This window comes from Sphaeramia orbicularis, chromosome 7 (assembly GCF_902148855.1).
Source record: "Sphaeramia orbicularis chromosome 7, fSphaOr1.1, whole genome shotgun sequence".
Classification (NCBI taxonomy): domain Eukaryota; kingdom Metazoa; phylum Chordata; class Actinopteri; order Kurtiformes; family Apogonidae; genus Sphaeramia; species Sphaeramia orbicularis.
The window spans coordinates 3461737-3605915 of record NC_043963.1 but is presented as its reverse complement, the minus strand read 5'-3'; the positions used below and the strand labels follow the sequence as shown (position 1 = coordinate 3605915).

Sequence of the window (144179 nt, the reverse complement as noted above, 5' to 3'; positions counted from 1 at the left end):
ATGGATGGATGGATGGAACAAAGGAATGAATGAATGAATGATGGATGGATGGATGGATGGAACGAAGGAATGAATGATGGATGGATGGATGGATGGATGGAACAAAGGAATGAATGATGGATGGATGGATGGATGGATGGATGGATGGAACAAAGGAATGAATGAATGAATGATGGATGGATGGATGGAACGAAGGAATGAATGATGGATGGATGGATGGATGGATGGATGGATGGATGGATGGACACCCTGACAGTCTCCTTCAGTCTAGTTTGTCTTTGACCTAAACTCATCTTTTCTAAATCACTTTCATTTCTTTTATTTTGTTTTTCTTTCAACTCCTGAGTTGAAGGAACTACTTTTTGTCCAAATCCCATCCTGTCGTCTGCATTCGTTTGGTGTAAAGTGTCTTCTTTTTGTTTTTCTCCCTCCGTCCTCTAACCTTCCCTTCATCTTTAATTTTACCTCCTCTCCTTCTCCACCTCACCCCCTCCTCACCCCCTCCTCACCTCTGCACGCCCTCGATGCCCTCCTCTCCTTCATCTTACCCATTCATCCTGCTCTGCCCTCTCCCCCCTGAGGCTCCCACCTCCTCCTCCTCCTCCTCCTCCTCCTCCTCCTGCTTCTCGTCTTCCTCCTCCTCCTCCTCTTCGGCCCGGCATGACGTGGGACCAGATCAAGGAACTGCGTTGCCGGGAGTAACGGGGATTGAGAGCGACGCGCTGGAATGCAGCTCCAGCCGAGTCCCTGAGAACAGGAGGAGGAGGAAGAGGAGGAGGAGGAGGAGGAGGAGGAGGAGGAGGAGGAGGTTGAGAGCAAGTATTTCCACTTTATCCCTCAAGTGTTTCTCCTAAATTCTCTGTAATGCGTCTTGTTTTCGCTGGTGTTTTCTGTTTCTTTTTGGTTTGACTGTGTCCACGTCTGTGTTTGATTAAAGACATTTAATGAAACACAAATTAACCCTTTCGTTCTGTCCACATTTTTAATTAGATTAGATGATATGGTTTGTGTCAGACAGTGGGTCATTTTCTTTGTGTTGAATTAACCTCGTTTCATTGAATTGAATCGATATATTGAATTGTTAAAAATGAATCGACAGTTGTACAGAATATTGCAGTTCTTTTAATGTCCACTAGGGTAAACATTAGAACGAGTGGATGGAAACAGTATAAACCTCACTGATGGAAGGAAGGGAGGAACGAAAGAAGGAAGGAAGAAAAGAAAGAAGGAACGAACGAAAGAAAGAAGGAAGGAAGAAAAGAAGGAAGGGATGAATGAAAGAAGGAAGGGAGGAACGAAAGAAGGAAGGAAGGAAGGAAGAAAAGAAAGAAGGAAGGAAGAAAAGAAAGAAGGAAGGAAGAAAAGAAGGAAGGAAGGCATGAATGAAACAAGGAAGGAAGGAAAGACAGAAGGAAGGAAGGAAGGATGGAATGAAAGAAGGAATGAAAGACGGAAGGAAGGAAGGAAGAATGGAACGAAAGAAGGAAGGAATGAAAGAAGGAATGAACGAACAAACGAACGAACGAAAGAAGGAATGAAGGAAGGAAGGAAGGAAGGAAGGACGGGATGAAGGAAGGATCGTAGGAAACAAGAACTGATGGATAGAAACCTGATATTGTTTGCACTGGCTTATTTCATCAGCTCCGCCTACTTGTCCAAATATGATCACTTCCAGCTCAAAATAGAAACTAATATGGTGGTGCCAAAATATTAAACCTGACCTGAACCCAGTGCCTGTGACCTCTGACCCCTGACCCCCCCCCCGTATGAGCTGAGTCTTGAGTTGTGTGTGTTCGGTCTTTCTGGTTCTGTCTGACTTTTGGGCTGGTGTTTACGCCCCCCCCCCCCCCCCCCCCCCCGTCCGTCCGTCTGTTTGTCTGTCTGTTGGCAGAGTAAATGCCACTGAAACAGAGCGACAGGGCAAACACATGGAGCTGCAGATGGACTCTGCCTCTCCATCAGCAGAATGAAAGTGCTTTCTGGCGTTATTTGAATGAGACAGAAAAGAGCCCTATTCAGCCGCTCAGCCCCGCTTTTATTAACACTGCACGTCACTAAGGCCACATAAGCCCCCCCCCACCACCACACAGGCGGAGGGAGGTCTCCTGTTCAGGTATGCTTTTCCTGCCCTCTCTCTCTCTCTCTCTCTCTCTCTCTCTCTCTCTCTCTCTCTCTCTCTCTCTCTCTCTCTTTTCACTGCAAAAAAGACCTAAAACACAAATAAAAAAAACTTGAACTCATTATTGGGTTAAAATGTCTTATTTCAACTAAAATGATCTGTCAGTGCAGCAAGAAAATTACACTTATCAAGTTTTCTTCAAATAAGAAAATATTATCTGAGGATTATAGAACGATACAATTCTTATTTTAAGTAGAATTTACATGCTTCAAGTCTTTTTACAGCATGAAGATGGAACGTCTGAGTAGATATTTATGTATCAGCAAAACTGCACGAACCAGTACAAGTTTCTTGAGGGTAAACAGTTCCTGTGTCTCCCATAAACAGTTCCTCTGTCCATAAACAGTTCCTCTGTCCATAAACAGTTCCTCTGTCCATAAACAATTCCTGTGTCTCCCATAAACAGTTCCTCTGTCCATAAACAGTTCCTCTGTCCATAAACAGTTCCTGTGTCCTCCATAGACAGTTCCTGTGTCCCTCATAAACAGTTCCTGTGTCCCTCATAAACAGTTCCTGTGTCCATAAACAGTTCCTGTGTCCTCCATAGACAGTTCCTGTGTCCCTCATAAACAGTTCCTGTGTCCCTCATAAACAGTTCCTGTGTCCATAAACAGTTCCTGTGTCCTCCATAGACAGTTCCTGTGTCCCTCATAAACAGTTCCTGTGTCTCCCATAAACAGTTCCTGTGTCCATAAACAGTTCCTGTGTCCCTCATAAACAGTTCCTGTGTCCCTCATAAACAGTTCCTCTGTCCATAAACAGTTCCTGTGTCCCTCATAAACAGTTCCTGTGTCCCTCATAAACAGTTCCTCTGTCCATAAACAGTTCCTGTGTCCCTCATAAACAGTTCCTCTGTCCATAAACAGTTCCTGTGTCCCTCATAAACAGTTCCTCTGTCCATAAACAGTTCCTGTGTCCCTCATAAACAGTTCCTGTGTCCCTCATAAACAGTTCCTCTGTCCATAAACAGTTCCTGTGTCCCTCATAAACAGTTCCTGTGTCCCTCATAAACAGTTCCTCTGTCCATAAACAGTTCCTGTGTCCCTCATAAACAGTTCCTCTGTCCATAAACAGTTCCTGTGTCCCTCATAAACAGTTCCTGTCTCTTCCATCCTCATCCTCATCCTCCATTAGTGGAGCTGCTTTTGTTTAAATACAGTTTACACTGGGGGTCATATGTCAGTGGGTTCAGAACCAGGTGTAACTCAGACTCAGTCCTTTGGTCTGAACCAGATTCAGTTGAAAACAGTAAATTAAACTAAACATGTTCTGTCATAAATATTCAGGTCAGTTTATTTCAGTCAGATTTTCCTTTTTTGCTTGTGTTCCGTTGGCTCCTCCCCACTTGGGGGCTTTTGTTACCCCCCCCCCCTTCTCCCACCTCCCCTCCCTCCCTTCATTCTCTCTCTCTCTCTCTCTCTCTCTCTCTCTCTCTCTCTCTCTCTCTCCTGCCGCTGAATGGAAATACGCACAGATGCGTAAACCGGTGTCAAACTCCACACATCCACCGGTGGCGGCGGCAGGATCACCGTCCCCCCCCTCCCTCCCTCCCTCCCTGCCCCCCCCCCCCCCCCCCCCCCCCCCCCCCTCCCTCTGTGTGGGACCACTACTTCTCTTTGGACATGTCAGAGCTGCAGAAGAACAGGAGGCACACTCCACCTGTTTGGACACGGGCTGGGGTCCGCGCGGACGCAGAGGCGTGGGAGTCTGTCCCGGAACGGAACGGAATGGAACGGCACGGCTCGGATGGACCAGACCAGACCAGACTAGACCAGACTGGATGGATGCTCTTCTTCTTAATCATCCTCTTCTTTTTCTTCATGCAGTCTGTGTGTAGAGGCTGCACGAGGCTGACGGTTGTTATTATTATTATTTTTATTATTATAATTTTTTTAAATATATATATATATATATTTTTTTTTTTTATTCTTTTTTTTTTTCGGTTCTGTTTCGGCGCCGAATCTCCTGTTGTGCGTGATTTTTTTTTTTTCTCTGTGCGTCTCTCGTCGCCTCTATTTTGAGTTTCCAGCTTTGATGCCACTTAGTCGGCTGGAGTCGCACTAATTAGCGGCCTGATTGACAGCTCCGTAATTGGATTTATTTCATATCCGCTCCTTGAAGTTGTGAAGCCTCTTAAGGCGCGTCAGGAGCCGGCTCAGGCTTTTACAGCCGTAGAAACAGTAAGAAAACAGACTGGTCTGGAGTTACAGGCTTCATTCTCATTTTAATACTCTCACTTTTTGCCAAATTTCTCTCTCTCTCTCTCTCTCTCTCTCTCTCTCTCTCTCTCTCTCTCTCTCTCTCTCTCTCTCTCTCTCTCCTGGAGCTTCTGAATGCAGAAGTGCATCATCCTAAACCTCCAACTCCTGCAGAAATGTGCGCGTCCTCCAGCCTGTATCTGCTCTCAGATGGGTTTTCTGTTTTTAATCCAGCGCAGTCAGTTTGTTTCAGGAATGTTCACGGAAATGTGTCAGAATGAGGAGGATTCACAGGAAAAAAAAAAAAAAAAACATCCAGGGAAGTTGGTTTTTCACTCAAAGTGGTAGGAAATAAGGTGCGTAAATGTGGATTCACGCGCAGAATGTGGCTCCTGCAAACGCAACAACATTTAAAAAGTCTGATTATTGAGTGACTCATGTACAGATGTCTCCACAGCTGCAGAAAAGACAGATTTTTATGCAAATCTACAAACTGGAGTCTGGTGTATAATCTAATAATGATAGTTTTGAGTCGAAAAAAGCAGATTAATCAACAAAAATTAACCCATAAAGACCCAGAGCTGCTTTTATTTCAGTTCCCAAATGAATGTTTCACTTCATTTCACTTTTCTTAAGTGATTTTTCACCAGTTATTATCATATTATTCTCTGCATTTTGCATTTTTTCCCCGTGTAAATCATGTATTTTTCCCTATATTTAATTCACTGATCATATAGACGTCCATAAAAACTTAGAGTAAATTCAAAGTTTATTGGAGTAAAATAGAGAAAACTGAAGATAAAGTGTCTTTTTCAGTCCAGTCTGTCATTAACTGAACAGAACCACACACCTGAAGAAATAAAATGCTGGAATTTGTTGGATTTAGTTAAAAATGTTTTGTAACTTGTTCCATGAGATATAGTTATTTAAATGGAAAAAGATGTTGCAGATAATTGCAAAAATAACTTACTACTAAATCCAAAGTAAATGTGTCACTAAATCTAAAGTAAGGCGTCGCTTTAACGCTACAACTGAAGAATGACATTTTCTAATCAGCAGTATGAGTTTGGACTGACACAGGTTTTGGTGTAAGTTTAGTGATGGAAGTCCGGTTCTTTTAACCAACTCGATTCTTTTGGTTCATTCGTCTGTTGCGAATCAATTCTGAATCTATTCATTAATTTAAAAAAAACATCCTGCATCGATTCAGAATCGATTCGCAACAGACGAATGAACCGAAAGAATCGAGTTGGTTAAAAGAACCGGACTTCCATCACTAAACTTACACCAAAACCTGTGTCAGTCCAAACTCATACTGCTGATTAGAAAATGTCATTCTTCAGTTGTAGCGTTAAAGCGACGCCTTACTTTAGATTTAGTGACACAATTACTTTGGATTTATTCGTAAGTTATTTTTGCAATTATCTGCAACATCTTTTTCCATTTAAATAACTATATCTCATGGAACAAGTTACAAAACATTTTTAACTAAATCCAACAAATTCCAACATTTTATTTCTGTGAGTGCAGTGTGTCCATCCACTGTCACTGATCCAACCCCATGGGTTTTACTGGTGAATGAATGTTGTAGAAGATGACGGTGTTTCCACGGTAACTACAGAGCCTCTGAATGTCCAAATATGGTCTTATCTGATGACCATGAAAAAATGAAGAACTGTATTTTACACCAATTATTTCCATGTACTGATAGAATTAGTGGATCTACAGGCATGAAACAGTTTAGATCAGCAGATGGTTTAGGTTAAAGGTGGATGTTTGAGTCTTTATGGGTTTTTAAGCAGCTTTGACTTTATTATTTAACCTGAGAACGTGGAATTTAACTTATAATCACCAACAAAATCAAACTAATTGTAAAATATAAGTGGTGGTAGCAGTTTTTACTGTATTCTCCAAGTAAACCCAAGTTCTGTTGATTGTTATAATTGATAAAACTCACATTTTCAGCCTCAGTCTGTCCTGAATCTTTATATTAAATGTATATATTTGTAGAAATAAACTACATTAGATCAAACTTTCAGTTCATTCAGGTCCAAAATAACTAAATAACAGGAAAAAGAAAAAAGAAAAAAAAGAGCCTCGCTTTTATATTTACATCCATTTCCAACTTCCTTCAACATTTTCCCTCATATTTAGACATTTTCAGCCTCAGTCTGTCCTGAATCTTTATATTAAATGCATATATTTGTAGAAATAAACTAAATTAGATCAAAGTTCTAGTTCATTCAGGTCCAAAATAACTAAGTAAGAGCAAAAAATGAGCCTTGCTTTTATATTTACATGCATTTCCAACTTCCTTCAACATTTTCCTTCATATTTGGACACTTCCAGCCTCAGTAAACAGTCCTTAAAGCCGCTGATGCGTGTGAATTCTACGTTTGTCGACTGAATTCCAGCTCAAATGGACGTCGCTGATAGACATGGATGTGCTGCTGTACCGTCTTTGCGCCTTTTTATATGATTTTGTCTACATCTGTCGGTTGAAGGTGGTGTTTTGTGTTTTCACTGAGTCGTATTTATGTATGAACCTGATTTCAGTCCTGGAGGAAAATGCAGATGAGTCCAGAAAAGGTCGTGACCTCCTGATAGTGGGTGTTTTTTCACCACAGATGCAGTTTCAGTGATTCGACATGACTTACTTCTGCTTGACGCACAGGTTGAAAAGCTAAGTTAGCGTCCATATTTGATCACTTTCAGCCTGGAGACACAAAACTGCAGTTCGTCTAATCCAGGTGCAGCTTCAGTTCATGTATTTGTCCAAAAACCACATTAGATGAAAGTTCAACGTTTTCAGCTTTGCATTCTGTTTTTCTAAGTCGTCTTTTTTTTTTTAGTTCCGGTTCCACATTCAGTCAAATCTGATCTGCAGTGGGTAAGAACAGTGAAATAATAACATAATAATATATAAACAATGTCAACTCCAAACTTTCTTCTACGTTTTAGAGCGAAGAAAGTAAAATTATGTCAAGAAAATGTTTACATCTATAAACTATCCTTTAAAAAATGTGAATAACATGAACAACCGAGAGGACTTTTAGTGCAATTTTAACAATCTTCTCCTTTAGTTTATATTCATACATGTTCATTCTAACGTACAGATCACAGTGGATCTACAAATACACAAAACATTTAATAACAAAATTAATATTGATAAAATTGCTGTTTTTTCTCTTCCATTTACAAACTGTCTTTTCACATAAAACTGAATAACCTGAAAAATCTGAAATTTCATAAGATAAAAATAAGTCGAATTTTAACAGTATTCTGCTTCAGTTTATCATTCACTGGATCTACAAATACACAAAATATTTAATAACAAACAGAATATTGGTACAGTTACATTTCTTAAGACATTTCAGGTTCATATTTGTTCAGGTTTTTTTTTTTTGATAAATGATAGTTTGTTTTAGTATAAATACAGTCAAATTACATGAAAATATTGGTAGAATTATGTTTCTTAAGACGTTTCAGGTTCATATTTGTTTAGGTTATTTATTTATGTATTTATTTAGAAAAGATAGTTTTAGTGTAAATACAGCCAAATTACATGAAAATGTTTAAAATTTGCAAAGAGAAAAAATGGGAGTTGTCATTATTTATAGTCCCCCACCCCCACCCCCCCACCCCCCAAGAAGTGAAGGCAAGGGGTGTTGGTTCAGTTTGTTTGTTTGTTTGTTTGTTTGTTTACACTTTAACACCAAAACTATTGGTTGAATTCATACCTAATCGGGTTTATAGATTACCAGTGACCCAGAATAGATGTGATTACATTTTGGGAAAATTAGGTCAAAGTTCAATTTTTTTTTTTTTTTTAATAATTTTGAAATCTTCCCATTTACTTATAATGGGTGAAATATGTGCAAGGGGCGGGGCTTGTTGTACCAGGAACCACTTGTAATAATTGTATTTTCCTGGTCCGACCCACTGGACGCTGAAGTGGTCTGAATGTGGAACCTGAACTAAACTGACTGGAGTTTTTTTATGGGGCCGGACTGGACCCTCTGGTGGCCGGATTTGGGCCTCAGGCCGCATGTTTGACACCCCTGGGTTAGGAGGATCCATCAGGTCTACGGACGACAGGGAGGGTTATTTATAAGCTTGAAAGTGACTGAAACTGTGTTATAATCGTGTGCTGTGATTGAAAAAAACAGAAAAAGGAGCCGAATATGAAACGAATCTGAAAAACATGTTTGTTCTGAGTTCGAACTGTTGGATGAAGTCAGAAAAGGAGGAGAACAGCTGAGACAGGGGCCACAACCTGAGCAGGTTTAGGCAAAATGACCTGATAATCATTCCAGAACCAGAACCAGAACCAGGACCTGGACCTGGACCTGGTACTGAACACTAGATGGTGCTGTGGTCTGTGCTCCTGGTTCTGTTTCACATCCACTGATGTTGAGTTTTTTATGCTTTTGTTTCCGTTTCATCATCAGTTCAGTTCATTTGTAATTGAATCCAGTTTTTATTCGTTTCAGTGGAAGTTTGAGGGTTTTTTTCTGCATGTATGGGATGCTTTTCTAATTATTTAAAGTCAATGTAATGGTTTTATTTCTGCTGACTTTTAGTCCATGATGCAGATGTTAGGTGGAAAATAAGGGATGTGCTGCCCTCTGCTGGTGTAAGCCTTCAACTAGAATAGAAGAGAAGAGAAGAGAAGAGAAGAGAAGAGAAGAGAAGAGAAGAGAAGAGAAGAGAAGAGAAGAGAAGAGAAGAGAAGAGAAGAGAAGAGAAGAGAAGAGAATATCTTTGTCATTGTAACAAATACAATAAAATTACTTTTAAAAATACAAAAATTATATTTAATTTAAAAAAAAACAACAACAATAAGACTGTTTATTCCATTGTGAGGAAATTTGACAGTTTAATAGCAACAATAAACAAGTGCACAGAAAAGACAGGTAAAAAACAAAACAACAACAAACAAACAAACAAAAACTAGTGACAAATAAAATATAAAGAGAAAAAAGAAATCTGGTATTTATGTAAATATTTAAATAAATTTAGATTTAAATATTTACATATTACATTGTAGGTGCGCAAGTATCTCTTTATTATTATTATTATTATTATTATTATTATTATTATTATTATTATTATTATTATTCTGAATATATATTCTGAATATAACTGTATTTTTTTGAAAAGCTTCATTTTTTTTTTTTTTTTTTTTTTTTTTTTTTCAAAATGCTTAATTTTTTCATTCGTTTTCTTTGCTAAAATAACCTTGAAACACAGGGTTTTCTTTGAACATCATCTATTTGTTTTGTCAGTTTTGGCTTTTGAACTTAAGGTTGTTTTTCCTCTTTTTTCATCAGAAAAATGAACAGGTTTAACTCTCTTTTTTCTTCTTTTGTAAATCCTGGGTTGTTTTTTGAGCCTGTGTTCTGTCGGTGTGTGTTGGGTCCAAACTAAACTAAAGCCGGTGTGTGTCCTCTGGTTTCCTGGTGCTGTTTATGGCTTTTTATTCCTATCTGACTGGTGTGATGGTTCATATAGGGATGGAAGCCATGCACGGCGCCCGGAGCAGCAGCAGAACCGGACCTGGACCCAGAACCAGAACCTCTTTAATATTTTATTCACAAATATCAGAGGAAACAGATTCAGACAGACTCGATTAATTCAGTTGAGGCAAAGCAGTAAATAGATCTGCAACAGAAAAACAGTCAGATACAGTTTGTATTCAGACAATAAAACAAATATCTGGTCAAATATTTCAGCTCTAGCAGAAATTTTAATGTAAAACTATAAACACACTGTGGTGGAAGTAGAAGAGCTGAGTCTGTTCAGTAGTAAAAGTGAAACAGTGCAGGTTCTGAAACATCAGCTTTCTAGATGCAGTTCAAAGTAAACCTCACATTATGTTAATATTAGTGTTGGGACTCAATGTAAAAAAATGTATCTAATTAATTAGTGACCTTGGTTTTGGTGAACACACAAATCCACTATTTTCCAATCTAAAACTTGAAAACTCGTCGACCTTGTGGAGTTCAAAACTATTCAAATAATGTATAAAGCACAGAATAACTGACTGCCGGGTAATATTCAAGAAATGTTTAGTGAAAGAAGGAGGTTATGATTTACAGGGAAAGTTTAATTTACAGATTCATAAAGTACACACTACGTTAAAAAGTTTCTGTATCACCATCTGTGGAGGAAAACTGTGGAACAAACTGTGTGCATAAATAAAACAAACATTAAACATAATTCAGTTTAAAAAAAGATGTAAAGAATTGATTCTTGAGAGGCACAGTATTTAGTAATGACAATGAGGCCTGTTTGTTTATGGATGATGTTGAATTAATAAATCTGCTGGAATTACTGAAGAAAACTGTGGAATTGTTGAGTCTGTTTGTGCGGCTGAACTGACATGAACATACTGTTGTGTAGAATTCAGTTACTGCATTATGGAGTAGTTGTGCTTCGATGCTAAAATTAGGAAAAATCTATTGTTTGATTCTTGTATTAAGTTAATGATAAAGGTGTAAAAGCACTGAGGGGTTGGATTGAATAAGTTTAGACTTCTTCTTACTCCTTTTCTTGCAAAATTCAGACTTGCATGAACTTGAAGATAGATTCTGTTCATTTAAATATTATTTTGTTTTTGTCTTATTTTGCTTTGATTTGTTTTATTTAGTTTTTTTGCATGTTCTAAATAAATAAATAAATAAATAAATGTAAAAAAAATTTAATAAAAATGAATCAATCGTATTTTAATCGCATATCCATATTTGACACCAGATGCAACATTTTCCAATTTAAACAGATTTGGGGAAATTCCTAAATCAATAAACAGAGGATTAGGGCCACTGGAAAAAAAAAATTAAGGTACAATATATGCCCAATATGTATATTTTTATTATTATTCTGAGAAAAAAGTCAGAATTCTGACTTTAATCTTAGAACACTGGACATTATAATACGAAACATTATGACATAAGACATCAGCAGGTTCATGGATACGATTAAACACTTAACAGCTGAAAAAAGTCTTATTTTTAAGCAGGGCTTTCAAACTTACATTCGTTCAGGTTCCACGTTCAGACCCATGTGATCTAATGTGGATCAGAACAGACATGTGGACGTTCACACAGAACTGTCTTCCAGTATTTTAACCCTTTATCAGCCAAGTGACCAGTTTTGGTCATTTCCACATACAGGTCAGTGACAGTGACAGTTCCAGTGAGAACAGTGAGTCCCTGGTCTGAGGTCCAGTGTGGTCTCCAGGGTCTGTCAGGTCCAGTGTGGTCTCCAGGGTCTGTCAGGTCCAGTGTGGTCCCCAGGGTCTGTCAGGTCCAGTGTGGTCCCCAGGGTCTGTCAGGTCCAGTGTGGTCTCCAGGGTCTGTCAAGTCCAGTGTGGTCTCCAGGGTCTGTCAGGTCCAGTGTGGTCCCCAGGGTCTGTCAGGTCCAGTGTGGTCTCCAGGGTCTGTAAGGTCCAGTGTGGTCTCCAGGGTCTGTCAGGTCCAGTGTGGTCCCCAGGGTCTGTCAGGTCCAGTGTGGTCTCCAGGGTCTGTCAGGTCCAGTGTGGTCCCCAGGGTCTGTAAGGTCCAGTGTGGTCTCCAGGGTCTGTCAGGTCCAGTGTGGTCCCCAGGGTCTGTAAGGTCCAGTGTGGTCCCCAGGGTCTGTCAGGTCCAGTGTGGTCCCCAGGGTCTGTCAGGTCCAGTGTGGTCCCCAGGGTCTGTCAGGTCCAGTGTGGTCTCCAGGGTCTGTCAGGTCCAGTTTGGTCCCCAGGGTCTGTCAGGTCCAGTGTGGTCTCCAGGGTCTGTCAGGTCCAGTGTGGTCTCCAGGGTCTGTCAGGTCCAGTGTGGTCTCCAGGGTCTGTCAGGTCCAGTGTGGTCTCCAGGGTCTGTCAGGTCCACCTGCTTTGTTCGGTTCCATGAAGTAATGGAACTAATGTAAGGAATGATGTTCAAAGGGCTCATGTGGATGTGGACAGGGGTCTGGACCAGCACGCATGGGGGTCTAATGGGACCAAAGGAAGGTTCTTTTCACTTAACATGAGATTTTCTTGTGTATATATACATTTATTTATGTATTTATTTATTTATTTATTTGATTTTTATTTTTTTGCCACTTATGGGTAAGGAACCAAATATAGTAACTTCACTGACCTTGATGTTCTACATAATTTTTTTAATATCACAAAAGTACTAAAGTCTTGTTCTGTCCTCCAATAACACACTTAGGTTAAAATCTAGAATTTCAGAGTATTTCTATGAGTGAACTACAAAGGGTTAATGATGCCTGGTTTTTTGTTTTGTTTTGTTTTGTTTTTCCTAGAATAACTGGATATTTTGTGTATGTACATGTATATTAACCCATAAAAACCCAAACACTGATGTTTCTTTCAATAAAAGTTCTAACTGCACCACTGTTACACTGTTGTTGGGGTTGGGGGGGGGGGGGGGGGGGTCATCCTCCAAATACACAAAAACCAGACTGAGAACCACTGCTGTAACCTGTACAGGTCCGTCCTTCAACACTAAAAGAGCGTCTGTCAGTGTAATCTGCCCAGTACCATGATAATGTCAAAATGTTTTTCATTCAGTTTGTTTTTCTTTTTTTTTTTTTTGTATTCCATCAACTTGAGCCATAAACAAAAATGTGAAATACTCAATAACTGTCATTATTTTAACCCTTTAAATGACATGTTTGTAACATAAACAAACCATCTTATTTGATATAAAAAACACAAAGAACATTTTTTCAAAATTTCAAAATAATAATTGCATAGTTATTTTTTTATTTTTCCATCCTGTCATATGTCAATGATTAACACCAACATTGGTTATACACATTTTTTTTTCTAGGTCAAATGATCTAAAATGAAGACAATAATCAAGAAAATGAACAAAGTGAATAAAATCATGAACAAAATGAACAAAAATGAAAAAACAAAATAAACTAAATGAAGAGAATCATCAAGGAAATAGATGAATTAATGAAAGAAATTGGGGGGAAATAATCACCAATCTGGTCTGAAATGAACAAAACAGATATAAAAAAAAAATAACTAAATATAAAGCAAAACAATGAAAAATGAAAAGAAAATGAAAATATGAGTAATAAAATCATAAGATGAACAGAAAAGGAAAATGATCAACTAATGAAGAAAATGTGAAGAAAGTGGGCAAAAATGAAAAATATCATGAATAAAAAAATAAAAATAAAAAAAAACAGAACATGAACATAAAGTGAATATTGACAATTTTTTTTAAATAATCAGAAAATAACAATAATTAAATAAATTTGAAGAAAATAAGAAAAATAATGCACACATTAAATAAATACATATAAATATAAATGCATAAAAAATAAGGACAAGAGCCAAAACAAACTAAATAAATAGAATAAATGTATCAATAAATACAATTATAAGATAATTAAATAAAACAGTACAAGTGCCACATTCACCAGAAGAAAGACAACAGGAAAAAGAATTCTAAAATAACAAAATGAAAAACAAAAACAGGTGACACAGTGGTGCACTGGTGCCTCACAGACAGAAGGTCCTGGGTTCGAGTCCAACACCAGTCCATGGGGGTGGGACCTTTGTGTGTGGAGTTTACATGTTCTCCATGTCTGTGTGGGTTCTCTCCAGGTACTCTGGCTCCTCCCACCATCCAAACACATGCTCTGATTGGTTAATGGGTTAATCTAAATTGTCCATAGGTGTGAATGTGAGGGTGGTTGTTTGTCTCTGTATGTTCAGTCTGTGATGAACTGGTCACATGTCCAGGGTGAACACCGCCTTCCCTATGTAGCTGGGATAGGCTCCAAGAGACCCCCGTGACCCTAGTGAGGATAAAGCGGGATCAGAAAATGAATGAATGAATGAACAACAAAAACATTTTAAAAAAACACCAAAATAATCAGCAAAATGGGGAAAAAAGGACAAAATAAACTAAATAACCCAGAAATGGAAACTTTCTCTGTTAAATGAAGATAACAGAGAAACTGAACAGAAATGACAAATAACAGCAATAAAAAAGAAAAACATCAACGAAATTAACAAGCTGACAAAACATAAAAATAAAACCACATAAAAAATCCCACATGAATCAGCTGTTCATTAAATTTCACTCCTCATCTGTGAATGTGTTTATTCACTCACCTGTTTCAGGTCCGTGAAAAAAGACACAACAGCGCCCCTCAGTGTCTAAACCTGGTACTGCATCAAGGCTCTGCTTCTCCAGTTAATAGAAAAGTCCGAGTAAAACCATGATTTAAAACTAAAAATACTGAAAACACCTGGAAAAAGGTGAACCTTCTGTTTGGTTTGGATTTAAGGCGCAAAGAAGACATGAAAAGTACTGCATATGACGTCAGATTCACGCGCCGGATGTGACGACACAGATTCGCCCGTCACTCAAAAACATCCGGTTATGAAAGCGGGTTCATGGATGTTAAGTAACTTCAGGTTCTCCGCTGTTTTCACTCACTGTGGGGTTCGTGCAGACCTGCTGAGACCCAGGACCGAGTTCAGACCGACCCGGATCCGCGGAACGAGCTGGATTTAAGGCATGGCGAAAAGGAAGGAGTCCGGAACCGAGTCCGAAACCAGGACCGAGACCAAGACCAAGAAAAGGCTCCAGTTGAAGAACAAGAAGAAGGAGGCAGGTGAGAGAACCTGGACCTGGACCTGGACCTGGGTCTGTACACAGATCTGGATCTGGGTCTGGACATGGGTCTGCTGGGAGATCAGGATTTGACCCATATGTAAACGAAGATCTGAATATTGAGCTACACCTGTATCTAGACTTGGAGCTAGATCTAGACTTGTATCTGGTCCTGGACCTAGACCTGTATCTGGTCCTGGACCTGGTTGTGTCTGGTGGATTCCTTTGTTTTCAGGTTGTTTTTTTCTTGTTGCTTCTTCTCTGATAAAACTGACAGAATATCATCATTTATGTCAAATCATATTTATTAATTTTATTCTTTAGTTAAATGTGATGAAACCAGGTCCAACAGGAGGTCCAGGTCCAGACGAACCGTCCTGTGTCTGTGAGTTTAAGGTTCAGTGTTTACTTTGAGTGGCTTTTGCAAAATAAATTAAAAGAGTCCAATAGTAACACTTATTTAACATGATCAAATCCACATATTTGTGTTTTTGAAGTCTTGACCAACATGGTCCAGGTCCAGACCCAGACCGGACCAGATAATAAATGTATAAACATTATGACCTGGTTTCATACAAGGGCTGAGATGATCCATGTTTCCAGTGAATAAGATGAAAAAATCAAGAATATGCCAAAGGTTTGACATTAAAAATTGAACTGAAACCACAGTGGATTTAAACGGATCAATCAGAAACTGTCACAGATGATCAATAATAATCAATTAGTTCATTGATCAAAATGTTAAATTTAGTCATTTTTGTAAGAGGTGATTAAAATGTATTTGTCCATAAGTAAAGTGTTAAAAGTGTTTTTAAAATGAAGTAATTATAAATGATAAATAATAATAATTAGTATTGTTGTTGTTGGTATTTTTGTTGTTGTTTTTGTCATTATTATTATTAGTGTTATTGTTGTCATTGTTGTTGTTGGTCTTTTTATTGTTGTTGTTGTGTGGGTGAAGGTGTGTGTTAACAGTGACATTATGAATAATTGATATAAATTGATTATTTAATTGAGTAAAGTAAATAAAGCCCACCCTTAATTCCTTTGCACTAATCTGAAATACAGTTAGACTCCTTTTACGTCTGATCACAACATGACAAACATGAAACAAATTCAGTCTCAGTTTTCAGATTTTCAGATAATATGCTTTTGTTTTTTCTGTGTTTCTTTGTTAACGGCGTCTCAGACAAAGATGAAACCATTGAGAGAAAAGTCAAACCCAGGCCTCGTTCATCTCACGGGTCGACCAGTAAATACTTCCATCCAGTGAAGGAGGAGGAGGAGGAAAAGGGGGCGGAGTCTGATGACGGCGACTTCAGTGAGGTGACGACAGCAGCTCAGGCACCAGTGAAGAAGAAGGAGGAGGAAGAGGAGGAGGACAGTGAGGAAGATGAGGACGACTGGGAGGAGGTGGAAGGTGAGAGACTGAACCTGGTCCAGATGGTCCTGATGGTCCTGATGTGTTTGTTTGTCACAGGGTTCAGGTTCCACATTCAGACCAATATGATCAGACCAGTAAAATAATAACAGATTAACCTATAAATAATGTGAAAAATGGACAAAACGTCCCCTAAAAAAAGAACAAATATGAACAAATATGAATAAAAAGGAACAAAATATCTGTCCAGGTTCCTCCCACCGTCCAAACACATGCACTAACACTGCAGGTGAATTCATCTAAATCACCTGCAGGTGTGTGATTGGTTCATTGGTCGTCCTGTGATGAACTGGAGACACGTCCAGGGTAAACCCCGCCTTCACCCATTGGTAACCGGGATAGGCTCCGCCCCTGTGACCCTCAAAAGGTTAAGGTGGTTCAGCAGATGAATGGATGAATAATTTGTATGTTATTATGGCAGTATTTAAGTGGACATGTGGAACCTGAACTCAGATCAGTTCAACGTCCTTGACTGTAAATATCTTCAGTTTAATGTTTGTTCTCTGTAAATTCACCCACTGGGCCCGGTTGGACCTGGTTGGACCCTGTGGGGGGCCGGAGTGGGCCCATGGACCTTGTGTTTGACACCCCTGGTTTATCAGGACCAACATGTGACTGATGCAAAGCTGTTGTTTGGATCAGAACTGGCCGAACCTCTGGGTCCAGTGGAACCATCGGAACCAGTTCTGCCGTCTCAGCCGGTCCAGATCGAGATCGAGACCCCGGAGGTTAGAAAACGGTAAGAACCCGACGGTTTACGGGTAAAAAAAAAAAAAAATTTAAAAATACAGTAGAACCACAGTAGGAGTCTGTACAGCGTATACCAGACAGACCTAATGAACAGAGGAAGGAGAGTCAGCAACAGAGAAGAACACTACTCCTCCTCTTTCTTCTTCTTTTTCTTCATCTTCCTCCTCCTCTTTTTCTTCTTCCTCCTCTTCTTCTTCCTCTTTTTCTTCTTCCTCTTCCTCCTCCTATTCTTCCTCCTATTTCTCTTTCTCTTCCTCCTCTTCTTCTTCCTCTTTTTCTTCTTCCTCCTCTTTCTCTTCCTCCTCTTCTTCCTCCTCCTCTTTTTCTTCTTCCTCTTCCTCCTCTTCCTACTCATCTTCTTCCTCCTCACACACAGATCATCTCATCTTTATGGTCAATACATCAAAAAAATCTGTTTATTTGTTTTTAGAATTTATATGTTCTTTCTAACTGCATTCCAGAAAACACCGACTTATTTAGTGTTTTCTCTAATAATCGTCTCTGATCGACAGGCGGAAGAGGCAGGCGGAGTTCGAGAACTACCTTCGACGGATGATGAACCGCTATAAGAAGGACCTGCTCGTCGACACACACAAGGTGAGACCCAGTCTCACCCAGTTTGACCCGGTCTGACCCGGTCCGACCCGGTCCGACCCATTCATCCGGTCAGTGTCTGCAGGTTCTGTGTGGTTGAAGCCTCTGATTGGTCCCCCAGGTCCACCTGCTGTGCCTGATAGCTAATGGGAGGTTCCGGAACCGCCTGTGCTGCGAACCGGACCTGTTGGCTGTCGCTCTGTCTCTGCTGCCACCGCACTTCAGCACCGTCGCCAAAGACCGGATCGACCAGAACTACCTCAGCGGACTCCTCAAGTGGTGAGTCAAACTAAATATGAAGCTGGAATTTACAAGTAAAGGATAATAGTCATAAACACAACAGTGTCCCAAACTGTGTCAGAAAACTAACATTTATATTTGATGATTTAAGGCTGAATTTTGCATTATTTTCATTCCAAAAAACACTGTTCTTCTATTTTCACTAGCAAATTATTTAGATTAGATTAAATTAGATTAGATTAAATACACATATGAGAAATATTTCAAGACAAAAGGAAAGAAAATAGTAAAAACAGTAAGTATAGAAACACTAGTGAAAAAACAGGCGTCCTGTATTTCCTCAAATTGGAAAAAAATTCGAAGGACACTTTATGCCCCTGCTGATAAATTGTCACAAATCTGGAATCCTCTGTTTCAACTCATCAAAAAAACTTATTTCCCTCTTGTTCCAGATGGACCTTTATACTCATTTTTCCGCCTGGTCCTCTTCTTTGTTTTTCTGTCCAGCAGTTTACTTCATGTAACACATAACGCATCGGTATTCTAAATGTAAACCTTTCAAGCCTTATTTTTATGTTAGTGGAGAAGACTGATGTAGTTGTTCTTGGGTTTGTTTGTTTTGTTTTTGTATATGTGTAAAAAAAAAAAACAAGAAAATTGTGCAACAATTCATTTTCAGTTGTTTTGTCACATACCCTCCTGAGACCCAGCAATGCATTTTTGTCCTCTGTAGGGGACAAGAGTTTCACAGCTTTATTGAGAAAAAAAAAAAGAAAGAAAAAAACGAAACAAAAACAACGCAGTCCACTGCAGAGGACATTCCATAAAAAAGATTTAAAAATGCATCTGAAAACACTGTTGCATTGTGCTGTTTCAAATAAGGCAATTATTCAATATAAAATAGCCAAAACTTGTACTTTTCTGGGTCTCAGGAGGATATGATAGAGTGTTTGTATTGTCCAATTTCTGCAAAACTCTAAATAAACAAAGGTTGGAGGAAAAAAAAGATTAGATTAGATTAGATTAGATTACATTAGATTAGATTAGATTAGATTAGATTAGATACATAAGAAATATTACAAGACAAAAGAAAGAAAATAGTAAAAACAATAACTATAGTAACAGTAGTGAAAAAACAGGCAGTTGGACAATAGAAAGAACTATTAGAAATAAATAATAAATTAGTAATAATGATAATAATAAATCATAATCAATAAATAAGTAATTATGTTACAATATTAAAATATGCATATAGATAATAATATTTATAATAGAGTAATAATAGTAATTGTAGTCTAACAACAATATATAAGTAATAAGTTATAGAAGTATGTACATAATAATCATAATCAATAAAGAAGTAATTATATAAATAAGTAATTATGTTACAATATTGAAATTTACATATAGTTAACAATATTATAATAGAGTAATAATAGTAATAGTAGCCTAACAATGATATGTAAGAAGTTATAGAAGTATGTAAATAATAATAATAATAATAATAAGTGGTTCCAGGCACAATAAACCCCGCCCCTCACACATATTGTATCTTATTTTGTCGTGGATGATGTCATCATGTCTGTGTGTGTGCTGATGTCATATCACTCACCTCTATATATATGTCAAGTTTGAAGTAAATTGAAACAAAATTGATGTTTTTTATAGACATTTGAAATTTCGCCCATTATAAGTAAATGGGAGAAAAAAAAAGATTTTAAAAATTCATAAAAATGTTTTAACTTTGACCTGCTTTTCCCAGAATATAATGAAATCTATTCTGGGTCTCTGGTAATCTATAAACCAAACCTGGAATGAATTCAGCCAATAGTTTTGCTGCTTTTAAGTGTTAACAAACAAACAAACAAACCCAACCAAAAACAATAGCCGTTGACTCCCTCGAGGGGCGGGGTAATAAATGTGCAAATATTCACTAAGCCCCACCCCTTAGTTACTTTTGCTGCGTCTGTCAATCTTCTCTCAACACTTGAATGTAGATAAAATGTGTGGTTTTTAGCATCATTTACCACATTCACTTCATGTTTTAGGTTTTAATCTGATCGGACTTTGTTTTTTGGTCATTTTCTTTACTCTTATATATTTTGTTTTTATTACTGAATCATAGTTTTTATTACTTTATACACAGATTTTATATACATATTTATTTTATGTTGTATATATAGTGTGTGTTTTTATTCCTTCTTCCTCCTCAGCCACTGCATTGAACTTTCATTTTGATGTAAATCTGACTGATAAATAAAGTCTGTTTTCTGTAACTGTGTGTGAGTGTGTGTGTGTGTGTGTGTGTGTGTGAGTGTTTGTGTGTGTTTGTGTGTGTGTGTGTGTGTGTGTGTGTGTGTTGTGATGCAGATTGTTGCGTTCAAACCCCTGTGTGACCCGTCTGTTGTCTTTCCAGGTTCAGAGTCACCTTCACCCTGAACCCTGACCTTCCCTGTGAGGATCGTCCGGACCCCCGGGCTCTGCTGGAGCGTCGCCTGGCCAGTCTGTCGGCCAGAACCCACCAGGAGATGACCCACGTACGAGCCTCCTCCTACACTTTAGACCAGGCCTGTCACACTCAGTTTAGTTCAGGGGCCACATTTAGCACGATATGATCTAAAGTGGGTCAGACCAGTAAAAGAATAATTTAATAATCTATATTTAAAAAAAAAAAAAAAAAAACATCAACTCCAACTTTTTCACCATGTTTGAGAGTGAAAAAAATAAAATTATATCAAGAAAATGTTGATGTCTACAAACTGTCTTTTAAAAAGGTGAATAATATGAAGAACTGTGAGCAGTTTTAGTGGAGTCTTAACAATATTCTGCCTCAGTTTATCATTTACACACGTTCATTCTAACGAACAGATCACAGTGGATCTGCAAATACACACAACATTTAATAACCGACAGAGTATTGGTAAAAAGTGCTGTTGTTTCTCTTCCATTTACAAACTGTCCTTTCACAAAAAAGTGTGAATACCCTGAAAAATCTGAAATTTCTTTAACTGACATCTCAGCTGATGTTTGTTTGTTTGTTTGTTTTTGGTTCAGCTCTTCCTGTTGGTCTCTGTAGCTCTTCTGTTTCAGCTGATATTTGTTTGTTTGTTTTTGGTTCAGCTCTTCCTGTTGGTCCTGAGGTCTCTGCAGCTCTTCTGTTTCAGATTCAGAAAACTTTATTTATCCCATACGGGCAATTCATTTGCAGCTTACCACAGACATCAGCCCACATCCAAAGTGCAATGTGACAAACATAAATAAGTCAGTGCACAAATACAGGACTATTGAAAGCAACTACGAATAAATGCATTTAAATAATCAACAATAAATAATCAATAAATACCAATGTAGACTAAAAGACTAAAAGACCCTAATGGTTCCGCCAATATTTAAAAAAAGAAAAAAAAGTCATATAAAATGACTAAAATGGCTTCTGTCAGAGTTTAAAAGTGTGATAGCTGAAGGAATAAAAGATTTTGAATATCTGTTGGTTCTCCTCTGAGGAGCATAGTAACCAACTTGAAGGCATCAAGGCAAAGGCTCTTCTGTCTCAGCTGATGTTTGTTTGTTTGTTTGTTTGTTTTGGTTCAGCTCTTCCTGTTGTTCCTGAGGTCTCTGCAGCTCTTCTGTCTCAGCTGATGTTTGTTTGTTTGTTTGTTTGTTTGTTTTGGTTCAGCTCTTCCTGTTGTTCCTGAGGTCTCTGCAGCTCGTCTGTCTCAGCTGATGTTTGTTTGTTTGTTTGTTTGTTTTGGTTCAGCTCTTCCTGTTGTTCCTGAGGTCTCTGCAGCTCTTCTGTCTCAGCTGATGTTTGTTTGTTTGTTTGTTTGTTTTGGTTCAGCTCTTCCTGTTGTTCCTGAGGTCTCTGCAGCTCTTCTGTCTCAGCTGATGTTTGTTTGTTTGTTTGTTTGTTTTGGTTCAGCTCTTCCTGTTGTTCCTGAGGTCTCTGCAGCTCTTCTGTCGCCTGGTTCTGTCTCTGCAGCCGATTCCTCTCAAACCTCCACCAGCCAAGGTCAGTGGGACGTCCATCCCAGTCTGGGTCTGTTCGTCGTAGGGGACATTTGAATGGTGTTTTAGTGGTTTTGAAGTTTGTCTTATTGAGTCATTTACGTCACTTCTGTCTTTTTGCAACTGTTTTGTTTTTTTCATTATCTCACTGGTCGATAGATGAAGTATTATGAAAGTGTTGTGTTTGGCATCTTCATTAGCAATATCTTCAAATATCTTCTCCGATGAAAATGCTGGTTAGATTCATTTCAGATTTTATTTGTATCTTCCTTGGGACAAAGTTTGATCACAGTTTTGAGTTTCTTTAAAGTTTGGATGAACTTTTGAAATATTCTAAATGTTCTTTTCCTTCTACTGGTCCATATGTTGATGGTTTATAATGTAAATGGTTCCAGATATCAGTCTAGTTCCTATTGGTCACTGATAGAAATCATATGTGGACTGTGATTGGATGAGTTCAGTTCTCCTCCAGTGAAAGTCCCGCCCACTTCTATAGTTAGATTGATGTGCATCCAGACCACAGGACTGGAACATAGAACAGAACTGACAACCTCACACATTCAACTGGGACTGATTCACATAGAACAGATGCTGACGTACAGGGACACTGGAACTATTTATTGTTTTTTTTTTTTGTCATTTTTATCTTTTCTGTTGGGTTGTTCTTGTTGTTTTGCTTCTTTAACTGTATTTTCATTTTTTTGCATCTTATATCTTTTTGCAACTTTTATGTCAGTTTTCTCTTTTTGTTACATCATTTCCATCTTTTTATTATTATTATTTTATTATTATCTATTTTCATTTAGTTTTAGGTCTTTTTTGTCATTTTGCTCAGAGGTTTTATCTTGGTGTGACTTTTCTTTTTTTATTGTCAACATCATTCCGTTCTGTCTCCAGGGTAAAGGCGCTAAAATTTCATCCGATGCTCAAATAAAGAACCTCAAAGTCCAGGATCCATCTGAGACCGACCCGCCTCAGCAGAAGGCCTCTCCTGGATCCAAGAGACCGGCTCCAGGAGCGAAAAACCCCGGAGGCCGAGGAGGGAAGAAGGCCAAGAAGAAAGGAGTCAAAGAGGAGGAGGAGGAGGAGGAGAAGACAGCAGGAGGGAGGAGGACGAAGAACCTGAAACGGAGAAGCGTCGCCTCCAAGGTCAGTTACAAAGAGGAGAGTGACAGTGAAGGGGAGGAGGACGAGGGCAGTGAGGAAGAGGAGTTCAAGGCGAGCAGTGAGGAAGAGGAGGAAGAGGTGGAATCTACAAAGGGGAAGAAGGCGAAAGGGAAGAGTAAGAGACGGAGCGGCGGAGGAAAGAGACAAACGAAAGACGAGGAAGAAGACGACGAAGACGAAGCAACGACGACCAACGGAGCGAAGAGGAGGAGGAAGGGGAGGTCTGGACCTGGAACGGACCAGTGGCTGGAGGTCTACCTGGACAAGACCTCGACCTGGGTCTGCGTGGACGTGGACCACGGCGTGGGGGTACCTCAGCTCTGCTCCCAGAATGCAACGCAGCCGCTGACGTACGTGGTGTCGGTGGACGAGGACGGGTTCGTCAAAGACCTGGGACGGAAGTACGACCCCACCTGGATGACCACGTCCAGGAAGAGACGGGTGGACGAGGAGTGGTGGGAGGAGACGCTGGAGACGCTGCAGAGGCCGGAAGACGAACGGGACAGACGGGAGGAGAAAGAGGTATGAAAAAAGAGGTGATGAAGAGGTAAAAAAAGAAAAAGGGAGAAGAAAGAGGTAAGAAAAAAGAGGAGACGAAGAGGTAAGAAAAAAAAGGGAGAAGAAAGAGGTAAGAAAAAAGAGGAGATGAAGAGGTAAGAAAAAGAGGGGATAAAGAGGTCAGAAAAAGATAGAGGTAAGAAAAAAGAGGAGATAAAGAGGTTAAAAAAAGGGGATAAAGAGGTAAGAAAAAAGAAGAGAATAAAGAGGTAAAAAAGAGGAGAGGTAAGAAAAAAGAGGAGAATAAAGAGGTAAAAAAAGATAGAGGTAAGAAAAAAGAGTAGATAAAGAGGTTAAAAAAGAGGAGATAAAGAGGTAAGAAAAAAGAAGAGAATAAAGAGGTAAAAAAGAGAAGATAAAGAGGTAAGAAAAAAAGGAGATAATGAGGTACAAAAAAGAAAAAAGAGAAGACAAATAGGCAAGACAAAAGACAAAGAGATAAGAAAAAAGGAGATGAAGAGGTAAAAAAAAGACAGGTAAAAAAAAAAAAAAGACAAAGGCATAAGAAATCAGAGAAGACAGGTAAAATATATTTATAAAAGACAAAGAGATTAAAAAAGAGAAGATGAGGAAAAAAATATTAGTGAAGACAGGTTAAAAATGAAAAAAACACGGGACAGGATTTTCTTTTTTCTGCTTAAATCTCCTAAACCACATCAGCTCAAAAAATACAAAATGTTCAATAATTTTCAGGATTTAATCTTTATGAACAATAATCGTTAATATCAGAGAGAATAGATGGGATTCTCCAGATTTATCTACAAACTACAAGCACTCGGAGAGCGCAGACCTCCCCCAAGGCACATCAGTGCCCCCCCACCACCGATCACCATCAAAATGTAATCATTTGTTCCTTGTGCCAGTATCAACATTTCCTGAAATTTTCATCCAAATCCATCCAGAACTTTTTGACTTATCTTGCACACAGACAGACAAACAGACAAACCAACGCCGGCAAAAACAGAACCTCCTTGGCGGAGGTAACTACCATCCACTGGTCCAATACTGGTCCGATACTGGTCCAATACTGGTCCAGTATTGGTCCACTACTGGTCCTTGTGCAGATGAAAACAGATTTAAAACACCAGATATTAAACCTCTTCATAACTGATTCTGTCTGTCTCCATCCTTCTCTGTCTGTCTCCATGCATCCTCGTCTGTCTCCATCCTTCTCCGTCCGTCTCTGTCTCCATGCGTCCTTGTCTGTCTCCATCCTTCTCCGTCCGTCTCTGTCTGTCTCCATGCGTCCTCGTCTGTCTCCGTCTGTCTCCGTCCGTCTCTGTCTGTCTCCATGCGTCCTCGTCTGTCTCCATCCTTCTCCGTCCGTCTCTGTCTGTCTCCATGCATCCTCGTCTGTCTCCATCCTTCTCCGTCCGTCTCTGTGTCCTCCAGCTCCAGTCCAGGCTGTTGAACAGACCTCTCCCAGTCTCCATCTCTGAGTATAAGAACCATCCTCTGTACGCTCTGAAGCGTCACCTGCTGAAGTACGAGGCCGTCTACCCTCCGTCTGCCGCCGTGCTGGGATACTGCAGAGGAGAACCCGTGTACTCCAGGTCAGAACCCAAGCACAGGGACGGTCCACGGTTCTGAACCGGACCCAGGACCGGGTCTGGGATGTCCTGATTAGAGCTTTCAGGAATTAAAGCAGACGTTACCGTTGACAACCAGCTGTTACCGACATATTCAGGGGCTGAGACGGTGTTCAAGCAATTATTATTTCTTCTTCTCCCTCTTCTCCTCCTCCTCCTCCTTCTCCTTTGTCTCATCATCCTTCTTCTCCTTCTTATTCTTCTTCTTTTCCTCCTCCTCCTCTTTTTCTTCTTCTGCTCCCCCTCTTCCTCCCATCTTCCTCCATCTTCTCCTTCTTTTTCTCCTCCTCCTCTTTTTCTTCTTCTGCTCCCCCTCCTCCTCCTCCATCTTCTCCTCCTTCTTCTTCTCCTCCTCCTCTTTTCTTCTTCTGCTCCCCCTCTTCCTCCATCTTCTCCTTCTTCTTCTCCTCCTCCTCTTTTTCTTCTTCTGCTCCCCCCTCCTTCCTCCATCTTCTCCTCCTTCTTCTTCTCCTCCTCCTCTTTTTCTTCTTCATCTCCTCCTCCTCCCTCTCCTTCTTCCTGTTCTTCAGTCTGTGTTCCTGTTTCTTTCCTGAAACCTGTGTTATTAAATCTTAAACCTCACCAGTTTTATATTCGTTCTTACTCTGTGCTGTTTTCTTCTTAGACCAGTCATTACTGAAATAAACTGTCTGTGTCCATAAATGTTCATATTGTTTCTGTTAATCTGACCCTAAATCCTTCACTGAAAGCCTGTCTTGTCTTCAGGGACTGCGTCCACACCCTCCACTCCAGAGACACGTGGCTGAAAGAGGCTCGAACCGTCAGACTGGGTGAAGAACCGTACAAGGTGAGGAGGAAACACATGCTTCAGCTGCATGTCTGAACAGGCCTTGGTCATAAAAGCTTCAGCCTTCTATGTGTCAGTAGTAGAATTATCACGTCCTGTTTCTGCTCAACAACCATTAAATCAGTTTAGTGATCCTCACTCTTTGGATTTTTGTTGTGTTATAGAATTTGTGTGATGATACTCTGATCATTATCTGATTTCTGCAGTTATCAAATTATTAGTGATCATGTAAACAGTGTAATCTGATTATAATAAATCAGATTAACACACCTGGATTTGTCCCCAATACTGATTTATTTAGTTCTGTTCCATCTGAACATGTGGAAAAACTATTAAAATCCTAGAAAATGGAAGTTATGAAGTCAAATGTGAACTGAAGACAACGACAGGAAGTTTGATTCTATCATCGCTATGTACACACGAACTCCAAAAGATAATCCAATAATGGACTGGAGCGTCTAAACCAGGGTTTACTGATTATCGCATTTCATAAGTGTATATAATGCATCTGATCTGATTGTTACAATTATCTGATTATTCCCAGTTATCAGACTTTTATGGTCATGGAAACAGACTCATTGCCATAAAAATCCAATAATGTATTAATCAGATTATTGTAATAGTCAGATTTGATGTGTTTATTTTTGTGTATGAAATACGATAACCGATAAACCCTGGTTTAGACGAGTACATACGCACATAGTGATGATAGAATGAAACTTCCTGTTATTGTCTTCAGTTCATGTTTGACTACGTAACTTCTGTTTTACTATGATTTTAATTATTTTTACACGTGCTGATGTAAAACAATGAAATAAATCAGATTAACCCGTATAAATATGTATAAAAAGACATGGAAGTACTGGGGACAAATCCAGGTGTGTTAATCTGATGTGAAGTGAAGCCTCATTGGTCTGAATGGTTGATCTCTGATGACGTCTGGGTTCTGTCTGTAACTGTGTCTGCAGATGGTGAAGGGCTTCTCCAACCGCTCCCGTAAAGCCCGGATGATGTCAGAGATGAAGGACGAGAAAGACCTGCCTCTGTTCGGTGAATGGCAGACAGAGGAATACCAGCCGCCCATCGCTGTGGACGGGAAGGTAGGCGTCTACTGAGCATGTCCAAAACAAACCAGGACGATAACCAGGACATTAACCAGGGCGGTAACCAGGTCAACAGTGAATGGTGATCTGCAGGTTATAAAGAACTGAATGAGGTGGATTTGACTAAACTCATGTTAGTCCAGGTTCCACATTCAGCCCAAAATGATCTGAAGTGGATCAGAACCAGTAAAATAATAACACTGAAAAAAGGAAAATTATATCATGACAATGTTTACATCTATAAAATATCCATAACTAATGTGAATAAAAAGAACAAACATGAAAAACCTGAAATGTGACACTGATATAATATGAGAATTTCACTAATTAACTAAATACTATCCGAATAATTAAACTAAAATACTGGAGGACAGTTCTGTGTAAACATCTAAACGTCTGCTGTGCTTCGTTGCAGGTTCCTCGTAACGACTACGGTAACGTCTACCTGTTTAAACCCTGCATGTTGCCCGTGGGCTGCGTTCACCTGCGGTTGCCCAACCTGCACCGCGTGGCCCGGAAACTGGACCTGGATGCCGCTCCGGCGGTCACCGGCTTCGACTTCCACGGAGGATACTCCCACGCCGTGTAAGTCAACATGTAGATGATGAAATGAGATGAAAATGGTGTAAAGACGCAAAGAAGGAACAGAATGTGGTTTTATGGATGATGTAGAAAACCTGCAGGTGTTTGGATTCACTTCCATGAGGTTTAAGTCCTGTTGTATTTAATACTAAACACCTTTTATTACTGCATAGTATGGACTGTATTTTAGTATTTTTGTCTGTACCTGCATTTTATTTTACTTTCTGTTCTTTTCCTTCTAAATGACTCTCAGCCTTAAAATTTACAACTTTTTTTGGAAATCTTTCCAGAACATCATATAAGTTATATTGATTCATAGGTCGTAAAGCCTTTATAGACAGTCGATAAATGTGTTAAATGTTGACTGTGTTTCAGAACTGACGGTTACATCGTCTGTGAGGAACATGAGGAGGTTCTCCGAGCCGCCTGGACAGAAGACCAGGAACTGCAGAAACAGAAGGAGAAAGAGGTGAGTTCACTTCAGACCCACAGGACTGAAGGATTCATGTTAGAGCTGATGTTCGAAAATAAAACCAAACTATGAAGATCAGGGGAAGAAGTGAGAACACACACACATCAACCACAAAATCAACCAGTATCATTATTATTAGTAGTAGTAGTAGTAGTAATATTATTACAATTATTATTAGTAGTACTAGTAATGTTAGTATAATTATTATTATTAGTAGTAGTAGTAATATTATTAGTAGTATTATTAACAGTAACAGTGAGACAAATTGTTAAGATTTCCAGGGAAAATAAGAATGTAGAAGACTCCTGTTTGATTTTCTTATAATAATTACAAGTACACGTCTATAAATGACCAAACAAAGGTTTTCATCAGCTGCTTTTCACCAACACTTTCAGGAACTTTTATTTTACCTGGTAAATGAATTCCTGTTAATCTGTGTGGTTTGTGTTTTCACTTCAAAGTTCTGAGAAATGTGTTCAGATCAGGTTTAGTCACGTTTCAAGTTGCCGACTCAAAGTCTCACTGAATTTCTTTGTCTGTAAAAACTCCCAAAAGAATGTGGACATCATCGTGGTCGTCCACTTCTCGTAGCTTCTCTTCTTTTGCTTCTTTTGCACAAATGAGGTGAAACTTTCAGAAGTGGAATAAACTAGTTCACAGACGCCACTGAATTAAACATGGAAGGTGAACGTACATGTGGAACGCTGACAGTGTGTTCCACCAATCAGCATTCATCAACACACAGCCCCCCCCCCCCATCGAGAATTCCAGGTACTCTGAAAAGTCCCACCCCCTACAAGGAAGTTTGAGGTTTTTTTGTTGGGTTTTTTTGGGTAATTTCTGTGGAAATGCACTGAGGTTGTTCATAATCCAGGGTAAATGGTAAAAGTTCTTGTTGTATAGGGATGTCAGACTCCTTCTAGTTCAGGTTCAGCCCAAAATGATCTCAACAAAATTCCGAAGATGTCCGACTAAGTTCAAGTAAAGCACCACAGCTCCTACACATGATCACAGACAAACTTTCAAAGCTTTTCCATGACTTTTCAAGGACCTTTAGCCCCTTTTCCAAACCCTCGTCAAACACCTTTTGTTTTCTTTTTTCCCCAGAAACGTGAGAAGAGGGCGCTGTCCAACTGGACTCTGCTGGTCAAGGGGCTCCTGATCCGCGAACGTCTGAAACAACGCTACGGGAAAAAGCACCAGGGCCTCGGCGCTCAAACCAAAGGTGGCGAGGACCGCGCCGAAGGCTTTTCATCAGATGAGGAGACGGTGGAGCACAAAAGTCCTGGAGCTAAGACAGCGTCCGAGACTCTGGCCATGTCCTGGCCTCAGAACAGACAAACGGACGCCGACGGAGGCAGCACCAGCGGAACCAAGAGGAAGACGACCAAACGGGAGCAGAGGGGCCAAGAGAAACACATGTTCCCCTTCGAGAAGGTGTGAAGGAACCGAAACCTGACCGGAGCTAGGACCACGGTGACCAGATCCACCTGTTATAATTACACCACCACTGTCCCTCTAACGCAGCGGTGTCAAACGGACGGCCCAGGGACCAAAACCGGCCCACTAAAGGGTCCGATCAGGCCCAGGGGGTGAATCTGTGAAATACAAAAACTACACTAATAACAGTAACAATCAGTTTAGTTCAGGTTCCACATTTACACCAGTATGATCTAAAGTGGATCAGAACCACTAAAATAATAACAGAAGAACCCATAAATACTGACAAATACACAGTTCTGTCTTTGTTTTAGTGTAAAAAAAAAAAAAAAAAAAAGTAAACATGATAATATATCCATTTCCAAACTATCCTTTAACAAAAAAATTTGAATAATCTGATCAAATATGAACAAACTGAAAATGTCTGAAGAAAATTCAGTGTAATTTTAACAATATTCTGTCTGTTATTAAATGTTTAGTGCCTTTGTAGATCTGATCTGTTATACACACGTAGAAATGATAAGTTCAGGCAGAATATTGTCCAAATTGCACTTATTTTACTAAAGAAATTTCTGTTTTTTCTGGTTATTCACATCTTTTTTGTTTGATTGGTTTGTAAATGTCAATATTATCACAATTTAATGTTATTTTTTGCATTAAAATAAAGAGAGACATGTGGAGTAAATAATGACAAATACACATTTTTGTCTTTGTTTTAGTGTAAAAAAAAAAAAAAAGGAAAATTACATGAAAATATATCCATTTCCAAACTATCCTTTAACAAAAAAATGTGAATAATCTGAACAAATATGAACAACATAAAATGTCTTAATATGAATCTGAGTAATTGGACCAATATTCTGTCTGTTTTTAAATGTTTAGTGTATTTGCAGATCCACTGTGATCTGTATGTTTTAATGAACATGTGTAAATGATAAACTGAGGCAGAATATTGTTAAAATTCCACTTATTATTCTGAAGAAATTTCAGGTTCATGTTATTGACATTTTTTAAAGAACAGTTTATAGATGTAAACATTTTCATAATGTAATTTAACTTGTTTTTCACTCTACAACTAGAGAAAAGTTTGGAGTTGACATTATTTCTATCTTATTCTGTTATTCTTTTACTGGTTCTGATCCACTTCAGATCATATTGAGCTGAATGTGGAACCTGAACTAACATGACTTTGACGTCCTTGGTCTAAGGGGACAGATTTAGTTGAGATTTTTAAAAGTGGTCACCGAAAAATATCACTTTTGCTCAAAATTAGTCTGATGTGAATAAGCAACGGGATTTTTTGTGCCAAATTGTAGAACATGAGCATAAATATTCACTAAGGCCCAGACTTCACCATCAGTCGTCTTCTGTAACTCCAGTGTAATTTGTCACTGACACACAATGAAAAACAGAATATCATTAGTCTTATAGTGTACAGGTCATATTTTTGACCAAATTGTGAATATCTGTGTAACTTTACTCTCCTAACACGGCCGAATCATTCTGCATCATTGTCTACGACCTGAAAAAAATATGACTTAGGCAGTTCTACTATGAGGCTAACACCAGAGGAGGATTAGGGCCACTGGGAAAAAAAGGTCCAATATGTTTTTTTTAATTATTATTCTGAGAAAAAAGAATTCTGACTTTTTTTTCCTCAGAATTCTGACTTTGATCTTAGAATTCTGACTTTTCTCAGAATTCTGACCTTAATCTTTGAATTCTGACTTTTTTTCCTCAGAATAATAACAATAAAAATATATTGACTTTGATTTTTTTTCCCAGAGCCCCTAATCCTCTTCCTTTGCTAATGATATGGAGTTGTAACTTTTTAAAAATGGTAACTATAATAAAATAAAGTAAATACTGACCAATCAGAAAGGTTCAGCACTGTAAGCCCCACCCCCAGAGTTCCTGCTCAGCTTTTGTTCTCTTCCTAGCTGCGAGACTCTGACAAAACCAGCTGTTGAACCTTCAGAACACAGTTTAATCCGGGTTAACACTGTCCTGGTGGGTCACATGTGTTTGTACAACAGCAAAGTCACACAAAAACACAAAGAAATGAAAGAATCGATGCAGCAGCCGTCATGTTCGGAGTTCAAATTCATGTTTTTGCTTCTTTTTTTTTCCTATATTGTCACTTCAGTCCTCTGTTGATGTCAAGGTAAAACAGTGAAACTATTCTACACCTAACACAGACTTTAACTGATATTGTTTTATGTTTTCGGTGCCTAAACACTTTTTTGTGTCTTCTAAGTCCTTTAGCCTTCGTCTCTAAATGGAGGTGTTGCGGACCTCCATCTACTGTAAATAACTTGGATAAATACCTCACATACACTTTATAATGTCTTGCAGCTCTGGGGTCATAGTAGTAGAAGCAGAAGAGGAAGGATATACGTATTGATCTGCGTCTTCCAGTGGTGGTAAAGTCTGCATTTAGTCGACTAAAGCACGAGTGGAAAAAGCCATTAGGACTCGAACTGTATCTGGAACTATGTCAAAGAAATACTGCACCTTCATGGAATGTTTCAGACGCAGGACGTTTAGTGGAAAATGTAGAACAGGGGTCAAACTCAATTTAGTTCAGGTTCCACATTCAGCCCAATCTGACCTTAAGTAAGATAATAGCATAAATAATATAAATAATAGCATAAATAATATAAATAATAATACAAATAATAACATAAATAATTTAAATGATAACATAAATATATAAATAATAGCATAAATAATTTAAATAATAACATAAATAATATAAATAATAGCATAAATAATATGACAAATAATGAAAACTCCATTTTCTTCTCTTTGTTTTAATGCAATAAAGTAAAACTACTTTATGAAAATGCTTATATTTACAAACTATCTTTTTAACCCGAACAACCTGAAATTTCTTGACAAAATTAAGTTTATTTTACCAATATTCTGCGTCAGTTTATCGTTTATACATGTGCATGATAACATACAGATCACAGTGGATCTACAAATACACACAACATTTAATAACAGACAGAATATTGGTAAAATTGAACTCATTTTTCTTAAGAAATTTCAGGTTGTTCATATATGTTCAGGTTAGTTTGTAAATGTAAACATTTTCATGCAATTTTCCTTTTTTTTTTTGCACTAAAAGAAAGAAAAATTTGGAGTTGTTACGTATTGGTTTATATGCTGTTCTACTCTGTTTGTGGAGCCTGAACTAAAATGACTTTTATTGTTAATATCTTTAGTGTCATTTTTGTACATTTATCCCGTGGGCCGGATTGGACCCTTTGGCGGGCTGGTTTTGGCCCACGGGTCGTATGTTTGACACCCCTGATGTAGAAGTTTGTAGATGCTCAGATGCTAGATCTGATGTTTCATGTGAAAAAGTCAGATCCAGGTTCGTTCTTTCCAGGCTGTGAACATACGGAACTGTTTTCCTGCAGCGTCTTCATGACCTTCTATCGTCTGAAAACCTGAACTCACTTCATTTCTTCTGTCTTTTCCTGGTTTTCTCTGCTCTCTTTTCTGAATCCTGTTCCTCCAGGTCGTCACATTTTCATTAACACAAACCGTCATGTTTTAAGTCAAAATCCGCTTTTGAGTCGATACGACCGAGTTCTTATTGTTGAGATTAGACAAAAATACACTGACTTTTCTTTATTTTGTCTCGTTTTTTTTTTTTTTTTCGACTGATTTGTCACGTTCTAGTTATTTCACATGTATCTGTCACATTTTTCATGTTTTGTATAATTGTAAATTCAGCCACAGCAGACGGTAGCTGCGATTAAACGTTTTTTGCAACAGAAGAATAAGTATTTTTGTAATCATAAAGTTCTGGAAAAGTGAAAATTTTGTCTTGTTTTGTTTTAATTGCAGTCCTTGATACTGAATTGAGCTTAGATTCACTGATTTTCTCCATCGATGGCACAGGTTGAATAGTTTAAGTTCAGTTCACTGGAAAATATCCAATAGTTTTCTGGTGTTTTTTTTTTTTAATTATTCTTTTTATTTTACCTTTATTTAACCAGGAAGTCCCACTGAGGTTAGAAATGTTGACCTGTCCAAGGTAGTATGGACATTTTTTTGTGCCAAAATATTCAAACAAAACTTTTTATTTCTCAACATAAATATGAATTTGACAAACAAAAACAAAAGGACATGTTGTGAAAAGAGCAAAATGCCAATACTTTATACAATAACAGATGATTTTTTGGCAAGTTATAGGTTTTGATTTTTGCGAGTACTTTTTTTGTTTTTGCTTGGGTGAGTTTTATTCTCTGTCAAATTCATATATTTTATTTGAGAATTAAAAAGTTTCGTTTGAATATATCGGCACAAAAATAATTCCATAAAGTATCAGCCATACAAAATCCAAACAACATAAAACACATGAAACACAATGAACAATAAAACACAATAACAACTATTCAACTGTAATGGCATCAAGAAAAACAGTGACGTTCTTCCTTCATTCTCCAGGATATTTTTAAAATCATTAATAGAAATTAATGTATGCAGTTTTACAATGTTTTGAAGATTATTCCACAACTATGGTGCATGATGGGAAAATGCTGTTTTTCCAAAGTCTGTCCGAACTCGGGGAACACTCCAAGGTTCTAATAGTTTGGGGTTTTTCATTATAGTTTAGTTTTATTTAGTCTTGACTTTTTTTTTTCTCTAATTCAGTTCATTTTAATTAGTCTTTAGAGCAGATTTGCTAGTTTTTATTAGTTTTTGTTTTTTTCTAAATGTTTAGTTTTAGCATTAGTTTTAGTTTTTTCATATCTTTTATCTTCTTCACTGTGGTATTCAAAGAAATAACTTTAGTCTCCATGTTTCCAGGTAGAGTGGGGACAAGAAGATGACTGTAAACCACAGGTGATGAGTGGTGACGAACTGTGACCGTATGGAGCTAAAATTGCTTGAGGGAAATAAATCGATTTCACATCAATCTGACATTGACAAAGACAAAAATGAAGGGAATTTTATCAATAATTTTTATACATTTTAGTTAGTTTTGTAAACGCACAATACAGTTTCAGTTATTGTTTTTTCTTTTAATTATAGTTTTATTTCAATTAGCAATAATTTTTTTTTTTTTATTCTAGTTTTTGTCATTTCGTTAGTTGTCATTAACGATAATAACCTTAGAACAGTCAAAAACAACCACTTGGAGGAACATAGATGGAAACTATTAGAGCTAACAGAAAGAAGATTACTGAGGCATTCTGGGAGTTTATCCAGCAGAACTTTATAGATGAGCATAAACCAGTGTTTTTGTCTACAGAGGGTTTGAAATGTAGTCGTTTTAAATGACAGATGGATCAGTATGATCAATGTGATGGATATCACATCACATTGATCAATGTGATGGATCAATGGATCAGATGGATCAATATGATCAATGTTTTACTGAGACCAGGAGCCAAACACCAACTTAACCCACAAAGACCCAGTGTGACATTCGTGTCAGTTCCCAAATGAATTTCTCTCTATATTTAACCATCCTTAACTGGTTTATCACCATCTATTACAATATTATCTTCTGTATTTTGTGTTTTTTTTCTGTGAAAATCAGGTACTTTCCAACATTTAACATGTAGATGTTCATAAAAGCTCAGAATAAAGTTGAGGATTATTATATCAAAAATAGAGAAAACTGAAGAAAAAGTGACTTTTTTAGCAAAATCTCTCATTAACTGAACAAAAACCCAGTGTGTCCATCCACTGTCATTGATCCAACTCCATGGGTTTTACTGGCGAATCAATGTTGTAAAAGATGACTGTGTTTCCACGGTAACTACGGAGCCTCTGAACGTCCAAATGGGTCATATCTGATGACCATGAAAAGATGAAGAACTGTATTTTACACCAATTATTGACATGGATCGATAGGATTAGTGGATCAGCAGGTATGAAACAGTTTAGTTCAGTAGATGGTTTGGTTTGGCAGGAACTGTTTGGGTCTTTAAGGGTTAAGGAATCACTGATGGGCCGGTCCCTGGTCTGTTCTCAAAGTCCTTTCTTCTGCTTCATCACTGAACAGCCGCTGCATTAGATGCTGATGTATGTTCCTCCTCAGAAATTCACAACCAATTACCTGTGCATTAACCTCAGGGGCTCAACGCTGTCGACTTCACTCTGATGCCGCAGAGAAGCCGCAGAGTCTAATGCACTGTTTACCAAACCGAGGTTCAGAGATAAAGAACCCAGCAGCGGAGGGTTCCATCCAGTACACAGGAGTGTCTAATTAAACTCCTTTATGTCATTTTCATTTTCCAAAATGGACTAAACAGATTTTATTCATTATTATTTTCCAATTACAACTTTCCTGGAGGAATAAAACATCTCAAAACTCTACAAACCCTTGACGACACTGAATTCAGAACCATTTTAATATGTTCTGATATATTATTAATTTTATTTATATCAATGCCTGAAGAAAAGTACTATACATTTTGTTGTATAAAACCAATTCTGAAAAGTTGTGCATCTTTATTAATCTTAGCAAATGGAGAGTTACAATTCTGTTCATATTCAATTAACCAGATTACACATTTTTCCAAAAATAAAATACAAGTTAAGATGTATATGAACAAAACTGAATGCCAGTAATTCTCTGTGCTTAAAAATTACAATACAAATCAAAATCTGGGAAAAGTTTACATAAGAAATAATTTATTAAATAAAAAAAAAAAAAAAAAAGTCCATCTCCAGATGTATTTATGATAGTGATAATAATAATAATAATAATAATAATAATAATAATTATTATTATTATTATTATTATTATTATTATTACTATTACTATTATTATTATTATTATTATTATTATTATTATTATTATTATTATTAATAGAATTATTTCCAGTAATGACAGACATTTAACCATTGTCTTACAATGAGGTTTTCTTTATAAATGTATTTGAATTGGTTCAATAAAGGCATGAAAGACAGAAAAACAGGTAAGTAAATTTATTTTTAAGTATATAATGATGAATGCTTAATTTCAGGGATAAATAGTAACAAATACAAAATGAACAGAAAATACCATCGGTTTTGGAATCAGTCAGATTCTCATGTTAAGTACCAATTTCGACCCAAACTTTTTTTAGATTATTGCATTAATACTTTATTTATTGGATCTTGTTTAAAGATCACAGCAGTCCTCATACAAAGTATGAGCACATTTACTTCATGAAAAAAAAGGATTAAAAAAAATAGTCTGCTATTTTACTTAGTATATTTTTTAATGTCTGTTTATATTTGGAATTGCATTTTCTCCAAGTACGTTTTCAGTTCTTGATATAAAATTCTTAAAAAGAGTAAAAAAAAAAAAAAAAAAAAGCACTTTTCACTATTGATATTGTTTTTGCAACAAAGGAAAAGTTTGTCTTTTTATTGTCTGAATACAAAACTGAACCGGAGGATACCAGTATTAGAAATCAGACTAAAACAATATTAATAATATTAAAATAAATGACCTATTTGTTTACTTGTTTGTTTGTTTGTTTGTTTGTATGGAGCGGCGTGTGGGCCGGATGTGACGTCACTGATAAGTACCCCCGTACCTACAGCTTCCGGCTTCAGCCCAGCGGACTCAGTGTAAAATTGCTGTTTCCCGTGTTTCCACGTTCGGCTGAAGGCTCCAGTGTGTCACCGCGGACCGAGCCAGCGCCGCCCAGAGAGGTAAACCCCGCAGGTTTACGCCGGTGCGAACGGACGCCCCGGTTGTTTGTGTGTGTGTGTTTACTCCGGAGCCGTACGGGGCCTTGTTTACATCTCAATCCCCGGGCTAGAGTGTGTGAGAGGCGGGGGCACAGTGGGAGGGAGCGCCGAGCGGAGGGGGAGGCTAACCCGGTCCGCTTTTATTTCACCGGTTCTAGTCCCGGGAGTCTGCACTGACAACTTCTACGAGTTCGTTCTGATAAAAAAACAACATTTAAAGACGGTAAACTGGAGGGTTTAGCTCCGCTGCTCAGTAAAACTACCACCACGTTAGCCCACAAGCTAACTCTGCTAACAGTTCGCTAGCAGGATGCCGTTACGGGACTCCACGGCCGTTTCTGGATCCAAACGCCGGTTTCCAGCGACAAACAAACGGCGTCTTAATCTGGTCCAGAAGTCACGTAGCCCCATTCCCTCAAGGCGTGTTATCGAAGCCGTGCTGAGTCGCTGTAATATATTAGCTTAGCGAGATGTGTGTCACCCAGTTCGGAGCCTATTTTTAGCCGGGACCGGGCGGAATGCGAGCTTTCGTCTGTCGCTGGGCTGGCACCGGGGCCGGCTGGCAGGAAACCCCCGGTCAACCTTGTTTTCTGTCCAGGTGGATATTTGCGAAGTCACATTTGGGCTCCGGTGCCAGCAGACTGATTTGATGGGGGTGTTGTGGACTCAAATTAGGGTCAGTGAGATTCAGAGCCTGTCACTGGAAGGAGCAGAGGACGTGTTTAGGTCTGCTAAAAGTACTGACAAAACACTGAGAAAACAGGATAGAAGTTCTGCATTCGAGCCCTTACTTCAGTAAAATAATGTATTATCAGCCACATCTAGATAAAGTATGAAAACCCTAAGTAAATGCAAAGGTTAGGTGTTGAACTCAAGTAATTTATGCACAGCAGAAGAAAAAAAATCATGTTAAGTTAACTGGGAGGACATCAAAACTAAACCAAATTACTGTTTCTGGATCTGACACTTGTAAAAGAAATCCTCTGTTTCTCTGTTTAGTTCATGTGATCTCTAACTTTTCCAAACTTTAGAGCATAGATATGATAGTACCAATATGATATGATATTTTATATTTTTTTTGATTTTAGAAATCCAACATTTTCTTGCAGGATGACTTTAAAACCCCCACCTTGTTTACCTCCCATGAAAATTGTGAAATTTCTGTAATGGTCTAAAGTTAAGTGCTTAGGGTCGTAGCCTCATACCCCACATTCTAGCGATCTGGTCCTAACATTGTATGAAGATGTTTTGAGTCACGATCCAGGATCTGAATCAGAATTTTCTCACCTCTTATAAAATGTAGGCGAGTCACAGTCAAATTATTTGCCTTTATTTTCTCAGAAGGTTTAGTCTGTGTGCGATGCTTTTGGTTGTTGTATCTCTGCATTTTTACATAATTTTGGACTGATGTTACAATATTTCATAACAATCGGGTTGAATTAAATATTAGTTCACATGTTCCTAACTTGACATTTATCTGTGAAGCTGCAGTGTTTGATTAATTGCGCTGAGACAAATTGTTTCCAATAGAAAGGTACGCTTAGAAATAACTGAGAGTCAGAGGTTGGACCAGCAGATTCCAGATTTAAAGCAGTTCTTTACTGTCTGAAGTCATCATTTGATCAATTATTTTTTCATCAGCAAAAACATAACACAAATCATGCAGGTTAAAGCCACTGACACCCAACACTTGAATGTAGGGCTGCACGATACCTGAAAAAACTGAGATTGTGATTTTTAAAATTTTTTTTTAACCCTGCGATATATATTGCCATATGAAATAGCTGTGTGGTGCTGAGGTAAATGGTCAAACAAATTAGTTGTGTTTCCTCTCGTGTCAACAGGTGCAAGACACTATCGACACAGAACACATGTTTCAGTTTCATCCCTCTTGTAGCTGAAATGATTCTAGATAACTGATGTTGCTTTTCTTTTTGGCACTAAGTCTTCGTTTACAGTGATTTTTCTCTTGTCTGTTGCTCATTTTCAATGTTGTTACCAGCGACTCACTCCATGTGTAGGGGGCGTGGTCTGCTCTGGCAAACTGATTAAGAACAACTGTGATTGGTGGATCGCTGCGTGCAGTGTGTGTCAGGTACCCAGGTTGAAATGAGATGAGTTCATTAGCCTCCTACATTCCAGGACCTGCGATGTGACTATTGCGCACACGTACATCGCGATGATGATGTTCAAATGATATATTGTGCAGCTCTACTTGAATGCATCATCAGTACTCAAGAATCCTAAAAACTGAACAGAAATCATCTTCTATTACTCTGAGTCTGACTTCTGAGACCACTATTATATATTTTTAATCACAGAATTTGTACAAACTCAAGTGAAAAATTGATCATACGACAAATCGGGGAGAGAATGAGCAGCCAGGTAAGTATTTGATTAGAAAGTGCTTTAAAAAAAATCAAGCTGCCAGAGTCTGTAATATAAACGGCGTGATATCATGACTCGTGTAAATATACATGCCACTTTTTCTGTTTAATTTTTTTTTTAATTGAAGTGTATACAAGAGAAACAATGGTGCTTACATATACCAGGGCAGACTGATGTCAACATTAACCATGTTTGTATGCACCATTAGGTTTAGATTAGCATATTTTTAAGAACAAATAACAATGAAACTCGACAAACAATACAATGAAAAGAATATTAAGACATAGATACATGCCACTTTTTGATTGGTGTGTTATCTGTATACAATATAAGCTTTCCATGTGTATGTTCATGCCGTTACACCCCCCCACCCCACCTGAATTGATGCCTCAAATACCACGCACTGGGGTTAGGGTTATGTGAACTGGAGATCTTGGTGCAAATTGACATGCAATCAAATGGCATTGAGTAACACGTGAAAGGTCAAAAATGCTTAGGTATAGCACACCAAATGCCATAAGAACTGGCGTGACATACAACACGATTTATTGAGATCAGTCTGTGTATCTACACAATGTTAGAATCTGCAGAACACGTCAGCACAAAAACATCAGAAAAACAGTCAGGATCCCTTTCTGTTGCGTTGCAAATTCAAGCATTTTTGAATTGAGACACGTCCACATTTTTTCAGCATCGAAAAAGACTTGGTTTTTAGCTGCAAACTTTTGAATTCCTTCAGAAGCTCGTATTCCTATCATCTCTGCCTTGGATCCATATGGTGTCTGTTGGCTGTGCATTAGTTCATGGATTTAAATCACACATGCCTCAAAATTGGGCTCTTCTCCAGGAAATAAAGCTGAATGAAAGCTGTAAGAGTTTTCACATAAAAGTATTTACACAGTCCAAAGACCTCTGAAGTATGTGCCCTCCACCTGATACCATGATTAATTAGTTTGAGTGGAAGACGAATCTAATCTGATCAAATCAATCAGTGGTGTAAGAAGATAAGACAAAGAGATCTGTCACTTAATAAAAGGCAGCGCTACAGTAGAATATAGTAACACAACAGTGCTTATTATCAGCAAATTAACTGAAAGCATCAGTCTCCACATGTCGTTCATCTCTTATTTTATGTGTAAATGAGGACAATAGTGTGATCTAATGGTCCAGCTTCTAAACAACACTATATGGACAAAAGTATGTGGACACGTTGAATTCAGGTGTTTCTTTTCTAACAGGGGTCTGGGATACAAAACAATAAGACTAATGTCAGAATATAGTTTTATATTATGGGATGAATATCATTACATTGGTTAGTTTGGGTTAAATTGTTATCTTTGTTTCCAAAATGCCTCAGAGATGGTTTTTACTTAAGTTCTCTCAACATTGATTTAGTTTTTTATATCCATGACTCTGATTTTAAATGTTCTTCCTCTGCATTTCTCAAATATTTTTCCTGCTCTGACTGTATATAATAATTTTCAACTTCAACTAACCATCTACTTCCTTCACATCTCACTGAGGAAGAAAAATCTACCATTAAACTTTAAGGAAATACTTATGTTTTTATGTCAAATCATCATGAACAGGACGTCCTACAGCTGTAGACAATGATGTGTCCAAATACTTTTGTCTATATAGTTCATGAACATTAATATTTCCTTAAAGTTTAAGGAATTCAGTGTGTCCGAATACTTTTGTCCATATAGTGTATAATTACTTGTCAGCGTATGGACTGTACAATGCATTTTAATAATAATAATAATAATAAATAAATAAATAAATAGCATTATGTTTTCGTGTAAACTCACCGTCCATGTCTACACACTAAAGGACAGCTGTCTGAATATCTAACGTGATGTCTGTATGTCGCTGTTTTCCTTAACTTGCTTTAATTTGTAAGAGTCTGATGCTGCACATTAATGCCAGAAAACTCACAAAGTGCATTTGTGTTCAGAGAGTAACTGCTTTCATTGCGTTGCCAAAGAACAGGGAAAAAATGGCTATAAAAATCACATCATCTGTGTTGGAGCTGGAAAGTCCCACAGCGAGCGGAGCAGCCATGTTCAGTGACATGCAGGAGTCCTTTCTGAATAAAGATTGGAATTAAGAACCGGTTCCAAATGGTCTGATCGGTCACAGTCTTACGCCTCCGAGCTAATTAAATGCTTGTATCGATGCTGGTGTGCTTTTCTGACACTGGGATTTTCTTTCTATATGTAGTAGCTCTGCTTTTCACTCTTTATTTTTGCTCAATGAAAGACTTTTTTTCTTATATTTTTCCCAGTGCACCAGCAGTTTGTTTATGAGTGCAGGTGTTGATTTTTAGTCACGTACCACACTGTGCAAAAAGTCACCGTTGGGTTTGTTGTTTTACTGAAACTGCACTTCACCGCCTGTTTCATCAAGATACAGCTGGAACATACAGGAAATATATGACAACAAAAATATGAGAAGCTTTATGGGGTGAAAAAAGAAGACAGTCTAAGTGTAAAGAAGAGCTGTGGACCCAGTAGATTTCATCCTGTACTCATTCTAGACAGAGGTCACAGCAAATACGGGCTTTTGCTTTTAGAGACCCTTTAGTAGTTGAGTTTTTTCATGCTTTTGACCCCAGTGTGCATGCCATTCCTGCAGTTTCTTGTTTCATCTTGACAGATACCCTGTATGTCCAAAAGTATGTGGACACGTTGAATCCAGGTGTTTCTTTTCTAACAGGGGTCTGGGATCCAGAACAATAATGACTAATATCAGAATATAGTTTTATGTTATGGGGTAAACATTATTGCATTGGTTAGTTTGGTTTAAATTCTTATCTTTGTTTCCAAAATGGCTCAGATGGTTTGGACTGAATTTCTCTCAACATTGATTTGTTTTCTTCTTATCCATGACTATGATTTTAAATGTTCTTCTTCTCAGTTTTTTAAATATTTGCCCTGCTCTGACTGTAAATACACATTTTCTTCCACATCCAACCATCTACTTTCATCACATCTGACTGAGGAACAAAAATCTACTCTTAAACTTTAAGGAAATATTGATGTTTATAAACTCTATTGGCATAAATATGTGGACACATCATGTCTACAGCTGCAAGATGTCCTGTTCATGAGGATCAGACAGAGAAACATCAATATTTCATTAATGTCCATTAGGGGTGTAACGGTGCACTTGTTTTGGTACAATATGGAGGTGTTCTGAATGAATACATGTAGCCTTTGTGAAGAACACAAACACTCACCGTTAGTTTCCACACAAACCTTCCACCACTGCTGAATTCTCAGCACCATTGTAAAAAAAGAAATAAATTAAACACTTTATTCTGAGGCTGGGGTGCCGACTGCGCGGGGGGGGGTAGGTATAAACATGACAACACAGAGTATAACAGAGGCATATAAGCCAGGTCGGACATTTGAAGTGGACATGTCCCCACAAAGCTCAATTTTTCTGACCACGCAGACTCTGCAGTATTGAAAATGTATCAAACCGAAGACCCCTGAACCGAAAACGCACCAAACAGAAATTTTTCGGTACCGTTACACCCCTGATGTCCAATCTGTGTTGGGAGAAATGAAGTAAAAACCATCTATGAGTCTCATAACAAGCACAGGTTATGGTATTATTTTACTGGTCTGATCCACTGGAGATTAAACTGGGCTGAATGTGGAACCTGAACTAAAGCGAGTCTGACATCCCTGATCTACATGATCTGAATCACTGACTCTGAACTTCTCAAACCTAGAAACTCGATGCTTTATCTGTTTGTATAATGAGCTTATTTGAAAAATGATCAGTGAAACTTACATTGTTGATATTAAAGTTCACTTTCGCTTGATCTGGCGCATTTGTTAAACTGTAAAGAGACTTCAGAGACACTCTGTATTTTTTTTCCTGCCGTAAATATAAATAAGAGCCATTGTTTTTTTGCAGTTCATAATCTGACTAGTTGTTATAGTAGTCAATGACTATTTGACTATTGTAATAGTCATTTGTGGCAGCCCTAGTTGAGTCTAGATTTGGCTTGTGTTTCTCTTCTCCCAAAAGCTAAAGGATCTCCAGCTAATCCTCTAAACTGTGACATTAAGCCTTGGCCCGCCCCTTGTGTCCTGCACATGTTTTACAGCTATATGTTGGATTAAAATGTGCAGCTGTTGTTAAATCCTGCCTTTGTGAAGCTCAGGATGCAACTTAAAGGAGAGAATAAGAGGCAGAGTGGAAGTAGAGGTGGAGGTGGAGGTTCGCTGTGGTTCAGTCTGTAGAAAAGCAGAGTCAGTGGGTGAGTGGGTCGGCTGGGGCTGTGATCTGATCCACTGGGCAGACTCACAGGGAGGGACAGACCTTGGACCCGGTCCAGCGACGGCCCATGGCCTCTGGATCACCGCGAACTGCACTCACAGCCTGCAAAGAAAATCTAGTGTTTGTCCGCAGGCCCTGCTGAGGAATGAACGCCAGAGCCAGGAGCTGCTCTGTTTGGACGTTGAGCTCGGTTTAATCTGAGACGACAGTAGAAAACCAACAGACAGATGAGGCTAAAGGTTCAGCAACAAATAAATACATCTCAGCACATGTTTATGTCAAATATTAGAGGCATGTCATAGTTTAAGACATCTAGAAATGCAGGCCAGTTTATTTTGTCAAAAAGAAAAATATTTTATGTTCAACAAACCATTTGACAATTTGTCTTCGTCAGATGGACTCAAGTAGGGCTGGGCGATAAAACGATAACCATATATATTGCGAAATAACTTTTCCTCAATGGAAATATGAGACATGCTCGATACAATTTTGATAGAATTTATTCGTCCATGTTTTGACAGACGTGAGAACAGTCAATCATAATTAAGTAGCGCTGCACTGAACCAATCACACTAGAGCCTGAAGCCAGACCAGTTGAAAACCGCTGTTCTATTGTATATATTCTTTTTTTTTTTTTAATACTTTATTTTTATTGTTTAATTTCTAAACAATACAGAACAATTATAAGGGACATTTGGGATACAATGACCATAAAAAACCTTTGTGACTAACAGTTTCATAAATGTGATGTTGAAATGAAAATTATTCATTTTTTCCATTCATCCTGACTCTGCTCTTCTTCAGTTTCAGTCTATGGGTCTGAATCTCCATCTCAAATATTCTATTCATGATTTCTATCCAGTCGTTAGTTGTAGGTGGTTCTAATCTGCACCATTTTTTTGGTAATAGCCTTTTTACAGGCTGATAATAGTATTTTAAACAAATATCTATCATTTGTTGTTACATTATTACCAATAATACATGCGGAATACATCACAAAACATGTTTTAGGGATTGCATAACCCAATATCTTAATTGTTCAATATACATGATCCCAAAATGATGCAAGTTTAGGGCAAAACCAGAAGACATGAGCATGATTTACACTGATGTCTCCACATTCTGTCCAATAAGGTTGAACTCTGGACATGTATGTAGCTGTAATTTTAGGAGTTATGAAAAATCAAATTATATTTTTTCCAGCATGTTCCCTCTATATTCTTGAAGAAGCATTTGAGTGTTGAATGCTCCAGATATTGACCCATTCCTCCTCTGAGACACACATTCGTAGTTCTGTTTCCCATTTCTGTTTCACATCCAAAGCGTTACAACCTCTTTTCTCCATTAAATGCTTGTAAAGACAAGATATAATTTTGTATTTTTTAGAATGATATACTCCAATAATCATTTTTACCAGCTCATTGTTATTAGAATCAATAATGTGCTTTATTATAGTATTTATTCTATATTAATAGTGTGTCTTGTTGTTTTTTTCCTCCTTTTTTTTCTGCTCCTCAGTCCTTTTCTCTCTTCAGATCGCCCTGTTCCCACTTTTCCAAATGACTGACGGGGAGTGTGACTTCTTCTGCTTCTTCCGCTGCTGCTGAGGTCGCGGGCTGCGCCTCAGACAGACGGACGTTCAGGGTGTCTCTGGACAGAAACACGGACAGGCAGGGGGTAGGCGGAACTTCGAACGAACCATTTCAGCCAATCAGGCCGCTGGGATCCGACAGGTAGGCGGGCCGTCTACCTGTCTGGGTGATTGAGTCAGCCGAGTGGATGTCTGTGGACATGAACAGCCAGGCGTCGGACAGCAACGAGGAAGACTTCGGGGTGAACTCTGAAGAAGAGGAGGACGATGGGGGAGAGGAGGAGGATCAGGGAGACATTCAGGACTACTACGACGGCGTGGCCAGCGACGTGGAGCAGCAAGGCGCCGACTCCTTCGACCCGGAGGAGTACCAGTTCACATGTCTGACCTACAAAGAGAGTCAGAGGGTCTTAATGGACGAGGTCAACCTGGTGGCCGTTGCGCTCAAGGTGGGTGGGGTCTAAAACAGATGCGTCAATCTCAGATTAGGTCAGGAGCCACATTCAGCCCAATGTGATCTGAAACAGTCCAGACCATAGTGTAAGAACCTAGGAAGAAAAACTCTGAATTCTTCTGTTTGTTTTCGCGCTAAAAAGTAGAAGTGCAGCTTTACAAATATTCTACCTCAGTTTATCATTTACACATTAAAATGTACAGATCACAGTGGATCTACAAACACACAAAATATTTAGTAACAGAATATTGGTCAAATTCCACTTATTTTTAGGTTCATTGTTGTTTAGGTTATTCATATTTTTGTGAAAGAGAGTTTGGAGTTGTAAACATTTTCATCATGTAATTTTACTTTTTTCACTCTGAAACAAAGAGAACAATTTGAGTTGTCATCATTTATAGGCTTTTATGTTTTTATTTTGCTATTTAACTTTTTTTTGCATTTCATCAACTTGAGCCATAAACAAAAATACCAAATGCTCAATAACTGTAATATTTTTAACCCCTTAAATGCCATATTTATAATGTAAACAAACCATGTTTTTAATGCAAAAACACAAAAAACTTTTTTTCAGTATTCTACATAAAAATTGGATTAGTTATTTTTTATTTTTGCAATCTAGCATATGTCAGTGATTAGCAGTATCATTGGTTAATATGCATGATTTTTTTGTGATAGGTCATTTTGTACTTACTTGGTAGAAGGGTGTTAGTCTAGGAATTTAACACTGTTTACAATGTGCTGATTTTAGTGGATGGGTCAGAATTTAAAAAGTCATGCACAAATGAACAACTTCTGAATTCTGAACTTAAACTAATTGTGAAAAATAAAATGACCTTTAATAATATGAAGTGTAAAGTGTGGATAATATGCTCACCTGGACACCGGACCGCTCACAGCAGCATTTTTTAGTAGAAACATTGACATTTGTGCCGAGATTTGAAGCTGATGTTTTTGAGAAACGCTGAAGAGGATGAATTGAGTTTATTATTCTATAAATAACAGATCCCGTCTCACTGCTACACATTGAAATTACAGACTTATGGATGTTTTTTGGTTTTTTTTTTCCAGAATATTTTTATTGAGGTTTACAATCATGAAATCACAGCATTCACTTCAGTCACAATTTTCCCTCCTTTACGTATTTGTACCATTTTAATTCAAAGCGAAAATAATAAAAATGAATAAATAACAGCATACAAAACATCAAACAGAGCTTTCCTTTTGACAGTGGTAGTTCAACTAAACAAAAATCAGAGTCCACTGCAATCCTCTGTGTCCAGGTTATACAATATAAAAAAAAAAAACCACCATATAAAACCAGAAACTGCAATTCATATAATGTTAACAGTCGACTGAACTGTCTATTTGGTCGAACTCTTTGACATAGTTTATGAAGGGTCTACAAATTTGTTCAAATTCTTCTGTTTGGCATTCTGAATGTAGGTTATTCTTTCTAATGGAAGGCTAGACATCATCTGATTGAGCCACTGGGTGGTTCTGGGTTTGTTGGTGTTTTTCCAATTCTGTGCAATACATGGTTTGGCAGACAATAGACTGACATCTATAAATGTGCATTCACTTTAACTATAGCTATGTTTATCTGGATAAATAGCTAAAAAAAATACCATGGGGTGACTTAAGAATGTTTTTACTTCTCATTCTCTTTTGGGTTTAAAACTAATGTGCACATTTACCAATTGACCAATTCAAGCAGCAATAAAAAGAGATATACCGAAAGAAGCTGCATTTAGTTGATGACAACAAAAATCAAATTCTTTCAATAACAGTAACCTGATGTTGAACCATCTGGAATCAGTTTACATTCACATTAGAAAAGGTCACGTTGGAGGCCCTCTTTGATTTTCTACAGAGTTCTAATCATTTCCAAAGCTGAATATTTCAGTATGTGTCAGTGTTACACCATCAGAGGATGGGTTCCAGATAAACTCCTCTGATCCTCAGACGTCTACAGTAGTTTTTCCTTTGGCAGACTTCAGATCTGGCTCAGTCTAGATCTGGTTCTTGGTGCTCACTCTTAGACTTACGTGGTGTTTAGTTAAAACAAGCGTTACCTTCTGTTTCCCACAGATGAAACTTTGAGCTGCACAGTACTGGAAAAACTAAGATAGCGGTGTATAGTCTTTGTCTAATAGAGACGTCCAGATTTGAATTGGATCACTTATTTTTTAGGATTTTTTTCATCCTGGCATATGTCAATGATTAACAGCAACTTTGGTTAATATACATTACTAGCGCGTTGACCCATGGGGAACCAGGGGTCATATTAATACTGATATGTAGGGACTGAAGTTAGCAAATGCATTGTTCCTGTTTTCAACTTCATTTCCCCATCATGCAGCGTAAGGCTATTGTATCCAAAATTACTAATATCCCCCAAAATATTCGTCCTGTCAACTTGCTGAGATATTTAAGGTGGAGACGGGACTATTCCTCAACTTTAGGAACCAAACTGGACAGTTAAAAACTAGGGATGTCCCCATCCCATTTACAGATTGGTATCGGCTGCTGAGCTGGCATTTTTCAGAAGATCGGATCGGATTTAGTCATGAGATTGGGATGATCCAGACCCGGTTCTGGGGTGGGGGGTAAACAAATGTCCTACCCCCTCTAATTAAAGTTTCTGAAGGTAGGGGAAGGAAAAATGATCTGCACAACAGCAGGAGGCTTAGAGGAATTAGTAAAATGTCTAGAAGTTTCACTCTGAGATCTGGTAGTGATGCACGAGTCGTGTTTTTTCAACCCGCGGGGGCTTTTGTGGAATTATTTGATCCAACCCGCCCCGCAAATAAACTGACATTCTTTTGACCGACCCCAACCCAACCCGTCAGTAACCCACTGATGTGCGCATCACTAACGTATGGGACAGAACACACCCCCATATAATACCTGGACGGACCTGTCCATAGACCGGCTAGATATGGACATAGATGTCCATACTATTAGAACTACATAGAACTGTTAAATCAGAGAGAATCACACTCTATCTCACAGACTTCTGTTGATCTGATGGAAAATGAAAACCATGGAATGTTTTGCTCTTGTGTAAAGACATAAAAGGTTATAGTGTGACTGGTTTGAGTTAACCTTGAATATTTCAACACTAAAAATTAGGGGTGGGAATCTTTTATTCTCTCACAATTCGATTCGATTCCGATTTTTGGGGCTACGATATGATCCAAAATCGATTTTTGATTCAAAACAATTTTTGATTCAAAATGATTGCATTCCTACTGATTTCTGCTTCAGTCTATAGGTGTGCAAAGGATCCTCATGATCTACTCCAGTCTGCTTTGGAAGACAGAATGACAAATGCAGACATTCAGTTGTCTTTTTCACATTTATTCAGCTTTAAACATTTATCCATGCTTGGCAGGAGTTTGGTTTGGCACAGCAGTGTGCGTTGGTTGTCCTCTGGTGTCTGACTCTGCACCGTGTCCTTAAACTCTGGTGATGCAGCTGACAGACTGAGCTCATCCAATCGCATTGTATGTGCCGCCAGTTTAATGCATTTGGTGTGCTATACGTACGCATTTTCATCCTTTTGTGTTATTTTACACCATTGGATGGCATGTCAATGCACTAGCCACTAATCGCGCTAGCCGCTAACCCTACCTCCTCCATTACTTTCCTCTTAGTTTTGGTGCTTACCGCACATGCGTATGTTCCAGAACCGGCTGCGTGATGATGTCAGGATGATGTTACAAAACGGAGGCAGACTGCCGGCGGATTTGTTTTATTTTTTAAAATCGATTTTGGGACATTTTAAATTGATTCTGAATCGTAGTAAATGAGAATCACAATTTTTATATGAATTGATTTTTTTGCCACACCCCTACTAAAATTATACATAAAACACAGTAAAACTTAGTTCTAAAACCATGCATAAATCACTGAACTAAGAACATACATATAAAACACCATCAATAATTTAAAAGGTACTAAAAGTATAACAGCAATGTTCCTTAAAAGCATCTTATAGCAGTATCTCTACATCCACATTTATCCTTTTGCCATTTATTTAAAATAACTTTAAATGTATTTACAGAGACTGGCTCCTTCAGTTTGGTCTCCTTCTGTAGGTTGTTCCAGGCAGTAGAACCAGAACATTTAAATCTTTCTTTCCCAGTTCTGTTCTGACTTTTGGAACATATAGATAAAACAGATCCTGGGACCAGAGACTGTAATTATTGAAGTCATTCCAACAGATGCAGATCAGTAAATATGATGGAAGCAGACCTAAAATAAAAAATAGACAAAAGAACACCAGAGTATTAGTCTGCGTGTAAAAAGATCTGTCCATCCAACTGGAATGTATAAATGTTATAAACTGATGTAAGAAGTACCAAATATGCCTCCATTTTCTGTCAGTATAAGGTGTTTAAACCTGGTTTTCACTCTAAAACTGTGTTAGATTTGCAGATTAAAGGTGTGTTTGTAATAAATCAGACTGTAGTTCCAGTGATGGTTTGTCCTGGACAGACGTCACCATTATGAACAGTTCCTCCTGTACTTGACTCAGAGTTCTGTTTTCCTCTGTATGTCTGCAGAGGACTGTGCTGACGGTGCTGCTGTTTTTGCACCAACACCTCACAGTTACACAGAATCACCCATGGGAGCAGCTCAGCACAAACACAGTCTGTCTGCACAACTGAAGCAGCTCCCACCAGACTGACTGCTTCCTGACGCTCCAGGGTCAAAGCAGGGAGGGGTTCTACGGCTGCATTCACACAGCACGTCTTAATGCATGGTTCAGATTTTTTGGTGAAATTCGATTTTTTTGCGTGTTCATTCATATTGTACATTAAATGCGACTTCTATCAGTTTTGAATCTGAACTGAATGTGACCCTGAAGTGACCCACATGCACAAAAGAGGTCCTGATGTAACACGTGACCACGCAGACACACACTGTGTTTACAGAAGGAAATATGAAGGCATCTCCTCTTGGCAAAGAATTGTGATGTTTGTTGCATTTCAATGACGTAAAGGTTGAATAAATGCGACGTGGCCGTTCAGACTGAAGTCGGATTAGAAAATATCAGATATGTATCAGATTTAGGACCACATATGAAAGTGGTCTGGGTCAGATTTAGGACCACATATGAAAGTGGTCTGGGTCAGATTTAGGACCACATATGAAAGTGGTCTGGGTCAGATTTAGGACCACATGTGAAAGTGGTCTGGGTCAGATTTAGGACCACATATGAAAGTGGTCTGGGTCAGGGTCAGATTTAGGACCACATATGAAAGTGGTCTGGGTCAGATTTAGGACCACATGTGAAAGTGGTCTGGGTCAGATTTAGGACCACATATGAAAGTGGTCTGGGACAGATTTAGGACCACATATGAAAGTGGTCTGGGACAGATTAGTGCTGTTCAAACTGTCTTTAACAGATCAGATACAGGTCACATATGGGTGAAAAAATCAGATCTGGTCCACATTTACCTGCATCTGAACGTAGCCTTAGTTGTTCTAAACCAAAGGGTGTCAAACATAAGGCCCATGGGCCAGAACTGGTGCTCCACATGGTCCAATCCGGCCTGTGGATTGAATTTGCAAAATGCAAAAATTACACTTAAGATATTAAGTTAATGGTGTTGAACTGGTTTTAGTTCATGTTCCACATTCAGTCCAATATGATCTAAAGTAAAATAATATCATAATAACCTATAAATAATGACTCTAAATTTTCCTCTTGGTTTAATATGAAAAAAAATTACATTATGCCTGTAAATAATGTCGACTCCAATTTTTTCTTTGTTTTAATTATGAAAATATGGACATTTACAAACTATGCTTTAACAATAAAATGTGAATAACCTGAAATGTGTAAAGAAAAGTGTAATTAGTGTAATTCTACCAGTATTCTGCCTGTTACTAAATGTTTTGTTCCTTTGTAGTTATGATCTGTAATGCACATGTGTAAATGATGAGTTGAGGCATAATATTGTTAAAATTCCACTTAATTTTCTTAAGAAATTTCTTTTTTTTTTTTCAAGTTATTTACATCTTTTTGTTTGGATAGTTTGTAAATGTAAATATTTTCATAATTTAATGTTATTTTTTTGCAGAGAATCATGGGGAATTGTCATTATTTATAGGTTAAGGTATTATTTTACTAGTCTGATCCACTGGAGATCAAACTGGGCTGAATGTGGAACCGTCCCTGATCTACACCATCTGAATCACTGACTCTGAACTCCTCAAACCTAGAAACTCGATGCTTTATCTGCTTGTATTGTGTAATAATTTCACAGTAAAAGACTGAGTCACACCAGCCTTTTATAAATAAATCAGTGTGTGTCTAGTTTGTAAAATCAAACACAGTCCACAGTGATCTCACATTTGCAGTCATCAGTGAAGCTAAAAGTGTGTGTTCACAAGATGACAAAGCTGCTCTGTGGCTGTATTTCTGAGAAGTGGATCATTTGTCACAGTTTCTCATCGATCAGATAGTCAACACGATGCATCATCTCTGTAGGGTTTCTCTGACGACATGTTTGGGTTTATTTAAGTGACTTTGGCCCAGTTTCAATTCTCATTTTCACCCCTCCCTCTTACCACTCCCCCTTGGCCCTTGCACTTGGCGCTACCCCTTTAAACAGAGTTGCAAGGGGTAGTGGTGTAAACATTCCTCTGTGAAATGGTCCAACCCCTCCAGACCTGTTACATCATCGATGATGCTATAAACAGATGCAACAACTTTGTTTGTGACAGTATTCTCCATGTCGTCAGCAGCTGGAACTGTCTCTGTTCCATGGGCATCTTTTTATGTCTATCAACCCGCAAACAACTGAAATGTGATCTATGACACATTGAAACAGCATTAAATGGTCGATCAAACGATTAAGTTAGTGTTAAGTGTTTCTTTCATCACTGCTGCACTTTTTTGCTGTGTTTACCTCCATCTGACCGATGATTCAAACAGAATTATGGGAAAGTTCTCAGACCCCTCCGTTTGTTGTGTAGTCCTGAAAAATCTCCGTTAGAGGGTCAAACAGCCCTCCCCCTTAGCCCTTCCCCTCCGACTCATCGAGAATCGGGACACCCCTACCACTTCACATGAACGAGCAAAATGGAGGGGTAGGGCTAAGGGGGAGGGGCCGTGATGTGAGTTGGGATTGGGCCTTATTCAACTTGAGAAATCATTATTGGTGATAATAGTTGAATTTGTGTGTTTTGAATCTATCCTCTATCTCGTGCAAAATTCAGAAATCTTTTTTTTTCCTGGTGTGTCCACACATACCACACTGTGTTTGATTTAAACTCTTCTTCTTGTCTTGTTGTAACATCCATCAACATCCGTTTTTTTTGTTCACATGACTGGAGTTGCACAAACAGGTCTTTCCATTGCAGGTTTGCATGATATACCAATTTTGCCACATCCGAAAAACCACCTTTGCAAGCGCAAAAACTTTTCATCGAAAAATGAGAGTTTTGGTGAAATTATTATTTTTCCATTAGGTACATTTTTATGCACAACTTATTTTCACACAGTTTGAGGATCAATGGAAAAGTGACTTCAGGGCAAAGTCAAAGGAAGGATAACATCTGGTCAAAAAAATTAAATGACAATAATCTACACCAAACTTATATTTTTGGGTAGGAAATTGCTTATATTTTCAGGAAAATGTGTTTTGAAATGAAAAAAAAATGTGAGTAGTTTTGTGAGTGTGAATGTTTGTAAAGTGACCCAGTTTAGTGCCGTCATTCTGGGTTCATTTTATAAACTCTATAAATAAACAACATTTATTCCAAATACATTGATATTTGACTATTTTATTATTTATGTCATATTCTAAACACACAGTGTTTCCAATTAATAAATGCATATATCTATGCAAAATAATTTGAATATAATGTTAATATTATTTGTATGTTGTAAATATTGTAGATAAATGTATATGATACTGATAATTGAAATAAAAAATGTTTCATTTGATATTTACTTTTGTTGTCCATCCGTGATGCTGACATTTCTCTAAACTCTTTCTATGTAGGTTTGATCTAATATTTTTTTCCTCTAACCAATTATTGGGTTGTAAAATAGGGGGTTTAAGGTTTACACTGAATACATTTGAGGATGAAAATTTCAGAGGAACTTCACTTTGGAGAACTTTGGATTCTTGCAAAAAATAGATGTTAATTTTTTATCCATCTGTGACGCAGTAGTTTTTGATATTTTTCATTTGAAAATATTTGAAACTAAATTGAGCCTGTGAGTCTGTTTAAGATGGCATTTAGAAATGTACAGTTATGTGGAATATTTGTCTGAAACTTCTCTGGTTCAAAAGTTATGAATCAAACAGTAGTGGGCGGTCCATCTGTGATGCCCTTGACCTCATCCTTCAGTATATTTATCTGTGAAAGCAGAGGCAGATGTTGTGTGTAATCTAAAAGTGTATCCCTTCATTTTGGTCATTTTTCCCATGGTTTCAAACATTGCGTTCAGTATCTTTTATTGTATCATAGTTGGAATGTCCAGTGTCATGACAGTGATATGAGACAGTTTGTACAAATAAATGTTACATGTTCATTCTCTGTGTTTGTTCCAGGTTTTACCAGCGGTAGCAAAACTGGTCCTGGTGCATTTTCACTGGCAGGTTCAACAAATTTTGGACAGGTACGCTCCCAGTAGTTCATGTTTTGACCTCCTTTCCTTCTCTTCACGCCTCTTTGTTATTACCCGGCATGGTCACGTCCTCTTCTTTGACACTTTAATGGGTTTGTTGTTGTTCCGTGAAGCAGCTTCAGCCTCGGTTCTGTTTTCACCTCATACATGGGTTCTTTCGGTTCTGTGTGTTTCTAAATGTTTGGTTTTGTTTGACTCTGGTGCAGATATAAGTCCAACTCATCTCTGCTGTTGTCAGACGCTTTGGTTCAGCCCAGCAGCTCCTCCAGATCTGTCACTGTGAGTTACACCAACTCTGCATCAAAGCTGTGTGTGTGTGACGCTGCTGTCGTCCTCGTTTCTGGACACAGTTTTTACCTAAACACACACACACACACACACACACACACACACTGCATCTGGTTGGATTGAACAGATTTGTGTATTTGAGTTGTGTGTCCTCGTGTGTGAAGGTGATGTGTGTTCTTTTTGTGTGTTTCAGGCCCCTCAGTCCCTCCAGTGTGGTGTGTGTCTACAGGTCGTACGGAGAGACTCCCTGCTGGCACTGCCCTGCCAGCACTCCTTCTGCAAAGCATGCTGGGAGCAGCACTGCACTGTACTGGTCAAAGACGGCATGGGAGTGGGTGAGTAGTGGGTTAGTGTGGGTCTGTGTGTGTGGGTCTTAGTGTATTTTTGTGTGTGTTTGTGTTTCTGTGCAGGTGTCTGTGTATTTTGTGTCTGTGTGTCTCACAGTGTGTCTTTTGTGTGTCTCTGTGTGTTTGTGTATCAGTGTGTTTCTATGCAGGTCACTGTGTGTGTCTTGGTGTGTGTTTTGTGTGTATGTGTGAGTCTGTGTGGATCTCTGTGTCTCGTAGTGTATCTTTTGTATGGGTCTTAGTGTGTATTTTGTGTGTGTGGATCTTGGTGTGAGTCTGTGTGTCTCATAGTGTGTCTTTTGTGTGGGTCTTTGTGGATCTGTGCAGTGTGTTAAAGACAGTTTGAACAGCACTAATCCGACCCAGACCACTTTCATATGTGGTCCTAAATCTGACCCAGACCACTTTTATATGGGGTTGTAAATCCGATACATATCTGATGTTTTACAATGCAACTTCAGTCTGAACGGTCAGGTCGCATTTATCCGACCTTTATATCATTGAAATGCGACAAACGTCACAATTCTGCGTCCCAGGAGTGTTACTTCTGTAAACACAGTGTGTGTCTGCATGGTCTCGTATTCCATCAGGACCTCTTTAGTGCATGTGGGTCATTTCAGGGTCACATTCAGTTCAGACTCAAAACTGATAGAAGTTGCATTTAATGTGGAATATGAATGAGCACACAAAAAAATTGTATTTCAACAAAAAAAAATCAAAATTGTGCATTAAGAATGTGAACGTAGTCTGAGTGTGTGTCTGTGTGTTTTAGTGTGTCTTGCGTGTCTCTGTGCAGGTCTTAGTGTGTCTGTATGGGTCTTTGTGTATCTGTGTTTCTGTGCAGTTCCATGTGTCTGTGTGTGTCCTAGTGTGTATGTGCAGTTCTGTGTGCCTTTGTGTATCTGTGTGTATCTTTGTGTGTCTTTGCAGTTCCATGTGACTTTGTGTGTCTGTGTGTGTCTTTGTGTGTCTGTGCAGTCTGTTGGCTGGTCTGTGTGTGGCTGTGTCTCACTGTGTTTGACTCAACAGTGTGTGTATCTGTTTTTTGTGTCCCTGTGTTTTTCTACTGGATTCCTCTGAACGTTGTTGTAACCTTTGGCTCACAGCTGAAGGGGGTCGACACACACAGGCCTCAGGTCCTGTCTGGGACCAAACATCTTCCATAAGTTTGTGAAAAAGTTGGTCAAACGGGCTGAAGGGGTTCAGGAAAAACCAAGAAAAAATGAACAGAAACATCATTTCAGATCACGTCTTTACTGAAACACATAATAAATTAAATTCCATTAGTCGTGTGTGATGCTTTACATGTTGATTTTACATCAGTTCGTCTTACTTATTACCCAGAATGCCTCTGGTTCTTGTGTATAGTTGGATCCTGGATTCTGTTTGTAAAGACAGGAAACACTGGAGTTCCTGGCAGCTGTTTGTGCACAGCTCCATATTTATTTACATGTTTCTGAAGGATGGAAAATCAGAACCATAACTCTGGAGCTGGGGGGGGTGGGGGGGGGCTGTAATATGAGTGTGGATGACTCCCATCTGGTGTAAATGATCAGGCAGGTGTGTTCCTACGGTAATGTCCTAATGGTTGGACAGGATGCAGTTTTATCAGCGCAGACGGTTTATTTTGCAGTGTTTGTATGTGTTGAAATGCAGACGGTTCATAGTGAATGTGTTCTGTCTGTTTGTGTCTTTACTCTGCTCGTCCTTGCTGCTTTTAAAACCATGTGTGTGATGCGTTCGGTGACTTCTAGCCAAGTCCTTCTGAGCCTGATAAGAGTTTCTTTATCAGCCGGGTGAAGGACGAGTCTATGAGGACACGTGACCCCGGTCTAGTTTGTGGGTCACTGTAACACACAAACCCTGTCAGACTGAAGGATGATGGGAAATGGGGTCAGAAGCATCTGTTCAGCCTCAGGAAACTGTCTGAGCTCCAGGCGGACAGATCTCTGACGACTGGTTTATAGACCTTTTATTGAGTCCATTATCACATTTTCTTTCATTTGCTGGTTTGTGTCATTCAATCTGAAACAAAAAAACCCATTGATCAGGAAAATAAATGTCAGCAGTAAAATCATTGGTACTCAGCAAAATTCTGTCAGAACTACAAAAACCAGGTGTTAAAGAAGGTAAACTCCAACATGTCTGCCAGCGCTCACCCTCAAACATCAGCCAAAACCAACAGATCCAGATTCTTCTTCATACCCTCAGCCATGTCTATGCTCAACCCCATACAGCACAGGTAGCATTAGCATCAATTTACATTGAATTAACCCATAGATGCACAAGTGGGTCAAAATGACCCAGTGAAGTTGTTTTCTTCTAACATCTTTGGAATGAAAAGTTATTGTTTCATATTCCAGGTATTCCTCAAAAAAAGTGTTACTGATGTCATGCCATTTACATTTTCACTTATCTTTTATAGATTTTATGAAGCTTTAGTTTTTCTATTATTACCCCAAGCTTCTGTATTTATGTCGAAATGACACCCATTCATTTACAATAGAATTACACCTGAACCTGTGATTCATTCAGCAGTAAAACCAAAGGACTCACTAAATGGTTGTTGACATTGTTCTATTTCTGTTATATACTATATGTTATTACGATATATACTTGGCTTTTCAGGTTTTCAAAATATTTCAAAAAATTTTTTAATCATTAAATGTTAAAAGAAAAAATATTTCAAGCAGGAAATCATTCTTTTGTAGACCAAGATCTAATACAAATGATTATTTTTAACATGACAAAATGACAAAAGTGTCATTAAACATGTTGATTTTAACATTTATGGAAGAGTTTAGGGTCCAGACACTCAGACATCAAAGGGTTAAGTATGTGTGTTTATGATTGTTGTCTTATGGTCTCACCTTTTTATTGTCATTGTTGTTTTATTACTACTGTGGCAGAAACTATCACCCCCCCCCCCCCCCGCAGGTGCTGACTGGACTCTGTCTGTGTTTGTGTTCAGGTATCTCGTGTATGGCTCAGGACTGTTCCCTGCAGATGCCTGAAGACTTCGTCCTGCCGCTGCTGCCAGGAGAGGAACTGAAGGACAAATACAGACGCTACCTCTTCAGAGACTATGTCGAGGTGTGTTTACTCAGAGGCTGCATGTTCACAAATGAGAAGAAAAAGCTTGTGCTCAGAACAAGAATGGGTTTTATGTCCAAAAAGTTCACCTTTGAACACAACCGTCAAAGTTTTAGATCACAGGTGTTAAACATACGGCCCCTCGGTCAAAACCAGCTCACCAAATGGTCCAGTCCAACCCAGGGGATGAATTTGTGAAATGTAAAAATTACACTGATATTAATAACAAGGGGTGTAGGAAAATATCGGTTCTACAATATATTGCGATATTTCATTTCACAATACTGTATCGATATTAAAAAGTACTGTATTCATATTTTTAGGTATTCATTCAAATGCAGATATTGTGGAGGTTCATTTTTGTTTTTTTTGTTTATATTTCATTCATTATTATTTAACACTCTTTTATTAAATAATGTTAGTCCCTTTGCTGGGATTGCACAAAAATAATGTTGTGATGTTTGTTCCGAACTAATAGAACATGAACATTAGAACAGGATCTTAAACTGTAATGTCTGTAAAATATAGTTTAAGTTTGAACACAGGACCATTTTGTGATATAACATTAGATCCTGTTGTAATCAAATAAAAATGTGTTCAGTATTTGTGCATATTTCCGGTGTAATTCAGTGAGATTTTTTTATAACATCAAAGATCCAAAAAAGCTTCACTCTCATTACCTCAGCCTTGTTGGAGGTCGTGTGGTGAGCAGGATGTGGGTCATGCACATGTTTTGTGGCAGTGCACAAAATTATCCCAAAATTGGAATAATATCAGTGAAGAACTGGGGAAAATATTTAGATACGAACGACCAAGGACACGTTCTGTGCTATATTTGGGTCATTTAACTGGAAAACACATAATAAGTAAGGATAAATGTTTGATTAAAATCCTCTTGGTAGCGTCTAAAAACGCAAATGGTGTAAAGAGGGACACCCCCCCCCCCCCCCCCCCAGAGGGCCCCCCTACCCTAAATAATTAGAGAGACATTGTCGAAGAAATTCACAACATGGAGAGACTTACATATATCATAAGACTACAGCAAGCAGCATGGGAAGATCAATGGGAAAAAATGGACAATATACAGGACGACAACTGACACTATGTTCTAAATGTTTGTGTTGTAAAATTTCAAAAATTAAACCATAAAATATAATAATAAAAAAAATTAATAATGACTCCAAATATTCTTCTTGGTTTAATGTGAAAAAATATTACATTATGCCCATAAATAATGACAGTTTTAGTGCAAAAAACCCCATAAAGTTATCAAAATATTTACATGAACAAACCATCCTTTAATAATAAAATGTGAACAACCTGAGATGTTTAAAGAAAATTACCTTGTATTGATTATGGATAGAACATGAGATTCAGGGACACTGGTTCTATTTTTAGTTATTGAAGTGACGTTTAAAACCTGATGTCCTTCTGAGCGGTCATGGATCCACAGGAGGACTGAACTGATGTCCTCGTCAGCGCGTCGTCCGTCTCCGTCCTGGTGCTTCAGTGTGTTTCCTGTGTCTTGCAGAGTCACTTCCAGTTGCAGTTGTGTCCCGGCGCAGACTGTCCCATCGTCATCAAGGTCCAGGAGCCTCGGGCGCGAAGGGTTCAATGCAGCCGCTGCAGCGAAGTCTTCTGGTACCGCCATGCATTCACTCAAACACAACCTGAACAACTACAAAGCAAAACCTTCAGGCGTCAGTACACACAACATTACACCGAGAGTTTGAGCTCCATTTAAACTGGTTTTATTAGTAACCCTTCAAAGACCTTTGTGTCTCCGGTGACACGTTTAGCATTTCACATCATTCAAACGACCGTAACTCCTGAACCGTTCTTCCTATTGACAAAATCCAAACATCGTCTTTTAGCTGAGATCGGGTTCTTTCTATTGTTCTAGAACACATTAGGGTAGAGGTCTGCATTAGCTGAGGGGGAGGGGTGGAAGTGGGCGGAGCCAAGTGCAGTCAGTCAGATAAAGATGGAAGATTTTTATTACTTTTAGCAGCATTTAAGTGAGATTTTAGTGGTGGATTCTCATAAATAATTGTATATAATAGTAATAGTGCTGTTCTGGAGTATTTTACTTGTGTGTTTTACCTTTTTTCACTGTTTTTATCTGTGTTTTTTCCAGTTTGTATAGTTCATTAATAGTTGTATTTTATCTGTAAATATTCTATAAATGTCTGTATATGTGATAGTGCTGTTTTGGAGTCTTTTTTTTTTTTTTATCAAGTTTAGCTTTTTTTCACCTTTTAGTCACTGTTTTATCTGTGTTTTTGCAGTTAGTATTGTTCATTGATAGCTTTATTTAAGCTGTAAATATATAAATGTATGTACATTTATATGTATATGTAAATCTATATGCAGAGAGCTATTCAAGGCAGAAATAGATGCAGTGTCTGTAAACAGGGTTTCTGCAGGTCATTAAAAAGCATTAAAACTCATTAAATAGATTTTTTGAAAATTAAGCCCTTAAATGTCATTAAAAAGCATTAAATGTGATTGTCCAGAGGCATTAAAAAATTAAATACACTTGATGGAAAAAGCTATTGTTATTCACGATTTATTTTGATTCTATAAACATTTAATAATTTTGATCTGAAGTATAGTGTAATGATTGACAGGTGGAACACTTTAATTGACGATTGTTTATGGCCAATAAACGAAGTCACAACACTGAATGCTTGGAATACAACGTGCTGTGAGTGTGCTCACGCTGTGGTGAAGGAGCGGAGGGAATATTAGCAAATGTGGGAAAAATGGGAAAATGCACGTTTTGAGTAGAAGTGATTGGAGGAGGAACTATAGAGAACCTGGTTAAAGCCTGTGGACGGTACATGTATATATATATAAAACTATATATAAAAGTGCATCTGCAGTTGGACATGGGCATTGAGTTTGTTTAAATTGGCATTAAAAAGGGCATTAAAAAGCATTAAATTAGATTTGTTGATACTTGCAGAAGCCCTGTAATAGTGATAGCGCTGTTGTAGAGTCTTTTTGTCAAGTTTAGCTTTTTTTTCACCTATTTTTCACAGTTTTTATCTGTATTTTTGCAGTTAGTATTGTTCATTGATAACTTTATTTAAGCTGTAAATATATAAATGTATGTACATTTATATATAAATGTAAATCTATCTGCAGAGAGCTATCCAGAGCAGAAAGAGATGCAGTTTCTGTAAAAGAAGCATGAGCCTAATCTTTAACACACTCTAATATCTACATGTTCTGTTTGTAGATGAAATCCATCCTCTGTTATAATTGTTGTTGTTTCCGGTGCATAATGTGATCCTGTTTCTTCTTCTTCTTCTTCTTAGTTTTAAATGCCGTCAGATGTACCATGCACCCACGGACTGTGCAACAATCCGTAAATGGCTGACCAAATGTGCAGACGACTCGGAGACGGCCAACTACATCAGCGCACACACTAAAGACGTACGACGCATCGGCACAGATTTACACAAACAAACCAACACAGCAGTCACTCTGATTCAGCCGTAGGTTTGTGTTCCACACTGATCTGGTGTTTGTGTGTCTTTCAGTGTCCTAAGTGCAATATCTGCATTGAGAAGAACGGCGGGTGCAATCACATGGTGAGTCAGAGCTGAAAATCACACATTCTCAGAACACAGGAAACGCTTAAAATATCTTCACATTTTCAGAGCTGGTGTCTTCAACTTTAATATTTCAACAGTCGGTTTGATCTGATGTGTGTTACCTGTTGTACACCTCTGTCCTCACGTTGTGTAGCTGTTTGTAGATGACACCACATGTGTTGAATCAGACTCTAACTGTTCTGAACTCCAACCTTTATGTGCATTTTAGCACAGATTCATTCACTTACACTGAAACACGACTGACAGCTGTTGTTTTTCTCAAGTTTCTGCGTCACTAATTTGACTTCCTCATCTGTTTTTGTTTCAGCAATGCTCCAAGTGCAAACACGGTATGTAGTTTGTTTTTTATTTTGAGTTTAAAACCAAAAATGACAAAGAAAAACTAAGAAGAAAAAAACATATTCGAAAAGGGGCGGGATGAAGTGCAGTTTATATAATCTCATGCAAACTCCACAAAATAACTTCAAAATATTACACGTATCAAAAATAAACTGTCCAAGCCTATATACGTTATATTCACTGTATATTATAATACATTACTCATAATCTTACTTGAGGGATGGGATTAAATAAGTTTATACTTCTTTTTACTCCTTTTCAACCATGTAAATTCAGATTTGCTCGTACTCAAAGACAGGTGCTGTTCATTTAAATGTTATTTCGGTTTTGTTTTATTTTGTTTCTTTGCATGTTAGAAAGAAAGAAAGAAAATCATATAATCAGTGGTGTACTGGTCCCTGGAGAAGTGGGTATACTCTCAATTAAGCCGTCTTTTTTTTTTTTTTTTCCTTAAAGTAATCCAGAAAAACACCCTGTTAGAAGCAGTGACATGTCAGACTACTCTATTTATTTTACCCAAAAATCCATCAGTAGTATTTGCTCACTCTTATAAAATTATCATGATTTGATCAGGAGCAGTTTGTAGGTTTTACTGGAAACACAAGCAGCTGCATGAATGGAAATGGATTCAACATGAGGCAAACATAGGAGAACGTTAGCCTTTCATACCGTTAGCCTTTCATAACATTAGCCTACTCACACAGTTTAACTATTGGTGACAAAATCTCTCCTTTAAATGTGCAGTCATATGTCCAGTAGTTTAAAACAGTGACTTATTCTGAAACCACCTTAAAACTGACCTCAGAATTATGGATTCCATCAAAGTAGCATCAATATCCATGTCATTGTACTGACAAAAACAGTGCTTTTAGTCATTCAATTGTTTTCTTTTCTGTCTGTTTTAGTCACATGACACACAGGAGTTAGTACTGGATTACAGAACCATTGTTTTTGATGACTTTTGATGGTCTAATAATTTTTTTCCGTTTTTTCATGATTATGCACAACACTTTGGGGCAGTAGTGTCTGTTTTTAAATGTGCTGTAAAAATAAATAAACCTTGACTTTGACCTAACCTCTGCATCTCCAAGGAAAAAAACTATTTTCTAACAAGATATAAAATGTAACTGGCATCAAAACTTTTCTTCTCAACTAAACTATGACATAAAATATCCATAAACTCAAACAGTTCAATGTGCTTCTTTCATTTTCTTTCTACTCGTGTGGTTGTTCCGTCAGGTTTCACCACCTGTGGTTTTTGTTCTTTTCTGTAAATTAATCCATCGTGTTCAGACCATTTCATGCGTCTTTGTCATCTTTTTTCCGGACAGACTTCTGCTGGATGTGTCTGGGCGACTGGAAGACTCACGGCAGCGAATACTACGAGTGCAGCCGCTACAAAGAAAACCCTGACATAGTCAACCAGAGTCAGCAGGCCCAGGCCAGAGAGGCACTCAAAAAATACCTCTTCTACTTTGAGAGGGTGAGCAAGAATCTGACTGAGCTCTGATTTAACACTGATAATCTGATAGCACTGGTCTACAACGTTTTAGAAATGGTCTGCTTCAGAGATTAAATCTGCTAAAGGTTACTTTTTTTTGTTTAATAACTTCATTATTTTTCCATATCAACAACACTGACATCATTAAAGCGCTTCTTACAAAAGGTGTGAACTTGCATCGCTATCGACAGTATTCAAATGTCAACTTTCATTTGAGATTGGGCTCTTTCTATTGGTCTAGAACACGTTAGGGTAGAGGTCTGCATTGGCTGAAGGGGAGGGGTGGAAGTGGGCGGAGCTTACAGCAGCAGAGTCCAGTCGGTGAAAGAGAGAAGATTTTTATTAATTTTAGCAGTGTTTTAACAAAGTTTTAGTGGTGAATTTTAGTAAATAATTGTACATAATAGTGATAGTGCTATTTTGGAGTGTTCTGCTAGTGTGTTTTACTTTTTTTTTTCAGTTTTTATCTGTATTTTCCAGTTTGTGTAGTTCATTGATTAGTAAGTAAATAAATGTTATTTATATTTTTCACAGATAAAATCACAAAGTGCTTTATAGTTAAGAATAAAATGTTAATAAACGCTTAAAATAAAATAAATTAAATGTCATACATACACCAGGATAAAAACAAGACAGAGTACAAAGAAACAGACAGTAACACATGCCCGTAAAACATCAACCTGGACTAAACGCCTGCCTAAAAAAAGTTTTGAGCTCCATTTCTTTCTTTCTTTCTTTCTTTCTTTCTTTCTTTCTTTCTTTCTTTCTTTCTTTCTTTCTTTCTTTCTTTCTTTCTTTCTTTCTTTCTTTCTTTCTTTCTTTCTTTCTTTCTTTCTTTCTTTCTTTCTTTCCAGTTCATACACAGATGCAGTGTGTGTATTTGAATCAGATGATGGATGTTTTTGTCAGTGAAATGAGCGGCTCTGTCTACAACTAGACACAAAGTGAACACAGACTATCAACAGGATCCAAATGACACCAAAGAACCAAAAAGAAAATGAAGAACATGGACACAATGATCTAGAACAACTACAATGGATCAACACATGGAAAATAGATTAACGTTTATTTCTATAATCTCATAAAATTTCGTTCTGAACATTTACAGTTGTTTTTCATAATAAATATGATAAAAAAGCAAGCCCATTTTTTTGACAGATATTGACAGTTATGTTCTTCCTGAAAAAAGGTGCAAAAGAAACGGCAAAAAAAAAGACATTTTCTAGATAGATAGATAGATGCTTTATTCATCCCATAGGGAAATTTACAGGTTCCAGCAGTATCCACAAGTTAAAAAACAAACAGTAGTAAAAAAACACAATCGTAAAAAACACTTTAACTTTCCAAAAACACTTTAACTTTCCAACACTTTTATTACAAAAACAACATAAATAAATCTAGGCCTGTTTATAATGGTCGTCCTTATAGGGTTAGAAAATAAAATCTGTGCAGTGAATCCTCTTTTATTCCCTCGTTTTTGTTTTTTTTCCTTATGCGTTTGTCTTCTCTCTTCTTCATCAGTGGGAGAATCACAACAAGTCTCTGCAGTTGGAGGCTCAGACGTACCAGAGGATCCAGGAGAAAATCCACGAGAGAGTCATGAACAACCTGGGAACCTGGATCGACTGGCAGTACCTGCATAACGCCGCCAAGCTACTGGCCAAGGTACGGGAGTGAACGGAGGAGGGAAGGGGATACGAGTGATTTATGAGTAAATGTTAGTCTGAACAGGGAGGAAACAAACAAGGAGTGGGTCATCAGTTCAGAGTTTAGACGGCAGTGTTCATCCATGATGGAGGAATCAAACCTTCAACAGCCTCTGGACACAAGCTCAGCACAGATTTAATCACAAAACAGACCAGAAAGAGTTCATTCATATTCATTAAACATAGCACAAAATATTGGTTTTAAGTTAAAGATTAATGTTTGGTTTTATTGGAGTATTCAGATCCTAAAGGGTTGTAATTTCAGTGAACAGTTTAATGATAAAATAAGAAAATTCGAATTATTGTTGGATAATAGGGTCAAAAATGTCATTTTCACATCTTTATTTCCTTATAATTACCTCCGCCAAGGAGGTTATGGTTTTGCCGGCGTTGGTTTATCTGTCTGTCTGTCCATGTGCAAGATAATTCAAAAAGTTATGGAAGGATTTGGATGAAAATTTCAGGAAATGTTGATACTGGCACAAGGAACAAATGATTAAGTTTTGGTGGTGATCCGGGGGGGTTGAGGGGGGGCACTGATCTGCCATGGTGGAGGGCTTTTCTAGTTTTGTTTGTTTTGAACTCTGGGAGTAAAAAAACAAAACCAAGATGGAAAATCAGTGGATACGGACGTGGAAAAAACACATCTGTATCCTCTGATTTAGTGCTTATTTTATTTATTTTTTATTATTTTAATTGTTGCTTTTATTATTATCAAGATGAGAATGATGTAGGTGATTGTGGTTTTCAACTCTTCATGGTCAGAATGTGTTTTAGTTGATGGTGTAAACAAAACATTAACCTTAAAGCTGATAATCATAGATGCTCATCTTTAATGAAAATAATCATGATATAAGAATAAATAATGATAAAATATGGAGATTAGAAATTGTTATTTTTTTCCCGTAAAGTTAATTTAAGTATTTTTCCTTTAAACACAATTGAAAATGGCAAATTCTGACTCTGTATCAGACATTTGTCCACATACAGGCCTTCTAGTCCTGGAGGAAATATATGTTAAAATAATTAAGTAACGCTCATTTCTACATCTGTTAAACATTCATGTCAAAGTACAAACTTAGACTCAATGCTGTTGGTATGGATCAGTATTTTCTGAAATTCTGTACTAAGTATTATTATTATTGTTGTTATTATTGCCATTTTATTATAATTATCATTAGTAGATCTGCTATTATTAATTTCTCTGTATATATCTATATATATATTTACCTACCTACCTAGCATATTTTAACATAATTACCTCCACCAGGAGGTATTGTGATCACTTTGCTTTGCGTGTTTGCTTGTTTGTTTGTTTGTTTGTTTGTTTGTGAGCAAGACAACTCAAAGTTATGGACGGATTTTTGTGAAAATTTCAGGAAATGTTGATACTGGCACAAGGAAGAGATTATTAAATTTTGGTGGTGATGGGCTGGGGGGGGGCAGATCTGTCTTGGTGGAGGACTGCGCTTTCCAAATGCTTTTCTTGTTACTTATTTATTTTTATTATTAGGCAAGGCAGTTTTATTCATAAAGCACCATTCATTAGCAAGGCAATTCAAAGTGCTATACAAAGGCATAAAATTACAATAAAATCATAGAGAATAAAACATTAAACTAAAGGAAAGGGCAGAAAAGATAAAAACAAAGGTGGAAATTAAAACAGGAATAAGACATAGTTAAAACAGTCTTGACTAAAATTAAGAATTTAATGTTAAATCAGTCAAAACAGTTGATTAGTACTTAATTATTTACTTCCACTAATAGTTTCTACTGTGCGATTGCCTGTTTTTCACTACAGTTTATTTATTTACACACAAAATTACTTAGTTATTATTTGTTATTAGTATTTTCTTGTACTATTTGTTATTTATACATTCATGTGTTGTGCTGCTACTGGAACATTCATTTCCTGTGGGTTCAGTTCAATTCTGTCTAATCTAATCTAATCTATGTTGTGTGTTTTTTGTGGTGTCCAGTGTCGCTACACACTGCAGTACACCTACCCCTACGCCTACTACATGGAGTCCGGGCCACGCAAGAAACTGGTGAGAAATAAACACGTCTGCTGTATTTTTACTTCATTACACAACTTAGACAGACCATAATAATAGAAGAGTGATGGGAGTTTGGTCCTGTTGTGTTTGAAACGCTCATGACTGGCTCTGTTTGTCTTTGTCACTCGTCTTCGGGGCAGTTCGAGTACCAGCAGGCTCAGCTGGAAGCAGAGATAGAAAACCTGTCGTGGAAGGTGGAGCGGGCGGACAGTTACGAGAGGGGCGTGGTCGGAGGCGAAGGCGAGCTCAGCGCCAGCGACAGAGGGGTAAGAACACAGAACACAGACACAGTAGAACCGTGGAGAGACAAGCTGTGGCGCCACCTGGTGGTTCAGAAACAGACGGTTTGGACGCCGGTCGTTTACAATCTGGTTCCAACTATGTTGGGTTTCTGGAGCAGGAAGTGACCATATTTGGATAAAAGGGGAGGAGCTACAGGAGTGTGAGGGGTCACAGGTGAACTAATGCTAAATGTTAGATTACTGACTTTAAAACAGACAATTTAAGCATGAAATCACTGTCATTTTACATATTGTTTGATTAAATAACAGATGTACACAGTCCAACAAGCTGTCAATCACACCTGTCAATCAAAGTCTGACATCACAGACAAAGCATCCATCAGAATCAGAATACTTTATTAATTCCAGAGGAAACTGTTGTGTTACAGCTGCTTCATACAAGTATCATAAAAGTAGCAGGAAAGAAATGATCAGTACAAAAGATACACAGTACTGTGCAAAAGTTTTTACTACATTTACTGTAGTATGAACATACTTTACTGTAGTATGTACACACTTTACTGTACTGTAAATAAATGTGCACGTTCATTTCAATGCTGCAAAACTAATCTAAAGGATGCCTAAAACTTTAAACAGTAGTGTGTGTGTGTGTGTGTGTGTGTGTGTGTGTGTGTGTGTGCATGTGTATACGCATTAAAACAGAACAGTAATTTGTAGTAGTTACAGATATTATCAATATAAGTCAAAGAAATGTACATAAATAAGAGTGTAAAAGTATTGTTGTGTGTAATCTGACATAAGATATGATTAACAGAGAAAAAATATAAAGTAGAACCACATCACTGATTAGAAAATCCAAATAAAACAGATGAAACCAGAATGAGTCCTGGGGGGGGGGGGGGGTCACAGACCTAATATTTTCACATAGAAGTTGACTGGGAGTCTGTGGAACCAGGGGGTGGTTAAACAGGTTTAATGAAAGACCACTCAGAGGGAGACTGTGCAGGTGTACGACTGACATGGAATGGGATTTGAAAGGAGCAGGAATCACTGTTTTATGTCCAACAGTTAAAATATACTGTCTTTATGGAGGTGGATCACAGTCATTCATCACCAATGTGTGATGGGACTGAAGCCTTTTGTGTTTGTTGCTGAGCTCTGCCCCCAAGTGGTCAAAAACAGAAGAACAGGACTTTTAATGATGGGAAAGTAGAACCAGGCTGGAGTCTGAGTTCAACTGTTTTAGTCCAGTCTTTATTTTAGTCCAGTCTAAAGTAACGCTGCTCCAAACATAAAGTACAAGTGGTTTTAGTTGTACGTTTGTTTAGACGAATGACTAGTTTAATGAGATTTAGTTTTATAAGAAAAGTCTTGATTTATTGAAGCTGAATAAGTTCTGAAAGAATGGTTTTCTGGAGCCAGAGTAAGAATGTGATCTGCTCCATTTGGTAAATCACTTAAGTTTTTATTAAAATTTTAGAAACACAGTCACAAAAAAAACGAAACCAACCTTCTTGGGTTCGCGACATTATTTTCACATTCTTCAGTCCTTCCATCATTCCAGGTTCTGTAAACAGTCCATTTGGTCCATTTTTGGTCCATTTTTGCTTATTGTTATCTCAGTTTGTGAGTTCTTTTTTCCATTGTACACTACAAAAAGTTAAGGATATTTAATTTTTTTTGTCATTTTTGCCATTTGTAAATAAAACTATGTCTGGTCATTAAAAAAAAATGTGTTTCAATTCACAAACAAAGAAGTAAAAAGCGCTGTACAAGAGTCCTGACTGAAAAAAATAGCCCCAAAATTAAAAATATCCTTAACTTTTTGTGTGGAGTGTATATTTTCCTTCTAGGCGTGTAACGAAATGAAAATTTCATATCACGGTTATTGTGACCAAAATTGTCACGGTTATCATTATTATCGCGGTATTGTTGAAATGTGCTCAAAAAGTACTAATACACACACTGAAATAATTTAACCAAGTTGTATTTTGGAAAAAAAAAACAACAACAACAAAAAAACCAAATAAAATAATTGGCACAATGCACTTTCTGTTGCAGAAACAGTCAAGTATTAACCCTTAGTGGTCTGAGCCTATTTTGTCCATTTTTCAGTCCTTTTGATTTTGCCTTTATATACTATATAAACAAATGTTTACCATACCCATGTTTGGGATCTTTTTTTCAGCACAACTTCATCTATATCATCTGTCTATTATTTTTTCACTTTAACCTACTATAAAAACACAAAAGGACAAAAAAACACCAAAAAATATAAAATCCGTTTTGAAAAATGTATATACTTTATTGCATAAATAACACACAGATGTTTAACAAACCTTTTCAAAGACTTTAAAAGTGAATATTGGTTCCAAATATTAGGTATAGAAAATTAAAATTGTAATAAATTAAAACTATACTCAAATATTTGACATAAAAGCAGATCTTTACATCTGCGTTTTCTCTGGAAAAGTGTGGTAATCAAACATGGTTATCATGATAATTAGAGTTTAAACGGTAATACTGACCATCTGCAATTTTACCGCGGTTTATCGTTATACCGGTAATCGTTACAACCCTAATTCCTTGTATAATTTCAATCCGTCGGTCCTCTGTTGGTGCTTCTGTCTTTCCCCACTTCTTGCTCTTCATCGTCTTTACGTTCGACCGTTGTCTTTGTTTCAGGATCTGGAGAATCAGATGCACATCGCTGAGCAGAGGCGACGCACGCTGCTGAAGGATTTCCACGACACCTGAGGCGCCATCGCGACTGCAAAGCACCAGCATCCTCCTCCTCCTCCTCCTCCTCCTCCTCCTGCTCTTCCTCCCCTCGGTGCAGCTTCTTCTCGACACTCGCTCATTGGCTTCTTTTTCTTTTCCTCCCTCTCACTCCCATAATGCTGCAGGGTCACACAATGGCACCGTCGTATCTCCACCTCCTCTTCCTCCTCCTCTTCATCTTCATCGTCGTTCACCGCGATTACACTCTAAACTTCTCTGCAACTTTTCAGACATAATCAAAGATCTCAGAAGACCAGGTCAGCTCTTAGACGTTTAGTTCAAATGTTTGAGGAATCCTGAAGCGAATGGATCAGAATAAGACGAGGTAGAGGAGATAATAGTTAGATTTTTGCATTTTTTACATCGATTTGTCAAAAAAAAAAACACACACAAAGTGAACATTTACACACATTATAATTCGCATCAACTTTCCTCATTTGCATCAGATTAAATTGAATCCATGTTTTCAGATTTAAAGTGACGGCTCGCGTAGTTCTTTAAGTTTATACATTGATTTTTTCCATCGTGAAAATAAATCTGATGTGTTTATTGTGGAAGAAACGGCCCCATACTCTTAAAAAAACAAAAAAAACAAAGTATAGTATTTTCCTACATATGATGCATGTTCATGTACACAAGATACTAAAGATTAAGATGTATGTGTGTGTGTGTAAATGAAACTTTTTTAGATTCAGTTGCCTCCGTTTCACAATAAACACACATTCGTTTCCGCCGTCGCTGAAACAGAAAACGCTGGGGTTTGCGGTTGTTTTTTAACGCTGTTTCCACGCCTCAGTTTGATTTAGTTTGATACCAGGTTCATTCTTATTTTGAGGTGATAAAAGCTCATTTTCTTAAACATTTGTTGAATTATTTTGATAATAAATCTGCTTCGTTATAAATATTTTACTATCCCCAGATCTAGTTTTATATTATTATGAGAATAAACTCATTTTCTCCTGTTTTGACTCGTTATCATAGTCTGAAGAGTTAATTATCAGAAACTCTAATTATTTCATTTATTTAATGTCTAATTATCAGTCTCATTATGTCCAGATGAAACTCATTTGCTCCTGATCTGAAATTCCAGATAAAGTTCGTTCCCTCCAGTTAATGGATGATAATAATATAATTATTCATTAACAAGATCTAACAGGTTTCTTATCTTAAGCTCTGATTATTTTGACTTAATTATTTATCTCATTATTTTGACAAAAAAACTTATTTTCTCATATTAATGGATTATTGTTGAACTATCATAAAATTCATTATTTCCTTAAATCTCCAGTTAATGATAAGTTTATTATCGCAAGATCTGATAATTATTTCATTAATTTGAGATCTAACACTGAATCTCATTATTTAAAGTCATTTTGTCAAGATCTAATTATTTCATTATCATCCATTAACAAGGACACACCTCTTATATTCAGCTCTGATCATTTTGACCTAATTATTTATCTCATCTTGACCAAAAACTTGTTTAACTATCATAAAATTTAATTAAATCAAGCTCTGATTTTGTATTTTTATCTCTAAATAAAGCCTGTTCCCTCCTGTAAATGGATGATAATCAAATAATTATCCATTAACAGGATCTAACACGTTACTTTTCTTGAGCTCTGATTATTTTGACTTAATTATTTCATTACGTTTACACAAGACGTTTTCTCATATTAATTGATTATTGTTTAATAATCTCAAAATTCCAAATAAAGCCTGTTTTCTCCTGTTAATGATAAGTTTATTGTCTCAAAGATCTGATGATTATTTTGTTAATTTGAGATCTAACACTTACTTAAGAGGATTAGGGCCACTGGGAAAAAAAAAATTAAATTAAGGTCCAATATGTATATTTTTTTTATATTTGACTAATCTCAGAACAATAAAAAAAAAAAATTAATTAAAACACTCATAATTCTGAGAAAAAAGTCAGATTTCTGAGGTTTAAGTCAGAATTCTGCCCTTTTTCTCAGAGTAATAAAAAAAATATACTGGATCTTATTTAAATTTTTTCCAGTGGCCTTAATCCTCTGCCGTAAACAATCGAATTTTTAAAGTCTTTTTTTTTTTTTTCTGTCAGGATGAAGCTGATTTTTTTTTTTGTCTCGTCTCCTTCATATGATCAAACACAGTTCAATCATTTTCTCAGGATGATTCTCTCTCGTTATTTGGAGAAAACAACCTTTTTGTTTTCGTGATGCAGCCACATAAATGTAACTACTATCATGAGGAAAATGGTTTCAGTATTTAGAGACGAATAAATAACAAACCTGTGATTTCTTGACAGAATAAGCATAAGCGTCTGAAACGCTGTCACTCCTTGTCCTGTTTCATCGCCGTTATGGACTCCACTGGAAGCTTTCGCGTCTCCGGTCACATGACAAAGTTGTTTTGAAGCATCGAGTGTAGCCCCGCCTCCGTCTGACACTACAGCGCCACCTCTCGCCACGGCATGCGCACACGGCCACGCCCCCACGGCCACGCCCCCAACACTCCGCAGCAGAGAATAAACCCTTAACTGTTTGATTTGTCTCCTCATCCCTGAACTCCTGATTTTTTTTTTCTTTCTCCGCTTTTCATCCACTCACTTTGTTTTGCTCCTTTTTTCTTTTCTTCTTCTTCTTCCTGCTCACATTGTTCACTTTTCTTCTGGAAAAATGGCTGTTGATAGATAGATCGTTTAAAAAAATTTAAAAAAGAAAAAAAATACCAAAAAAATTGCTGTAATTTTCAACGGTTGTACATTAATACAGAAATAGAGTTACTGAGAGAGTTTTTAAAACCGGACCTCGTCTCTTGTGTTTTTATTACACATTATGCAAACACAGTAACAGAATTTAGTTGACTTCAGTTTTTTTCATTCGTTTTTGGGGTTTTTGTTAATTTTAAAATTTTGCTCATTTTTAAAATTCTGTTGCTTATTCTGTTCATTTTAATATGTTCGCTTTTGTAAATTTTACTTTTTTGGTAAATTTTTCTATCCATTATATTTATTAGTTTGTTCATTTAAGTTTATTTTGTTCATTAATTTATTTTTTACATTACATTTTTCTTAATTTTGTTTTTTATTCCTTTTAAAGTCATTTTACTCGTGTTAATTTTTTTTGTCAATTTTTTTTTTTATGTTGTATTTATTGTTTTCTTTATTTTTTTCATTTTGATCAGTCTGAATATCTGTGATGGCGCTGAAAACCCCTTAACATGTTGAATGCCAAAGCTTGACAGGTGTAGCCACAGTAACCGAGGGGGGTGGGGCTTAGCCTAGAGGGGGTTAGAGGTGATCTGATAAAAATGGCCTAGTGACCCAATTTGAGGTCTGACCCTGAAAATGAGACCTTATGAAATTAATTAAAAGTCCTTTAATTCTTTAAACAAAGACACATTTTCTAAATATTGAGGGAGTGAATCCACTGCATCAACTGACAGATGGGGGGGGGGGGGTATAACAATAAAAAATAAAAACAAATTAACAAAAAAACAAAATGAACTAGTGCTCTTGATAAAAGTTGAAATCAGTGGGAACATGTGGGTCTTTGAATGAAATGAAACTTTTCTGAAATGATCACTTGACTGTTGATGCTTTAGATGAACTCAGATGACCTTTGACCTTCTGGAAGTGGCAGCTTGTTTAATAGAGGACTGGTGTGGTCACAGCCCGATATAGGCCTGGTGTATGTGACCCAGTTTAACACTGGCAGAGACCACGTCCCCACGTCAAACACTCCAATAAATTAAAGTTAAATAATACGAGTTATGTTTTAGGAACTGAATTAAAACAGGTTTAACGTCCAACAACGGAAATGAGACAAAAATATTAAAAGATCATCATACAATAGTAGATCGTCTTCTGTATTTTAATATGTTTTAGGTCAGATTTATGAGATGAAGACGGTCGGGTTCTGTTTTACTAATTTACTGTTGTAGAATATTAGTTTAAAAAGGAAATAAAATTAATAACAGCTTTCATTGAAGGGCATTTAATCAATAAAACAAACGTATCAATAAAATTAATCCTGAATTTATGTATCTAAGTACTGTTTTTAAAAAATGTAAGAATAAGCCATGAAGTCTTGACAGTAAAACAAATCTCAAGAATTATTCCAGTATCTAAGGCAATAAAATGACTAAAGTGTTTATTTGGTACAATTTATGCACAAAACCCAAGATTTTACTTTATTATAAGATGGTTCTGTTTTCAAAGATTAAACTGTGAAGCTTAGCTAAAGCTGAACCAAACATGAAGCAGTCTGAATAAACATCCTAGTTTTGAGTTTATAATCTAATTTTCATTATAAAAAGTAAAAATGGGTAATAAAGTCAAATATAAAATGAGTAAAACCGTCAGTGAGGTAGTGTCTAATTTTGCCTTTTGAAAATAAAAGTTTATATATAAATATATAAAATTTAAGTTTTCCCTTTTGAAAAAATCCATCGGAAGTTAAATAAAATAGAAAATGGTTCTAGGCTTTGGATTCACTGAGTTTGCAAGAAACAAAAATATAAAAAGTAAAAGGTTAAAAAAAAGAATTAAATTGAATTAAATTTGATTAATATTCAATTACATTTTTTAAACAAATAAATAAAACAGGCAGATTTACGGCACCAGGAGCTTCCGGGAGGGGCGGGGTCGACCGGATGTGACGTCAGAGTCTGAAGCACCGCCTTGACGGCACATCACCACGCACGTGTCGGTGGTGCAGCTGGAGGAACATGAGAACCGGACCGAGGGACCGGAGAGGACAGAAAGGCCCGTTAAAGGACACTAACACGGTGTAGACTAACGGAGACCCACCGGACGGTTACCGGACAGAGGCTCGTTCCCCGGCAGCGGACCACGGTTCCTTAACGGTTCGCGCGGCCGCAGAGCACCGGCACGCGGAGAAAGTTCTGGGTGTTTGAGTCCGGCCTGCGCGCGCGTGTCTGTGTTGTAGCAGATCCAGGCGCCTTTGGGTTCGCTCGTTTTCCGACGCAGAGGACGGTTCGGTTCGCCGTCATGGCGGACTACCTGATCAGCGGACAGACCGGCTACGTCCCGGAGGACGGACTGACCGGACAGCAGCTGTTCACCGGAGGAGACGGACTCACCTACAAGTAAAGACCCACCGTCCACACACCTGTACCCGCCCCACCGCGACACCCAGGGCACTAAAACAAGTAGAACCAGTACAACAGTATGCTAACGACAGTAGTAGCAACACTGAAGTTAACCAGAGTACATTTAATGCTAAAAATACTAAAACAGGTTTATATTCATGCACTAAATGAACCTTTATATCATCAGTAATATGATTATAACAGTGTCTTCGGCCAGGAAACATTGTACATTTACATGTATCGATTATCACCAATAATAATTTTATTAAAATGTAAAAACGTAATTAAATTGTCTCTGAGAATAATATTTATTTTATCGTCATGTTGTTGAATCCTTTTCAAAACGAGACGAACAGTGTCAAATAATAAAAGATAACGATAAGAAATAAGAATTGGGGCTGAATTAGAAAACCATTATCAGTTATTATTGTTTTGACAGTTTCTTTCTCCACAGTTTCTTATATTTTTGCACTGTGTTCTGTTTTATTGTGTAGTTCACGTGCATGAGCATAAACAGACATTTAACTATTTTCTTGTTGCATTTTTTTCGGCATTTTTTGTTTAAGACTTTTGCATCATCTAATCATATTGCATTGTTTTTTCTTTTTTTTTTTTGTCCTTGTAGTTTTGGCAGCATCACTCATTTTGTTGCATCTTTCACAACAATTGATCTTGGGTTTGTTTGTTTTTTGTTTTTCTTTAAAGATGTTATTTTTCAGTTTTCAAATAGGCATGTACATCAGCATAGGAAATATGAACAAGTCCAAGGCAGAACAACACATAAACATCAAACCCCACCCACCCAAAGGGTCAGAGAGAAGGAAAAATAAATGAATAAAGAAAAGAAAAGAAAAAGAGAAGGGGGCACACAGACTGACCTTTTATCATGAAAAAAGAAACAAAATTTAATAAACATTACAATCTGATGCATAATGGTTGCATCAATAGTCTGTTTTTTGTAAACAGTTCTATGATACCCAGGGTCGCTGCAAAGATGAGGACAGAATTTTGTTTTGTTTTTTTGCGTCATTTTTCATTTTCAACCAGCTACATCTTATTGCCTTGTTTATTGTTATGATCTCATTTCTTTATCATAGTATTTTTTTTACTCATCATAAATAACAGATTTGTTTGTTGATTTGGTAAATGAGCAAATGAAATCCAAATTCACTAGATCACAGACGATATTTTTATCTTATTACTTTTTTTTTTTTTTTGCTTGTTTTAGCATTTTGGTTTGATGAAAGAACTCGCGACCAAAAATCTGCCTTTAATGATTTAATATTTATCACAATAATTGATGATATCAACCAATCGTTCCACCCTAAACAGCATTGTTAAACAGACGTCACAAATTATTCAAATTTGACTGAATCGCTACTAGTGTGAAATAAACTCACAAATCTCTAATTGTATATTTGACACTAGCTATGAAAAATAATAACCTACAGTGTTTTTTTTAATTGATCAGTTATTGTTACTGATCAGATTTTCAGTAGTTGTAGTTTTTCTGATGTTTGATGCTTTATCATATGATACTAAACTGTTGGTTTGATTCCACTTATGTTCAGTTCATACATTTTAATCTGTTCTCGCTTCTTTTCTCAAGTTATGGCTAAAAATATGTTCTGTGAGGTCACGATGGCCTTGTCCTTTGACCTCCAAAATCAGTTAAACCTGGACTCCGACATAACTTCTACAGAGAACAGCTCAGACAGTTGAATATGCAGAACGGTTGGACTGAATATATGCAAACATTTCAGTCATGTGACTGATCCTTGACCTTTAATCCTTCATGGACATTCCATCACATAAGGGAAAAGTTAAAGATTCTCTGCATGAGACAAGAAAGACAAGGCAGGTTTATTTCTATAACAAATTTCATGTACAAGACAATTCAGAGTGCTTTACATAAAACATTTAAAGCATTACAGCAGGGAGGCAATAAAAAGTATAGACATGAGAGAAAAAACAAACAGAAACAAACAGATAAATAGATAAAACAATAAACAGATGAAAACTTGAAGCTTAAAAGAAACAGCGCAGATCTGAACTGATGGATAAAAACTATTCAAATGCAGGTGAGAACAGGTGGGTCTTTAACCTGGATGTAAATAAATCCAAATCCAAAAAGATGGAAACAACTGAACACGATGAAAACTAAGGGTACTAAATAAAATCCTAAATACAGTAGTTTAACAGTAATGTGAGGAGTTCTGTAATGTTTGTTTGTGATTGTATCTGGAAAACTGTAGGAGCCGTAGTCTTTAACCCTTCGGTATCAGAGGTACTTCTAATCACCGACAGCATAATCAGTGTCCTACTAATGTCAAAATGATTTTCATATAGTTTGTTTTTATTTATTTATTTATTTATTTTTACATGTTTTTGTTTCATCAACTTGAGCCATAAACAACAATACCAAATACTCAATAACTGTTGTTTTTTAACCCTTTAAATGTCATGTTTGTAATGTAAACAAACCAAATTTTTGGTTGCAGTAAACACAATTTTTTTTTAAATTTTTAAATTTTTTTATTTTTTTTAACATTCTTCGTAAAAATTGCATTGGTATTTTTTTTTCCCCTCCTGTCATGTGTCAGTGATTAACACCAACATTAGTGCATATTATTATTATTTTTGATTCTAGGTCAAATCTTAAATGCTAAATGTGTCAGTGTGTATTTTGTACTCACTTGGTAGAAGGGTGTTAGTGTAGGAATTTAACACTGTTTATTATGGGATGGATTTAGTGGATGGATCAGAATTTAAAAAATAAGGCAAAAATGAACAACTTTTAAATTCTGATTTAAAATAAATAATGAAAAATAATGACCTTTAATGACATGAAGTGTAAAGTGTGTTTAATACGCTCACCTGGACACTGAACGGTTAAACATGAAAAAAGCTCCAGTTTGTTTCAGTGAAAACAGAACAAACTGAAACTGAAACACGACGCTGGCCTTCGTCTGTTTATGTCCATCATGTGTCACAACCTTTAACTCCAGAACCTGCTTCATTCACTCAAACACGTATGAACTTTTCAGAGGTCCACGGTGAGGTTACGGACGAGAACAGACCAAACGCACCCTGTCCCAGAGCCGGACCCATGTGGTCCAGACCCCACACATGATCCTGGTCCTCACCTGCTCCTCTGACACTAACGTTGACTTCATGTGGTTTAACGCTGCCTTCACGTGCTGTCGGGAACACAATCCTTTCCACTAAGGGATTCAAAATGAGTAAAAGTGGGTTGTGTTCAGGTGCTTTTGTTGTCGTAGGAAAATGAAAAGTATTTGGCACAGTTAATGGTGACCTGGTACTGGGGTAAAACAGTTAATTCATCTGATACAGCATTTTATTTGTCTATCCTATAAATGTGTAAAATCATCAGGTAACATTAGCAGAACGTTAATAAAACCATCGTTTATTATTGGCCATGAACCCTTCGTTGTTCTCCACCATCTTGAAAAGCTCAAAGGTTATTTTCATTCTATGGATCTAATTTTTTCCCAGTTCTCCAGTGAAAAATTCAACATAAGGGGGTGTTCATGTGCAATTTTTTGAGTTTTTAAGTGGGTGCTTCTATGAAACTGGGTTTATTTTAGTATCTGACACTTTTCCATCTTCTTGGACCCAATAATAAAAGGTAAATGTAGACATAATTCCCCCCAGGATGGACCTAATGATGACCTCAGAGAAATGTAAAAAAAATTATCCTCTTACTCTGATCCATCCCATAATTAATGAATTTATAATCAAATATTGGGTCCAAAAACAGGACCCAAATATAGACATTAAATCTCCCTTGGTGTCAGTGCATTAGATGTGTAAACGTGTGTAAATGCTCTTCTATAGACTCTAAATACAGACACTGTGTTCACTGTGTGGATCCTAGTGGTTTTTCTAATCCACACATGTGGGTTTTTCATCAGTCTGTCTCATTCCAGGTTTGGTGTGGAACCCATGGTGTCCACTGGTGTTACATGTGGAACCGGAACATTTAAACACAAATAAATTACGAATGATTTTTTACCAGCGGCCATTTTTGTCAAACACTCTGCCTGGAATAATTAGTTCAATTCCCAAAATGCACCTGTGAGAGAATAAAGAGATATTTGTAAAAATGGTAGCTCATAATTTTCATGTCCTATTGACCGTGCTACATGTGGATTTTTGTATAAAAAATAATATAAGAATGTGTTTTATCTGAAAAATAGTTTCTCTTTTATCTCAGTGAATATTCATTTTTAAAATGGACCCAAAGTTTCTCCAAACCTGCTTCATAACATTCGTCTACATCTGGTTTGAATGTTTAGCCCCTCTGTCCTGTTTTAGGACCAGTTTCAGAGAAGCACCCAACTACTATTTACCATAATTCCTGTAGTACGTGAAGGCAGCACAAGGCGTCGTTTTGCTGACGTCACACTGGTGGACTTTTAGAGCAGATGAACCTCATGTTCCGTTCTCAGATCAACTTCAACCGCATTAAGAACAAGTGGAAAAGCAGTTATAAAATGAAAAGTCCCGTTCTGCTCGTTTCATCCAGTTCAGTCCAAACCAGCGTCACCGTCAGGAGGACTCCGTTCCCATGGTTACGTAACCTCTGGGACATCCCATCCCATGAGTGTCAGACACTAAACCCTCTGTGGGTGTCCACAGTCCTCAGAGGTTAAATACAGGACCCAAGAAACCTCCACCCTTCCCTCCCAAAAATGATTCCCAGTGTTTGGATATGGTTACCATGACGACCTGGTAATCCAGCACGGCGAAGGAAATGGGTTTAGTTTTATCTGTTGAAAACCTGTAAAGTATCTTTGTACCTGACCGTCGGTGTCAAACCCACATGTATTCAGTTTATTCACAAAGAAAAACATCAAATCAGCACATCTGACAAACTGGAAATACCAACAATTACAACAACTACAATAATGATAATAGTAATAATAATAATAATTATAGATTAATTAGTGAATTGCAGTAACTGTGTTAAACAGTGACTAAAAAATGGAAACAAAATGTCATTTATTTCACACATACTTTTTTTACAGTCACATTAACCCTCCGTTGTCCCGCCCATAGAGGTCGTTCCTAAAACAGCAAAAGCGTTTAATCTGCACAGTATCGTAGTAATGTCTACATGTTTTTCATAGTTTTAACTTTTTTACATTTTTTTTATTTCATCACCTTGAGCCATAAACAGAAATACCAAATACTCAATAACTGTCATATTTTTAACCCTTTAAATGCCATGTTTGTAATGGAAACCATATTTTTAGCTGCAAAAAACACAGAAAAATTATTTTTTCAATACTCAACACAAAAATGGTATTATTTTTTTCCTCTTGTTATATGTCAGTGATTAACACCACCACTGGTTCATATTATTGTTATTTTTGGTTCTAGGTCAAATGTAAAATATGTCAGTGTTTATTTTGTACTCAGTTGGTTGAAGGGTGTTAGTGTAGGAATTTAACACTAGTCTCTTTTCCATTGACCCTCAAATAGCTCGGATATAACTTGCGTATAAAAATTTACCTCATGGAAAAACAACAATTTCGCCAAAACTCTTGTCGATTAAAAGTTTTTGCACTGGGAAGACGTGGTTTTTCAGGTGTATGTCACACAAAACTGCAATAGAAAGACCTTTTTCTGCAACTACAGTCACATGAATTAAAAAAAAAAAAAATGGCTGTTGACGGACGTTACAACAAGAGAAGAAGAAGAGTTTAAAAAGAAATGTCAGTATGTGTGGACACACCAGGAAACCACATCATTTTTTAATTTAGTCTGAGATAGAGGGGTAATATATAATAATGAATATATCTGTAAATCACCACCATGTTTATGGAATGACTTCCTGTGTCATCTTGTGATAATAAATAAACTAATCATTGCATTTGGGATTTAATGGAAAAACCAACATTATGCACTTCTGTTTTTTCAACATTTAGTAAATATTAGTAAAGTTTTGCACAGATGTCTGATGGAAAAGAGACTAGTGTTTACATTGGGCTGATTTTAGTGGATGGATGAGAATTTAAAAATCATTAAAAATCAATAATAATGAAGTATAAAGTGTGTATAATCTGCTCACTTGGACACCAGAGGGTTAAATGAATGAATAGTAGGAGTGAAGTTTAATATGTGAATTAAAAGATGACCGTTCACTTAAACTCTTACAGGAATAAACTCAAACCTTTGTATTTCAAAGATGCTTATTTCCTTTATGACGCAGACTTCATCTCTGACGCTGTTTTAATTGTTCTTCATTCCTTCAGTTCTGATAAACAGAGTCGATGTTCCACCTTCTGCTCTGATTCATCAGACGTCTAACAGATAAATGTGTCACTTGGTTTATGATGAACTTTAGCCCCTGACAGAAGACGCCTCAGGTTACAAAACCATGTAGAAAAACGAGCTGCGACACCTGAAAAGGATTGTGGGAATATGAACGGTGAAGCTGAGCTGGACAGGGTTTACATTCCTGGTCCCATATTTAGGATCAGGTTTTTCCACAGTCCTGCCGTCGACGTGGACTGAGATGAACCGGGTTATATTTAGACCCTCTGTCTTTATCTGAAACACACGCCTTTATCGACCTGAAACATCAGAGAACGGACAGAAAGGACACAAATTATGAATAGAAGTTTAGAGATGAAAGAAGATAAGACTTTATTTATGACTGTGGGGAAATGTCACAGTTAACAACAGAAACATACAAACAAACGAGTGAAAAATGAAATAGAAAGAGGAAAATAAAAAAAGAATTAGAATTAAAATTATATATTATTTACATGACAAATGATTCTTACAGACAAAAACGCCTCTGTTCCTTCATCCTGATCTGTAAATGTGGGAAATTTTCTGCCTTTATTTGTTTTCTTGGATATTTTTCAGCATTTTAGATTTTTCTTATTTTTCTGCGAATGGTTATCTTTTTGTTTTATTATTATTATTATTTTTTTTTGTTTGTTTTTGTTTTTTTTTTTTGTTTTACAAATTGCTGAGACCTGAATGTATTACAGAATAATTTGATCATATATATTTTTTGGAATGAAAAGTGCTTTAGAAATGTTATTATCATCATCATCATTATTATTATTATTATTATTATTATTATTATTATTATTATTATTATTATTATTATTATTATTATTATTATTAACAACAATAATAATAATATTACTATATTCAGACAGTCAATTGATTAGTTGTCAACATAATAATAATAATAATAATAATGGATAATGCACTAGAGTAATTTTTTAAAAGAGGAAAATGTGTTGTTTGTATCTTAAATGTGAATTTTTTTTTTTTTTTTTCCTCTAGGTGACGCTGAATTTTTGAATTTTTCTCATCTCGCATTTTTATCGTTTTGACATTTTATAAACCAAACAATTAATTAATGAAGAAAATAATCAGATGAGTCAGCAGTGAATGTAATTGAAAGTAGGTTTGAACAGCATCGAATTAAATCCATTAAACTTTTTTTTTTTTTTTTTTTTTTTTTGGGGGGTTTGAATAATCCCGATTATTTCCTCTGGAAATGTTTGTTGCTCAACACAAACTTTAAACCAACCTGTTTGATTCTTCTAACATGTTAATTGTGAATATGTTTCTCCAGTCGTCTGTTAAATAGTGTATTTTTGTCAAAAAATAATATATTACTCATAAATCATCTGTAATCTATTATTTTCCAACTTCATGAACAAAACATGAGTCATTTAATTTATTAATCCTAAATTGTTCATAACGTTGCAAAAAGATATTTCATGTTTTACCTCATCCCATCTCACCCTAGTTTTAGTTTTTTATTTGTTTTTTTAAATCTAGTTTAAATTTTCATATGCTGTTCATCTGTACATATGAACATAAATAGAAGTGTTTAATATGTGTGTTCTGTTGTTTCTGTCTGCAGTGACTTCCTGATTCTTCCAGGTTACATCGACTTCACAGCAGACCAAGTGGTGAGACGTTCACTGACACATTCTAATGTGGTTAAAAGGACAACGTTTGGGTTCATGAACCTCACATTCATCACATTTTAACAGGAAAAAAGAACGACACTGTTTTCATTCATTTTTGGACATGGAAGTCAAATTCTACACAGTTATTGTTATTAATATAATAACCTTAAACCTCAGACCAAAGGAACAGACACTTCAGAAAAATATAACAGTCTGGGTCTGTTTGTCTGTCCACTTTTATATATATTTTATATTATAAGTATTTATGACTTCAGTCCATAATAAGTTTATTTTAATGCATATCTATTTTCTATTCCATGGCCTTCCTTGGATCAAAACTATACAATTCAAGTTGACTTAATACATATTATATAACACAAATCTGATGCTAAAATCTGTAAAATGTCAAATACACGAAAAACAACAAGGTTCAGACTGAAATGAACCAAAAAAAAAGAACTAAAACAATCCTAAAACTAGAGGAAAATCCTATTTATTGTTAATTTCTTTGATCATGTGACAAATAAAAATCCTGAATCTTGAACGTTTTACTGATGTGTTTTTGTTTCACTTTGAAGAGAAATCCATCAGATTTTTCTCCCCTTTTATTAACGGTCACTTCAGAGTTAAATATCTGTTCTAAATAAAGAGAGTTCAAAGGTAATTTTACTAGTTTTAATAAAAGTAAAACCCGTCTGTTGAATATGTCACTGTCCTTAAACATCATCCTTTAACTGCAGATCTACATGTACAATAACTCTAATGATACTGTCTGTACATTAATAATAACTCTGATACCGTCTGTAAATGTTCATCTGTTGTTGTTTTCAGGACTTGACGTCGGCGCTCACCAAACAGATCACCATGAAAACGCCCTTCGTCTCGTCCCCCATGGACACTGTCTCAGAGGCCAACATGGCCATCGCCATGGCAGTAAGGCCACAAAACCAAGACCAGGACTCAGACCTAGACTCAGATCCTAGACCTGGACTCGGGGTGTTTTCACACTGTGTACCTGAATCCATATCTGAGTCTGTTTGACCCCATAGTCCACTTTCTTTTATCCATGTAAAGGTAAACGTTCTGTGCTCCGGTTCTGTACCAGAGTCCAGCTGAAGGTAGTCCTGGGTATGGACTATGTGGACTCTGGTACGGTGCAGTGTGAAAGCGATCCATACCCGATAATGGATGTGACCTGATCACCACGAGACCATAGATGAGGCTCCTGATGTCTCCTGAAAAAGCCTCAGATCCCCATGGCACAGGCTCACCTTATGGACTGAACCACCTGGTGAAATATGAGGGACAACGAAGGTCACTGCTTCAAACAGGATAACAGACAGAACAGTATGAGCACCACTGTAGACACATGAACACAACAGTCAGTCAGCTGATGATGTAAGGGGGTTTGTCAGTTCTGCGTTTGTTGGATAGTGACAGAATTCCTTCCACACCTCAACCTACTGTTTAGACCCTGGAACACCCACTCATATTCAGGCCACGGTACGTGTTTGTGAGCGCAGCATATGTGGGAAGGATAGATAGATTTACTTTATTAAGCCCCAAGGGGAAATTCAAAATATGGTCACTGCTCCACAGAAACAGTCAGAACCACATCAACAATAAATAAATACATGCAGAGTGTAAATGGATAAAAATAAGTTTGATTAAAAAGAAAGTAGAAATAAAAGACAAAATGTGTATTCTACCTGTCACATTAAACATAAAAACATACAAACCCCCCGAGGACAGAAGTGTTCTGGAGCTTCTCCACCCCCACCCAGCTAGAGTGTGAACGGATCCAAGTACTGTACAGATCCAGGTACCCAGAGTGAAAACACCCTAAAGCTGCCAAATGGACCGGAGTCCAGGACCCCCGGAGTCCAGGGTCTGGCCTGTGTTGTCGTATTAGTGTACAGTGTTTACAGTGGGAGGACCTGTGGTGGGTTAACGTATGTGTTGGTGTTTCAGCTCACAGGTGGAATCGGCTTCATCCACCACAACTGCACTCCAGAGTTTCAGGCCAACGAAGTTCGCAAAGTCAAGGTAACGGCGATAAAACCTTTTCATTTAGTTTTTACTCCTTCAGTCTGTTTCATGACTTTCACTGTTTTTATTTGACGTTGTTTCACATCGTCCTCGTGTCTTTATGTTGTAGTTTAGGATCAGTCGTATTCTCCCAGCATCCTCTGCTCCTTAGACAGTGATCATGTGACCCTTGTTCCTCTCCTTCCTCCTCCTCTTCCTCCTCCCTTTCCTTCTCCCTGTCCTCCTCCCTCCTTCCTCCTCCCTCCTCCTCTATTTCCTTCTCCCTGTCCTCCTCCCTCCTTCCTCCTCCCTCCTCCTCTATTTCCTTCTCCCTGTCCTCCTCCCTCCTTCCCCCTCCCTCCTCCTCTCCCTCCTCTGCCTCCTCCTCTTCCTCCTCCAGCGTTACGAGCAGGGCTTCATCACAGACCCGGTGGTCATGAGTCCTGCTGAGCGCGTGCGAGACGTCTTCCAGGCCAAAGCTCGTCACGGTTTCTGTGGAATCCCGATCACCGACAACGGGAAGATGGGAGGAAAACTGGTGGGAATCATCTCATCCAGAGACATCGACTTCCTGAAGGAGGAGGACCACGACCTGCCGCTGAGCGAGGCCAGTCCACGCCGTTTACACAAACCACTGTTCAGCATCCTTCTGTTTCTGTCAAAGTCTGTTTGTTCAGTTACAGATGGAACTGCTTTAGTTTAGACCTGGTTTTTGTGTCCGTAGAATCTACTGATGTTCCGATCCGGACTTTTTTGCTTCCGATCCAATTTTTTTTTTTAGCGTTTTGCTGATACCGATCCAATACTGACTTTTTAGAGTGAAATTTAATTTAAATTCATAGTCATTATTTATAGGTTATGATGCTATTATTATTTTACTGTAGAGCCCAGTTGATCTGAATGTGGAACCTGAACTAAAACAACTATGACACCTTGGACTCTGAAGAACTTTAGTATCATTTTTGCACTTTCCAAATTCATACTGTGGGACAGATGAGAACCTTTGGCGGACCGGTTTTAGCCCTCGGGCGTACGTTTGCCACTGCTGTAGCCGGTCTATGGACAGGTCCGTCCAGGTATTATATGGGGATGCGTTCTGCGCTGTACGTTAGTGATGTGTGGATCAGTGGGTTACTCGTGGGTCGGGTCAAAAGAATGCCAGTTTATTTGCGGGGTGGGTTGGGTCAAATATTTCCACAAAAGCCCCGCGGGTTGAAAAAAACCCGACTCACGCATCACAACTGGACTATAAGGTGAAAGTGAAACCTATAGACGTTTTACTAATTTTTCTAAGCCTCCCGCTGATGTGTTGATAATTTTCCTTTTCCATACCTTTGGAAACTTCTACTTTGAGGGAGCTGGACATGTGTTTACACCCCCACCCCGCCCCAGAACCAGGTCCGGATCGGCTCGATCTCGTGACTAAATCTGATCTTCTAAAAAATGCCAGATCGCCAGCCGATACCGATCTGTAGATCACATCAGGACATCCCTTGTAGAACCTGGTTCAAACTAAACCCTGTCAGTGGACTCCTGGGAGTTTGAGTCAAAGGTTTTGACTCGGTGCTTTTCCTGGTTCAGGTGATGACGAAGAGGGAGGAGCTGGTGGTGGCGCCTGCAGGAGTCACCCTGAAGGAGGCCAACGAGATCCTCCAGAGGAGTAAGAAAGGTGAGTGTTCACGCCGCTTTGTCCTGACGCTGGGCCGCGACGTCCGCTGACCATCCACTGACCAGCCACTGACCGTCCGCTGACCATGCTCCTCCCCCTGAAGGTAAACTGCCCATCGTTAATGAGGCGGGCTCTCTGGTGTCCATCATCGCCCGGACTGACCTGAAGAAGAACCGAGACTTCCCTCTGGCCTCCAAAGACTCACGCAAACAGCTGCTGTGTGGCGCCGCCATCGGGACGCACAACGACGACAAGTACCGCCTGGACCTGCTGGTGCAGAGCGGCGTGGATGTGGTTGTACTGGTGAGGGGGGAGGGACAGGGGTAGGGCTTCTTGACAGACATCCATGTAAAGGTGTCCAGAAAAAAGGATAAAATATAGATGAAATTACTTTTATTTTATGTCATTAAGGCTGAAACTGATGACGATTTCAACAGTCGACTGGTCAGATTATGAACTCCAAAAAAAATCTTATGTAATTCAATTCTTATTTATATTTATTGCAGCAATAAAATACATTTTCTTTCCTGAATGAATAGCAGTTTGTTCAACAGATATTCAGTTCAATATTCAACAGATATTGCAGTAGCAGTGCTTGTACTTTACCCCTTAAACAAAAGTGCATTTTGTGCAGAACAAATACATTTAATAACATCTGTTAAACAACTAAATATTCAGGAGTTTCAATCAGCAATAACATAAACATTTTTCCTTAAACAAAAGTGCATGACATCTCTAACGACCTGTTGAATAAATTAGTCTGGTTTTATTTGTCAACCGGTCGTCTCAGCTGTTTATTTCAGCTGTATTTGAGCTTTATTTTTTATCAGTTTTTATCTTTAGATGTGTCTCATTTTTCTGTGTTTTTATGCTGTTTAGAGAATTCATACAACGACAGTAAAGTTTATTTTGTTCTAGACTTCACTGTATCACAAAATAAAGAAGAAATTATGTAATTTGACACGATCTTAAATGAAATCATATTTAAATAAAATAAATCATTCAAAGAAAAGATGAAACCAGATCAGTTGCAGATATTAGTCTCCTGTTTTCTGTTTTGTCTTCATGTCATCACTGAACAAATAAATGTAATTATTGTTGTTATTATTATTATTATTATTAATAATAATAATAATAATAATGATAATAGTAATGATAATAATAATGATAATAATGATGATGATGATGATGAAGTGTTATTTCAGTAAACTACAGTAACGTTGTCATTTGACCATGTTAACGTCCTGTGTTGTTTTTTTTTTCCCCAGGATTCCTCTCAGGGAAACTCCATTTTCCAGATCAACATGATTAAATACATTAAGGACAAATATCCAAACCTGCAGGTCATTGGAGGCAACGGTAAAAAAAACTGCCACTCCGACTTTTATTCATATAAAGACAATTGTTATATAATTAAGTTGGATATTATTCATGTCAAAATGGCTTGTTTTTTAAATAATAAAGGGATAATTGATAATAATAATTAATAAACGGTGTCTCTGTCGCCCCCTGTCTGGTATAGTGGTGACTGCAGCTCAGGCCAAGAACCTGATCGATGCCGGCGTGGACGGGCTGAGGGTCGGGATGGGCAGCGGCTCCATCTGCATCACACAGGAAGGTGAGTCACCAACACCGGCATCAGAACCCACGCAGCGGAACCGGGTCAGTGGGTTCACAGACACACGAGGACCAGGACTAAGGTGGTCCTGACACGGTTTAGTCACTCATATTTATTCACAGTGTTGAACTGCTGTCGTTGGTCTGGATAAACCTGGGGTTGGACAAACACTGAGTCAGGTTAGAGTTTGTGGTATGTTTGACTGATCCTGGATCAGCGCCAGGAATACAATATTTAACTTTGTTTTTGTTTTTTTAATGTGATCACCACTTGGTCCCCGACTTTTTCTGTGTCTGAAAATTTTTACGTCATATGGACAAAAGTATGTGGACAGGTTGAATCCAGATGTTTCTTTTCTAACAGGGGTCTGGGGTACAAAACATTAATGACTAATGTAAATAATATAGTTTCATTTTATTGGATAAATATCAGTGCATTGGTTAGTTTGGGTTAAATTATTATCTTTGCTTCTAAAATGACTCATAGATGGGGGTTTTTAATATCTCTAAACATTGATTTGGATTTTCTTTTATCCATGACAATGACTATTATATGACAATAAGTACAAAACAGTTTTTTAAAACTTGAAATCAAAATCATGATAAATGCCAAAAATCGTTGTCATTTCTTCCTTCTTGCTCAACAGTTCTCATTGATCCTGGTTCTGATCTATTCACTGTGAATGTTTGTCCAGTCAATGCATTGAATTAACTAATACTAGTTTTAATTTTCTCTAAAAGTTGTTTTTCATTCCCTGGTTCATGATTATTTGTTGCAGCAGTTCGTCTTGTTTCGTTCGTGTCTGATCGTTTATCGTCTTTTTTCATGTCGCTGTCAGAGGATTAGAACTGTTAGATCATTGTTCTTTGGTCTTTCCTTAATCTGATCAGTTTGTGTTTGTTGTCGTTTCTTCCTGCCTCACTGTTTTCTTCATCTGTGTCGTCTGTCCGTCATCTGTCCGTCCGTCCGTCATGTGTGATGTCATTTGAGTCCAGCTCCTGTCTTTGTTCCTCCGGCTATAAAGCTCCACAGCCCCAAAACCCCAACCACAGTTACAGGATACTCCAGTAAGTCCTGCCCACTCTGGCCTGTGCTGGGCTCCCATTGGCTCTACTACCACAGAGTGCCCGCCCCCCTTCACAGCCTGCTGCACTGATTGGTTAACAGCTTTGCATCAGTAGACGTAGTGTTTGGAGGTTGTTGGGGTTTTGGGGTTTTGCTCGTTCCGGTGTCTGCACTAATCTGTCAATCATCCCCACCTCGGCTCCACCCACTTTACTGACCAGGGGGTCTGTGATGCTGATGTCATCAGAATGAGACGGATGTCTGCTGAACATCAGTCAGATGTGGCTGCTTTACATTTTCATGACCAATCCTTGACTGAATCAATGTTATTTATGAAATTTTACACCTAAGAACGTTAGAATAAAGATCTGAAGCCCCGCCCCTTCCCTGTGCACCATGGGAAATGAATACCATTAAGCGTATGTTGATCCTGTTTGAATTCTGTCACTGTTGAGATGTCATTTCACTGTTGGCTTTTATCTGAAACATGATTATTACATTTATGATCGAAGATAATGTGAAAGTTACAGCTGTTTCACATTTAAAGGCTCATATTTGTCTAAACCCACTGTTCTTAGTCTGTGCTTCATTTCTTTGTGTATTTGGACCCTAATACTTCAGACAGTTTGAATTTGAACCCTCCAGCTGCTGCAGAACTATCTTTAGATTCATTTGGGCAAAAATCTAGTGGATTTCTACAACCTGTTTGAATTCTTTCTTAATTTGTTATGTTTTATAACTAGTTCCGTCTCGACATTTGCACATATCAGGTCCCTATATGGACCCTTTGGTGGGTCGGCTTGACACCTGTGCTCTACAGCATGGATGTTAAACTGGTTTTAGTTCACGTTCTACATTCAGCACAGTGATCTCGAGTAAAATAACATAATAAGCTAAATAATGACCACTCCAAGTATTTCTTTGGTTTAGTGAGAAAAAAAAACATGAAATTATGAAAATATTTATATTGACTTTTTTTAATTAAGTGATACAGTACATAACAAAATGTGAAAGACATGACAACAAATGAGACAAAAACAGATACTAATGACATATTCATCATTATACATTGGTGTGAGTGAGAGAAAAAAATGGAAGACAAAGGAGTTGTTACAACAATAAATGATAATTAAAAAAAAGGGGGGAAAAAAAGAAAATCATTATCATTAACAACAGTGGTAATAGTAGTGATGATATTAGCATAATAAATCATAATGAACAAAAATACATAACTAAATAACCAATAATGCTAATAATAACAGCTGGGTAAAGGGTATTGATAGAAATTGACAATAATGTTCTGGTTGTACAGAAGGTGCCTCTTAGAGATAAAATGGTTTGTAAATGTGAAATATTTACATTTACAAACTATCTTTTCACAGAAAATATGTGAATAACCTGGAAAAACTGAAATTACAGAAGAAAAATATGTGCAATTTTAACAATATTATGCCTCAGTTTCTCATTTCTACATGTACATTTACACACAATGTTACACAAACATTCGGTAACAGGCAGAACAATGTTAAAATGTGAAGTTTGGAACTAAAATAAGAACAAATTCTATAATATTACGTCTCAGCTTATTATTAACACAACTTCCAGATCACAGTGGATCAAATACACATTTATTAACTGACAGAATATTGGAACAGTTACAATCTGTGTCATATTTGTTCATTTTATTCACATTTTATTGTTAAAGGATTGTTTGTTAATGTAAATATTTTCAGAGTTTTTTCACATTAAACCAAAAAGAAAATGTGTAGTTTTCATTATATATGGGTTTGTTATTTGACTTTAGATCATGTTGGTCTGAATGTGGAACCTGAACCTGTTTTTTTTTTTTTTCCTTTATTTTTCTTTAGCAAATGAACAAAGAAATAACATCAGCCCAGTCCTGTCCAAATCCACCCATACAGAAAATACATACCTAAAAGTAATTGGCATAAAACGAAGGATTTTATGGATAAATAGAAATAGTAAATAAAATAAACAAAATAAAATAAAATGACAATACAATTCTAAAATCAGACCATAGTAGTGTAGGAAATCAACTCCTCCATCCTTGTCTGTTTGTATTTTCAGTGTGTTTTTAGCTGAAGGACCGGATCGGACCCTCTGGTGGTCCGGTTTTGGTCCACAGGCCTTATGTTTCCCACCCCTGCCCTGCAGGTTTCAGCCTGTTTTTGGTGTCGTTTCCGGTCGAATAAATGCAGTTTTGTTAGAGGAGTGGTGCTGATCAGAGCTCATGTGACTGGTGTGTTTGACTTCCTCATTCTCAGGGGGAGTTTCCACTGATCCTCAGACTCTGACTTCAGTTTGTTTTCGTGGATTCAGCGTTCACTTCCTCTTCTTTTTACGTCGTTTGTTCTGGGTTCAGCTTTAATGTTTTTAGTCTTTTTCCATCTGCCTTCACAGCCGTTAATGCAGATTAGGATTATTTGACAGGGTTTATTTTAAAAGGCAGAGACTTCATTTATCTAATAATAATGACTGAAATAAAAGTAATTAGAACATTTAATTAGACAATAACTAGTCTTAATTTATAGATGCACTAATACCAGTATGTTTTTAGTTTGTTTATCCAGTGTTATCGTCCATTGTCTGTGACTGAGCATCAGTTCATTCATACAAACTCTTATAATCAGTGAAATGACATCTCATATAATAATAACAATATGATTTAATTATATGATATTAAATCTCCTAATAATCAGCTAATATATGTTGATGCATCTTGGCTCACACTGACACAATAATGGAACTTCAGTTTTGGTTTAATAACCTTTGAATCTATATGATCAGCGAATTAAATATAAGAAAATATATGATTTACACTAAAAAATACAAAGGATATATTAAATTTTCTATTTTTGTGGTGATGCAAAGTAAATTTTTTTCGACATTTAACCTTTAAAGTCTTTAAAGGTTAATTATGAAACATCTTAAATGGCTCATATTTGTCGAAACCCACTTTTCTTTGTAGTTCATTTCTTTGTGTATTTGGACTCTAATAGTTCATAGAGTTTGAATTTGAACCCTCCAGCTGCTGCAAAACTATCTGTAGATTCATTTGGGCAAAAATCCAGTGGATTTCTACAATCTGTTTGAATTCCTTCTTAATTTGTTACGTTTTATCACTAGTTCCGTCTCCACATTTGCTCATATCTGGTCCAGACTTCAGACCAACATTTCTCCAGTATTTCTCCATAATTGTTTGTCATCAGTGGTTGTAGTCCAGACTGAAAATATGTCCAGACTTGGAGCCCATTACCTCAAATGTTCAGTTGTTGGTTGAATGGGACAGAGCAGCACAGCTGACAACCTGGAGGGGGCGGGGCCTGAAGTGGCTCATGTGCATTTAAAGGGCCAGCGCTCCAAACCACCTTTCTGGTGTCATTCCTCAGAAATAGGGTTGAAGATGGACCTGTGGAGTTGAATGAATGAAGAATTCAGAGCCAAGCAGAGCATTTACAGTTTATGGAGACCACAGGGAAATGTGGGAAAAGGAAGAAGAACGTTTAAAAAAGACTAATATCACTGCTTTAAACTTCCTGGAGTTTTATTCCAGTTTATTCAAATTATCAATGAAGAAAATGAAACATGTATTAATTTGTCTTTTTTTCTTCTGCTGATTGTTGAATTATAGAAAATGGATCAAATAAGACGAATCAAGTTGGTTTTAATGGATTTAAATCAGTGTCAGTTTGATCAAAACTGAACACATGCTCACATCTGTCCATCCCCCTCCTCTTCCTCCTCCTCCTCCTCTTCCTCCTCCTCCTCTTCCTCCTCCTCCTCCTTCTCCTCCTCCTCTTCCTTCTCCTCCTCTTCCTTCTCCTCCTCCTCTTCCTTCTCCTCCTCTTCCTTCTCCTCCTCTTCCTTCTCCTCCTCTTCCTCCTCCTCCTCTTCCTTCTCCTCCTCTTCCTTCTCCTCCTCTTCCTCCTCCTCCTCTTCCTTCTCCTCTTCCTCCTCCTCCTTCTCCTCCTCCTCTTCCTCCTCTTCTTCCTCCTCCTCTTCCTTCTCCTCCTCTTCCTTCTCCTCCTCCTCTTCCTCCTCCTCCTCTTCCTCTCTTCCTCCTCCTCCTCCTCCTCCTCTTCCTCCTCCTTCTCCTCCTCTTCCTCCTCCTCCTCCTCCTCCTCTTCCTTCTCCTCCTCTTCCTTCTCCTCCTTTTCCTCCTCCTCCTCTTCCTCAGTGTTGGCATGCGGTCGGCCTCAGGCCACGGCGGTCTACAAAGTGTCTGAATACGCCCGGAGGTTCGGCGTCCCGGTTATCGCTGACGGCGGCATCCAGACCGTGGGTCACATCGCCAAAGCCCTGGCCCTGGGAGCCTCCACAGGTACAGACCAGGACCAGGACCAGGACTGTTCTGGTTCTGTTTAGACCCTTTCATCCCAGCGTTCCTCTGTTCTCTTGTACATTCATGGGTTTGGTTGGTTTAGCTCATATCAGCCCACACAGTGGACGCTGGTGCATCATCACATCCACTGACACCTAGTGGACACACAGGGAAGTGCATTATTTATACTCAAATCCAAGATGGCCGACAGGAAGTCAGACATGCCGACCATCCCTAGACTATGTTGTAAAAGTAAACCCTTCTATATCAGGAAACAAATATGGAAACACCAAGTAACATCTAAGGATTAATATTGGAAAAATCACAGAGATTTATTTAATATTAGAAGAAATTTACAGTTAACCCCATGTGACTAAATGTGACTCCATACAGCAGTGTGTGCGTTTCCACTGTCATTCATCCCATTACTGTAACTTTACTGTTCTGGATAAACCTGATCTGAACCAACAGGTTTGAGTGGAAATCAATGGATAATTGATATTAAAGTGGAATTAACAGGATTTTAAACAAACTACTTTTTTCTTGTACTGTAATTTCCGGTCTATAAGCCGCTACTTTTTTCACATACTATGAACCCATGGATCAAACAACAATTTGGCTAATTTATGTTTCACTGGGCTAACGATCGATCCGGCTGTCGAAGAAGGAAATAGAGCTGCTGCACATAAGCTTGGAATCAGTGAATTGATGTTGACACGTTGGAGACGGGGTGGGTGTGGCTTATAGCCAGGTGCAGCCAATAGTCCGGAAAGTACAGTAAAGTATCTCCGTTAAGAAAAAACTAGTATTAGAATCTGTTAAAATGTGAGAAAACATCAGATTATCAGCGTTAAACATGTTTTTATTTCTTAGTTTTGCTCATTTTCTGACATTAGTTTGTTAAATCCATATTTCTTTGCTTCTACAGTTAAACTCATGGTGTTCAGCTGAGTGGACATTTATGGAACCGCATGGAAAATAGGGTCATAAAAACATTTAATTGCATTGTTTTTTGATTTTCATGTCTAAAGAAAATTAAAAACACTTTGTGAAAAACGTCGAGCAAGGTTCTGTAAGGGTTCATGCTAACGTACGCCGTTGTCGTTTCCTCAGTGATGATGGGTTCGCTCCTCGCCGCCACCACCGAGGCTCCCGGTGAATACTTCTTCTCTGACGGCATCAGGCTGAAGAAGTACCGCGGGATGGGTTCACTGGACGCCATGGACAAGAACCTGGGCTCACAGACCCGATACTTCAGGTACACCCCGGAAAACACAGCGTCTAAGTGTGTTTACTTTAATAGACGTTCTCATTTTGTTTTTAGGGTTTATCATTTTATTCATATTCTGAATTAAAACACGTCCAAATGATTCAGGATGTTTTAACTTTATTTTACCTTTACATCATGAAGTTGAACAAATACTTAATCATTGTAACAGTGACTTTAAAACCTTATATTTTGTTCCTTTTATATCTGTTGAATAAGAATTTTTGATTATGCTGAAATTTTTTTATAACAGGAAAACTACATAAGCAGTAAATGACAGAATCAGACCAACTCTAATCCTGTTTTCCAGTTTTCAGTCTTTTACTGGGTTCATCAACTGAAACTAAACTATGATTGAATGTTAACATGTACTCAGGTCTATTCAGTAACACTTGGTTTTGTTTAATGTCAGTTTTTCAGCTCATTTATAGAAGCTTTTGAATTCATTAAACCAAGCTGTTGTTTTTTGAAAATAATGGAAACTGCCTCAGTTGCAAAATCTCGGTTATTCCTTTGGAGACTTTTCTTCCTCAACAAAAAGTCCACATCCAACCTGTTTTCTTTTTATATATTCACTGTGAAAGTGTTACTCCATTTATGAGTCGTATAGTTTTGTCTTCAGTTCATGTAACTGCAAAATGGTCCAAATTTTAATGTGTTCATAACTTTAAAAAAGGTCAAATTTTCTGGTCATTTCATCAAAGTCTGTTTTCCAGGAATCTTACATCCAACACAGATTAAAAGGTTCATCGAATGTCATATAATTCTGCAAAAACACTTGAAGTTTTGGTTAAATCAGGTTCATTTTACAATATTAATGGAAAATATGTAGTTTTATTTAGTTTTTGGAATAGTTGTAACTCTTCCAACATCCACTAGAGGGAGTAGTTCCACCTGTTGACCACCAGGGGGCAGTGCAGTGGATCCACTCTAAACTCTTCTTTGTTTGTTTTTTCCTCCTCAGTGAAAGTGATAAAATTAAAGTAGCTCAGGGCGTCTCCGGAGCCGTCCAGGACAAAGGCTCCATCCACAAGTTCATTCCGTATCTTCTGGCCGGGATTCAACACTCGTGTCAGGACATCGGAACCAAGAGCCTCACGCAGCTCAGGTACGAAAACGCAGATGAAAACACCCACAGGTCAGGTATTAGACACCTACGAACCAGGTATTAGACACCTACAGGTCAGGTATTAGACACCTACAGGTCAGGTATTAAAACACCTACGAACCAGGTATTAGACACCTACAGGTCAGGTATTAGACACCTACGAACCAGGTATTAAAACACCCACAGGTCAGGTATTAAAACACCTACGAACCAGGTATTAGACACCTACGGTCCAGGTATTAGACACCTACAGGTCAGGTATTAAAACACCTACGAACCAGGTATTAAAACACCTACGAACCAGGTATTAAAACACCTACGAACCAGGTATTAGACACCTACGAACCAGGTATTAGACACCTACAGGTCAGGTATTGAAACACCTACGGCCCAGGTATTAGACACCTCCGTCCCTGGTATTAAACACGTACAGCTCATGCACCAACTGTCGAAGCGTCTGCAAAAACAGGAACCTCTGATAGAAATGAAATGTTCAGGGGATTTCTGCTTTTACTGTGAAAGAAACACTTGGTCATCTGTCTGCAAGACAGTGGTTTGATGTTTCTGCTACAGTTTGGTTCCAATGATAAAAAAAACAAACAAACACTAAAGCCACAGCTTTACAAATGGTTCAAGTTTAAACCGTAAGTTTATGAAAGTTTACTAAAGAAATGATCTGTAAATGATAAATACTGATAATGTTTAAGAACAGATACTGAAGAATTAATGTTCAAGCAGAAATGACAGGTTTACGTTGAATCATTTCTATATTTGTATATGAATGTTTTTAAGGACATAAAACCAGGCCTTTAGGAGGTGTGTGCAGATGTTTGTTCAGTAAAACCACTCAAATTCAGGACATTACATGCAAATGGAGAGAAAAAAAAAACAGTCCAGAAAATAGTCATTTATTATCATTAATATGAACATTTTTAACCAAAATGTCCAGGGTTAATAGGAGAGCACATGGAAAAAACAATAACCTTGGAGGTAAAACATGAACTATAGCAGAAAACATACATATGAGAGCAAAAGAACAGTGAAGAACCACATCTACTACGTGTCCAAAAGTCTGTGGACACGTTGAATCCAGGTGTTTCTATTCCAACAGGGTCTGGGATCCAAAACAATAAGGACTAATGTCAGAATAGAGTTTTATATTATGGGATAGATATCATTACATTGGTTATTCCTGAGGCATTTTGGAAGCAGAGAACCATTTAAACCACAGATGATTTGGACTTAATTTCTACTTTTTTTTTTAATTCATTATTCTCATTTCAAGTGTTCTTCCTCTAAATGTATAAAATATTTTTCCTGCTCTGACTGTAAATAATCATTTCCATCTACTTTCATCACATCTGACTGAGGAGGAAAACTCTGCCAATAAACTTTAATTAAATATAGATGTTTCTGCATCTGATCCTCCTGAACAGGACAGCTGACAGCTGGAGACATGATGTGTCCACATATTTATGTCCATAGAGTTTAGAAACATCTATATTTCACTCTAGTTTAATGGTAGATTTTTCTTCCTCAGTCAGATGTGATGAAAGTAGATGGAAATGATTATTTACAGTCAGAGCAGGAAAAATATTAGAGACGTTTAGAGGAAGAACATTTAAAATCAGTCATGGAGGAAAAAAAAAATTAAATCAATATTGATATAAATTCAGTCCAAACCGTCTGTGAGGCCTTTTAGAAACAAAGAGAATAATTGAACCCAAACTAACCAATGCACTGATATCTATCCCATCATATAAAACTCTATTCTGACATGAGTCATTACTGTTTCGGATCCCAGACCCTGTTAGAAAAGAAACAGCTGGATTCAGCAGGTCCATGTAGAGGATGAAACCTGTCATTTCCAGAACGTGTATGAGAACGTTACTATTACACCAGTGGACCAAGTGGACCAGACCAGGATCCACATCCAGACCCATATGACCAAGTGGACCAGACCAGGATCCACATCCAGACCCATATGACCAAGTGGACCAGACCAGGATCCACATCCAGACCCATATGACCAAGTGGACCAGACCAGGATCCACATCCAGACCCATATGACCAAGTGGACCAGACCAGGATCCACATCCAGACCCATATGACCAAGTGGACCAGAGCCAGTAAAATAATAATAATAATAATAATAATAATAATAGTGATGATAATAATAATAATAATGATGATAATAATAGTAATAATAGTAATAATTGTAGTACTAATAATAATAGTAAAAGTAATAATTGTAATAATAATAGTAATAATTGTAATACTAATAATAATAACTCCAGACTTTTCTTTCTGTTTAAGTGAAATAATTAAAATGACATAATGAAAATATTTCCCTGGACAAACTCTACTTTAAAAATGTGTCGAACTGTAAACGTCCTCAACGTTCTGCCTCAGTTGAACTTTTATTCGTGTGCGTTCTAGGTTTCACAGCTGATCGTTCAGGTTCTCCTCTTCTGTTTGGGCTCAGACTGAGCTGAAGGTGGAACCAGAACTGGACTCATGTCACACTTTTTCATTCGATCTGTCGTTTCTAACAGTTAAACTCATCCCTCGTCTTCACGCCTCACCTGATCCTTCACTGTTTGTTTTTCTTCTGCAGAGCCATGATGTACTCTGGAGACCTGAAATTCGAGAAGAGGACGGCGTCGGCGCAGATGGAGGGCGGAGTCCACGGCCTCCACAGGTACGCGCTGGCCTCATCTACGACCTGACGCTGGCGTCTGCGTGTTTACGCTCAGTTTCACGTCCGACCACGACTGCAGAACTTCCTCCCACAGGAAACCTCAGCGTGGACGTCCTGATCATGTGACCTGTGTTCTCTGTCCACAGTTACGAGAAGCGTCTGTTCTGAGGAGACGACGACGCCGAGCTGCAGGACAAACAGAAGAACACGATGGAAACGACAGAGGCGCTTCCTGGTGTTCCCTTCAGATCTGGTCTTCCTCCATCATCTATGCATCGTCCAGAACAAGCATTTATGAGTGTGATTGAAATCGTACTGTTCGTCCAATAAGAATAAAGCCCATGTTTTTCCACTAGACGCTCGTCCTGTCGTCTGTTTATGCTTTTGTTTTAACCACAAAAAATATAGAATCATACAGAATAGAGTTCAAACACGCAGCAGAAAAACGTCTGAAGACCAAGAGTTTTTTTGGCGCAGCTTCAGTTCTTTCATCTGTTTTATTTTCATCTAATATTTAACGTTTGATCCTGTAACATGTTCATACAAACTAAACTACGGTGGCCCAGAGGTGCAACAGCCCAGAAAAATATCCACTGTAAGAAAAAAAAAGACAAAAGCCCAGAAAAATATCCACTAAGAAAAAAGAGAACAGCCCAGAAAAATATCCACTTTAAGAAAAAAGAGAACAGCCCAGAAAAATATCCACTGTAAGAAAAAAAAGATAAAAGCCCCCAAAAAAATCCACTGTAAGAAAAAAGAGAACAGACCAAAAAATTATCCACTGTAAGAAAAAAAGAACAGCCCAAAATTTATCCACTATAAGAAAAAAAGAACAGCCCAAAATTTATCCACTATAAGAAAAAAAGATAAAAGCCCAAAAAATTATCCACTATAAGAAAAAAAAAGAACAGCCCAAAATTTATCCACTATAAGAAAAAAAAAAAACAGCCTGAAAAAAAATCCACTATAAGAAAAAAAAGAGGACAGCCCAAAATTTATCCAATATAAAAAAAAAGAGATAAAAGCCCAAAAAATTATCCACTATTTTTTTAAATAACTATTTTTAGCACACCGACCTCCACTTCCAGTGCGTTACTTCATTAGCATTAGCCACATTAGCTGAAGATCTTAAAAATTTTCACAAATTTTTCTTATGGTGGATCATTTTTTGAACTGTTCTCTTTTTTTTCTTACAGTGGATAATTTTTTGGGCTGTTCTCTTTTTTTTCTTACAGTGGATAATTTTTTGGGCTGTTCTCTTTTTTTCTTACAGTGGATAATTTTCTGGGCCACCGTACTAAACTCCTCTGACTTTAAAACCAAACTGAAGCCTCATGTTTTTAATCTGGTGAAACACTTGAGTTTTCAAACATTAATTTGATCTGATTTAATAAACAGGGTTGAATTGGATCCATTTCTCATTTTTGGTTCTAAATCTTGTAAAAACTTCAACTTATTTTATGTGACTGTGAATAATACATTTATATTTAAGTCTTAAAATGCTTCAGAAAACAGTTTTACTTAAATACTGTACATGGTTTTATCCTGTCGACACTATTAACACAATCTTTCTGCAGGTTTTTAATCTTCTTCAAAATCTAAAAAAAACCCAAAAACTGTTAAAACCTAAATTTCATAACTATATTAAATTGTCTGAACGCAGGATGTGAGCAAAGTTTATCAGAAATGTAGAAAAATCTGACATTTATGATGAGATTGACTTTAATTAGATCCAGTATCTTAAAAATAATTACATTTTCAGTTTATTTAAGTTGGAAGTTTTAATAAAACCAGAAGTACTGGTTCTACGCTGTAAAAAATATTTTGGGGTTTGGTAAATACAAACTATGGACCTCAGTTCCATTTGAATCATCAGTAACAGAACTGCAGAAGGACTGCTTCTGTTCTACAAACATGAGCTGTAGTTCACAGTAACAGCTGCTGCTTAAAATAATAGTGAAATCTATCCCATAATTTAGTGACATGTTAGAGGAGCAGCTGGGGGGAGTTTCCCAGCATGCACTGGGACAAACCAGTTGGGACAGTTTTTCTGTGTTTTACAGCGTTCTGCTTTGATAAGAAGTGTTTTTATGGAGCACAGTTCTGGGGTTTTGGACCCTTTTGTTTGTTTTGTTTTGTTTTGTTTTGTTTTGTTTTGTTTTGTTTTGTTTTGTTTTGTTACCTCCGCCAAGGAGGTTATGTTTTTGCCAGGGTTTGTTTGTTTGTTTGTTTGTTTGTTTGTTTGTTTGTTTGTTTGTTTGTTTGTTTGTCTGTCTGTCTGTTTGTCTGTCCGTTAGTGTGCAACATAACTCAAAAAGTTATGGACAGATTTGGATGAAATTTTCAGGGTTTGTTGGAAATGGGATAAGGAGGAAATGATTAAATTTTGGTGATGATCGGGGGTGGGGGGGCCCACGGGGGGGCCCATTTCCAACAAACCCTGAAAATTTCATCCAAATCTGTCCATAACTTTTTGAGTTATGTTGCACACTAACGGACAGACAAACAGACAAACAAACCCTGGCAAAAACAGAACCTCCTTGGCGTGGGGGGGCCCACGGGGGGGGGCACTGATCAGCCTTGGCGGAGGTCTGCGCTCTCCGAGTGCTTCTAGTTTGTTTTGTTTTGTTTTGTTGAATATTTCTGTTGACTTGCAGGTTCTTGCACCATGAGCTGAAGTTGCTCTTTTGTTTGATGAGACTCTGATTTTCCAGAGGTTTCTAAAGTAAACTGAAATAGAAATGATCAGTTCAGATTCTTCTCATATTTGCTCAGGTTCGGGTCAGAGGTTAAAGTATAAACTGAGTCTGAGCGTCAGTTTTTGAAGTAAAACTAACTTTCTTTGGAAAAATAATGATGAACTATGTGTGCTAATTAATATCAACAATTAAATAGATGAAAATATTCCTATTAAAAATTAGGAATTATTTTTCTTTCTAAAAGTGGTGTTAGCAACAAGTGTTGGAGAAGCTGTGGTCTGTGGTGATCAGACACATATTTTGGGAGCGTCCTGTTGTGGAACCCTTCTGGACTGATGTAAAAGGTTTAGTGGATAGTTTTTTAAAGTGAACCTCTGTGTGGACCCATTCTTATTTTTACTGGACATGTTCCCTGATGGTCACACGACCAAGAATTCATACGACATCTTCTTCTGATGACTGCGAGAAAAATGATAACAATGTTACGGCTGAAACCTGAACCCCCTCCAACTGGACAATGGACACAAACAATGAAACCAGTTTGTCTGGTGAACAGTTCACACAGCTACAGCTGAAGACTCCCACCTCTGAAAGAAGATGGAGACCAGGACTCAGTCTGACTGGAATGGATATTTAAGCCTGGATGGGTTTTGTTTTCTGTCCTTTTCTTCATTGTAACCAAATATTTTATAGTGTAATCCTGGGCCCAATCTCAGGACAAACATTGTTACTCTGCACATTGTTTTTTTGTTTGTTTGTTTTATTTTGTTTTCTTCAATAAAAGTTAAAAAAAAAAAAAAAAGGAATTATGAAAACTCACTTTTCTGAGTACTTTGTTGTGTCATCTGTTGGGATGTTCGGTGGATTTGACCTCATTTCTTTTAGTGTTAAACCTGTTAAATTTAGTTACATTTTACTCTAAATATAGAGTAAAATCTACTCTGTTTTTACAGTGTAGTTTTTATCAGACAAATGGAATTAAATTGTAAAATAATATTCGTTATGAATTAACTCTCATCAGTCGCAGCCACTGAGAAAAAAACATGACAATTAATCAATAAAACCTGAATTAGTGATTGGATTTTAATTAAGTTTTAATTAGAACTGTTCTGTTCTAATATACATTCATTTATTATTATTATATTTTAGGATTTTCCTTTTTTTATGTTTAGAGGTTAAAGTGATAAAACATTAAATTTCACTGATAATAAAGTACATGTTAACTGTGGGTTTCCTCTGGAACAGGTTTTAGTGTCGCTGGGTTCTTTATTCTACGTCTCATTTATTTAATATTTCTTTCACTTTCCTCTGGACAGAAAATACCAGGAAACAGAGTTTTCTGTGTTTCTGTTGAAATCGTCTCATTCTCATGTTTCCATTTGAGCTGAAACAGAAAACCGGCCGCAGCCAAATGACTTTATTTTATTGTATTTTTTTCTCCATGACTCTGATTTTAAATGTTCTTCCTCTACATTTCTTTAATATTTTTCCTGTTCTGACTGTAAATAATAATTTTCTACCACAACGAACCGTCTACTTTTTTATTTGTGTGTATTTTGCTCATTTTTTATTGAGTTTGAGGTTTGTTTTTTTATAGATTGTGTTCATTTTTATTCATTTTGTTGCTTATTTTGTTCATTTGACTGTTTTTTCTTTTTGCTAAATATCTGTTTTCATCACATCTGACTGAGGAAGAAAACTCTACCATTAAACTACTGGGAAATATTTCTGTTTCTAAACTATGTGGACATAAATATGTGGACACATCATGTCTCAGCTGTCAGATCTGATGAAAACCGGCCGCAGCCAAATGACTTTATTTACCTTTTTTTTTTTTTCTCCATGACTGATTTTAAATGTTCTTCCTCTTCATTTCTTTAATATTTTTCCTGTTCTGACTGTAAATAATTTTCTACCACAACGAACCATCTACTTTTTTTTATTTGTGAATATTTTGCTCATTTTTATTGATTTGTAGTTCAGTTTTTTTTTTTTACTGCGTTCATTTTATTCATTTTGTTGCTTATTTTGTTCATTTGACTGTTTTTTCTTTTTGCTAAATATCTGTTTTCATCACATCTGACTGAGGAAGAAAACTCTACCATTAAACTACTGGGAAATATTTCTGTTTCTAAACTATGTGGACATAAATATGTGGACACATCATGTCTCAGATGTTCCTGTTCAGGAGGATTTCAGATAAAAACATCAATATTTCTTTAAAGTTTAACGGTAGATTTTTCCTCCTCAGTCAGATGTGATGACAGTAGATGGAAATGATTATTTACAGTCAGAGCAGGAAAAATATTAGAGACATTTGGAGGAAGAACATTTAAAATCAGAGTCATGGATTAAAAAAACCAAAATAAATGTTCAGATGAATTAAGTCAAAACCATCTGCAAATGACTTTATTATTGTAATTTAGGAAAAAATGGTGGAACAGCTCCATTTGTTCAGCTCCGTTTGTTTCTGCTGCTGTTATTTTCACAGGGTTTCAGTTCCGTCTGATATTAAATGAAGTGGTGTCATTAAATAAATGTTCTCCTGACGTTCATCTGCTGAAACCTGCTACAAATGCAGGTGAATGTTTACTGCCACTGTAAATAATGATGTGGTTTTTTTACAGTACTATTTATTTAAAAAGTATTTGACACAGACTCTAATTTCTGAAAAAATCTAAGGCTGTGTATCATTTAATTTGTATTTTTTATTTTTTACTTTAAATTATTTCAGTTATTGTATTTTTATTGTTTATTTCTTTTGTGTGTTTGTTTCTGAGCAGCCTTTGGCTTCTGTCCTCCACTGACATGAGAATGTGTTTTTATGTTCGTGATGTCCAAATACATAAATACTCGAGTACTGGTACTAGTGACAGTTCTGTCGGCTGCTCTCCTTCCGTTCAGTCTGTAGATGTTCTTGGTTCTCCTCATGCTCCTCTGCACACAGGCTGAAGGACGTTCTTCGCTCTTAAACTTCTGGGTGAATGAACTTCCATCTGTGCTGGAAAGAACCGTCTGTCAGTCACCTTCAGGTTCTAAGCTCCGCCCACCTCCCTCCTCCTGTGACCCGGGTCTCCAGAGACCGTCGGGTCCTGGTCCAAATCCACCGGACTTTCCAGGCCTGAAACCCAGACGGGCGGATGGGCGGGGCCTGCGGGGCTGATGGGAAAGGCTGCGTTCACGCTCTGCTGCCGTCACCTGCTCATCCATCATCTGAGGCGTTCAATGACCTGGGTCTGGTTTCAAACCACTGAAGGTCACGTGATCAGACGGAGACCACCGAGGTTCCCATCAGGTCCAGTCCGGCCCACGTCTGAAGAAGTCCAGTTCAGGTTCCACATTCAGACCAACATGAGCCGAAGTAGAACACTGGACAGATGAGGAAGTGAATACTGGAGTTTAACGGAGAAAAGAAAAGAAAAGAAAAGAAAAGAAAAGAAAAGAAAAGACCACCACAGTATGGGGGGGGGGGTTTGTGTCCTACTGATAAAACTATGGGGGTACAGGGGGTCCGGTCTGGTCCGGTCCATTAGTCTGTTCTCGACCCCCTGAAGGTTCACAAACTGACATCTGAGGAGAAAGGACGTTTGTCCTGGACTGTTATACATTATATATATGTTTAATATACAGTAATACTATTATATATATCATATACATATGTAAAATATAGGATAATACTATTATACATTATACATGTTTAATATACAGTAATACTATTATATATATTATGTATATATGTTGAATCTATAATAATACTATTATACATTATACATATGTAAAATATAGGATAATACTATTATACATTATACATATGTAAAATATAGGATAATACTATTATATATCATGTATATGTTTAATATATAACATTACTGTTATATATCATGTATATGTTTAATATATAACATTACTGTTATATATCATGTATATGTTTAATATATAACATTACTGTTATATATCATGTATATGTTTAATATATAACATTACTGTTATATATCATGTATATGTTTAATATATAACATTACTGTTATATACTCTACATATGTATAAGTCTAATGTGATGGTGGTTTTTGGTGGTTTTTCTTTGCTGTGCCGCTGCACCACAGTTAAACCCACACCAGTGGAAACTCTGCACTGGGACCAGTCTGGGTCAGACCCCCGTCTCTTTGACCCTTTAAGTGGTCCAGTCAGACCTGGGGTCCAGTCCAGGTCCAGTCAGACCTGGGCTCCAGTCCAGTTTCAGACCTGTTGAAGGTACTTAGTTCTCCTGTGTTTACTCCTGGAGGGTTCTGTTGGTCTGAGAAAACAGACTTTAGGGGTCTGGTTTAGACCAGGTCTACATGTAGACCATGGGAGAAACTTACAACAAATGAACTTAGATTTGATGTGTTTAGTTTGTGGAGATCCTGCTGCAGTCGGAGGAAAAGATGAGACGAAGACCGAAGAGAAAAATACTGAAAAACACAATGAAAGGAACAGAAACAGCTCACAGATACTTTATTAAAGCCCGAGGAACGGCCGAAAACACCTAAAAGATGTGTTTGGATTCAGGTCAGAAATGAACATTTTAAGAGGTAATGTTTCAGTGAGGCTATAGCATGACGTCCAAAAATGGACATTTTGGACATGATTCCAGAAACTTCTAAAATGTGATTTAGGATGTTCTAAATGACATAATAAACACTCTCTGGTGTATTTCAGGTGGATTTAGAACGTTTTGAGGAGTTTTTTATTACATGCTCCAAAAATCCTTTTTTTAGTAAGGCTATAGTATGACGTCCAAAAATGGACATTTTGGACATGATTCCAAAAATGTCTAAAATGTGATCTAGGATGTTCTAAATGACATAATAAACCCTCTCTGGTGTATTTCAGGTGGATTTAGAACGTTTTGAGGACTTTTTTGAACATGCTCCAAAAATCATTTTTTAGTAAGGCTATAGTATGACGTCCAAAAATGGACATTTTGGACATGATTCCAAAAATGTCTAAAATGTGATTTAGGATGTTCTAAATGACATAACAAACACTCTCTGGTGTATTTCAGGTGGATTTAGAACGTTTTGAGGAGTTTTTTTATTACATGCTCCAAAAATCCTTTTTTAGTAAGGCTATAGTATGACGTCCAAAATTGGACATTTTGGACATGATTCCAAAAATGTCTAAAATTTGATTTAGGATGTTCTAAATGACATAATAAACACTCTCTGGTGTATTTCAGGTGGATTTAGAACGTTTTGAGGAGTTTTTTGAACATGCTCTAAAAATCATGTTTTAGTAAGGCTATAGTATGACGTCCAAAAATGGACATTTTGGACATGATTCCAAAAATGTCTAAAATTTGATTTAGGATGTTCTAAATGACATAATAAACACTCTCTGGTGTATTTCAGGTGGATTTAGAACGTTTTGAGGAGTTTTTTGAACATGCTCCAAAAATCATTTTTTAGTAAGGCTATAGTATGACGTCCAAAAATGGACATTTTGGACATGATTCCAAAAACTTCTAAAATGTGATTTAGGATGTTCTAAATGAAAGAAGAAACACTCTCTGGTGTAATTCAGGTGGATTTAGAACGTTTTGAGGAGTTTTTTATTACATGCTCCAAAAATCCTTTTTTTAGTAAGGCTATAGTATGACGTCCAAAAATGGACATTTTGGACATGATTCCAAAAATGTCTAAAAGGTGATTAAGGATGTTCTAAATGACATAATAAACACTCTCTGGTGTATTTCAGGTGGATTTAGAACGTTTTGAGGACTTTTTTGAACATGCTCCAAAAATCATTTTTTAGTAAGGCTATAGTATGACGTCCAAAAATGGACATTTTGGACATGGTTCCAAAAACTTCTAAAATGTGATTTAAGATGTTCTAAATGAAATAATAAACACTCTCTGGTGTATTTCAGGTGGATTTAGAACGTTTTGAGGACTTTTTTGAACATGCTCCAAACATCATTTTTTAGTAAGGCTATAGTATGACGTCCAAAAATGGACATTTAGGACATGATTCGAAAAATGTCTAAAATTTAATTCAGGATGTTCTAAATGACATAATAAACACTCTCTGGTGTATTTCAGGTGGATTTAGAACGTTTTGAGGAGTTTTTTATTACATGCTCCAAAAATCCTTTTTTAGTAAGGCTATAGTATGACGTCCAAAAATGGACATTTTGGACATGATTCCAAAAATGTCTAAAATGTGATTAAGGATGTTCTAAATGACATAATAAACACTATCTGGTGTATTTCAGGTGGATTTAGAACGTTTTGAGGAGTTTTTGAACATGCTCCAAACACCATTTTTTAGTAAGGCTATAGTATGACGTCCAAAAATGGACATTTTGGACATGATTCCAAAAATGTCTAAAATGTGATCTAGGATGTTCTAAATGACATAATAAACTCTCTTTTGTGTATTTCAGGTGGATTTAGAACGTTTTGAGGAGTTTTTTATTACATGCTCCAAAAATCCTTTTTTTAGTAAGGCTATAGTATGATGTCCAAAAATGGACATTTTGGACATGATTCCAAAAATGTCTAAAATGTGATTAAGGATTTTCTAAATTACATAATAAACACTCTGGCGTATTTCAGGTGGATTTAGAATGTTTTGAGAAGTTTTTGAACATGCTCCAAACACCATTTTTTAGTAAGGCTATAGTATGACGTCCAAAAATGGACATTTTGGACATGATTCAAAAAACTTCTAAAATGTGATTTAGGATGTTCTAAATGACCAAAGAGACTCTCTCTGGTGTATTTCAGGTGGATTCAGAACGTTTTGAGGAGTTTTTTATTACATGCTCCAAAAATCCTTTTTTTAGTAAGGTATGATGTCCAAAAATGGACATTTTGGACATGATTCCAAAAATGTCTAAAATGTGATTTAGGATGTTCTAAATGACATGATAAACTCTCTCTTGTGTTTTTCAGGTGGATTTAGAACGTTTTGAGGACGTTTTTGAACATGCTCCAAAAATCATTTTTTAGTAAGGCTGTAGTATGACGTCCAAAAATGGACATTTTGGACATGATTCCAAAAATGTCTAAAATGTGATTTAGGAGGTTCTAAATGACATAATTAACACTCTCTGGTGTATTTCAGGTGGATTTAGAACATTTTGAGGACTTTTTTGAACATGCTCCAAAAATCCTTTTTTAGTAAGGCTATAGTATGACGTCCAAAAATGGACATTTTGGACATGGTTCCAAAAACTTCTAAAATGTGATTTAGGATGTTCTAAATGATAAAAGAAACACTCTCTAGTGTATTTCAGGTGGATTTAGAACGTTTTGAGGAGTTTTTTTATTACATGCTCCAAAAATCATTTTTTTAGTAAGGCTATAGTATGACGTCCAAAAATGGACATTTTGGACATGATTCCAAAAATGTCTAAAATGAGATTTAGGATGTTCTAAATGACATGATAAACTCTCTCTTGTGTTTTTCAGGTGGATTTAGAACGTTTTGAGGACGTTTTTGAACATGCTCCAAAAATCATTTTTTAGTAAGGCTAAATAGTATGATGTCCAAAAATGGACATTTTGGACATGATTTCAAAAATGTCTAAAATGTGATTTAGGATGTTCTAAATGACCAAAGAAACTCTCTCTGGTGTATTTCAGGTGGATTTAGAACGTTTTGAGGACTTTTTTATTACATGCTCCAAAAATCCTTTTTTTAGTAAGGCTATAGTATGAAATCCAAATATGGACATTTTGGACATGATTCCAAAAATGTCTAAAATTTGATTTAGGATGTTCTAAATGACATAATAAACACTCTCTGGTGTATTTCAGGTGGATTTAGAACGTTTTGAGGACTTTTTTGAACATGCTCCAAAAATCATTTTTCAGTAAGGCTATAGTATGACGTCCAAAAATGGACATTTTGGACATGATTCCAAAAATTTCTAAAATGTGATTTAGGATGTTCTAAATGAAAGAAGAAACACTCTCTGGTGTATTTCAGGTGGATTTAGAACGTTTTGAGGAGTTTTTTATTACATGCTCCAAAAATCCTTTTTTTAGTAAGGCTATAGTATGATGTCCAAAAATGGACATTTTGGACATGATTCCAAAAATGTCTAAAATGTGATTAAGGATGTTCTAAATGACATAATAAACACTCTCTGGTGTATTTCAGGTGGATTTAGAACGTTTTGAGGACTTTTTTGAACATGCTCCAAAAATCATTTTTTAGTAAGGCTATAGTATGATGTCCAAAAATGGACATTTTGGACATGATTCCAAAAATGTCTAAAATGTGATCTAGGATGTTCTAAATGACATAATAAACTCTCTTTTGTGTATTTCAGGTGGATTTAGAACGTTTTGAGGAGTTTTTTGAACATGCTCCAATAATCATTTTTTAGTAAGGCTATAGTATGATGTCCAAAAATGGACATTTTGGACATGATTCCAAAAACTTCTAAAGTGTCATTTAGGATGTTCTAAATGATAAAAGAAACACTCTCTGGTGTATTTCAGGTGGATTTAGAACGTTTTGAGGAGTTTTTTATTACATGCTCCAAAAATCCTTTTTTTTAGTAAGGCTATAGTATGACGTCCAAAAATGGACATTTTGGACACGATTCCAAAAATGTCTAAAATGTGATTTAGGATGTTCTAAATGAAATAATAAACACTCTCTGGTGTATTTCAGGTGGATTTAGAACGTTTTGAGGACTTTTTTGAACATGCTCCAAAAATCATTTTTTAGTAAGGCTATAGTATGACGTCCAAAAATGGACATTTTGGACATGATTCCAAAAATGTCAAAAATGTGATCTAGAATTTTCTACATGACATAATAAACTCTCTTTTGTGTATTTCAGGTGGATTTAGAACGTTTTGAGGACTTTTTTGAACATGCTCCAAAAATCATTTTTTAGTAAGGCTATAGTATGACGTCCAAAAATGGACATTTTGGACATGATTCCAGAAACTTCTAAAATGTGATTTAGGATGTTCTAAATGATGAAGAAACACTCTCTGGTGTATTTCAGGTGGATTTAGAACGTTTTGAGGACTTTTTTGAACATGCTCCAAAAATCATTTTTTAGTAAGGCTATAGTATGACGTCCAAAAATGGACATTTTGGACATGATTCCAAAAATGTCTAAAATGTGATTTAGGATGTTCTAAATGACAAAAGAAACACTCTCTGGTGTATTTCAGGTGGATTTAGAACGTTTTGAGGAGTTTTTTTATTACATGCTCCAAAAATCATTTTTTAGTAAGGCTATAGTATGACGTCCAAAATTGGACATTTTGGACATGATTCCAAAAATGTCTAAAATGTGATCTAGGATGTTCTAAATGACATAATAAACCCTCTTTTGTGTATTTCAGGTGGATTTAGAACGTTTTGAGGACTTTTTTGAACATGCTCCAAAAATCATTTTTTAGTAAGGCTATAGTATGACGTCCAAAAATGGACATTTTGGACATGATTCCAAAAACTTCTAAAATGTGATTTAGGATGTTCTAAATGAAAGAAGAAACACTCTCTGGTGTAATTCAGGTGGATTTAGAACGTTTTGAGGAGTTTTTTATTACATGCTCCAAAAATCCTTTTTTTAGTAAGGCTATAGTATGACGTCCAAAAATGGACATTTTGGACATGATTCCAAAAATGTCTAAAAGGTGATTAAGGATGTTCTAAATGACATAATAAACTCTCTTTTGTGTATTTCAGGTGGATTTAGAACGTTTTGAGGAGTTTTTTATTACATGCTCCAAAAATCCTTTTTTTAGTAAGGCTATAGTATGATGTCCAAAAATGGACATTTTGGACATGATTCCAAAAATGTCTAAAATTTGATTAAGGATTTTCTAAATGACATAATAAACACTCTGGCGTATTTCAGGTGGATTTAGAACGTTTTGAGAAGTTTTTGAACATGCTCCAAACACCATTTTTTAGTAAGGCTATAGTATGACGTCCAAAAATGGACATTTTGGACATGATTCCAAAAACTTCTAAAATGTGATTTAGGATGTTCTAAATGACCAAAGAAACTCTCTCTGGTGTATTTCAGGTGGATTCAGAACGTTTTGAGGAGTTTTTTATTACATGCTCCAAAAATCCTTTTTTTAGTAAGGTATGATGTCCAAAAATGGACATTTTGGACATGATTCCAAAAATGTCTAAAATGTGATTTAGGATGTTCTAAATGACATGATAAACTCTCTCTTGTGTTTTTCAGGTGGATTTAGAACGTTTTGAGGACGTTTTTGAACATGCTCCAAAAATCATTTTTTAGTAAGGCTGTAGTATGACGTCCAAAAATGGACATTTTGGACATGATTCCAAAAATGTCTAAAATGTGATTTAGGTTGTTCTAAATGACATAATAAACACTCTCTGGTGTATTTCAGGTGGATTTAGAACGTTTTGAGGAGTTTTTTATTACATGCTCCAAAAATCATTTTTTAGTAAGGCTATAGTATGACGTCCAAAAATGGACATTTTGGACATGATTCCAAAAATGTCTAAAATGTGATTTAGGATGTTCTAAATGACATAATAAACACTCTCTGGTGTATTTCAGGTGGATTTAGAACGTTTTGAGGACTTTTTTGAACATGCTCCAAAAATCCTTTTTTAGTAAGGCTATAGTATGACGTCCAAAAATGGACATTTTGGACATGGTTCCAAAAACTTCTAAAATGTGATTTAGGATGTTCTAAATGATAAAAGAAACACTCTCTAGTGTATTTCAGGTGGATTTAGAACGTTTTGAGGAGTTTTTTTATTACATGCTCCAAAAATCATTTTTTTAGTAAGGCTATAGTATGACGTCCAAAAATGGACATTTTGGACATGATTCCAAAAATGTCTAAAATGAGATTTAGATGTTCTAAATGACATGATAAACTCTCTCTTGTGTTTTTCAGGTGGATTTAGAACGTTTTGAGGACGTTTTTGAACATGCTCCAAAAATCATTTTTTAGTAAGGCTAAATAGTATGATGTCCAAAAATGGACATTTTGGACATGATTTCAAAAATGTCTAAAATGTGATTTAGGATGTTCTAAATGACCAAAGAAACTCTCTCTGGTGTATTTCAGGTGGATTTAGAACGTTTTGAGGAGTTTTTTATTACATGCTCCAAAAATCCTTTTTTTAGTAAGGCTATAGTATGAAATCCAAATATGGACATTTTGGACATGATTCCAAAAATGTCTAAAATTTGATTTAGGATGTTCTAAATGACATGATAAACACTCTCTGGTGTATTTCAGGTGGATTTAGAACGTTTTGAGGAGTTTTTTGAACATGCTCCAAAAATCATTTTTTAGTAAGGCTATAGTATGACGTCCAAAAATGGACATTTTGGACATGATTCCAAAAATGTCTAAATCATAATTTAGAGTGTTCTAAATGACATAATTAACACTCTCTGGTGTATTTCAGGTGGATTTAGAACGTTTTGAGGAGTTTTTTTAAACATGCTCCAAAAATCATGTTTTTAGTAAGGCTATAGTATGACGTCCAAAAATGGACTTTTTGGACATGATTCCAAAAATGTCTAAAATTTAATTCAGGATGTTCTAAATGACATAATAAACAATCTCTGGTGTATTTCAGGTGGATTTAGAACGTTTTGAGGACTTTTTTGAACATGCTCCAAAAATCATTTTTCAGTAAGGCTATAGTATGACGTCCAAAAATGGACATTTTGGACATGATTCCAAAAACTTCTAAAATGTGATTGAGGATGTTCTAAATGAAAGAAGAAACACTCTCTGGTGTATTTCAGGTGGATTTAGAACGTTTTGAGGAGTTTTTTATTACATGCTCCAAAAATCCTTTTTTTTAGTAAGGCTATAGTATGACGTCCAAAATTGGACATTTTGGACATGATTCCAAAAATGTCTAAAATGTGATTTAGGATGTTCTAAATGAAATAATAAACACTCTCTGGTGTATTTCAGGTGGATTTAGAACGTTTTGAGGACTTTTTTGAACATGCTCTAAAAATCATGTTTTAGTAAGGCTATAGTATGACGTCCAAAAATGGACATTTTGGACATGATTCCAAAAATGTCAAAAATGTGATCTAGGATGTTCTACATGACATAATAAACTCTCTTTTGTGTATTTCAGGTGGATTTAGAACGTTTTGAGGACTTTTTTGAACATGCTCCAAAAATCATTTTTTAGTAAGGCTATAGTATGACGTCCAAAAATGGACATTTTGGACATGGTTCCAAAAACTTCTAAAATGTGATTTAGGATGTTCTAAATGACAAAAGAAAAACTCTCTAGTGTATTTCAGGTGGATTTAGAACGTTTTGAGGACTTTTTTGAACATGCTCCAAAAATCATTTTTTAGTAAGGCTATAGTATGACGTCCAAAAATGGACATTTTGGACATGATTCCAAAAATGTCTAAAAGGTGATTAAGGATGTTCTAAATGACATAATAAACACTCTCTGGTGTATTTCAGGTGGATTTAGAACGTTTTGAGGACTTTTTTGAACATGCTCCAAAAATCATTTTTTAGTAAGGCTATAGTATGACGTCCAAAAATGGACATTTTGGACATGGTTCCAAAAACTTCTAAAATGTGATTTAAGATGTTCTAAATGAAATAATAAACACTCTCTGGTGTATTTCAGGTGGATTTAGAACGTTTTGAGGACTTTTTTGAACATGCTCCAAACATCATTTTTTAGTAAGGCTATAGTATGACGTCCAAAAATGGACATTTAGGACATGATTCGAAAAATGTCTAAAATTTAATTCAGGATGTTCTAAATGACATAATAAACACTCTCTGGTGTATTTCAGGTGGATTTAGAACGTTTTGAGGAGTTTTTTATTACATGCTCCAAAAATCCTTTTTTTAGTAAGGCTATAGTATGACGTCCAAAAATGGACATTTTGGACATGATTCCAAAAATGTCTAAAATGTGATTAAGGATGTTCTAAATGACATAATAAACACTATCTGGTGTATTTCAGGTGGATTTAGAACGTTTTGAGGAGTTTTTGAACATGCTCCAAACACCATTTTTTAGTAAGGCTATAGTATGACGTCCAAAAATGGACATTTTGGACATGATTCCAAAAATGTCTAAAATGTGATCTAGGATGTTCTAAATGACATAATAAACTCTCTTTTGTGTATTTCAGGTGGATTTAGAACGTTTTGAGGAGTTTTTTATTACATGCTCCAAAAATCCTTTTTTTAGTAAGGCTATAGTATGATGTCCAAAAATGGACATTTTGGACATGATTCCAAAAATGTCTAAAATGTGATTAAGGATTTTCTAAATTACATAATAAACACTCTGGCGTATTTCAGGTGGATTTAGAACGTTTTGAGAAGTTTTTGAACATGCTCCAAACACCATTTTTTAGTAAGGCTATAGTATGACGTCCAAAAATGGACATTTTGGACATGATTCCAAAAACTTCTAAAATGTGATTTAGGATGTTCTAAATGACCAAAGAAACTCTCTCTGGTGTATTTCAGGTGGATTCAGAACGTTTTGAGGAGTTTTTTATTACATGCTCCAAAAATCCTTTTTTTAGTAAGGTATGATGTCCAAAAATGGACATTTTGGACATGATTCCAAAAATGTCTAAAATGTGATTTAGGATGTTCTAAATGACATGATAAACTCTCTCTTGTGTTTTTCAGGTGGATTTAGAACGTTTTGAGGACGTTTTTGAACATGCTCCAAAAATCATTTTTTAGTAAGGCTGTAGTATGACGTCCAAAAATGGACATTTTGGACATGATTCCAAAAATGTCTAAAATGTGATTTAGGAGGTTCTAAATGACATAATTAACACTCTCTGGTGTATTTTAGGTGGATTTAGAACATTTTAAGAGTTTTGTGAACATGCTCCAAAAATCCTTTTTTAGTAAGGCTATAGTATGACGTCCAAAAATGGACATTTTGGACATGGTTCCAAAAACTTCTAAAATGTGATTTAGGATGTTCTAAATGATAAAAGAAACACTCTCTGGTGTATTTCAGGTGGATTTAGAACGTTTTGAGGAGTTTTTTATTACATGCTCCAAAAATCATTTTTTTAGTAAGGCTATAGTATGACGTCCAAAAATGGACATTTTGGACATGATTCCAAAAATGTCTAAAATGAGATTTAGGATGTTCTAAATGACATGATAAACTCTCTCTTGTGTTTTTCAGGTGGATTTAGAACGTTTTGAGGACGTTTTTGAACATGCTCCAAAAATCATTTTTTAGTAAGGCTAAATAGTATGATGTCCAAAAATGGACATTTTGGACATGATTTCAAAAATGTCTAAAATGTGATTTAGGATGTTCTAAATGACCAAAGAAACTCTCTCTGGTGTATTTCAGGTGGATTTAGAACGTTTTGAGGAGTTTTTTATTACATGCTCCAAAAATCCTTTTTTTAGTAAGGCTATAGTATGAAATCCAAATATGGACATTTTGGACATGATTCCAAAAATGTCTAAAATTTGATTTAGGATGTTCTAAATGACATAATAAACACTCTCTGGTGTATTTCAGGTGGATTTAGAACGTTTTGAGGACTTTTTTGAACATGCTCCAAAAATCATTTTTCAGTAAGGCTATAGTATGACATCCAAAAATGGACATTTTGGACATGATTCCAAAAATTTCTAAAATGTGATTTAGGATGTTCTAAATGACATAATAAACACTCTCTGGTGTATTTCAGGTGGATTTAGAACGTTTTGAGGAGTTTTTTATTACATGCTCCAAAAATCCTTTTTTTAGTAAGGCTATAGTATGATGTCCAAAAATGGACATTTTGGACATGATTCCAAAAATGTCTAAAATGTGATTAAGGATGTTCTAAATGACATAATAAACACTCTCTGGTGTATTTCAGGTGGATTTAGAACGTTTTGAGGACTTTTTTGAACATGCTCCAAAAATCATTTTTTAGTAAGGCTATAGTATGATGTCCAAAAATGGACATTTTGGACATGATTCCAAAAATGTCTAAAATGTGATCTAGGATGTTCTAAATGACATAATAAACTCTCTTTTGTGTATTTCAGGTGGATTTAGAACGTTTTGAGGAGTTTTTTGAAAATGCTCCAATAATCATTTTTTAGTAAGGCTATAGTATGATGTCCAAAAATGGACATTTTGGACATGATTCCAAAAACTTCTAAAGTGTCATTTAGGATGTTCTAAATGATAAAAGAAACACTCTCTGGTGTATTTCAGGTGGATTTAGAACGTTTTGAGGAGTTTTTTATTACATGCTCCAAAAATCCTTTTTTTTAGTAAGGCTATAGTATGACGTCCAAAAATGGACATTTTGGACACGATTCCAAAAATGTCTAAAATGTGATTTAGGATGTTCTAAATGAAATAATAAACACTCTCTGGTGTATTTCAGGTGGATTTAGAACGTTTTGAGGACTTTTTTGAACATGCTCCAAAAATCATTTTTTAGTAAGGCTATAGTATGACGTCCAAAAATGGACATTTTGGACATGATTCCAAAAATGTCAAAAATGTGATCTAGAATGTTCTACATGACATAATAAACTCTCTTTTGTGTATTTCAGGTGGATTTAGAACGTTTTGAGGACTTTTTTGAACATGCTCCAAAAATCATTTTTTAGTAAGGCTATAGTATGACGTCCAAAAATGGACATTTTGGACATGATTCCAGAAACTTCTAAAATGTGATTTAGGATGTTCTAAATGATGAAAGAAACACTCTCTGGTGTATTTCAGGTGGATTTAGAACGTTTTGAGGACTTTTTTGAACATGCTCCAAAAATCATTTTTTAGTAAGGCTATAGTATGACGTCCAAAAATGGACATTTTGGACATGATTCCAAAAATGTCTAAAATGTGATTTAGGATGTTCTAAATGACAAAAGAAACACTCTCTGGTGTATTTCAGGTGGATTTAGAACGTTTTGAGGAGTTTTTTTATTACATGCTCCAAAAATCATTTTTTAGTAAGGCTATAGTATGACGTCCAAAATTGGACATTTTGGACATGATTCCAAAAATGTCTAAAATGTGATCTAGGATGTTCTAAATGACATAATAAACCCTCTTTTGTGTATTTCAGGTGGATTTAGAACGTTTTGAGGACTTTTTTGAACATGCTCCAAAAATCATTTTTTAGTAAGGCTATAGTATGACGTCCAAAAATGGACATTTTGGACATGATTCCAAAAACTTCTAAAATGTGATTTAGGATGTTCTAAATGAAAGAAGAAACACTCTCTGGTGTAATTCAGGTGGATTTAGAACGTTTTGAGGAGTTTTTTATTACATGCTCCAAAAATCCTTTTTTTAGTAAGGCTATAGTATGACGTCCAAAAATGGACATTTTGGACATGATTCCAAAAATGTCTAAAAGGTGATTAAGGATGTTCTAAATGACATAATAAACTCTCTTTTGTGTATTTCAGGTGGATTTAGAACGTTTTGAGGAGTTTTTTATTACATGCTCCAAAAATCCTTTTTTTTAGTAAGGCTATAGTATGATGTCCAAAAATGGACATTTTGGACATGATTCCAAAAATGTCTAAAATTTGATTAAGGATTTTCTAAATGACATAATAAACACTCTGGCGTATTTCAGGTGGATTTAGAACGTTTTGAGAAGTTTTTGAACATGCTCCAAACACCATTTTTTAGTAAGGCTATAGTATGACGTCCAAAAATGGACATTTTGGACATGATTCCAAAAACTTCTAAAATGTGATTTAGGATGTTCTAAATGACCAAAGAAACTCTCTCTGGTGTATTTCAGGTGGATTCAGAACGTTTTGAGGAGTTTTTATTACATGCTTCAAAAATCCTTTTTTTTCAGTAAGGTATGATGTCCAAAAATGGACATTTTGGACATGATTCCAAAATGTCTAAAATGTGATTTAGTATCTTCTAAATGAAATAATTAAAAATCTCTGGTGTATTTCAGGTTGATTTAAAACATTTTAAGGAATTTTTGAACATGCTCCAAAAATCATTTTTTTAGTAAGGCTATAGTATGACGTCCAAAAATGGACATTTGGACATGATTCCAAAAAATGTCTAAAATGTGATTTAAAGTGTTCTAAATGACATAATTAACACTCTCTGGTGTATTTTCAGGTTGATTTAAAACATTTTAAGGAGTTTTTGAATATGCTCCAAAAATCATTTTTTTAGTAAGGCTATAGTATGACGTCCAAAAATGGACATTTTGGACATGATTCCAAAAATGTCTAAAATGAGATTTAAGATGTTCTAAATGACATGATAAACTCTCTCTTGTGTTTTTCAGGTGGATTTAGAACGTTTTGAGGACGTTTTTGAACATGCTCCAAAAATCATTTTTTAGTAAGGCTAATAGTATGATGTCCAAAAATGGACATTTTGGACATGATTTCAAAAATGTCTAAAATGTGATTTAGGATGTTCTAAATGACCAAAGAAACTCTCTCTGGTGTATTTCAGGTGGATTTAGAACGTTTTGAGGAGTTTTTTATTACATGCTCCAAAAATCCTTTTTTTAGTAAGGCTATAGTATGAAATCCAAATATGGACATTTTGGACATGATTCCAAAAATGTCTAAAATTTGATTTAGGATGTTCTAAATGACATGATAAACACTCTCTGGTGTATTTCAGGTGGATTTAGAACGTTTTGAGGAGTTTTTTGAACATGCTCCAAAAATCATTTTTTAGTAAGGCTATAGTATGACGTCCAAAAATGGACTTTTTGGACATGATTCCAAAAATGTCTAAAATTTAATTCAGGATGTTCTAAATGACATAATAAACAATCTCTGGTGTATTTCAGGTGGATTTAGAACGTTTTGAGGACTTTTTTTAACATGCTCCAAAAATCATGTTTTAGTAAGGCTATAGTATGACGTCCAAAAATGGACTTTTTGGACATGATTCCAAAAATGTCTAAAATTTAATTCAGGATGTTCTAAATGACATAATAAACACTCTCTGGTGTATTTCAGGTGGATTTAGAACGTTTTGAGGACTTTTTTGAACATGCTCCAAAAATCATTTTTCAGTAAGGCTATAGTATGACGTCCAAAAATGGACATTTTGGACATGATTCCAAAAACTTCTAAAATGTGATTGAGGATGTTCTAAATGAAAGAAGAAACACTCTCTGGTGTATTTCAGGTGGATTTAGAACGTTTTGAGGAGTTTTTTATTACATGCTCCAAAAATCCTTTTTTTTAGTAAGGCTATAGTATGACGTCCAAAAATGGACATTTTGGACACGATTCCAAAAATGTCTAAAATGTGATTTAGGATGTTCTAAATGAAATAATAAACACTCTCTGGTGTATTTCAGGTGGATTTAGAACGTTTTGAGGACTTTTTTGAACATGCTCCAAAAATCATTTTTTAGTAAGGCTATAGTATGACGTCCAAAAATGGACATTTTGGACATGATTCCAAAAATGTCAAAAATGTGATCTAGGATGTTCTACATGACATAATAAACTCTCTTTTGTGTATTTCAGGTGGATTTAGAACGTTTTGAGGACTTTTTTGAACATGCTCCAAAAATCATTTTTTAGTAAGGCTATAGTATGACGTCCAAAAATGGACATTTTGGACATGGTTCCAAAAACTTCTAAAATGTGATTTAGGATGTTCTAAATGACAAAAGAAAAACTCTCTAGTGTATTTCAGGTGGATTTAGAACGTTTTGAGGACTTTTTTGAACATGCTCCAAAAATCATTTTTTAGTAAGGCTATAGTATGACGTCCAAAAATGGACATTTTGGACTTGATTCCAAAAATGTCTAAAATTTGATTTAGGATGTTCTAAATGACATAATAAACACTCTTTTGTGTATTTCAGGTGGATTTAGAACGTTTTGAGGACTTTTTTGAACATGCTCCAAAAATCATGTTTTAGTAAGGCTATAGTATGACGTCCAAAAATGGACTTTTTGGACATGATTCCAAAAATGTCTAAAATTTAATTCAGGATGTTCTAAATGACATAATAAACACTCTCTGGTGTATTTCAGGTGGATTTAGAACGTTTTGAGGACTTTTTTGAACATGCTCCAAAAATCATTTTTCAGTAAGGCTATAGTATGACGTCCAAAAATGGACATTTTGGACATGATTCCAAAAACTTCTAAAATGTGATTGAGGATGTTCTAAATGAAAGAAGAAACACTCTCTGGTGTATTTCAGGTGTATTTAGAACGTTTTGAGGAGTTTTTTATTACATGCTCCAAAAATCCTTTTTTAGTAAGGCTATAGTATGATGTCCAAAAATGGACATTTTGGACATGATTCCAAAAATGTCTAAAATGTGATTACGGATGTTCTAAATGACATAATAAACACTCTCTGGTGTATTTCAGGTGGATTTAGAACGTTTTGAGGACTTTTTTGAACATGCTCCAAAAATCATTTTTTAGTAAGGCTATAGTATGATGTCCAAAAATGGACATTTTGGACATGATTCCAAAAATGTCTAAAATGTGATCTAGGATGTTCTAAATGACATAATAAACTCTCTTTTGTGTATTTCAGGTGGATTTAGAACGTTTTGAGGACTTTTTTGAACATGCTCCAAAAATCATTTTTTAGTAAGGCTATAGTATGACGTCCAAAAATTGACATTTTGGACATGGTTCCAAAAACTTCTAAAATGTGATTTAGGATGTTCTAAATGACAAAAGAAAAACTCTCTAGTGTATTTCAGGTGGATTTAGAACGTTTTGAGGACTTTTTTGAACATGCTCCAAAAATCATTTTTTAGTAAGGCTATAGTATGACGTCCAAAAATGGACATTTTGGACTTGATTCCAAAAATGTCTAAAATTTGATTTAGGATGTTCTAAATGACATGATAAACACTCTTTTGTGTATTTCAGGTGGATTTAGAACGTTTTGAGGACTTTTTTGAACATGCTCCAAAAATCATTTTTTAGTAAGGCTATAGTATGACGTCCAAAAATGGACATTTTGGACATGATTCCAAAAATGTCTAAAATGTGATCTAGGATGTTCTAAATGACATAATAAACTCTCTTTTGTGTATTTCAGGTGGATTTAGAACGTTTTGAGGACTTTTTTGAACATGCTCCAAAAATCGTTTTTTTAGTAAGGCTATAGTATGATGTCCAAAAATGGACATTTTGGACATGATTCCAAAAATGTCTAAAATGTGATTAAGGATTTTCTAAATGACATAATAAACACTCTCTGGTGTATTTTAGGTGGATTTAGAACGTTTTGAGAAGTTTTTGAACATGCTCCAAACACCATTTTTTAGTAAGGCTATAGTATGACGTCCAAAAATGGACATTTTGGACATGATTCCAAAAACTTCTAAAATGTGATTTAGGATGTTCTAAATGACGAAAGAAAAACTCTCTGGTGTATTTCAGGTGGATTTAGAACGTTTTGAGGACATTTTTGAACATGCTCCAAAAATCATTTTTTAGTATGGCTATAGTATGACGTCCAAAAATGGACATTTTGGACATGATTCCAAAAACTTCTAAAATGTGATTTAGGATGTTCTAAATGACATAATAAACTCTCTCTGGTGTATTTCAGTTGGATTTAGAACGTTTTGAGGAGTTTTTTGAACATGCTCCAAAAATCATTTTTTAGTAAGGCTATAGTATGACGTCCAAAAATGGACATTTTGGATATGATTCCAAAAATGTCTAAAATGTGATTTAGGATGTTCTCAATGATATAATAAACACTCTCTGGTGTATTTCAGGTGGATTTAGAACGTTTTGAGGACTTTTTTGAACATGCTCCAAAAATCATTTTTTAGTAAGGCTATAGTATGACGTCCAAAAATGGACATTTAGGACATGATTCCAAAAACTTCTAAAATGTGATTTAGGATGTTCTAAATGACATAATAAACTCTCTGTGGTGTATTTCATGTGGATTTAGAACGTTTTGAGGACGTTTTTGAACATGTTCCAAACACCATTTTTTAGTAAGGCTATAGTATGACGTCCAAAAATGGACATTTTGGACATGATTCCAAAAATGTCTAAAATGTGATGTAGGATGTTCTAAATGACATAATAAACTCTCTCTGGTGTATTTCAGGTGGATTTAGAACGTTTTGAGGACTTTTTTGAACATGCTCCGAAAACCATTTTTTAGTAAGGCTATAGTATGACGTCCAAAAATGGACATTTTTGACATGATTCCAAAAATGTCTAAAATATGATTTAGGATGTTCTAAATGACATAATAAACACTCTCTGGTGTATTTCAGGTGGATTTAGAACGTTTTGAGGAGTTTTTTGAACATGCTCCAAACATCATTTTTTAGTAAGGCTATAGTATGACGTCCAAAAATGGACGTTTTGGACATGATTCCAAAAATGTCTAAAATGTGATTTAAGATGTTCTAAATGACATAATAAACTCTCTCTGGTGTATTTCAGGTGGATTTAGAACGTTTTGAGGACTTTTTGAACATGCTCCAAACACCATTTTTTAATAAGGCTATAGTATGACGTCCAAATATGGACATTTTGGACATGATTCGAAAAAAATGTCTAAAATGTGATTTAGGATGTTCTAAATTACATAATAAACACTCTCTGGTGTATTTCAGGTGGATTTAGAACGTTTTGAGGACTTTTTTGAACATGCTCCAAAAATCATTTTTTAATAAGGCTATAGTATGATGTCCAAAAATGGACATTTTGGACATGGTTCCAAAAATGTCTAAAATGTGATTTAGGATGTTCTAAAAGACATAATAAACACTCTCTGGTGTATTTCAGGTGGATTTATAACATTTTGAGGAACGTTTTTGAACATGCTCCAAAAATCATTTTTTAGTAAGGCTATAGTATGACGTCCAAAAATGGACGTTTTGGACATGATTCCAAAAATGTCTAAAATGTGATTTAGGATGTTCTAAATGACATAATAAACTCTCTCTGGTGTATTTCAGGTGGATTTAGAACGTTTTGAGGAGTTTTTTGAACATTCTCCAAACACCATTTTTTAGTAAGGCTATAGTATGACGTCCAAAAATGGACATTTTGGACATGATTCCAAAAATGTCTAAAATGAGATTTAGGATTTTCTAAATGACATAACAAACACTCTCTTGTGTATTTCAGGTGGATTTAGAACGTTTTGAGGACTTTTTTGAACATGCTTTAAAAATCATTTTTTAGTAAGGCTATAGTATGACGTCCAAAAATGGACATTTTGGACATGATTCCAAAAACTTCTAAAATGTGATTTAGGATGTTCTAAATGACGAAAGAAACACTCTCTGGTGTATTTCAGGTGGATTTAGAACGTTTTGAGGACTTTTTTGAACATGCTCCAAAAATCATTTTTTAGTAAGGCTATAGTATGACGTCCAAAAATGGACATTTTGGACATGATTCCAAAAACTTCTAAAATGTGATTTAGGATGTTCTAAATTACATAATAAACACTCTCTGGTGTATTTCAGGTGGATTTAGAACGTTTTGAGGACTTTTTTGAACATGCTCCAAAAATCATTTTTTAGTAAGGCTATAGTATGATGTCCAAAAATGGACATTTTGGACATGATTCCAAAAATGTCTAAAATGTGATTTAGGATGTTCTAAAAGACATAATAAACACTCTCTGGTATATTTCAGGTGGATTTATAACATTTTGAGGACGTTTTTGAACATGCTCCAAAAATCATTTTTTAGTAAGGCTATAGTATGACGTCCAAAAATGGACATTTTGGACATGATTCCAAAAATATCTAAAATGTGATTTAGGATGTTCTAAATGACATAATAAACTCTCTCTGGTGTATTTCAGGTGGATTTAGAACGTTTTGAGGACTTTTTTGAACATGCTCCAAAAATCATTTTTTAGTAAGGCTATAGTATGACGTCCAAAAATGGACGTTTTGGACATGATTCCAAAAACTGTCTAAAATGTGATTTAGGATGTTCTAAATGACATAATAAACACTCTCTGGTGTATTTCAGGTGGATTTAGAACGTTTTGAGGACTTTTTTGAATATGCTCCAAAAATCATTTTTTAGTAAGGCTATAGTATGACGTCCAAAAATGGACATTTTGGACATGATTCCAAAAATGTCTAAAATGTGATTTAGGATGTTCTAAATGACATAACAAACACTCTCTGGTGTATTTCAGGTGAATTTAGAACGTTTTGAGGAGTTTTTTGAACATGCTCCAAACACCATTTTATAGTAAGGCTATAGTATGACGTCCAAAAATGGACATTTTGGACATGATTCCAAAAATGTCTAAAATGAGATTTAGGATTTTCTAAATGACATAACAAACACTCTCTTGTGTATTTCAGGTGGATTTAGAACGTTTTGAGGACTTTTTTGAACATGCTTTAAAAATCATTTTTTAGTAAGGCTATAGTATGACGTCCAAAAATGGACATTTTGGACATGATTCCAAAAACTTCTAAAATGTGATTTAGGATGTTCTAAATTACATAATAAACACTCTCTGGTGTATTTCAGGTGGATTTAGAACGTTTTGAGGACTTTTTTGAATATGCTCCAAAAATCATTTTTTAGTAAGGCTATAGTATGATGTCCAAAAATGGACATTTTGGACATGATTCCAAAAAATGTCTAAAATGTGATTTAGGAGGTTCTAAAAGACATAATTAACACTCTCTGGTGTATTTCATGTTGATTTAAAACATTTTAAGTAATTTTTTGAATATGCTCCAAAAATCATTTTTTAGTAAGGCTATAGTATGACGTCCAAAAATGGACATTTTGGACATGATTCCAAAAATGTCTAAAATGTGATTTAGGATTTTCTAAATGACATAACAAACACTCTCTTGTGTATTTCAGGTGGATTTAGAACGTTTTGAGGACTTTTTTGAACATGCTTTAAAAATCATTTTTTAGTAAGGCTATAGTATGACGTCCAAAAATGGACATTTTGGACATGATTCCAAAAATGTCTAAAATGAGATTTAGGATGTTATAAATGGCATAATAAACACTGTCTGGTGTATTTCAGTTGGATTTAGAACGTTTTGAGGACTTTTTTTAACATGCTCCAAAAATCATTTTTTAGTAAGGCAATGTTGTATGACGTCCAAAAATGGACATTTTGGACATGATTCCAAAAACTTCTAAAATGTGATTTAGGATGTTCTAAATGACGAAAGAAACACTCTCTGGTGTATTTCAGGTGGATTTAGAACGTTTTGAGGACTTTTTTGAACATGCTCCAAAAATCATTTTTTAGTAAGGCTATAGTATGACGTCCAAAAATGGACATTTTGGACATGATTCCAAAAACTTCTAAAATGTGATTTAGGATGTTCTAAATGACATAATAAACTCTCTCTGGTGTATTTCAGTTGGATTTAGAACGTTTTGAGGAGTTTTTTGAACATGCTCCAAAAATCATTTTTTAGTAAGGCTATAGTATGACGTCCAAAAATGGACATTTTAGATATGATTCCAAAAATGTCTAAAATGTGATTTAGGATGTTCTAAATGATGAAAGAAACACTCTCTGGTGTATTTCAGGTGGATTTAGAACGTTTTGAGGACTTTTTTGAACATGCTCCAAAAATCATTTTTTAGTAAGGCTATAGTATGACGTCCAAAAATGGACATTTTGGACATGATTCCAAAAACTTCTAAAATGTGATTTAGGATGTTCTAAATGACATAATAAACTCTCTCTGGTGTATTTCAGATGGATTTAGAACGTTTTGAGGAGTTTTTCCAACATGCTCCAAAAATCATTTTTTAGTAAGGCTATAGTATGATGTCCAAAAATGGACATTTTAGATATGATTCCAAAAATGTCTAAAATGTGATTTAGGATGTTCTCAATGATATAATAAACACTCTCTGGTGTTTTTCAGGTGGATTTAGAACGTTTTGAGGACGTTTTTGAACATGCTCCAAACACCGTTTTTTAGTAAGGCTATAGTATGACGTCCAAAAATGTCTAAAATGTGATTTAGGATGTTCTAAATGACATAATAAACACTCTCTGGTGTATTTCAGGTGGATTTAGAACGTTTTGAGGACTTTTTTGAACATGCTCCAAAAATCATTTTTTAGTAAGGCTATAGTATGACGTCCAAAAATGGACATTTTGGACATGATTCCAAAAACTTCTAAAATGTGATTTAGGATGTTCTAAATGACATAATAAACTCTCTCTGGTGTATTTCCGGTGGATTTAGAACGTTTTGAGGACTTTTTTGAACATACTCCAAAAATCATTTTTTAGTAAGGCTATAGTATGACGTCCAAAAATGGACATTTTGGACATGATTCCAAAAATGTCTAAAATGTGATTTAGGATGTTCTTAATGATATAATAAACTCTCTTTGTGTATTTCAGGTGGATTTAGAACGTTTTGAGGACTTTTTTGAACATGCTCCAAAAATCATTTTTTAGTAAGGCTATAGTATGACGTCCAAAAATGGACATTTTGGACATGATTCCAAAAATGTCTAAAATGTGATTTAGGATTTTCTAAATGAGATAATAAACACTCTCTTGTGTATTTCAGGTGGATTTAGCACGTTTTGAGGAGTTGTTTATTACATGCTCCAAACACCATTTTTTAGTAAGGCTATATAGTATGACGTCCAAAAATGGACATTTTGGACATGATTCCAAAAACTTCTAAAATGTGATTCAGGATGTTCGAAATTACATAATAAACACTCTCTGGTGTATTTCAGGTGGATTTAGAACATTTTGAGGAGTTTTTTGAACATGCTCCAAAAATCATTTTTTAGTAAGGCTATAGTATGACGTCCAAAAATGGACATTTAGGACATGATTTCAAAAACTTCTAAAATGTGATTTAGGATGTTCTAAATGACATAATAAACACTCTCTGGTGTATTTCAGGTGGATTTAGAACGTTTTGAGGACTTTTTTGAACATGCTCCAAAAATCATTTTTTAGTAAGGCTATAGTATGATGTCCAAAAATGGACATTTTGGACATGATTCCAAAAACTTCTAAAATGTGATTTAGGATGTTCTAAATGACATAATAAACACTCTCTGGTGTATTTCAGGTGGATTTAGAACGTTTTGAGGACTTCTTTGAACATGCTCCAAAAATCATTTTTTAGTAAGGCTATAGTATGACGTCCAAAAATGGACGTTTTGGACATGATTCCAAAAATGTCTAAAATGTGATTTAGGATTTTCTAAATGAGATAATAAACACTCTCTGGTGTGTTTCAGGTGGATTTAGAACGTTTTGAGGACTTTTTTGAACATGCTCCAAAAATCATTTTTTAGTAAGGCTATAGTATGATGTCCAAAAATGGACGTTTTGGACATGATTCCAAAAATGTCTAAAATGTGATTTAGGTTTTTCTAAATGAGATAATAAACACTCTCTGGTGTATTTCAGGTGGATTTAGAACGTTTTGAGGACTTTTTTGAACATGCTCCAAAAATCATTTTTTAGTAAGGCTATAGTATGACGTCCAAAAATGGACATTTTGGACATGATTCCAAAAATGTCTAAAATGTGATTTAGGATGTTCTAAATGATATAATAAACTCTCTCTGGTGTATTTCCGGTGGATTTAGAACGTATTGAGGACTTTTTTGAACATACTCCAAAAATCATTTTTTAGTAAGGCTATAGTATGACGTCCAAAAATGGACATTTTGGACATGATTCCAAAAATGTCTATAATGTGATTTAGGATTTTCTTAATGATATAATAAACTCTCTTTTGTGTATTTCAGGTGGATTTAGAACGTTTTGAGGACTTTTTTGAACATGCTCCAAAAATCATTTTTTAGTAAGGCTATAGTATGACGTCCAAAAATGGACATTTTGGACATGATTCCAAAAACTTCTAAAATGTGATTTAGGATGTTCTAAATGACATAATAAACTGTCTCTGGTGTATTTCAGGTGGATTTAGAACGTTTTGAGGAGTTTTTTGAACATGCTCCAAAAATCATTTTTTAGTAAGGCTATAGTATGATGTCCAAAAATGGACATTTTGGACATGATTTCAAAAAGTTCTAAAATGAGATTTAGGATGTTCTAAATGACATAATAAACACTCTCTGGTGTATTTCAGGTGGATTTAGAACGTTTTGAGGACTTTTTTGAACATGCTTTAAAAATCATTTTTTAGTAAGGCTATAGTATGACGTCCAAAAATGGACATTTTGGACATGATTCCAAAAACTTCTAAAATGTGATTTAGGATGTTCTAAATGACATAATAAACACTCTCTGGTGTATTTCAGGTGGATTTAGAACGTTTTGAGGACTTTTTTGAACATGCTCCAAAAATCATTTTTTAGTAAGGCTATAGTATGATGTCCAAAAATGGACATTTTGGACATGATTCCAAAAATGTCTAAAATGTGATTTAGGATGTTCTAAAAGACATAATAAACACTCTCTGGTGTATTTCAGGTGGATTTAGAACGTTTTGAGGACGTTTTTGAACATGCTCCAAAAATCATTTTTTAGTAAGGCTATAGTATGACGTCCAAAAATGGAAATTTTGGACATGATTCCAAAAATGTCTAAAATGTGATTTAGGATTTTCTAAATGACATAACAAACACTCTCTTGTGTATTTCAGGTGGATTTAGAACGTTTTGAGGACTTTTTTGAACATGCTTTAAAAATCATTTTTTAGTAAGGCTATAGTATGACGTCCAAAAATGGACATTTTGGACATGATTCCAAAAATGTCTAAAATGAGATTTAGGATGTTCTAAATGGCATAATAAACACTGTCTGGTGTATTTCAGGTGGATTTAGAACGTTTTGAGGAGTTTTTTGATCATGCTCCAAACACCATTTTTTAGTAAGGCTATAGTATGACGTCCAAAAATGGATATTTTTGACATGATTCCAAAAATGTCTAAAATATGATTTAGGATGTTCTAAATGACATAATAAACACTCTCTGGTGTATTTCAGGTGGATTTAGAACGTTTTGATGACTTTTTTTAACATGCTCCAAAAATCATTTTTTGGTAAGGCAATGTTGTATGACGTCCAAAAATGGACATTTTGGACATGATTCCAAAAACTTCTAAAATGTGATTTAGGATGTTCTAAATGACGAAAGAAACACTCTCTGGTGTATTTCAGGTGGATTTAGAACGTTTTGAGGATTTTTTTGAATATGCTCCAAAAATCATTTTTTAGTAAGGCTATAGTATGACGTCCAAAAATGGACATTTTGGACATGATTTCAAAAAATGTCTAAAATGTGATTTAGGAGGTTCTAAATGACATAATTAACACTCTCTGGTGTATTTCATGTTGATTTAAAACATTTTAAGGAATTTTTTGAATATGCTCCAAAAATCATTTTTTAGTAAGGCTATAGTATGACGTCCAAAAATGGACATTTTGGACATGATTCCAAAAAATGTCTAAAATGTGATTTAGGAGGTTCTAAATGATTAAATTAACACTCTCTGGTGTATTTCAGGTTGATTGAAAACATTTTAAGGAATTTTTTGAATATGCTCCAAAAATCATTTTTTAGTAAGGCTATAGTATGACGTCCAAAAATGGACATTTTGGACATGATTCCAAAAATGTCTAAAATGTGATTTAGGAGGTTCTAAATGACATAATTAACACTCTCTGGTGTATTTCAGGTTGATTTAAAACATTTTAAGGAATTTTTTGAATATGCTCCAAAAATCATTTTTTAGTAAGGCTATAGTATGACGTCCAAAAATGGACATTTTGGACATGATTCCAAAAATGTCTAAAATGTTATTTAGGATGTTCTAAATGACATAATAAACACTCTCTGGTGTATTTCAGGTGGATTTAGAACGTTTTGAGGAATGTTTTGAACATGCTCCAAAAACCATTTTTTAGTAAGGCTATAGTATGACGTCCAAAAATGGACATTTTGGACATGATTCCAAAAATGTCTAAAATATGATTTAGGATGTTCTAAATGACATAATAAACACTCTGGTGTATTTCAGGTGGATTTAGAACGTTTTGAGGACTTTTTTTAACATGCTCCAAAAATCATTTTTTAGTAAGGCTATGTTGTATGACGTCCAAAAATGGACATTTTGGACATGATTCCAAAAACTTCTAAAATGTGATTTAGGATGTTCTAAATGACCAAAGAAACTCTCTCTGGTGTATTTCAGGTGGATTTAGAACGTTTTGAGGAGTTTTTAATTACATGCTCCAAAAATCCTTTTTTTTAGTAAGGCTATAGTATGAAATCCAAAAATGGACATTTTGGACATGATTCCAAAAATGTCTAAAATTTGATTTAGGATGTTCTAAATGACATAATAAACACTCTCTGGTGTATTTCAGGTGGATTTAGAACGTTTTGAGGAGTTTTTTGAACATGCTCCAAAAATCATTTTTAGTAAGGCTATAGTATGATGTCCAAAAATGCACATTTTGGACATGATTTCAAAAAGTTCTAAAATGAGATTTAGGATGTTCTAAATGACATAATAAACACTCTCTGGTGTATTTCAGGTGGATTTAGAACGTTTTGAGGACTTTTTTGAACATGCTCCAAAAATCATTTTTTAGTAAGGCTACAGTATGACGTCCAAAAATGGACATTTTGGACATGATTCCAAAAATGTCTAAAATGTGATTTAGGAGGTTCTAAATGACATAATTAACACTCTCTGGTGTATTTCAGGTTGATTTAAAACATTTTAAGGAATTTTTTGAACATGCTCCAAAAATCATTTTTTAGTAAGGCTATAGTATGACGTCCAAAAATGGACATTTTGGACATGATTCCAAAAATGTCTAAAATGTGATTTAGGATGTTCTAAATGACATAATAAACTCTCTCTGGTGTATTTCCGGTGGATTTAGAACGTTTTGAGGACTTTTTTGAACATACTCCAAAAATCATTTTTTAGTAAGGCTATAGTATGACGTCCAAAAATGGACATTTTGGACATGATTCCAAAAATGTCTAAAATGTGATTTAGGATGTTCTTAATGATATAATAAACTCTCTTTTGTGTATTTCAGGTGGATTTAGAACGTTTTGAGGACTTTTTTGAACATGCTCCAAAAATCATTTTTTAGTAAGGCTATAGTATGACGTCCAAAAATGGACATTTTGGACATGATTCCAAAAACTTCTAAAATGTGATTTAGGATGTTCTAAATGACATAATAAACTCTCTCTGGTGTATTTCAGATGGATTTAGAACGTTTTGAGGAGTTTTTTGAACATGCTCCAAAAATCATTTTTTAGTAAGGCTATAGTATGACGTCCAAAAATGGACATTTTGGACATGATTCCAAAAATGTCTAAAATGTGATTTAGGAGGTTCTAAATGACATAATTAACACTCTCTGGTGTATTTCAGGTTGATTTAAAACATTTTAAGGAGTGGTTTATTACATGCTCCAAACATCATTTTTTAGTAAGGCTATAGTATGACGTCCAAAAATGGACATTTTGGACATGATTCCAAAAACTTCTAAAATGTGATTCAGGATGTTCTAAATTACATAATAAACACTCTCTGGTGTGTTTCAGGTGGATTTAGAACGTTTTGAGGACTTTTTTTAACATGCTCCAAAAATCATTTTTTAGTAAGGCTATAGTATGACGTCCAAAAATGGACGTTTTGGACATGATTCCAAAAATGTCTAAAATGTGATTTAGGTTTTTCTAAATGAGATAATAAACACTCTCTGGTGTATTTCAGGTGGATTTAGAACGTTTTGAGGACTTTTTTGAACATGCTCCAAAAATCATTTTTTAGTAAGGCTATAGTATGATGTCCAAAAATGGACATTTTGGACATGATTCCAAAAATGTCTAAAATGTGATTAGGGATGTTCTAAATGATGAAAGAAACACTCTCTGGTGTATTTCAGGTGGATTTAGAACGTTTTGAGGACTTTTTTGAACATGCTCCAAAAATCATTTTTTAGTAAGGCTATAGTATGACGTCCAAAAATGGACATTTTGGACATGATTCCAAAAACTTCTAAAATGTGATTTAGGATGTTCTAAATGACATAATAAACTCTCTCTGGTGTATTTCAGATGGATTTAGAACGTTTTGAGGAGTTTTTCCAACATGCTCCAAAAATCATTTTTTAGTAAGGCTATAGTATGACGTCCAAAAATGGACATTTTAGATTTGATTCCAAAAATGTCTAAAATGTGATTTAGGATGTTCTAAATGACATAATAAACTCTCTCTGGTGTATTTCAGGTGGATTTAGAACGTTTTGAGGACGTTTTTGAACATGTTCCAAACACCATTTTTTAGTAAGGCTATAGTATGACGTCCAAAAATGGACATTTTGGACATGATTCCAAAAATATCTAAAATGTTATTTAGGATGTTCTAAATGACATAATAAACACTCTCTGGTGTATTTCAGGTGGATTTAGAACGTTTTGAGGAATGTTTTGAACATGCTCCAAAAACCATTTTTTAGTAAGGCTATAGTATGACGTCCAAAAATGGACATTTTTGACATGATTCCAAAAATGTCTAAAATATGATTTAGGATGTTCTAAATGACATAATAAACACTCTGGTGTATTTCAGGTGGATTTAGAACGTTTTGAGGACTTTTTTTAACATGCTCCAAAAATCATTTTTTAGTAAGGCTATGTTGTATGACGTCCAAAAATGGACATTTTGGACATGATTCCAAAAACTTCTAAAATGTGATTTAGGATGTTCTAAATTACGAAAGAAACACTCTCTGGTGTATTTCAGGTGGATTTAGAACGTATTGAGGACTTTTTTGAACATGCTCCAAAAATCATTTTTTAGTAAGGCTATAGTATGACGTCCAAAAATGGACATTTTGGACATGATTCCAAAAATGTCTAAAATGTGATTTAGGATGTTCTAAATGACATAATAAACACTCTCTGGTTTATTTCAGGTGGATTTAGAACGTTTTGAGGACTTTTTTTAACATGCTCCAAAAATCATTTTTTAGTAAGGCTATGTTGTATGACGTCCAAAAATGGACATTTTGGACATGATTCCAAAAACTTCTCAAATGTGATTTAGGATGTTCTAAATGATGAAAGAAACACTCTCTGGTGTATTTCAGGTGGATTTAGAACGTTTTGAGGACTTTTTTGAACATGCTCCAAAAATCATTTTTTAGTAAGGCTATAGTATGACGTCCAAAAATGGACATTTTGGACATGATTCCAAAAACTTCTAAAATGTGATTTAGGATGTTCTAAATGACATAATAAACTCTCTCTGGTGTATTTCAGTTGGATTTAGAACGTTTTGAGGACTTTTTTGAACATGCTCCAAAAATCATTTTTTAGTAAGGCTATAGTATGACGTCCAAAAATGGACATTTTAGATATGATTCCAAAAATGTCTAAAATGTGATTTAGGATGTTCTCAATGATATAATAAACACTCTCTGGTGTATTTCAGGTGGATTTAGAACGTTTTGAGGACTTTTTTGAACATGCTCCAAAAATCATTTTTTAGTAAGGCTATAGTATGATGTCCAAAAATGGACATTTTGGACATGATTTCAAAAATGTCTAAAATGAGATTTAGGATGTTCTAAATGACATAATAAACTCTCTCTGGTGTATTTCAGTTGGATTTAGAACGTTTTGAGGACTTTTTGAACATGCTCCAAACACCATTTTTTAGTAAGGCTATAGTATGACGTCCAAATATGGACATTTTGGACATGATTCGAAAAAAATGTCTAAAATGTGATTTAGGATGTTCTAAATTACATAATAAACACTCTCTGGTGTATTTCAGGTGGAGTTAGAACGTTTTGAGGACTTTTTTGAACATGCTCCAAAAATCATTTTTTAGTAAGGCTATAGTATGATGTCCAAAAATGGACATTTTGGACATGATTCCAAAAATGTCTAAAATGTGATTTAGGATGTTCTAAAAGACATAATAAACACTCTCTGGTGTATTTCAGGTGGATTTATAACATTTTGAGGACGTTTTTGAACATGCTCCAAAAATCATTTTTTAGTAAGGCTATAGTATGACGTCCAAAAATGGACATTTTGGACATGATTCCAAAAACTTCTAAAATGTGATTTAGGATGTTCTAAATGAAAAAAGAAACATTCTCTGGTGTATTTCAGGTGGATTTAGAACGTTTTGAGGACGTTTTTGAACATGCTCCAAAAATCATTTTTTAGTAAGGCTATAGTATGACGTCCAAAAATGGACATTTTGGACATGATTCCAAAAATGTCTAAAATGTGATTTAGGATGTTCTCAATGACATAATAAACACTCTCTGGTGTATTTCAGGTGGATTTAGAATGTTTTGAGGAATTTTTTGAACATGCTCCAAAAATCATTTTTTAGTAAGGCTATGTTGTATGACGTCCAAAAATGGACATTTTTGACATGATTTCAAAAATGTCTAAAATGTGATTTAGGATGTTCTAAATGACATAATAAACACTCTCTGGTGTATTTCAGGTGGATTTAGAACGTTTTGAGGACTTTTTTGAACATGCTCCAAAAATCATTTTTTAGTAAGGCTATAGTATGATGTCCAAAAATGCACATTTTGGACATGATTTCAAAAAGTTCTAAAATGAGATTTAGGATGTTCTAAATGACATAATAAACACTCTCTGGTGTATTTCAGGTGGATTTAGAACGTTTTGAGGACTTTTTTGAACATGCTCCAAAAATCATTTTTTAGTAAGGCTATAGTATGACGTCCAAAAATGGACATTTTGGACATGATTCCAAAAATGTCTAAAATGTGATTTAGGATGTTCTAAATGACATAATAAACACTCTCTGGTGTATTTCAGGTGGATTTAGAACGTTTTGAGGACTTTTTTGAACATGCTCCAAAAATCATTTTTTAGTAAGGCTATAGTATGACGTCCAAAAATGGACATTTTGGATATGATTCCAAAAATGTCCAAAATGTGATTTAGGATGTTCTAAATGACATAATAAACTCTCTCTGGTGTATTTCCGGTGGATTTAGAACGTTTTGAGGACTTTTTTGAACATACTCCAAAAATCATTTTTTAGTAAGGCTATAGTATGACGTCCAAAAATGCACATTTTGGACATGATTTCAAAAAGTTCTAAAATGAGATTTAGGATGTTCTAAATGACATAATAAACACTCTCTGGTGTATTTCAGGTGGATTTAGAACGTTTTGAGGACTTTTTTGAACATGCTCCAAAAATCATTTTTTAGTAAGGCTACAGTATGACGTCCAAAAATGGACATTTTGGACATGATTCCAAAAATGTCTAAAATATGATTTAGGATGTTCTAAATGACATAATAAACACTCTCTGGTGTATTTCAGGTGGATTTAGAACGTTTTGAGGACTTTTTTGAACATGCTCCAAAAATCATTTTTTAGTAAGGCTATAGTATGACGTCCAAAAATGGACATTTTGGACATGATTCCAAAAATGTCCAAAATGTGATTTAGGATGTTCTAAATGACATAATAAACTCTCTCTGGTGTATTTCCGGTGGATTTAGAACGTTTTGAGGACTTTTTTGAACATACTCCAAAAATCATTTTTTAGTAAGGCTATAGTATGACGTCCAAAAATGGACATTTTGGACATGATTCCAAAAATGTCTAAAATGTGATTTAGGATGTTCTAATGACTATAATAAACTCTCTTTTGTGTATTTCAGGTGGATTTAGAACGTTTTGAGGACTTTTTTGAACATGCTCCAAAAATCATTTTTTAGTAAGGCTATAGTATGACGTCCAAAAATGGACATTTTGGACATGATTCCAAAAACTTCTAAAATGTGATTTAGGATGTTCTAAATGACATAATAAACTCTCTCTGGTGTATTTCAGATGGATTTAGAACGTTTTGAGGAGTTTTTTGAACATGCTCCAAAAATCATTTTTTAGTAAGGCTATAGTATGACGTCCAAAAATGGACATTTTGGACATGATTCCAAAAATGTCTAAAATGTGATTTAGGATTTTCTAAATGAGATAATAAACACTCTCTGGTGTATTTCAGGTGGATTTAGCACGTTTTGAGGAGTTGTTTATTACATGCTCCAAACACCATTTTTTAGTAAGGCTATATAGTATGACGTCCAAAAATGGACATTTTGGACATGATTCCAAAAACTTCTAAAATGTGATTCAGGATGTTCTAAATTACATAATAAACACTCTCTGGTGTATTTCAGGTGGATTTAGAACATTTTGAGGAGTTTTTTGAACATGCTCCAAAAATCATGTTTTAGTAAGGCTATAGTATGACGTCCAAAAATGGACATTTAGGACATGATTTCAAAAACTTCTAAAATGTGATTTAGGATGTTCTAAATGACATAATAAACACTCTCTGGTGTATTTCAGGTGGATTTAGAACGTTTTGAGGACTTTTTTGAACATGCTCCAAAAATCATTTTTTTAGTAAGGCTATAGTATGATGTCCAAAAATGGACATTTTGGACATGATTCCAAAAACTTCTAAAATGTGATTGAGGATGTTCTAAATGACATAATAAACACTCTCTGGTGTATTTCAAGTGGATTTAGAACGTTTTGAGGACGTTTTTGAACATGCTCCAAAAATCATTTTTTAGTAAGGCTATAGTATGACGTCCAAAAATGGACGTTTTGGACATGATTCCAAAAATGTCTAAAATGTGATTTAGGATTTTCTAAATGAGATAATAAACACTCTCTGGTGTGTTTCAGGTGGATTTAGAATGTTTTGAGGACTTTTTTTAACATGCTCCAAAAATCATTTTTTAGTAAGGCTATAGTATGACGTCCAAAAATGGACGTTTTGGACATGATTCCAAAAATGTCTAAAATGTGATTTAGGTTTTTCTAAATGAGATAATAAACACTCTCTGGTGTATTTCAGGTGGATTTAGAACGTTTTGAGGACTTTTTTGAACATGCTCCAAAAATCATTTTTTAGTAAGGCTATAGTATGACGTCCAAAAATGGACATTTTGGACATGATTCCAAAAATGTCTAAAATGTGATTTAGGATGTTCTAAATGATATAATAAACTCTCTCTGGTGTATTTCCGGTGGATTTAGAACGTATTGAGGACTTTTTTGAACATACTCCAAAAATCATTTTTTAGTAAGGCTATAGTATGACGTCCAAAAATGGACATTTTGGACATGATTCCAAAAATGTCTATAATGTGATTTAGGATTTTCTTAATGATATAATAAACTCTCTTTTGTGTATTTCAGGTGGATTTAGAACGTTTTGAGGACTTTTTTGAACATGCTCCAAAAATCATTTTTTAGTAAGGCTATAGTATGACGTCCAAAAATGGACATTTTGGACATGATTCCAAAACTTCTAAAATGTGATTTAGGATGTTCTAAATGACATAATAAACTGTCTCTGGTGTATTTCAGGTGGATTTAGAACGTTTTGAGGAGTTTTTTGAACATGCTCCAAAAATCATTTTTTAGTAAGGCTATAGTATGATGTCCAAAAATGGACATTTTGGACATGATTTCAAAAAGTTCTAAAATGAGATTTAGGATGTTCTAAATGACATAATAAACACTCTCTGGTGTATTTCAGGTGGATTTAGAACGTTTTGAGGACTTTTTTGAACATGCTCCAAAAATCATTTTTTAGTAAGGCTATAGTATGATGTCCAAAAATGGACATTTTGGACATGATTTCAAAAAGTTCTAAAATGAGATTTAGGATGTTCTAAATGACATAATAAACACTCTCTGGTGTATTTCAGGTGGATTTAGAACGTTTTGAGGACTTTTTTGAACATGCTCCAAAAATCATTTTTTAGTAAGGCTACAGTATGACGTCCAAAAATGGACATTTTGGACATGATTCCAAAAATGTCTAAAATGTGATTTAGGAGGTTCTAAATGACATAATTAACACTCTCTGGTGTATTTCAGGTTGATTTAAAACATTTTAAGGAATTTTTTGAACATGCTCCAAAAATCATTTTTTAGTAAGGCTATAGTATGACGTCCAAAAATGGACATTTTGGACATGATTCCAAAAATGTCTAAAATGTGATTTAGGATGTTCTAAATGACATAATAAACTCTCTCTGGTGTATTTCCGGTGGATTTAGAACGTTTTGAGGACTTTTTTGAACATACTCCAAAAATCATTTTTTAGTAAGGCTATAGTATGACGTCCAAAAATGGACATTTTGGACATGATTCCAAAAATGTCTAAAATGTGATTTAGGATGTTCTTAATGATATAATAAACTCTCTTTTGTGTATTTCAGGTGGATTTAGAACGTTTTGAGGACTTTTTTGAACATGCTCCAAAAATCATTTTTTAGTAAGGCTATAGTATGACGTCCAAAAATGGACATTTTGGACATGATTCCAAAAACTTCTAAAATGTGATTTAGGATGTTCTAAATGACATAATAAACTCTCTCTGGTGTATTTCAGGTGGATTTAGAACGTTTTGAGGAGTTTTTTGAACATGCTCCAAAAACCATTTTTTAGTAAGGCTATAGTATGACGTCCAAAAATGGACATTTTGGACATGATTCCAAAAATGTCTAAAATGTGATTTAGGATTTTCTAAATGAGATAATAAACACTCTCTGGTGTATTTCAGGTGGATTTAGCACGTTTTGAGGAGTTGTTTATTACATGCTCCAAACACCATTTTTTAGTAAGGCTATATAGTATGACGTCCAAAAATGGACATTTTGGACATGATTCCAAAAACTTCTAAAATGTGATTCAGGATGTTCTAAATTACATAATAAACACTCTCTGGTGTATTTCAGGTGGATTTAGAACATTTTGAGGAGTTTTTTGAACATGCTCCAAAAATCATGTTTTAGTAAGGCTATAGTATGACGTCCAAAAATGGACATTTAGGACATGATTTCAAAAACTTCTAAAATGTGATTTAGGATGTTCTAAATGACATAATAAACACTCTCTGGTGTATTTCAGGTGGATTTAGAACGTTTTGAGGACTTTTTTGAACATGCTCCAAAAATCATTTTTTTAGTAAGGCTATAGTATGATGTCCAAAAATGGACATTTTGGACATGATTCCAAAAACTTCTAAAATGTGATTTAGGATGTTCTAAATGACATAATAAACACTCTCCTGTGTATTTCAAGTGGATTTAGAACGTTTTGAGGACGTTTTTGAACATGCTCCAAAAATCATTTTTTAGTAAGGCTATAGTATGACGTCCAAAAATGGACATTTTGGACATGATTCCAAAAATGTCTAAAATGTGATTTAGGATTTTCTAAATGAGATAATAAACACTCTCTGGTGTATTTCAGGTGGATTTAGAACGTTTTGAGGACTTTTTTTAACATGCTCCAAAAATCATTTTTTAGTAAGGCTATAGTATGACGTCCAAAAATGGACGTTTTGGACATGATTCCAAAAATGTCTAAAATGTGATTTAGGTTTTTCTAAATGAGATAATAAACACTCTCTGGTGTATTTCAGGTGGATTTAGAACGTTTTGAGGACTTTTTTGAACATGCTCCAAAAATCATTTTTTAGTAAGGCTATAGTATGACGTCCAAAAATGGACATTTTGGACATGATTCCAAAAATGTCTAAAATGTGATTTAGGAGGTTCTAATGATATAATAAACTCTCTTGGTGTATTTCAGGTGGATTTAGAACGTTTTGAGGACTTTTTTGAACATGCTCCAAAAATCATTTTTTAGTAAGGCTATAGTATGACGTCCAAAAATGGACATTTTGGACATGATTCCAAAAACTTCTAAAATGTGATTTAGGATGTTCTAAATGACATAATAAACACTCTCTTGTGTATTTCAGGTGGATTTAGAACGTTTTGAGGACTTTTTTGAACATGCTCCAAAAATCATTTTTTAGTAAGGCTATAGTATGATGTCCAAAAATGGACATTTTGGACATGATTTCAAAAAGTTCTAAAATGTGATTTAGGATGTTCTTAATGATATAATAAACTCTCTCTTGTGTATTTCAGGTGGATTTAGAACGTTTTGAGGACTTTTTTGAACATGCTCCAAAAATCATTTTTTAGTAAGGCTATAGTATGACGTCCAAAAATGGACATTTTGGACATGATTCCAAAAATGTCTAAAATGTGATTTAGGATGTTCTAAATGACATAATAAACACTCTCTGGTGTATTTCAGGTGGATTTAGAACGTTTTGAGGAGTTGTTTATTACATGCTCCAAACACCATTTTTTAGTAAGGCTATATAGTATGACGTCCAAAAATGGACATTTTGGACATGATTCCAAAAACTTCTAAAATGTGATTCAGGATGTTCTAAATGACATAATAAACACTCTCTGGTGTATTTCAGGTGGATTTAGAACATTTTGAGGAGTTTTTTGAACATGCTCCAAAAATCATGTTTTAGTAGGGCTATAGTATGACGTCCAAAAATGGACATTTTGGACATGATTCCAAAAATGTCTAAAATGTGATTTAGGATGTTCTAAATTACATAATAAATACTCTCTGGTGTATTTCAGGTGGATTTAGAACGTTTTGAGGACTTTTTTGAACATGCTCCAAAAATCATTTTTTAGTAAGGCTATCGTATGACGTCCAAAAATGGACATTTTGGACATGATTCCAAAAATGTCTAAAATGTGATTTAGGATGTTCTAAATGACATAATAAACTCTCTCTGGTGTATTTAAGGTGGATTTAGAACGTTTTGAGGAGTTTTTATAATATGCTCCAAAAATCCTTTTTTTTGTAAGGCTATAGTATGACGTCCAAAAATGGACGTTTTGGACATGACTACAAAAATATCTTAAATTTGATTCATGATGTTGTAAATGACCAAATAATCACTCTCTGGTGTATTTTAGTTTCATTTAGAATGTTTTGAGGAGTTTTTTTAACATGCTCCAAAAATCTTTTTTTAGTATCGTAAACTAAACTCATTCCATCCGATTACTTACCTTTATTTTTTTTTGACTCTTCTTTCTTCTTTGTGTCGGAGGATAATATTTTTCTAAGTGCTTCCATACTCTGACATTGAGTTCATTGGCTCATTGCTAGCATAGTTAGCATGTCTGCTAATCTTGTTAGCATGTCTGCTAGTGTAATTAGCATGTTTGCTAGCATAGTTCGCCTTTCTGCTTATGTATTTAGCTTGTTTGCTAGCGTAGTTAGCATTTCTGATAGCATAGTTAGCATGTGTGCTAGCGTATTTAGCATGTGTGCAAGTGTAGTTAGCATTACTGGGTGAAACTTGTCGGCTGATGTCCTGTTGTTTGAAAACCACATAATTGTCTCGGGCCTCTGATCGGACTTCCATTTAAACTGTTCGTCTTCCTTCTCTTTATCGAACATTCATCGCAGCTGTCGGTTTTTCTGTTTCATTCAGTTCAGTTCGTGTGAGGTCAAAGGTCAGCTGCATCAGGAGTGCGACCTCTAGTGGAATTAACAGAAAAGACGTAGAAAAGCCAAATGAATTAGTTGGTGTTTTTTACGTTTGTTTGCTTTTGTTTTTTTTCATGTTCGTAGCGGCTGTGGGTGAGAATGTGAGAACAGTTTTAAATGAACGTCAGACTCCAGAAGGAGAACGTGACCAACTTTTAAAACACGTCGAACACTCAGACCTTTTCAGGGGGAATTTTCAGAGTTCATAGTTTCACCTTAAAGGACGAACTGGACACCCCCCCCCCCCCTCCAAAAAAAAACAAACAAACAAACAAACAAACAAACATGAAACACAGACAACACTTTAGAAAAATACATGTGTCATTTAGTTTGTTTTAGTTTGAATTAATTGTTTATTTTATTTATTCTGAAGTGAAACATGAACGTCCACAAACACTGAACCTTCTCAAATGGAACCTGCTGAACGGCTTCTGCTGTTTTTACCCAAATAATAAAATATAATCTGAGAATAATCACAAAATCTGATGAAGGAATAATGTCTGAGGGAGAAAATAAACACAACACAGAATAAAACCAACAACGAGGACATTTAGTGTCAGATGGAGTCGGCGTTTTCTCCTCCTGCTGCTGGAAAAAGAAGGGAAAGAATGAAGAAAATGATAGATAGGATGAAACTGAAGCGACAACAGAAGAAAAATGAACAAAATAAGCAACAAAATGAACTAAAATGAAAAAAATAAACTAAATGAATGAAAATGAACAGAATAAACAAAATTAACAAAATTAATCAACAAAATAAGCAACAAAATAAACAAGCAAAAAAAAGTAAAAATGAACAAATTAAACAAAAATAAACAATAAGCCAAAAAATTAAAATGAACAAATTAAACACAAATAAACAATAAGCCAAAAAAGTAAAAATGAACAAATTAAACAACAAAAATAAACAATAAGCCAAAAAAGTAAAAATGAACAAATTAAACACAAATAAACAAAATACGCAACAAAATAAATAAGCAAAAAAAGCAAAAATGAAAAACAAAAAATAACAATAAGCAAAAGAAGACTAAAAATGAACAAATTAAGGAAAAACTTTGCAAAAATGAACAAATTTAACAAAATTAACAAACATGACAAGTTAAGCCAAACAAAAATTAACACAAATGAGTAAGTTAAGCAAAAAAAACCAGCAAAAATTAAAAATAAAAGTAACAAAATGAACAATTAAAGTAAAAGAATGAACAAAACGAGCAGTAAAATGATCAAAAATGACAAAAACAAAGCAAAACAATGAACCACAATGAAAAAGGAATAAATTAAGCAGCAAAACGGATTCAAAGGAAAATTTAAAAAATCAAGCATTAAAATGATTAAAAAACGAATAAAACACTGAATAAATCCAGACAAATACCCGTTC

General features: G+C 36.0%; 3 protein-coding genes across 5 annotated transcripts; all 3 read left to right on the top strand.

Moving 5' to 3' along the window:
- Positions 1-14776: 14776 nt before the first annotated feature.
- Positions 14777-29786, top strand: xpc (xeroderma pigmentosum, complementation group C). The gene is made up of 14 exons (XM_030138872.1): positions 14777-15012; positions 16201-16431; positions 17095-17191; positions 17715-17799; positions 17918-18075; positions 20453-20573; positions 21956-22045; positions 22939-23730; positions 25159-25319; positions 26082-26163; positions 27132-27263; positions 27682-27851; positions 28224-28317; positions 29428-29786. Exons 1-14 carry the CDS (start codon positions 14916-14918, stop codon positions 29761-29763), a joined length of 2646 nt encoding a protein of 881 aa, XP_029994732.1. The 5' UTR covers positions 14777-14915; the 3' UTR covers positions 29764-29786.
- Positions 29787-37316: 7530 nt separating this feature from the next.
- On the top strand, positions 37317-72655 carry arih2 (ariadne homolog 2 (Drosophila)). Of its 2 annotated transcripts, none has more exons than XM_030138886.1 (15): positions 37317-37434; positions 45676-46197; positions 54782-54849; positions 55065-55137; positions 55340-55481; positions 58465-58586; positions 60118-60227; positions 61910-62027; positions 62135-62185; positions 62517-62538; positions 63880-64031; positions 65571-65714; positions 67735-67803; positions 67953-68078; positions 70740-72655. In XM_030138886.1, exons 2-15 carry the CDS (start codon positions 45937-45939, stop codon positions 70809-70811), a joined length of 1530 nt encoding a protein of 509 aa, XP_029994746.1. In that variant the 5' UTR covers positions 37317-37434; positions 45676-45936; the 3' UTR covers positions 70812-72655. The 2 variants fall into 2 exon arrangements, with proteins under 2 accessions (XP_029994746.1, XP_029994748.1); XM_030138888.1 differs by lacking the exon at positions 37317-37434 and adding an exon at positions 37467-37484.
- Positions 72656-75487: 2832 nt separating this feature from the next.
- On the top strand, positions 75488-100055 carry impdh2 (IMP (inosine 5'-monophosphate) dehydrogenase 2). 2 transcript variants are annotated; one of them, XM_030138878.1, is made up of 15 exons: positions 75488-75929; positions 83854-83902; positions 84734-84835; positions 85874-85948; positions 86331-86537; positions 87512-87599; positions 87703-87902; positions 88868-88958; positions 89122-89217; positions 90213-90284; positions 94481-94624; positions 95738-95882; positions 96856-96999; positions 99617-99700; positions 99847-100055. In XM_030138878.1, the coding sequence occupies exons 1-15, from the start codon at positions 75832-75834 to the stop codon at positions 99866-99868; spliced, it is 1617 nt and encodes a 538-aa protein (XP_029994738.1). In that variant the 5' UTR covers positions 75488-75831; the 3' UTR covers positions 99869-100055. The 2 variants fall into 2 exon arrangements, with proteins under 2 accessions (XP_029994738.1, XP_029994739.1); XM_030138879.1 differs by lacking the exon at positions 90213-90284 and having other exon boundaries at positions 75689-75929.
- The last annotated feature ends 44124 nt before the right edge of the window (positions 100056-144179 follow it).

Bases quoted from the DNA above. Each gene is read 5' to 3' on its own strand.
- xpc (XM_030138872.1), top strand. From the start codon at position 14,916: ATGGCGAAAAGGAAGGAGTCCGGAACCGAGTCCGAAACCAGGACCGAG. The intron at 22,046-22,938 runs GTCAGTGGGACG...TTCTGTCTCCAG, and splicing joins TCAAACCTCCACCAGCCAAG to GGTAAAGGCGCTAAAATTTC. The intron at 25,320-26,081 runs GTCAGAACCCAA...TCTTGTCTTCAG, and splicing joins GGAGAACCCGTGTACTCCAG to GGACTGCGTCCACACCCTCC.
- arih2 (XM_030138886.1), top strand. From the start codon at position 45,937: ATGTCTGTGGACATGAACAGCCAGGCGTCGGACAGCAACGAGGAAGAC. The intron at 46,198-54,781 runs GTGGGTGGGGTC...TGTTTGTTCCAG, and splicing joins TGGTGGCCGTTGCGCTCAAG to GTTTTACCAGCGGTAGCAAA. The intron at 62,539-63,879 runs GTATGTAGTTTG...TTTTCCGGACAG, and splicing joins ATGCTCCAAGTGCAAACACG to ACTTCTGCTGGATGTGTCTG.
- impdh2 (XM_030138878.1), top strand. From the start codon at position 75,832: ATGGCGGACTACCTGATCAGCGGACAGACCGGCTACGTCCCGGAGGAC. The intron at 87,600-87,702 runs GTGAGTGTTCAC...CTCCCCCTGAAG, and splicing joins CCTCCAGAGGAGTAAGAAAG to GTAAACTGCCCATCGTTAAT. The intron at 94,625-95,737 runs GTACAGACCAGG...TCGTTTCCTCAG, and splicing joins GGCCCTGGGAGCCTCCACAG to TGATGATGGGTTCGCTCCTC.